Source organism: Loxodonta africana, chromosome 9 (assembly GCF_030014295.1).
Source record: "Loxodonta africana isolate mLoxAfr1 chromosome 9, mLoxAfr1.hap2, whole genome shotgun sequence".
Classification (NCBI taxonomy): Eukaryota; Metazoa; Chordata; class Mammalia; order Proboscidea; family Elephantidae; genus Loxodonta; species Loxodonta africana.
In genome coordinates this window covers 53,528,989-53,650,884 of record NC_087350.1, presented here as the reverse complement: position 1 = coordinate 53,650,884, position 121,896 = coordinate 53,528,989, and the positions used below count along the sequence as shown (strand labels likewise).

General features: G+C 38.4%; 3 protein-coding genes and 2 pseudogenes across 4 annotated transcripts; 2 read left to right on the top strand and 3 right to left on the bottom strand.

Annotated features, from left to right (window-relative positions):
* Positions 1-3,742: 3,742 nt before the first annotated feature.
* Positions 3,743-4,682, bottom strand: LOC100670504 (olfactory receptor 1J4-like; annotated as a pseudogene).
* Positions 4,683-12,452: 7,770 nt separating this feature from the next.
* Positions 12,453-49,818, bottom strand: LOC111749880 (olfactory receptor 1J4-like; annotated as a pseudogene).
* A 6,879-nt stretch (positions 49,819-56,697) lies between these two features.
* On the bottom strand, positions 56,698-57,636 carry LOC111749879 (olfactory receptor 1J4-like). The gene has a single exon (XM_023545338.2). It carries the CDS (start codon positions 57,634-57,636, stop codon positions 56,698-56,700), a length of 939 nt encoding a protein of 312 aa, XP_023401106.1.
* Positions 57,637-76,608: 18,972 nt separating this feature from the next.
* LOC100669645 (olfactory receptor 1J21-like) lies at positions 76,609-97,714 on the top strand. Of its 2 annotated transcripts, XM_003407474.3 has the most exons (2): positions 76,609-77,266; positions 96,689-97,714. In XM_003407474.3, the coding sequence occupies exons 1-2, from the start codon at positions 76,774-76,776 to the stop codon at positions 97,684-97,686; spliced, it is 1,491 nt and encodes a 496-aa protein (XP_003407522.2). In that variant the 5' UTR covers positions 76,609-76,773; the 3' UTR covers positions 97,687-97,714. The 2 variants fall into 2 exon arrangements, with proteins under 2 accessions (XP_003407522.2, XP_064147558.1); XM_064291488.1 differs by lacking the exon at positions 76,609-77,266 and having other exon boundaries at positions 96,618-97,714.
* A 17,594-nt stretch (positions 97,715-115,308) lies between these two features.
* On the top strand, positions 115,309-116,503 carry LOC100669084 (olfactory receptor 1J21-like). Its single transcript, XM_064291487.1, has one exon. The coding sequence runs from the start codon at positions 115,318-115,320 to the stop codon at positions 116,254-116,256; it is 939 nt and encodes a 312-aa protein (XP_064147557.1). The 5' UTR covers positions 115,309-115,317; the 3' UTR covers positions 116,257-116,503.
* The last annotated feature ends 5,393 nt before the right edge of the window (positions 116,504-121,896 follow it).

Below are 121,896 nucleotides of genomic sequence, written 5' to 3'. Positions count from 1 at the left end.
TATCAAATGATATCATTAATATCAAATGCAAATAAAATTTTGCTGAAGATCATTCGAAAGTGGTTACAGCAGTACATCAATAGAATAGCACATGGAACAAGGGATGTAACTGCTGATGTCAGATGGAGCTTGGCTGAATGCAGAGAATACCAGGAAGAAATTTACCTGTGTTTTATTGACTATGCAAAGGCATTTGTCTGTGTGGATCATAGCAAATTATGGATAACATTGCGAAAAGTGGGATTTCAGAACACTTAATTGTGCTCATGAAGAACCTGTACTTTTTTTTTAATTGTGCTCATGAAGAACCTGTACTTAAAGCAAGAGGCAGTTGTTCAAACAGAGCAAGGGATACTTCATGTTCTAAAGTCAAGAAAGATGTGCATCAGGGCTGTGTTGTTTTCCATACTTATTCGATCTGTATGCTGAACAAATATCTAAGAAGCTGGACTATATGAAGAAGAAGCTGGCATAAGTATTTAAGGAAGGTTCATTAACAGCCTGCGATATACATACAACACAACCTTATTTGCCAAAACTGAAGAGAAGTTGAAGCACTTACTGATGAAGATCAAAGACCATATCCTTCAGTATGGATTACATCTCAACATAAAGGAAACAAAAATCCTCACAACTGGACTAATAAGCAACATCATGATAGTCAGAGAGAAGACTGAAGTTGTCAAGGATTTCATATTACTTGGATTCACAACCAATACCCGGAAAGCAGCAGTCAAGAAAGCAAAAGCCTCTTTGCCTTGGGCAAATCTGCTGCAAAAGACTCCTTTAAAGTGTTGAAAAACAAAGATGTCCACTTTAAGGACTAAGGTACACCTGACCCAAGCCATGGTGTTTTCAGTCGTCTCATATGCATGTGAAAGCTGGATGATGAATAAGGAAGACTAAAGAAGAATTGATGTTTTGAATTGTGGTGTTGTTGAAGAACATTGAATATGAAGAACATTGAATATACCGTGGGCTGCCGGAAGAAGGAAAAAATCTTTCTTGGAAGAAGTACAGCCAGAATGCTCCTTAGAAGCAAGCACAGTGTAACTGGGGACGAATCCTCAAAACACACCTGGGCGTCAGTACAAAACGCTTCTTAAATTGTTGTACCAAAGGGAGAGGAAACTGTGGTATATATCCATCAAATCCAGTCCTTCCTTGACTGATGGTTTTTCTCAGGAATATTATATCCTTAGCGCTTCCAGCCAGCACCATGCATAAGCCAAATACTTTTCCCTAGACAGAGAAATTCTTCAGTCAGAAGGTTGTTGGTGCTTAAAGTAAATGACATACTCAGAACTCAGAAACAGTATCCAGAAATCTTGGCAGGACCTGAAGATTCTGCTGAAGTTCATCCCCTGGCCACTCACATACTTTTTTTCCTAAAACTAAGCTCGATCTGTTATGACATTGGCAGGATATTTGCCAGCCTCATGTGATCAAATCTTATGCCTACTTTTCTGCAGCCTACTCTCCAAAACAGAAAATGAGGGTCCTTTTAAATGTTACACGGGCTTTCTAGCTTTCACAATGTACCCTAAATTGCCAGGTGACAGACCTGAGATTGTTAATTCTTTTCCCTCCATTTGGGAATATATGGTCTTTAACACCCATGCCTCTGTCAGCTTGTTGCCCTGTGGGGATTGTGTATTTCTGTGATGCTGGAAGCTATGCCACCAGTATTCAAATACCAGCAGGGTCACCCATAGCAGACAGGTTTCAGCTGAGCTTCCAGACTAAGACAGATTAGGAAGAAGGACCCAAGAGTCTACTTCTGAAAAGAATCTTAGGAATAGCAGTGGAATATTGTCTGATACAGTCCCAGAAGATGAGCCCCTCAGGTTGGAAGGCACTCAAAAGATGACAGGGGAAGAGCTGCCTCCTCAAAGTAGGGTCGACTGTGATGACGTGGACGAAGTCAAGCTTTCAGGACCTTCATTTGCTGACGACCCAAAATGAGAAAAAACAGCTGCAAACATCCATTAATAATCAAACCTAAAATGTACAAAGTATGAATCTAGGAAAATTGGAAATCTTCAAAAATGAAATGGGACACATGAAGATTGATATCTTAGGCATTAATGAGCTGAAATGGACTGGTATTGGTCATTTTGAAGCAGACGGTCATATAGTTTACTATGCCAGGAAGGACAACTTGAAGAGGAATGGCATTGCATTCATCATCAAAAAGAATATTTCAAGATCTATCCTGAAGTACAATGCTGCCAATGACAGGATAATATAGATATGCCTACAAGGACCACCAGTTAATACAAGTATTCAAATTTTTGTACCAACCACTAAGGCCAAAGCTGAAGAAATTGCAAATTTTTACAAATCACTGCAGTCTGATAGAACATGCAATCAAGATGCACTGATAATTACTGGTGATTTGAATGCAAAGGTTGTAAACAAACAAGAAGGATGGGTCATTGGAAAATATGGCCTTGGTGATAGAAACGATGCCGGAGATCACATGATTGAATTCTGCAAGACCGAAGACTTCTTCATTGCATTCTTTTTCACCAACATTAACGGCAACTACCTGTATATGAAAGCTGGACAATGAATAAAGAGGAACAAAGAAGAACTGATGTCTTTGAATTATGGTGTTGGCGGAGAATATTGAATATACCGTGAACTGACAGAAGAAGGAACAAATCTGTCTTAGAAGAAGTACAGCCAGAGTATTCCTTAGAAGTAAGGATGGCAACACTTTGTCCTACACACTTTGGACATGTTATCAGGGGGACCAAGCCCTGGAGAAGGACATCATGCTTGGTAAGAGGGTCAGCAAAAGAGAGGAAGACCCTCAACGAGATGGATTGACACAGTGGCTGCAACAATGGGCTCAAGCATAACCACAATTGTGTGGATGGCATAGAAATGGGCAGTGTTTTCTTCTGCTGTACATAGGGTCACTAAGAGTTGGAACCAACTTGATGGCACCTAAAACAACAACAACAATTTATTAGGAAAGTTATTCCAGGAAGAACCAATAAGAGAGTGGGGATCTGAGACATGAAAAGGTATGTAGTCAACAAAGTGTATGGTAATAGTAAGTTACTATTGAGGGAAATTGAGGCTCAAACCACTGAGAAATTGTCCCCTTAGAACATGCCTTAGAGCTGTCCCAGCCAATGTGTAAGATAACTGGGATTTGTGTCCCCCAGCTCCCACTTGTCTTTGACTAAGAGATTCCTCTTGAGCCATTAAAATCTTATCCCATCTGGCCTTCCTGAAAGCAGACAAAGTTTGTCCCTGTTCTCAGAAGAAGTAAGTAGTTCTCAGGAAGAGAGTCGTAACTGTTCTCAGTAAGAAGTAATCACAATGGACAAGGATTGTGGATGCCACAGGAATATGAGCAATATATCCCACTTTACTTTGTGGGAAAAAAAAACAGTGGCTTAAAACAGCAATCACTTTATTTGCTTACAATTCTGCGGGCCAGCTGAACAGCACTAGACTGGGTGGAATTGTTTGTGGCTAGATATATATATATATATTTTTTAGATGCTCTAGAAAGTCTAGATATGGCCAGAATGGTTGGGACAGCTGACTTCTCTCCTCCAGGGGTCTTTCATTCTCCATTAGACTAACACATTTCTTCACATGAAGGTCTCTGGGTCTCAATAGCAAGAAAGAGCAAGCTACCATGTACAGGGCTTTTCAAGTCTCTATTTTTGCCAATATCTTATTGAACAAAACAAGTCACAACACTAGTCTACAGAGTACATTATGGTGAAAACTTTCCTTTACTGAGTATATTTCCCAGAGTTCCTTTCATGTCCCGGTTTCTCAGACTGTAGATAAAGGGATTTAGCATGGGAGTGACCAGAGTGTAAAATACAGCCACAATGACATCCTTACTATTGGAGTCACTAGATGAGGGGGAAACATACAATCCAATAATTGCCCCATAGTACAGAGACACTACAGAGAAGTGAAAGCCACAAGTGGACAAGGCTTTGCAGATTCCCTTGGTCAAGGGGACCTGCAGGATGGTGGCACCAATGTAGCTGTAAGAGACGAGGATGCATATGAATGGAAGGATAATGACCACCCCCCCCTACAGCCAGAATAACCAATTCATTGGTTGAGGTGTCTGAGCTGGACAGTTTAAGTAAGGTAGAGAGGTCACAGAAGAAGTGGGGAAGACTGTTGTCTCCACAGAAGGACAGATGGACCAGGAGTAGGGTGTGCACTAGGGCATTGGCAAAAGATAAGACACAGGACACAATTACTAGCAAGAAACACAGGCTCTGACTCATGATGGCGGTATAGTGGAGGGGGTGACAAACGGCCATGTACCTATCATAGGCCATTGAGGTGAGAAGGAAACTATCAATATCAGCAAAGAATATGAAAAAATACACCTGAGAAATGCACCCAGTATATGAGATGGATTGATTCTGTGTTTGCATGTTCATCAGCATCTTTGGGGCTGTGACTGATGAGAAAGAGATGTCAGCGAGGGCCAAGTGGCTGAGGAAGAAGTACATGGGGGTGTGGAGGCTAGAGTCCAGCTTGATTAGCAGGATGATGAGCAGGTTCCCCAGCACTGTGGTGAGGTACATGCCCAGGAACAGGGAGAAGAACATGTCCTACTGCTCCAGCCAGATGGGAAGTCCTAGGAGGAGGAATTCAGGCACACTGCTCTGATTATCTCTCTTCATCCTGTTCTTCTCTTTTGCTGTAGGTGAAAAGACACATGGAAAAGTGAAAGGATAAGAAATCATTCTGATGTCACATAGTGAGAAAATGTTTTTGAACTAATCAGTATGTGAAACTTAATCTGAATATCTCATGCACTTTTTCCCTGGTAATGGTGTATTAATGGTAGTATGTGTCAATCTAGAAAACAACACAACTCTTTTGTGGGAAACATGAAGCATCAGAATTACTTATCAGATCAGACCATGTTTAAACTTGAGAAGTTCATCAGTTTATAACAGAAATCCGAGATTAAGAATTTAGGGTGCAAGAGTAGGTAAGTAATCACTTAATAGAAAGACTATTACAGGCTCTCCAATTGGTTTGGTGCCACTCTTGACCATCCCTATTCCTCTCACACAGTATTTGGCTAATGTTTGACTTCAGTGAGTTGGATCAAGATAAGGCACCCAATTGGCTGCTCTGAATCTCACAGAAATTAGGATTTGGACATTTGGTGAGAAACATCATAAGTAACTAGTCAAAGCAATGTCATTAAGGAAAAGAATCTAGGTCAATAACAAAGGACCTTAACATACCTTGTAATATAGCCATCAGTCCTTCCTTCAACAAAGTTCCTTCCCACTCCTCAACATTTTCAGTGTACCATTACTCTTTCTAAAGGAACGTTTTTTGGAAGGGAAGAATGAAGGCTAGTTTGTCTTCCAAACTCTGCTTGATAAATTTCCTCAATTCAAACCAGATCACTTTTGTTTTCACAACACCATGAAAGACATTGGCTTTTCCAGTCACACCCTGAAACGGTCCAAGAAGAAGCTCTTTGTAATTGTTTGTCTAGGTTAGTTTACCAAATAGAACCTTCTCCTTTTAAACTGTTCCTAACCTAATTTTATGCCAGTGACACAGACCTGACAGTTTTCTCATTTGGAATACTGCTTATACTCTGAATACTATCATTCTTCTCGAGTCTTCAGATCAGTTAGCCTTAGTCCAATCCATAGGAACATTGACAAAATAATAAGAAAAAGGAATCCGACGTCTGTGCCTACTACAAAATAGAACACATGTAATACATAAAGACTCGATTGTTCTCAAAGTCTTTCATTTTGAGGGCTGAGAAGTGCCGCATTAAAGGACCCGTCATTCATATTCAGTATTAACCAAAGATTCTGGTATCTACAAATTCTCCCAACTAGACTAAACCAAAAAAACCAAACCAGTTGCCATCAAGTTAATTCTGACTCATTGTGACCCCATGTGTTTCAGAGTAGAACTGCATTCCATAAAGGTTTCAATGACTTGTGATCTTTTGGAAGCAGAGTGCCAAGCCTTTTTTTTTGAGGCACATCTGGGTAAATTGAAACTGCTGACCTTTTGGTTAATAGCCAAGCTCTTAACCACTTGTGCCAACCGCTGGCTCTCCAACTTTACTACATGGTATCTAAAACCCCTATGTTCTTCTGTCTGCTAAGTTTAAAATGCTGTTAAGAAAACATTGTTACCTGAGGAGAATTACACATTCGGTTTTGCTGAACATTACTATGTTAATCATAACTGTAAATATATCATTATAAGTGTGCTAATTGGCTACCTGATAGGCATTTAGGTTGTTTGTAATGTTTTGTTATTTCTAGCAATAGCACAGTAAATAACGTGGCTCCTATATCGTCTTGCACATGGGCAAATATATCAATAATTTCTAGAAATGCAATTCCAGGGTATGTGTATTTATGATTTTTAATAAATAAAGTTAAAAGAAGCTAGGGTGGTGAGAAAGCCCATTGTGATATAAAAAAAAATCCGGCATAATAAGAAAGAGCATGTCATGTGAAGATTCTGGAAATGGGCAATCTAGGTAAGGGTAAGAACATGAAAGAGGAAAGAACAGAGAAAATGCAGGAGAATGAGGCAGGAGAATTATCTAGGAGGCAGATTATGTAATGCCTGTCCTGCCATAATAGAAATTTTCCATTCTATTCTATTCTCAGAGCAACACAACATCCATGAAAAGGTTAATCAATGAGTGATTTAAAAAAATATCTTACTGGCTACTAGGTGGGGAACAGAGTAGAGTAATGCTTGAGTGTCAGCGGGGATCTTAACAGAAGGCTGCTGCAGTAGTCTAGATCCAAATTAACGACTGTGTATACCTGGATTATTGCAGGTAGGATGAAGATAATTAAGGAGAATTGGAATAAAATTTGGAGAGAAAACCAACAGAACTCAATGACGGATTAAGAGCAAATGAGAGGAGATATGTGTTTACCCTATCCTCTAAAAATCCGGATAAACGATCAGTTCCAGAAAAATTATTCTGCACAGAGCTGTCTTATTCTTGTTTGAAGAGTAGAATCATGTTAGCAATCACTAGCACACAGTGAATGCCTGTACATGTAAACACACACAAACACGGATAGTCAAATGGCTGAATCTAAATTCTACTCCTGCCCTAACATGGGCTCTAAGGTGATGAGCACAGATACCTTCAGCTATAAGGCATGGGATGGTTCTTCCATTTCTCTCAAGAAGACCCAGAATCAGGTAAAACAGATGGAGCCTTAAGAGTCTCAAAGACACATTGAGAACAGTGATCCGTTCCTAACCAAACAAGGTAGATCTATTCAGACTCTTGTTCACAGCTCCTGAGCAATGGGCGTGGGCTCTAACTTTATAAACCATGGAGAGGACCCCAGTGGGAAATATTCACAAACTCCAAATTAGAGACAAATAACCACTAAATTTTTCCTTGACTTCTCTTTGGAGAAGAATTGTTTGTTTATAGCCGGTAATAGGAGAGTTAGCCCTTGGGGAATAATGACAATAGCTACAAAGCATCTACTAAAAAAGCTTAGTAATTCACAAAGCTTTTTGCCCTTTCAGTTTACACTGGGGAAAATAAGATTAAAGAGCCCATAATAAACCAAGTTGGAGGTTGTAACCCAGGCCTCTTACCTCTGAACCCCATGTTATTTCAAGAACTCCACCTTTGTACCGATATTTGGTGTTGTCAATTTTTTTTTCATTTTTGCCTTTATGGTTGGTTTGCAATAGTATCTTCTTTTGGTTTTAGTGTATTTTTATTTCTATGTTCACTAAAGGTAAAAAAAAAAGGTACTAGGCACTTATTCATGTACTTATTGATTCTATCTTCTCTTGTAAAATGTTCAAGTTTTTTGTTACTGTGTTGTTTACTTTCTAATTATTGAGTTGTAGGAGATCTTTATATATTCTTGATACAAGTCATTTGTTAGATCTATATACATGAAATATTTCCTGTGGCTTGCCTGCTTATTTTCTTGGAAGTGTCATTTGATAGACATAGTTTTTAATTTTGATGAATTCTAATTGGTCATTTTTCTTTTACACCTCGTGTGTTCTGTGTTCTCACTGAGAAATCTTTGCTTCTCCGACATCACAAAGGTGTTCTTTTTTATTTTCTTCAAGTAGTTTTGTAGTTTTGGCTCTTACATTTCAATCAATCTTTACTTTTTTTATCTGGCTTCTTTTGCTCAATAAACATGATATTCATCAACATCGCTGAAAATAATTTCTAATTTCTTCTTTAACCTATAAGCTGGTTAAATTCTTTTATATAGTTTTCAATTAATTAGTTTATATTCCAGAAATCCTTTTGTCACTGATTCTAACTTAATTTCATTGTGATCAGAACACATGGTAAGTATGATTGGAGTACTTTTAAATTTACTGAGACTTGTTTTGTGGCCCAAAATATACTGTCTTGGGAAATATTAAAAACTGTATACTCAGTTTTTTTTTTTTTCCTGGGGGAGCAGTTAGAAATATTCTACAAATATCAGTTAAGTTGGTTCATTTTTTGTCGTTGTTGTTAGTTGCCATCCAATCAGTTCCAACTCATGGCGACCTTATGTATAAGAAAACATTCCCTGGTCAGTTCATGGGGTTGTTCAAATCTTCTACTTTTTTAAAAATTTTCTGTCCACTATTATGTAAGTTATAGAAAGAGGTTTGTGGAATGATTAGGCTATAATTATAGATTTGCCTTTTTCTCCATGTCAGTTTTTATTTTACATATTTTGAAGCTATTGTTATCAGGAACACAAAAGTTTAGAATTAGTAGCTCCTCTGAATGCCTTGAACTCTTTATCGCTAAGAATGACTCTCTTTATTCTGGATATTATTTGCTCTGGAATCTATTTTTTTATATTAATATAACTGCTCTAGCTTGCTTTTAATTAGTGTTAGGATAGTATATTTTTTCCAACCTAAATTATTAGTAGTAATAATTGTTTTAAAGCCCTTATCTGCTCAAATTATCAACTGCATCATTTCTGGGTCAGTGTCTCTTGCCTGATTTTTCTCCTCATTCTGGGCTTTATTTTCTTGCCTTTTTCCACCCCCGGTAATATTTGACTGGGTGGTAGACATTGTGGATTTTCACATGCTGATTGCTGGATATTTTTGTATTCTTACAAACAGTGTTAGCTTTGTTCTGAGATGCAGTAACGTTACTTGGAAAAAGTTTAATCATTTCAGGTTTTGCTTTTAAGCTCTGTTAGGTGGGACCAGAGCTGCACTTAGTCTAGGGTCAATTTCTCCCCACTATTGAGGCAAAGTGTTCCTTAATGCTCAGCTCATGGCTCCCAAATTCTAAGGTTTTCCACTTTCACTGTTGGGAAAAAGCACTATTGCTGGCCACACATGAGCCCTCAGAACTGCTCATTTTAAAATTCATCATAATTTTTCATATTTACCATTGTTTTATGAATTTGTGATATTATCTGAAAATGTTTCTTAATACTTAAACCAACTCACACTACTGCTTTAAATATATACTTCATATCAGATAAAGACAATCACTAAGGCACTTTGGTGGGTTCACATCTTCCTCACCTCATGTACTAGGCTCTTAGAGAGTAAGAAGATTAAAGTAAAAGGCAATACGATTTAAGTCTTTTAATCTTGGCAAAACTAATGAAGCTAGCCAGGCAGTATCTAAACAGCATAATGGGCAAAGTACAGCCTCTGCTGCTCTAACTAGGAGGAGAAATTTGTACACTCCATTCTGAATCTTCCTTTTTTTTTTTTTTGCTGTGGTTGAAGATGATTGGAAATACAAGGCTAAGAGAAATGTGGATTAACATTAAAAGGAATTCATTGTGACCTTTATTCTAGGGAATGAGTGAATTTACAGAAAAACATCAGTCCATTGCTCAGATATTTTTCTGCTTGATACTTCAGACTATCTCAGTCTAGCAACAAACAGACATGACTCCAAGCACCAAAAAGATCTTATTCTGGGAAAGCCACTTTTTCAACTATGGGACAGAGCTGAAACACCACTGGGATATAGAAGTAAATGACAGATGAATTCACTCTCCTTGGAGTTCATATATTAGTGAGAAGCCTATGCCTTAGAGATAAAGTGATCTTATAGTTTATTGGCTAAAGTGGGATATTATTGGAAGTAAAATGGGGAGCTGATAATTGGAAGTAAAATGGGGAGCTCTGGAGCAGCAGACATAAAATGATCTCTCCTTAGTCATTCAGAAAGGTATAGTCATCTGCTTCAGCAGGTTTCTTTTTTTAATGTGGTAATATTCACATGACATAAAATTAAATATTTTAAAGTGTACAACTCAGTGGCATTTAAACCCACTGCCGTCAAGTCAATTCCGGTTCATATCGACCTTACAGGACAGAGTAGAACTGCCTATAGAGTTTCCAAGTAGGGCCTGGTGAATTTGTACTGCCGACATTTTGGTTAGCAGCCATAGCACTTAACCACTATGCACCAGGTTTTCCTAGTGGCATTTAGTCCATTCAAAATGCTGTGCAACCATCACTGCTCTATTTGCAGATCTCACCTGAAAAGGAAATCTTATACCCATTAAATGGTCACTTTCCATTTAAACAAATGTCTCTGTGACAACAGGACTTAGCAAGCAGCTCATGTCTTGACACATAACAGTGGTCCAGAATCCAAAGAATTTCCCAGTCCTTCCCACAAATAGCTAGGATATCTGCACACATGATTGAAATCCTGAGATAAAGGATGTGAGCACAAATAATTTACTTTGGAGGATCCTAGGATGCAACTTAGGAGACTGGGAAGTAAGACAGAGAAAGGAGTGCAGCCATTAAAGGGTATGCTATTGAGTAGGTTACTGTTGTGGGTATCTGGGGACCAATTCCTCAAACATTTCTGGGGATCAGTAAAAAATACTACTTAAATTGTTTTACCAGAGGGAAGGGAAACAGATATATATCCATCAACTCTCATTCACCATTCACTGAGGGCTTTTTCTAGGGGTATTAACTCCCCAGCACTTCTAGCCAGCCCCATGCTTAAGCCAAACACATATCTCCAGACAGGGAAATTCCTCAGTCAGAAGGTTGTTGGTACTTAGAGTAAGAAGTCATTGGTATATTATGCTATAGTTCATCCTCTGGCCACTCACATTTCTTTTTCCCAAATTAAGCTTAAACTTTTATGACATGAACAGGATATTTGCCAACCTCATATGATCAAATCTTGTGTCTTCTTTTCTGCACAGTCTGAACTCCAAAAAAGAAAGTGAGGGTTTATTTAAATGTCCCATGAGCTTTATGACATTCACACACTGTTAGGTCGCTGACCTGAGATTGTTATTTTCCCCCACTTTGGTATCTATTGTCATTAACAAAGGCCAACCAGTCCCATGGATTTTATAATTACCAAATGCCCATATCTTTCAAAGAACTCTATCTATTTTATAAGGCAGTACTTCCGTTCCCACCAATACTCAACCCAATTTACATCAGGTGAGAACCTTAATGGTTATGATATTTTTGTACTCCAGAGTTACCACCATCCCACCTAACACCAATGATGTGCTCTGTTGCCCTTTGACCGTCAAGTGATCTTAAGCCAGGACCATATCCTGAGTGTCTTCATAAGACCACTTCCGTACTTACTGTCTTAGGTTGAGGTAGCCCAGAGGAAGACCCTGAGGAAAGTATTTGAATACAAGTACTTTATTAAGAAGGTAGTTCCAGAAAGAGCGAGTAGAAGAGTGGTGATCTAAGACATGGAAAGGTAGGTTGGCAATACGGTGTATGGTAATAGTTAATTACCACCGAAAGATGTGGGGTCAGACCTCTGAGAAATTGTCCTCTTAAAGCATTCCTTGGAATTGTCCCACCCAATGTGTAAGATAGCTGGGATTTGTTTCCACCATCTCCTACCTGTGCTTGACTAAGAGATTCTCTGGAGCCATTAAATTCCTACCCCATCTGACCTGTCCAAGAGCAGACAGAGTTTGCTCTTATTCTCAGAGGAAGTGAAATAGTTCTCAGGCAGAGTCATAGTGTTCTCAGTAAGAAGTCATCAGCATGGACAAGGATTGTGAATGCCACAGGAATATGAGAAATATACCAGTTAACTTTGTGAAAAAAAAAAAAACCACCAAAAACATAGAGGCTTAAAACACCAATCACTTTATTTGCTCACAATTTTATGAGTCAGCTGAGCAGCACTAGCCTCTGCTGAATTATCTATGGCTGGATGTTCTAGAAATTTTCCCTAACAACTGTAGGTCTCACTTGATATGGCCAGTATGGTTGGGAGAGTTAGAGCCTCTCTTCCTGTGATCTTTCATTCTGTATTAGACTAGTATGTGTTTCTTCACATGGCATTCTCTGGGCTCCCAAAGAACAAGCCACCATGCACAGGTCTTTTCAAGACTCTTTACATGTTTTCTAACATCTTATGAACAAAACCAGTCAAAACTCCTGCCTAAATTCAGTGCACTCTATGGTGAAAATGTCCTTCTATTGAGTATATTTCCCAGAGCTCCTTTCATGTCCTGACTCCTCAGACTATAGATGAAGGTATTTAGCATGGGAGTAACCAGAGTGTATAATACAGCCACAATGACATCCTTGTTATTGGAGTTACTGGATGAGGGCAAAAAGTACAATCCAATAATTGTCCCTTGCTATACAGACACTACTGAGAGGTGGGAGCCACAGGTGGACCAGGCTTTGAAGATTTCCTTGGTTGATGGGACTCTCAGGATGGTGGTGCCAATGTGGCCACAAGAGAGTAGGATGCATATGAGTGGAAGCATAATAATCATCACCCTCTCGGTGAGGATAATCAGCTCATTGGTTGAGGTGTTTGAGCTGGACAGCTTAAGTAAGGCAGAGAGGTCACGAAAGTGGGGGAAGGTATTGTCTCTACAGAAAGAGAAACAAGCAAGGAGCAGGTTACGCGATAGCACAGTGGTAAAGGATAAGACTCAGGACACAATTACTAGCTCTGACTCATGATGGTGGTATAGTGGAAGGGGTGACAAATAGACAGGTACCTGTCATAGGCCATTGCGGTAAGAAGGAAACTATCAATATCAGCAAAGAAAATGAAAAAGCACCCCTGAAAAATGCACCCAGCATATGAGATGGATTGATTCTGTGTTTGTGTGTTCATTAGCATCTTTGGTGCTGTGACTGATGAGAAAGAGATATTAGAGAGGGCCAAGTGGCTGAGGAAGAAGTACATGGGGCTGTGGAGGCGAGAGTCTAGCCTGATGAGCAGGATGATGAGCAGGTTCCCCAGCACCATGGTGAGGTACATGCCCTATCCTCTACCCTGATGGGGATCCCCAGGAGGAAGAATTTAGAAGTGGCTCTGATTATACCTCTTCATCCTGTTCTTCTCTTTTGCTGTAGATGGAAAAATGAGATTGAAATATAAAAGAATAAGAAATCATGATGATCATATAATAAAAACATGTAATTGAACTACTCAGTATAAGAATCTTGAATATCTCATGCTTTTTTTCTACTAATTAGAATCAGCCAACTGTCTGACCACAGGGTATTATGGGTCCCCCTAGAAATTAACAAAAGCTCTTTGGGAAGAACCACGAAACATCAGAATGATTTATCGGATGACACAAGGTTCAAACTTGAGGTTAAGAAACTAGGGTGCAAGGCTAGGTAACTAACCAGTTGTTAGACTATTAAAAAAAAAGAAGGAAAAAAGTTGCCATTGAGTTGATTGCAACTCAAGGTAACCGCATGTGTTACAGTGTAGAACAACACTCCATAGTGTTTTGAAGCCTGTGTCTTTTGGAAGCAGATCACCAGTCCTTTCTTCTGAAACACTGCTTGGTGGTTTCACACTGCCAACGTTTCAGTTAGTAACGGAATGTAGACTGATTTAACCACTCTGTTCCTATTCTTCTCTCACACTTTTTGGTTAAAGTTTCATTTCTATGACTTGCATAGGGCTAGACGATTCAGTGGATGGCTCAGCATCTCCCAGAAATCCAGATGTGCACACATGCTGAGAAACATCATAAGTAATAACTGGCTAAGGTAAGGACTTTAAGGACAGGAATCTATGTCAATACTATAAAGGATTGAGTGGCATACCTTATAGTATAGCCATGAGTACTTAACAAAATTCTTTCTCACTCCTCAACATTTTCAGACTACCATCATCCTTTCTATGGAAATTTTCAAGGAATGGGGAGAAAAAAATAATCTACTTTTTCTTCCGAATTCCTGCCTTATTTTCTCCACTATTCAAACCAGAGTTTCTCTTGTTTGAGTCTTCAGAATGCCAGGGAAGTCATTGGCTTTTTCCAGTCCTGTTCTGGAATTGTCAAATAAGAAGCCCTTTATGTGTGTTTGTCTCATCTATTTTACCAAATAACACTTACCGTTTTCCCACAATCTTACTCTAGCTTTTTACCGATGACTCATTCCTGATATTTTTCTTATAATATTTATAACTCTTCCACTCTGCTAGTACCATCTATCATTCCTTTCTCTTTCTGCTTTGGGTTCATTAGTCTTAGACCTGTGTATGGCAACCTTTTCAAAACAATAAAAAATTAGAATGTGATGGTTCTAAAAAAAAAAAAAAAATTTAAATAGAACCCATGTAATTTATAAGGACTACCAAAAAATCTCAAGGTCATTCTCTGGTAGCTGAGAAGTGCATCACTGTAGGAATCATCAGTCATCTATGGGGTTAAGATTCTCTTATCTACAAATTCTCTCAACTTGACTGACATGAACTCTAAAATCCCTAGTCCTTCAGCCCTCTACATTAAAATCCTGTCTGTAATTGGTTTCATTGAATTGTACAAGTGAAAAATGTTGAATTGGCAAATGATCTGTGACCTATATTTTTACAACAAGAAAAAATATTATTAATGTGATATTTTTAAACCTTAGAGGGATTACACATTCAGTTTTAAGAATTAATAATATGTTACTATCCAGTTTATTGCAATAAATATACAAATTAGTTGTCTGATGGGCATTTATATTGTTTCTATTTTTTTCCTATTTCCAAACGTATTGCAAACGATGGCATTGTTCACTGTTAATTTGCAAAGGGAAAATAGAGGGTAAATTGCTAGAAATGGAATGAGAAGGTATGTGCATTTTCCATTTTAATATATATTGTCAAGGAGGCAGGGTCAGATGGCAGAGTAGTCAGAAACTTCCTGTGGTCCATCTTACAACAAAGACTCCCCCCCTCCCCCGCCAAAAAAGTGAATTGTTTATATATGACAATCTAACTTCAAAGACAAAGTTGAGGAGTGTGACTGAGCAGTAGAGGGAGGAGAGCTGATCACCAATAAAGAGACAGAGAGTGGCAGAATGGATTAAAAAAATGATCTGTTTAGATGCTGCCTACAAGAGACACACACTCAGACTCAAAGACACAAACAAACTAAACATTAAAACTCAAAGGATGGAAAAAAAATCAAACAAACAACAATCAAAAAGGAGTAGGAATGGCAATATTAATCTCTGACAAAATAGACTTTAAAGTAAAATCCATTACAACAGATAAGGAAGGACACTATATAATGATTAAAAGTCAATGCACCATGAGGACATAACCATAATAAATATTTATGTACCAAAGACAGGGCTCCAAGATATGTAAAAGAAACTCTAACAGCATTGAAAAGAGAAGCAAACAGCTCCACAACAATAGCAGGAGGGCTTAACACACCACTTTCAGTGAAGGACAGAAGACCCAGAAGAAAGCTCAATAAAGACATGAAAGATCTAAATGCCACAATCAACCAAACTGATCTCATAGACAAAGAGAACACTCCACCCAACGGCAGCCAAGTATGCTTTCTTTTCCAACACACATGAAACATTCTCCAGAATAGACCACACATATTAGGCCAGAAAGCAAGCCTTAACAGAATCCAAAGCACTGGAATATTACAAAGCATCTTTTCTGACAATAAAGTTATAAAAGTAGAAATCATTAAGAGAAAATGCAAGGAAAAAAAAATCAAACACATGGAAACTGAACAACACCTTGCTCCAAAACTACTGGGTTATAGACGAAATCAAGGATGGAATAAAGAAATTTACAGAATCAAATGAGAATGAAAACACACCCTACCAGAACCTTTGCGGCACAGCAAAAGAAATGCTCAGAGGTCAATTTATAGCAATAAATGCACACATCCAGAAAAAAGAATATTGATGGTACAGCTTGAACAAATAGGAAGAGAGTGACAAAAGGAGCCCATGGGCACCAGAAGAAAGGAAATAATAAAAATTAGAGTAAAATTAAATGAAATAGAGAATAGAAAAACAATTGAAAGTATTAACAAGACCAACAGCTGGTTCTTTGAAAAAGATCAACAAAATTGATAAACTATTGCCCAAACTGACAAAACAAAAACAGGAAAGGAAGCAAATAACCCGAACAAGAAATGAGATGGGTGAAATCACAACAGACCCAAATGAAATTAAAAGAATCATAACAGAATACTATGAAAAGCTGTACTCCAACAATTTTGAAAATCTAGAGGGAATGGACAAATTTCTAGAAACACACTACCTACCTAAACTAACACAAACAGGGGTAGAGCAACTAAGTAAACCTATAACAAAAGAAGAGATTGAAGAGGTAATTGAAACAACTCCAACAAAAAAAGCCCTGGCTCTGACGGCTTCACTAGAGCATTCTACCAAACTTTCAGAGAACGGTCAACACCAGTACTAGTAAAGGTATTTCAGACCATAGAAAAGGATGATGTACTCCTGAACTCATTCTATGAAACCAGCATAACCCTGATACCAAAAACAGGTAAAGGCACCACAAAAAAGAAAATTCCTGACCAATATCCCTCATGAATATGGATGCAAAAATCCTCAACAAAATTCTAGCCAACAGAATTCAACAACATATCAAAAAAAATAATTCACCATGACCAAGTGGGAGTCACACCAAGTATGCAGGGGTGGTTCAACATTAGAAAAACAATCAACGTAATTCATTACATAAATAAAACAGAAGATAAGAAACACATGATCTTATCAATTGTTGCAGAAAAGGCATTTGGCAAAGTCCAACAACATCCATGATAAAAACTCTCAGCAAAATAGAAATAGAAGGGAAATTTCTCAGCATCACAATGGGTATTTATACAAAGCAAACAGCCAGCATTATCCTAAATCCAGAGACTTCTGAAAGCATTCCTCTTGCGAACAGGAACCAGACACAGATGGCCTTTATTACCACTCTTATTTAACACTGTGCTGGAGGCCTTAGCCAGAGCAACAAGGCAAGAAAAAGAAAGGGCATCCAAATTGGTAAAGAAGAAGTAAGAGTATCCGTATTTGCAGATGATATAATTTTATACACAGAAAACCCTAAAGAATCCACTAGAAAACTATTGGAACTAATAGAAGAGTTTAGCAAAATATCTCGATACAAGATAAACATACAAAAATCAGATGGATTCCTCTACACCAACAAAGAGAACTTTGAAGGGTAAATCACCAAATCAATACCATTTACAATAGGCCCCAAGAAGATAAAATACATAGGGATAAATCTACTCAGAGAGGTAAAAGACCTATACAAAGAAAACTACAAGACACTACTGTAAGAAACCAAAAGAGACCTATATAAGTGGAAAATCATAACTTGCTCATGGATAGGAAGACTCAACATTGTGAAAATGTCAATTCTACCCAAAGCGACCCATAGATATGATGCAATGCCAGTCCAAATTCCAATGGCACTTTTTAATGAGATGGAGAAACAAATTATGAACTTCATCTGGAAAGAGAAAAGGCCCTGGATAAGTAAAGCATTAGTGAAGAAGAAGAACAAAGTGGGAGGCCTCACACTACCTGATTTTAGAACCTGTAATACTGCCATGGTAGTCAAAGTTGCCTGGTACTGGTACAACAACAGATACATAGACCAATGGAACAGAATAGAGAACCCAGGTGTAAATTCATCTACCTATGAGCAGCTGATATTTGACGAAGGCCCAAAGTCCATTAAATGGGGGAAAAGACCATCTCTTTAACATATGATGCTGGCATAACCAGATATCTATCTGTAAAAAAAGGAAACAAGACCCATACCACATACCATGTACAAAACTAACTCAAAATGGATTAAAGACCTAAATATAAAATCTAAAATGGTAAAGGTCATGGAAGAAAAAATAGCACCAATGCTAGGAGCTCTCATACATTGCATGAACAGAATACAAAACATAACTAACAATGCATAAACACCAGAAGAGAAACTAGATAACTGGAAGCTCCTAAAAAATCAAACACTGACACTCATCAAGATTTTACCAAAACAGTTAAAAGAGAACCTACAGACTGAGAAAAATTTTTTTGCTCATCAACGTCTAATCTCTAAAATCTACAAAACACTGGAAAACCTCAACAACAAAAAGACAAACCAATTAAAAAATGGGCAAAGCATATGAACAGTCACTTCACCAAAGAAGACATTCAGGCAGCTAACAGATACATGAGGAAATGTTCGCGATCATCAGTAATTAGAGAAATGCAAATCAAAACTACAATGAGATACCATCTCACCCCAACAAGGCTAGCTTTAATCTGAAAAACACAAAATAATAAATGTTGGAGAGGTTTGGAGAGACTGAAACAATTACACACTGCTAGTGGGGATGTAAAATGGTATAAACACTTTGGAAATCAATTTGGCATTCTTAAAAAGCTAGAAATAGAAGTACCATATGACCCAGTAATCCCAATCCTTGGAATATATCCAAGAGAAATAAGAGCCATCACATAAATAGATATATGCACACCCATGTTCATTGCAGCATTGTTCACTATAGCAAAAAAGATGGAAACAACATAGGTGCCCATCAGTGGATGAATGGATGAACAAATCATGGTATATCCACACAATGGAATGCTACGCAATGATAAAGAACACTGACGAATCTGCAAAACACCTCATAACATGGATGAATCTGGAAGACTTTACGCTGAGTGAAATTTGTTGCAAAAGGACAAATGTTGCATGAGACCACTATTATAAGAACTCAAGAAAAGGTTTAAACACAAGAAAATATCCTTTGTTGGTTACGAAAGCAGGGAGGGAAGGGGAGGGCAATTCACTAGCTAGATGGTAGATGAGAATTATCTTAGGTGAAGAAAAGTACAACACGCAATACCGGGGAAGTCAGCACAACTGGACTAAACCAAAAGGTAAGAAGTTTCCTGAATACAACACAACACTCGAGGGACAGAGTAGCAGGGGCGGGGGCCTGGGGAGCAAATGGTTTCTGGGGGCATCTAGGTCAATTGGCATAACAGAGTTTATTAAAAAAAATTGCTCTCCATCCCATTTTGGTGAGTGGGGCCTGGATCTTAAAAGTTGCGAGCGGCCATTTAAGATGCATCAATTGGTCCCAATCCACCTGGAGCAAAGGAGAATGTAGAACGCCAAAGACAGAAGGAAAATATGAGCCCAATAAACAAAACGGCCACGTAAGCCAGACTCCATCAGCCTGAGACTGGAAGAATGAGATGGTGCCCGGCTACTGCCAATGACCTCCTTTCAGGGAACACAACAGAGAGTCCTTGATGGAGCAGGAGAAAAGTGGGGTGCAGAACTCAAATTCATGTAAAAAGAGCAGACTTAATGGTCTAACTGAGACTAGAGAAACCCCCAAAGACATGGCTCCCGACTCCCTGTTCACCCAGAAATAAAATCATTCCTGAAGCCAACTCTTCAGGCAAAGATCAGACTGGACTACAGAACATGAGACTCCTGAAGAGCGTGCCTTTTAGTTCAATAGTTCAAGTAGATACAATTGACTAAATGGCCAGCTCCTGACCGGAGGCAGCATGAGAAAGCAGAAATGGACAGAAGCGGTTGGATGGACATGGGAAACCAGGGTGGAAACGTAGTGTGCTGTCATATTATAGGGATTACAACTAGGATCACATAACAACATGTGCATAAATTTTTGTATGAGAAATTAACTTGAGCTGTAAACTTCCACCTGAAGCACAGAAAAAAAAATACATATTTTCAAATTATAGCTCCTCCTTGGAAACCCTGTGGGGCAGTTGTACTCTGTCCTATAGGGTCACAGTGAGTTGGAATTGACTAGATAGCAATGGGTATTTTGGTTTTGGGTTGAGGTGGTGTCCAGTTCACTTAGAAGTTATTCTCTTGTGTGAGCTTTTTGTAGTTTGTGTCTTTCAAGGAATTGCTCCATTTCACCTAAGATGTTGAATTTATTGGCATAGAGTTATTAATAATATTTCTTTATTAGTCCATTAATATGTGTGTCATGTGTAGTTGTAACACCTCTCTTATTCCTGATATATTTGTAATTTGTATATTCTTTCTTTTTACTTCTAACCAATATCAATTATACTGATCTTTTCAAAGAAGCTTTTTGGTTTTCTTTGTTTTTCTGTTTTCTAGTTCTTTGATTTCTCCTCTAATCTTTATTTTTCCTGCTTACTTTGTATTTAATTTGTTCTACTTTGTCTTATTTCCTAAGGTGGAATATGAAGTCATTGATTTGAGATCTTTCTTCTTTGCTAATACAGGCATTAAGTGTTATAAGCTTCCCCCAATACTGGTATTCCACAAATTTTGATGTGTTATGTTTTCATTCAGTTCAAAATAATTTCGAATTCCCTTTTAATTTCTTCTTTGATCCATGGTCTGTTTAAAGTGTTTTTTTTTTTTTTTAATGTTATTTTCAATTATTTAGAAGAGTTTCCAGAGATCTTCCTGTTAGTTACTAATTATATTCCACTGAGGTGGGAATACATACATTTCATTACTGCAAGCTTTTTAAACCTTTTGAGACTTGTTTTATGGCCCAGAGAATGGTCTATCTCGGTAAATATTGAAAAATTGTATATCGTGTGTAGCTTTTGTTAGATGGAGTGTTCTATAAATATCAACTAAATAGGCTGATAGTGTTCTTGAAGTCTTCTATATCTGTATTGATTTTCTGCTGACTTGTAATATCAGTTGATGAGAGAAGCTTACGAAAAGCATCACCTATTATTGTGGTTTCAAGTGGCTGAAATTAAGACAAATGACATTACTAAATGGCAAGAATGTGGAGCAATTAATTCTCTCATACATTTGTCACATAAAGATAAAATTGTAAAACTGCTTTAGAAAAAATATTTTAGCAGTTTAACGTTAAACATATAGTTACCACAATCTAGTGGTTCCATGCCTCGATACTTATTAAGAGAAAAATTTAAAAAATCTATCTGTACAAAAATTTTACCTAAATATCGAAGCTTTCTTTATAATAGCCCCAAACGACAAACAACCCAAATGTCTATCAATAAGTGACCAAATAAGCAAATTGTGGTATAGCCATGCAACTGAGTACTTCTTGTTGTTAGCTATTGTTAAGTAGGCTTCGAATCATGGTGACCTTTTGTGTAACAGAACAAAATATTGCCCATTCCTGTGCCATCTTCTTGATTATTGGTATGTTTGAAACCATTGTCGTGGCTATGTGTTACTCTACCTCACTGAGGGTTTTCCTCATTTTTACTGACCCTCTTTTTTTCCAAACATGATGTCTTTTCTAGTGATTGGAAATGAATGACAGTCAGCAATAACAAGAACACATCTGCATTACATAGACAACAACATGGATGAATCATAAAAATATTGGGCTGAGTAAAAAAGTTGTATACTGAAGAAAACATCTTGTATAATTCCATTTATTTGAAATTTTAGAACAGACTAATATAGAATGAGAGAAAGGAGATCAGTGGTTGTCTATTAGCCATGGCTTGAGAGAAGACTGATTGCCAAGGACTATGGAATTTTTTGTGATGATAGAAATATTCTAATTTTTTAAAATAGTGGTGGTGGTTTTACAGCTGCAAACATTTGTCATAATTCACCAAGTTCTACACTTAAAATGGGTAGCTTTTGTTGCAGATAAATTATATCTCAATAAAGTTCATTTAAAAATATGCATATATCTAAGCAATATATTTATTAGTGGTATAAGACATGTAACTAAAACTATAAAAAATTAAGCTAATAAACACAAAATCAGGATAGTGGTTACATCTGTGGCGGTGGCAGCAGACTAGGATAATGACAAGAATAATGTAGATGCAATTTTCGATATTCTAATTTTTAAGTTGGTATTGCATTCATAGGAATTAACTTTCACTGTGCTTCATAATTTTCTGTATGATTTTTTTTTTTTTTATATTACATACTCATAACACACAAAAGAATTCGAGTAACTAATGTCTTTCCTAATGAAATAGGATTTATGGATGGGCATTTCATGGAGATGTAAAGGAATTTTACAATCCTTAGTGACCAAATGACATTTTTTGAGATCCTTTCTCACCCGCCCTATGCAGAATTCTGCCTGACAACCACTTTGGCAGAAGGTAATAGACTCTAGTCTCAAAGGAGTTTCCACTAGGCAACTGATTTACTACTGCCGATGGAGGGATTTGGCAGCAGTGATACTAATGGGGATACTGCTTCCAACTTTAGGGAAGATCCTCAGTTCTGGTGCATCTAGCTGGAGGAGCAGGTATATTTGGTCTCCGTGGACTGGGCCAGCATCAGACAGCCAGAAGATCAGGAACAATAGCACCCAGACAACATGGACCTTCTCTATAGCTGAAACCTGGACTTGGATTATCTGATTTAGTGATCATAAACAATAATAGCTGCCATTAATTTTTTCCAAACAATTTATTAAAGAAAACCAAAAGATCAATGGAAAATTAATTACATTAGTACTTGATTAGTTTATCCAATAATCAATCTTTATATTGCTGAAACATGGGTAAAGTTAAAAAAAAAAAAAAAAGAAGAAGAACTGAAACAATGGGCTGAAATGTACTCCATTCTGAATTTCAGCTACATATTAATAGGCATAGCATGCTAATGTCAATATGCTGCTTGAAAACTGGCTCCCTAAACCTCCACATGTTGGTAAAGGAGAGGACACCTTAAAGAAGGATTTGGAAAACATAAGTGTGTAGAGCTGAAAAATTCCAACACAAATACTTAAACGTTGTTTTTAGGTGCCATCAAGTTGGCTCCGACTCATAGTGACCTCTACGTACAACAGCACGAAACACTGCCTGGTCCTGCACCATCTTCATAATTGCTGTTATGCTTGAGCCCATTGTTGTAGCCACTGTGGCAATCCATCTCGTTGAGGGTCTTCCTCTTTTTAGCTGAGCCTCTACTTTACCAAACATGATGTTCTATTCCAGGGACTGATCCTTCCTGATAAGGTGTCCAAAGAATGTTAGACACAGTCTTGCTGTCCTTGCTTCTAAGGAATATTCTGGTTGTACTTCTTCCAAGACAGATTTATTCGTTCTTTTGGCAATCCATGGTATATTCAATATTCTTTGCCAATACCATAATTCAAAGGCACCAATTCTTCTTTGGTCTTTTTTATTCATTATCCAGCTTTCCCATGCATATGGGAAAATTGAAAACACCATGGCTTGGGTCAGGTTCATCTTAGTCTTCAGGGTGATGGCTTTGCTTTTTAACACTTTAAGATTTGCCATTGTAATTCATCTTTTGCTTTCTTGACTGCTGCTTCCATTGGTGTTGACTATGGATCCAAGTAAAATGAAATCCTTGACAACTTCAATCTTTTTTCCATTTATCATGATGTTGCTTATTAGTTCAGTTGTGGGGATTTTGTTTTCTTTATGTTGAGGTGTAATTTTACTGAAGGCTGTAGTCTTTGAACTTCATCAGTAAGTGCTTCACATCCTTTTCACTTTCAGGAAGCAAGGTTGTGTCACCTGCACATCACAGGTTGTTAATGAGTCTCCCTCCAATCCTGATGCTGAGTTCTTCTTCATACAGTCCAGCTTCTCGGATTATTTGCTTAGCATACAGATTGAATAAGTACGGTGAAAAGATATAACCCTGAGGCACACCTTTCCTGACTTTAAACCATGCAGTATCCCCTTGTTCTGTTCGAATGACTGCTTCTTGATCTATGTACAGGTTCTTCATGAGCACAATTAAATGTTCTGGAATTCCAGCTCTCTGCAATGTTATCCATAATTTACTATGATCCGCAGGGTGGAATGCTTATGCATAGTGAATAAAACACAGACAAATATCTTTCTGGTATTCTCTGCTTTTAGGCAGGATCCATCTGACATCAGCAATGATATCCCTTGTTCCAGGCCCTCTTCTGAATCCGGCTTGAATTTCTGACAGTTTCCTGTGAATGTACTGCTACAGCTGTTTTTGAATGATCTTCAGCAAAATTTTACTTGAGTGTGATATTAATCATATTGCTCAGTAATTTCTGCATTCCACTGGATCACTTTTCTTTGGAACAGGAATAAGTATTGATATCTTCCAGTTGGTTGGTCAGGTAGCTGTCTTCCAAACTTTTTGGTATAGACAAGTGAGCACTTCCAGTGCTGCATCCTTTTGTTGAAACATTTCAGTTGATATTCTGTCAATTCCTGGAGCCTTGTTTTTCACCAATGCCTTCAGTGCAGCTTGGACCTCTTCCTTCAATACCATCAGTTCCTGATGATATGCTACCTCCTGAAATGGTTGAATGTCGACCAATTCTTTTTTGGTATAGTGATTCTGTATATTCCTTCCATCATCTTTTGATGCTTCCTGTGTCATTTAATAATTTCCCCTTAGGATTCTTCAGTATTGCAATTAAAGGCTTGACTTTTTTCTACAGTTCTTTCAGCTTGAGAAATGCTGAGCTTGTTCTTCGCTTTTGGTTTTCTAACACGAGGTTTTTGCACATGTCATTATAATACTTTGTCTTCTTGAACTGCCTTTTGAAATCTGTTCACCTTACTTACTTCATCGTTTCTTTCATTTGCTTTAACTACTTGGCGTTCAAGGACAAGTTTCAGAATCTCTTCTGACATCCATTTTGGTCTTTTCTTTCTTTCCTGTCTTTTTAATGACATCTTGATTTCTTCATTTATAATATCCTTGATGTCATTCCACAACTCATCTGGTCTTCGGTCATTAGTGTTCAATGAGTCAAATCTATTCTTGAAATGGTCTCTAAATGCAAGGGGGATATTTACTCAAGGTCGTACTTTGGCTCCTTTGTACTTGTTCTAATTTTCTTCAGCTTCAACTTGAACTTCCATATGAGCAATTGATTGTTATGAAGTTGGCCCCTGTCCTTGTTCTGACTGATGATCTTGAGCTTTAACATTATTTTTTCCACAGATGCAGTGGATTTGATTCCTGTGGATTCCATATGGCAAGGTCCACGTGTATAGTCACTGTTTATGTTGTTGAAAAAAGGTATTTGCTTTGAAGTCACTGGTCTTGCAAAATTCTGTCATGCGATCTCTGGCAGCCTTTCTATCACAAAGGCCATATTTTCCAACTACCAATCCTTCTTTGTTTCCAACTTTTGCATTCCAGTTGTCAGTAATTATCAGTGAATCTTGATTGCGTGTTTGATTAACTTCAGCTTTCCTGTCCCCTCTTGACTTCTTGTCCTTGCCCCTAGGCTGGTGTGCCCATTTAGTTTCATTTTATTTTATACGCATGTGTAATCTTTGGCTGAAGGGTGAACCTCAGGAGTGACTTCATTACTGAGTTATAAGTGTGTTCACGGACTGTACTCTTGGGGTTTCTCCAGTCTCTTTCAGACCAGTAAGTCTTTTTGTGTGTGTGTGTGTGTGTGTGTGTGTGTGTGTGTTAGAATTTTGGTCTACATTTTTCTCCAGCTCTATCCCGGACCCTCTACTGTGGTCTGTGTCAGGGCTGTCCGTGATTGTAGCTAGGCACCATCTGGTTGTGCAGTACTTAGTCTGGTGGGAACTGTAGTGGTCAATTAGTCCTTTGGACTAATGTTTCCGTTTTGTCTTTAGTTTTCTTTTTTCTCCCTTATTCCAGTCAGGCTGAGTCCTGTGTACTATCCTAGATGGCTTCTCACAAGCTTTTAAGACCCCAGACTTACTCACCAAAACAGAATGTAGAACATTTTCTTTATAAACTCTGTTATGCCAATTGATCTAGATGTTCCCCAGGACCATGGTTCCCAGAACCCTCACCCCAGTAATTTCGTTCCTCAGGGAGTTTAGACGTAAAATATAGAGCTCCCGTGACTTTGCCTTGGACAAGGTTTGCTGGCTTCCCCAGCATTGTGTACTGTCTTCCCCTTTCCAAAGTTACCACTTATCTATTGTCTATTTAGTGTTTTTTCCCTTCCAACCCTCTCTCCTTTGTAACCATCAAAGATTGTTCCTTTTTTTGTATAAACCCGTTCATGAGTTTTTACAGTAGTGGTCTCATACAATAATTGTCCTTTCTTGATTAACTTATTTTACTCAGCATAATGCCCTCCAGATTCATGCCTGTTGTGGGATGCTTTGCAGATTCATCAGTGTTCCTTACTGATACATAGTACTCCATTCTGTATATGTACCTTAGTTTGTTTATCCATTCATCAGTTGATAGGCACCTAGGGTGTTTCCATCTTTTTGCTATTCTGAACAAGGCTGCAATGAACATGGGTGTCCATATATCTATTTGTGTGATGGATCTTATTTTTCTAGGATATATTCCTAGGAGATGGATTGCTGGATTTTATGGTATTTCTATTTTTAGCTATTTAAGGAAGCGCCATATCTTTCTCCAAAATTGTACCATTTTGCATTCCCACCAGCAGTGCATAGGAGTTCCAATATCCCTGCAGCCTCTCCAGCATTTCTTTTCTTTTCTTTTTTTTTTTTTTGATTCATGCCAGTAGTATGGAATGATTTTGATTTTGATTTACATTTCTCTAATGGCTAGTGATCGTGAGCATTTCCTCACTTTATCTGTTAGCCACTTCAGTGTCTTCTTTGGTGAAGTGTCTGTTCATATCCTTCGCCCATTTTTTAATTGGATTGCTTGTCTTTTTGTTTTAGAGGTGTTGTATTTTCCTGTAGATTTTGGAGATTAGGCCGTTGCAGGATTTGTCAGAGCCAAAATTTTTTTTCCAATCTGTAGGTTGTATTTTTACTCTTTTGGTGAAGTCTTTTGATGAACGTGTTTAATTTTTAGCAGATCCCTATTATCTAGCTTATCTTCTGGTGTTTGTGTATTGTTAGTTATGGTTTGTACCCTGTTAATTCTGTGTACTAGGACCTCTAGCATTGATTCTATTTTTTCTTCTATGACCTTTATAGTTTTTGGTTTTATATTTAGATCTTTGATCTATTTTGAATTAGTTTTTGTGTATGGTGTGAGGTATGTGTCCTGTTTCATTTTTTTTGTAGATGGACATCCAGTTTTGCCAGCACCATTTATTAAAACTGGAAACCCTGGTAGCATAGTGACCAAAACGTCAGCAGATCAAATCCACCAGGAGCTCCTTGGAAACTCTGTGGGGCAGTTCTACTCTGTTCTACAGGGTCATTATGACTCAGAATTGACTCAAAGGCAACGGGTTTGGTTTTATTTTATTTTTAAAAAGATTGTCTTTTCCCCATTTGATGGACATTGGATCCTTGTCGAAGATTAGGTGACCTTAGGTGGATGGATTTACATATGGCTTCTCAATTCTGTTTCATTGGTCAGTGTATCTGTTGATATACCAGTACCAGGCTGTTTTGACTACAGCAGTTGTATAGTAGGTTCTGAGATCAGGTAGTGTGAAATCCTTATACTTTATTCTTCTTCTTCAATAGTGTTTTACTTTTCCAGGGCCTCTTTCCCCTCCATACAAATTTAATGATTAGTTTTTCCATCTCTTTAAAGAATGCTTTTGGTATTTGGGTAGGGATTGCATTATATTTGTAAATCATTTTGGGTAGAATTGACAGTTTTACAATGATGAGTCTATCCATACATGAACATGGTATGTTTTTTTCAGTTATGTAGTTCTCTTGTGGTTTCTTGCAGTGGTGTTCTGTAGTTTTCTGTGTATAGGTCTTTTACGTCCCTGGGTGATTAATTCCTAAGTATCATATTTTTTCAGGGGATATTATAAATGGTATTATTTTCCTGATTTCCTTTTCATCATTCTGTTTATTGGTGTATAGGAATCCTACTCATTTTGGTACGTTTATCTTATATCTTGCTACTCTGCTGAATCCTTCTATTAGTTCCAGTAGTTTTCTCATGGAGTCTTTTGGGTTTTCTAGGTATAGTATCATATCATCCACAAATTGGGACAGTTTAACTTCTTCTTTACCAATTTGGATGCCCTTTACTTCTTTATCTTTCCTTATTGCTCTAGCTAGGACTTCAGCACAATGTTGAAAAGGAGTGGTGATAAAGGACATCCTTGTCTTGTTCCTGTTCTCAAGGGGGATGTTTTCAGAATAATACTGGCTGTTGGTTTTGTATAGATGCCCTTTATTAAGTTGAGGAATTTCCCTTCTATACCTATTTTATTAAGAGTTTTTATCACAAACCGTTGTTGGATTTTTTCAAATTCCTTTTCTGCATCGATTGAGATGATCATGTGATTATTGTATTTATATGATGAATTACATCGATTGATTTCCTAGTGTTGAACCATCCTTGCATACCTGGTATGAATCCCCCTTTGTTGTGGTGTATTCATTTTTTAATGTGATGCTGGATTCTATTGACTAGAATTTTGTTGAGAACTTTTGCATCTGTATTCATGAGAGATTTTGTTCTGTAATTTTCTTTTTTTGAGGTGTCTCTGCCTGGTTTTGGTATCAGGGTTATGCTGGCTTCACAGACTGAATTTGGAAGCATCCCTCCCATTTCAATGTTCTGAAATAGTTTGAGTAGTAGTGGTGTAAGCTCTTCTCTGAATGTTTGGTAGAATTGTCCAGTGAAGCCATCTGGGCCAGGGCTTTTTTTGTTGTTGGGAGTTTTTTTTTTTTTTTTTAATTACATTTTCAATCTCTTCTCTTGTTATGAGTCTGTTTAGATTTTCAACTTCAGTTTGTGTTAGTTTGTGTAGGCAGAGTGTTTCCAGAAATTTGTCCACTTCTTCTTGATTTGCAAATTTGTTGGAGTATAGTTTTTCATAGTACTCTGTTATGATCCTTTTTATTTCAGTCAGGTCTGTTGTAATGTCCCTCATTTCATTTCTTATTTTTTTTTTTCCAGTTTGGCCATTGGTTTGTTGGTTTTGTCGATCTTTTCAAAGAACCAACTTTTTTTTTTTAATTCTTTTGATTGTTTTCCTATTCTCTATTTCATTTATTTCTGCTCTGATCTTTATTGCTTCCTTTCCTTTGGTGGCTGTGGGCTTTTTTTGCTGTTCTCTTTCGGTTTTCTCAGGCTGTGTAGCTGATGTTTTGATTTTGTCGCTTTCTCCTTTTTTGAGGTGTTCATCTATTGCTATAAATTGAACTCTGAGGACTGCCTTTGCTGTGTCCCAAAGCTTTTGCTATGATGTGTTTTCATTCTCATTTGATTCTTGGAATTTTTTGATTCCATCTCTTATTTCTTCTATTACCCAGTAGTTTTTAAACAGAGTGTTTTTCAGTTTCCATGTATTTGATTTTTTTTTTTCCTTGCACTTCCTGTTAATTTCTACTTTGATGGCATTTTGATCAGAGAAGATACGTTGTATTATCTCAATCTTTTGGTTTCTGTTATGGTTTCTTTGTGGCCTATGGTGCGGTCTATTCTGGAGAAAATTCCATGTGCATTGAAAAAGAATGTGTACTTTTCAGCTGTTGGTTGGATTGTTCTATATATATCTATGGGGTCGTGTTGGCTGATTGTGGCCTTTAGATCTTCCATATCTTTGTTGGATTTCTTTCTAGATGCTCTGTCCTTTACTGAGAGTGGTGTGTTGAAATTTCCTACTGTTATTGTGGAAATGTCAATTTCTCTTTTCAGTGCCGTTAGAGTTTGTGTTTTTTATTTTGGAGCCCTGTCATTGGGTGCATAGATATTTATTATAGTTATGTCTTCATGGTGGATTGTCCCTTTAATTATTATATAATGCCCTTCTTTGTCTTTATGGTGGATTTAGTTTTAAAGTCTATTTTATCTGAGATTAGAATTGCCAGTCCTGGTTTTTTTTGGTAACTGTTTGGTTGATATATTTTTTCCATCTTTTGATTTTTAATAAATTTGTGTCTTTGTTTCTTAGATGTGTCTCTTGTAGACAGCATAGTGATGGGTCCTGCTTTTTTATCCATTTTGTCACTCTCTCTCTATGGGTGCATTTAGGCTATTTATGTTTCGTGTAAATAGTGATATGTGTGAGTTTATTTCTGTCATTCTTTAGTGCTTTTTTTGTGCTGCTGACCTTTTCTTTGGTCCTCTGACTCTCTTGTGCTGAATTCCTTTTGATTGTGCTTTTATTTTTTATTTCTTTCATTTTGTAGATTTTATTTTTACTGATACTTTATGTTTTTCTTCTTTATTTTGATATCTAGGTTTGTTAACTTTCTTTGTGGTACCTTAAAATTTACCTTTATCTTCCTAACTTTGAACAAGCCTTTTGTTACTTGATATCACCTTGACTTCTTCTTTGTTCAAAAGTTCTATACCTACACTGTTTATTCCCTCTTTTATTGTTTTGATGTTCTTTTCATTTACAGATTGACCTCTCTGGTTCTCTGTTGTAAATCTTTTAGTTTTGTTTTAACCTTGAGAGTTCATTACCCAGGTTGGTATTTGGCTGATGTGGTCTTGCATCCAAGATTCAGGATGTTGTCTGATGTTGCTGGTTCTCTAACTGAAGGACTTCCTTTAATAATTCTTGTACGTTTGGTTTGGTTTTTACACATTTCCTTTATTTCTGTTTATCTGGCAATGTCCTAATTTCACCATCATATCTGAATGAGAGTTTTGCAGGATATATTATTCTTGGTTGGCAATTTTTTTCTTTCAAGGTTTTATATATGTCATCCCATTGCCTTCTTGCCTGCATGGTTTCTGTTGCATGAGATCTTGGTCTTATTGTTTCTCCTGCTTATGTGATGTTTTGTTTTTCTTGAGCTGCTCTCAGGATGCTTTCTTTGTCTTTGATTTTAGTAAGTGTGATTATGATGTGCTTTAGTGATTTTCTTTTGGGGTCTATTCTATATGGGGTTCATTGAGCTTCCTGGATGGTCAGCTTTTCTTCTTTCACAATATTAGGGAAGTTTTCTGTCAGCAATTCTTCAATGATGCTTTCTGTGTTTCCATTTTCTCTCCCTGTTCAGGAACTCCAACCAATTGTAAATTTTTGCCTTTGATTGTATTTCACATCATTCTCAGAGTTTTTTTTTTTTCATTTTTTCTTCTTTCTCTTCTCTGATTTTTCCTCAAACAAGGTGGTATCCAAGGATTTGTTTTCAATTTCGTTAATCGTGTCTTCCATTGTTCAAACCTGCTCCTCAAACTTTCTATGACACTGTCCACATCTGAAATCTTGTTGTCTTTCTTTTGGATCTCTATTTACTGTTTTTGTATGATTTTTCGTTTTGAGTTTACTTTGTCTTTTTATTCCTGTATTATTTTCCTGATCTTTCGTTGTTTTGTCTTTATTTTCCATGATTTTGTCTATTTTTTCCGCATTTTTCCTTCATCTCTTTGATAGCCCTGAATATTAGAGATCTGAATTTCCTATCAGGTAGTTTCAGTGCATTTTCTTCTACTGGAAGGTCATCTGGTGTTTTGTTTTGTATGTCTACTGGAACCATCCTGTCCTTTTTTTTTTTTTAATATGTTTTGATTTTGTCTGCCATATTTGGGACATTCAGTAATTTTTCTCTTTGTTTACTGATAGTAGACTTGATTGTTTCACCCTCCCTTTTTGTTTTATTTTAGGTCTGAGCAGGTGGGCCATTCATTCTTAGTTATTTGCTTGTCTGTGGGCAGGATACTTCTCACCACCTTATCCAGTGGGCAGGGACAGTCACTCCTGTATGGTGCAGCAGGGCAGGACCAGTGGATGGGGAGGGGCTGGAAAGGGTCATTTGTGGCACACACTGGGGCTGACAGGGTAAGTTCTGGTAGACCATGCCTGTGCCCCTTGGGAGTGTGATGCTCAACACACAGTGCAGATAGGCAAGCAGGACTGTGGAGGATGTGATGTGTGGAGCTAAGTGCGTGTGGGAGAGAAGAGAAGAAGGAGAGAGAAACAGAAGCCAAAAAAACAGTGCTGAGGAAGCCTGCTGTTGTAGTGATCCAGACCCAGGTAAGCCATGTGCTGGTGGCTTTCTAGAAGGGACAGATACAGCACACACTGCTAGGTGGGCAGGAGAAAGGAAAGGAAGCAAGGGAAAGAGAGATAGGAAACTAAATTTAAAAAAAGAGAGAAAGGTACACACAGCCAGGTGGTCAGGAGAAAGGAAAGGAAAGAAGGCAGAGAGACAGGAAACCAAGGGGCTGGAAGGAAAAGGTAGAAGAGTAGAGAGAGACAACAAACTGAGAAAAAAGAAAGAAATAAAGAAATGCCCAAGGAAGCCCACCAGAAGCATGTCCCCAGCCGAGCAGCCTTGCACAGCCTGTCAAGAAGGAGTAGAGGTGGCACACAGCACCAGAAAAGTAAGGAAGGAAGGTAGAGAGAAATAAGAAACCAAAAAAGAAAAACAGAGAAAAAAACGCTCTGAGGGAGCCCAGTGACGTGGTGGCACAGACCGGGGAAGGGGCTCCCTAGCTAAGCAGCACCGCACAGCCTGTCTATAAGGAACGGAGATGGCACATGGTGCCAGGTATTTAAAGAAAGGAAAAGAAATAAGGTAGACAGAGACAAGAAACTGAAAAACAAAGGAAAACAAAAAAGAAAAGAGAAGAAAAATGCCCCCAGGGAGCCCTTTGGCATTGTGGCGCTGACCAGGGAAGTGGCTCCCCAGTTGAGCAGCACTGCACAGCCTGTCAAGAAGGAACAGAGATGGCGCATAGAGCCAGGTGTTTGAGAGAAAGGAAAGGAAGGAGCTGAGAGAGAGAGAAGAAACCAAAAGAAGTCAGAAAAGCAACAGCAACAACAACAACAACAAAATAGCACTGAAGGAGCCAGCTAGTGTGAGTGAAGCGAATCCAAGTGGCAAGGAGCGAGCATGTCCCTGGCCAAGTGACCATGACCCACTGAAAAGCAGTGGAGGGTGAGCAGGGGGGAGAATGGTGGGGACTGGGAAAACATGTATCGCTGGTTACCAGGTGTTCTGTCTCCAGCTGGGAGCTCCATGATGCTGCCTTCCAGTAGTACTCCCTGTCTGTACTTCTTGGTGGCTGAAGTGTCCAGGATGGTGAATCCATGCCACTTTAGCTGGTAGGGGACCTTCACTCCATAGCTCTCCTCACTCTCTGTTCTCTATTAGTTTCTTATTCCATTCGGTGCTTGGTTGAGTTCTTTATCCCTTCATTTGACACTTCGGGATCTAGGATTGACGTTTGTCTCTGTTTTACAGGTCTTTGCTGTGGAGGGATGGCGTGGTACTTCTGTTTGTTGTGCCATGTTGGCTCCACCCCGTAAAGTTTTTTTTTTTTAAGAAAATAAAGTGTCATAAAATGGTCGAATGAACATTAATGACTATCTATATTTTACTTTCTCTGTTTTTTCCATAATTGTAAAAATGTTCATTGTTCATCATTCAAATGCTTGTCTGCCTAATGCAGTGGCTGATTAATAAAGTATTTTCTTATAGTTTCCTAAAATTTATACAAAATGCAAAGCTTTTGATCTTGCTCATTGATTTTTTTGGGCTCATGGTAGGAAGAACCCGACAGAGGTTTATATGGCAGTCATTTCTAACAAATTTCTTAGTTGTAAGTAAGTCGTTCTTCCTTTATGAGACTTTTTTCTTGATGGGAAAAACTGCTTTCTCCTGCTCACTTCTAGTTTGGAAAAATGAGGATTGTCTCTTTCTGCCCTGAGGCAACCCATGTCTAGTTGAAGCATAGATAAACACATGAAAAAGATATCATTCATTAAATAAATTTGTATTCTGTTATCTACTATGTGCCAGGCACTTTTCTATACAAAGGAATGAAAATTTCTCCCCTTGAGGAGTTTACATTCTAGAGAGAGGAGACATAGTGAAAACACAAGCTATATGGCGTCTTTTAAGATTATAAGTGTTAGATTATGCTTGTTACAGTGACAAGCAAGGCTAAGGAAATAAGGAAGTGGGGCTTCAATTTTATCAAATCTAGTCATCAGAGTAGGCTTTCTGAAGAAGGATGGATTTAAGCAAAAAGCTTAAGGAGAGCTGGAAAAGAAGTTGTTACTATATGAGAGGAAATGTATCCCACACAGTGGGTGTCGAAACTCCAAAGGGCCTGAATTGGGAGAGTGCTTGGCATGCTAAAGAAGCAGAAAGAGGCTAATATGGCTATCAGGGAGTGAGAGGGGTAGTAGTGGTGGTGGTGAGGGGGGATTGGTAGAAGATAAAGTTTAGAGGTAGCAAGGGATCTGTTTGTGTAAGGTGTTATAGGCAGTTATAAGGTCTTTGGTTAACTCTGAGTGATTTGGGAAACAATAGAAAGTTGTCAGCAGAGGAATTACATGATCTAAGTTTTAAAAGTATTTTCCTGGATCTTTTATTGAAAATATACTGCAGGAAGGTCAGTGTGAAAGCAGGGAGACCAATTATGAGGCTGATTTTGTAAATTTTTTTATTTTATAGATAACAAATTTTGGTATCTCATGTTAGCATGGAAGCATGAAAAGCCATGATAAATTAATGAATTCTGGGTTATATAACATATGAAGTGTGTTCTCTGACCTCGATGTAATTAAATTAGAAACCAATTACAAAAAGATATCTGGAAAAATCTCCAAATATTTGGAAAATAAATAGCACATTTCAAAATAACCCATGGATTGAAGAAGAAATAAAAAATGAGATTACAAAGTTTTTTGAGGAATGAAAATGAATACAAAACATACCAAACTTGAGGAATGCAGCCAAAGCAGTGCAAAAAAGGAAATACATAGCACTAAACATCTATGTTAGGGAAAAATAATGGCCCAGTATCCACCTTAAGAAACTAGATAAAGAAGAGCAAATTTAATGCAAAGTAAGCAGATGAAAGAAACAGTGAAGATAATGACAAAAGTAATAACATAAATGATAGAAAATTTTAATTAAACCCAAAACTGGTTCTTTTAAAAGAACAATAAAATCTATAAGCCTCTAGGTAGGAAAATTGGGAAAAAATAAAAGAGAAGACACCTATTACAAAGATTAAGAATGGGAGATAACACTACTGATTCTACAAGAAAATAGAGAATGTTATGAACGACAAATATCAATATATTTGGTAACTTTAATAAAAAAAATCATTAAAAATACCAAAATATCAAAGTCCATTCAAGAAGAAATAGATAACCTTAACAGCCCTATATCAATTATAGAAATTGAATTTGTAGTTTAAAATGTCCTCATAAAGAAAACTATAGACACAGATGATCTCGTGTGAATTCTGCCACATGCTTAAGAGGGAAATAGTATCAATTCTCCACAAACTCTTTTAGAATATTGAAGAGAAGGGAACTTCACAACCCATTCTAAAGTCCAGCATTACCCTAATACCAAATCCATAAGAAGTTAATACAAGAAAATAAAAGCACAATCTAATATCTCCTATAAACATTGATGCAAAAATATTAACAAAATTTTATCTATAAAATGGATGACACATCTAAAAAATCATCTGTATGTCACCAAATGGTCAACAGTTACTCTAAAGCATAGGTGAGAAGGTTGGGGGACAGTGAGACTAGGTTAACGGGAACAGAGCAATTGAGAATGGAAATAATGAGAATGTTGACACAATGCGGAGAATGTAACCAATGTCTCTGAACAATATGTGTAGAAATTGCTGAATGAGAACCTTTATTGCTGTGTACATTTTCATGAAAAATACAATAAAATATTATTAAAAAAAAAAAGAATAGCACATCATGACCAAAGTAGGGTTCATTCCAGCAATGCCCTTGCATTTGCCCTTGGTTTGGCAGTTGAAAAGCAATCATTGTAATTCACACTTTTAATAGACAAATGAATAAAATCCGTATTACAATCTCAGCATGTACAATAAAATTTTGAAAAAGTCCAACATCCATTCTTTTTTAAATTAATTTTACTATGCTTTGGGTGAAAGTTTACAGTGCAAATTAGTTTCTCATTCAAAAATTTATACACAGATTGTTTTGACCCACACAGTATGTCAGCACTCTCACCCTTTCCCTTTCCACCCCAGATTCCCTGTTTCCATTCGTCCAGTTTTCCAGTCCCTTCCTTCCTTCACTTCTTGGGTCTTGGGTAAGTGTTGCCTATTTGGTCTCCTATACCTGACTGAACTAAGAAGCACATTCCTCACATGTGTTATTTTTTGTTTTATAGGCCTGTCTAATCTTTGGCTGAAGGGTGGACCTTGGAAGAGGCTTCAGTTCTGAGTTAGTTCTGAGGGGCCAAAGTGTTAGTCTATGTCAGGCCAGTAAATCTGGTCTTTTATTTTATTTCAATTTTATTTTTTGTGAATTTGAATTTTGTTCTACATTTTTCTTCTGTTCTGTCAGAGACCTTCTGCTGTGATCCCTGTCTTAGTGGTTTGAGGTGGTAGCCAGACACCATCTTAGTTCTTCCAGGCTCAGCTGGTAAAGGCTGTGGTTCAGGCGGTCTGTTACTGCTTTGTACTGATATTTTCCTTGTGTCTTTGGTTTTCTTCATTTTCCTTTGCTTCTGGCAGGATAGGACCCATAGATCTAACTTAGATGGCCACTTGCAAGCTTTTAAGACCAAAGACACTACTTACCAAAGCAGGGTGCAGAACATTTACTTTATGAACTGTGTTATGCCAATTGACCTAGATGTTCCCCCAAGACCATGGTCCCCAGCCCTCAGCCCCAGTAACTCCATCTTTCAGGTGTCTGGATGTGTCTATGAAGCTTCTGTGGCTTTGCCTTGGTCAAGCTAAGCTGACTTCCCCTATAATATGTGTTGTCTTTCCCTTGACCAAAGTTAACACTTGTCTACTATCTGGTTAGTGAGTTCCTCTCCCTACCCCTACCCTACCTTGTAATCATGAAAGATTTTTTTTTTCTGTGTGTAAACCTTTTCTTGGTTTTTTATAATAGTTGTCTTATTTGTCTTTTTGTAATTAACATATATCCCTCAACATAACACCCTCCAGATTCATCCATGTTGTGAGATGTTTTGTGGATTAATCATTGTTCTTTATTGCAAACATCCATCCTTGATAAAACATTTTCAGAAAACTATGAATAGAGGGAACTTACTTAAGTTGATAAAGGGCATCTACGAAAAATCTAAAGCTAACATGATATTTACTAGTGAAAGACTGATGTTTTCCCATTAAGACCAGGATCAAGCCAAAATATTTTATGTCTTTTAAAATACATATATCTTCTTTCAGTGAGCTGCCATCAAATGATATAATTCATTCACTTATGAAACATGTACAGAGAACTTATTATCTATTAAGCTATTGAAAGACTCCCAATTTTGTGATGAATAGTGCATCATCTGTGGCTTTAAGGGGCAACAGTGGTTTTTTAAAAAAAAATCCAAAAATACATTTTTTTTTTACTTATGGAAATTAGAATTGCAAATAGTCCATATGAAATAATATTAGAAAATATATCATAAAGCATGCAGGAATATCAATAAATTATGTAATTAAAGACATAATTAATGTGCCTTGCTTTGCCAGTTTGAAGGTAAAATAAAGTCAACTTTATGCTAAATTAGTCTTGCTCCCATCTCACTCTTGAGGTCTTTTTTTTTTCTTCTTTTCATTACCTTCGTCCATGAGGAATCCGGGAAGCTGTGGGGCTTGCTCCATCCCAGGTCAGTTCAGGGTACAGTGGCTTTCAGAAGATAAATCCAAGTCCAGGTTTCATCAATAAAGGGGACATATGTTGTCTGGATGCTATTGTTTCTAATCTTCTGGCTGTCCAATGCTGGCGCAGTCCACGGAGATCAAATATACCTGTTGTTTCTGCTAATGGCACTAGAACTGAGAATCTTCCCTAAAGTTGGAGCATGTGTTCCCATTTGTATCTGCCACCATCATCTGAAATAAATCGGTTGTCTGGGGGAAACTCTGTTGAGACCAGAGTCCATTTCCTTCTACCAAAGTAGTTGATTCATGTGAATGTCTCACACAACTCTGTAAGGGGCAGGTGAGAAAGGCTTTCATGAAGTATCATTTGGTCACTCAGGACAGCAGAATGCCTTCAAACTTCCATGAAAGATCCATCCATAAATTCTATTTCATTAGGAAAGACATTAGGTTTTCACTGTTTTTTGTATTATGAGTATGTAATGTATATTTTTATAAAATTATGAAGCATGGTAAAATTAATTCCTATGAGCACAATACCAACTTAAAAATTAGAATATCATCAATTGCATCTACGTGTATTCTCATCATTATCCTATTCTGGGGCTACTGACACAGAGGTAACCACTATCCTGATTTGGGGTTTATTATTACATTAACTTTCTATAGCTTTAATCACAACTCTTGGAACACTAAAAAACATATTACTTAGATATATGTACTTTAAAAAAAACTTTATTGAGGTATAATATACATACCATAAATGATACCCATTTTAAGTGTAGAATTTGGTGAATTTTGACAAATGTTTGCATCTATAAAACCATAGCTGCAATAAAAAATTAGAACATTTCTATCATCACAAAAAGTTCTACAGTCCTTGGCAATCAATCATCTCTCAGTCCATGGCCACCAGACAACCATCGATCTCCTTTCTCTCAACATATATTAGTTTAGTCTGTTCTTGAATGTCAAATCAATGGAATCATACATGATGTTTTCTTTTGTATCTGACTTCTTTTACTTAGTCCAATTTTTTATGATTCATCCATTTGTTGTGTATATAAGCAGATATGTCCTTGTTATTGCTGACTATTGTTCATTTCCAATTACTAGAAAAGACATCATGTTTGGAAAAGGAGATGGTGTACAAAAAATGAGGAAAAACCTCAGTGTGGTAGATTGACATATAGCCACAACAATGGATTCAGACATACCAGCAATCATAAAGATGGCACAGGAGTGGGCAACCTTTCGTTCTGTTATACACAAGGCCACCATAAGTTGGAGTCGACAACAACTAACAAGAATATTCAGTTGTATGACTATACCACAATTTGCTTGTTTGATCACTTACTGATGGACATTTAGGTGGTTTCCAGTTTGGGGTTATTATAAATAAAGCTTCTGTATTTATGTAAAATATTTGTGTAGCTAGATCTTTTTAAAAAAAATTCTCTTTGATAAATATCTAGGCATGAAACTACTGACTGGATTATGGTAACTATATCTTAAAATAAGCCACCAAATTTTTTTTTTTCCCAAAGAAGCTGTAAGCTTTTATATTTGTCACAAATACTTGGGAGATATAACTGCTCCACATTCTTGCCATTAGGTAATGTCAGTTGGTTTAATTTTAGCCATTTGAATCCACAATAACAGATGAAGCTTTCCATAAGCCTCTCTCAACAACTGATATAACAAGTGGGCAGAAAACCAGTAAAGATGTGGAAGACTTGAACAACACTGTAAGCCTACTCAATTGAAATTTATAGAACACTTCACCTAGCAAAACCTAAATATACAGTTTTTCAGGGTTTTACCAGAACCAAAACCCCAGTGCTGTGGAGTTGATTCCTGCTCATAGTGACCCTATAGAACAGAGTAGAATTGCCTCGTAGGGTTTTCAAGGAGCAGTTGGTAGATTCAAACTGCCAACATTTTGGTTAGCAGCTGTACCACTTAACTACTGCACCATCAGGGCTCCACAATAATAGGTAAAGCTTTCCATGAGCCTCTTTCAACAATTGATATAACAAGTGGGCAGAAAATCAATAAATATATAGAAGACTTGAATAACACTATTGGCCTATTTAATTGATATTTATAGAACACTCCAACTAGCAAAAATTTAAAATTTTCAATATTTACCAAGATAGACCATTTTCTGGACCATAAAACAAGTCTCAAAAGATACAAAAAGCTTGCAGTCATGAAATTATATATTCTCACCACCAAAAAAAAAAAAAAAAAAAAAAAACCACCAAACCTGTTGCTGTTGAGTCGATTCCAACTCATTCTCACCACAGTAGAATAAAGTTAGTAACCATAACAGAAAGATCTTTGGAAAATCTCCTAAATAATTGAAAACAATACTTAAAAAAATAAAAATAAAAAAACTTTAAATAGATGATAGATCAAAAAAGAAATTAAAAGGGAAATTAGAAATTATTTTGAACTGAGTGAAAATGAAAACATAACACATTAAAATTTGTGAGACGGCACTAAAACAGTATTTTTGGGGAAACTTTACAGCACTTAATGCATATACTACCTCAGGAAAAAAGACAAAGTAGAGCAAATTAAATCCAAAGTAAGCAGGAGGAGAAGAGGAAAAATGGAGACCAGAAGAGAAATCAAAGAACTAGAAAACAGAACAACAAGAAAGGAAAATAAAGCAAAAAGCTTCTTTGAGAAGATCAATATGATTGATATACTTCCTGACTCATTAAAAGTAAAAAGACAATACATAAATTGCAAACATCAGGAATAAGAGAGGTGTTACCACTACATATGATACACACATTAATAGGCTAATAAAGAAATATTATTAAAAACTTTATGCCAATAAATTCAGTATCTTAGACAAAATGGTTCAATTCCTTGAAACACACAAGCTAACAAAGCTCACACAAGCTAACAAAGCTCACACAAGTGGATGCATTGTAAATGAACTGGACACCAAAGGGGCCGAGGAGGGAAATAGGGGAGCAAAAGAGACTTCAAGGGCCCTCGCATCATTGAAGAGCTTGAAAATATTGCTCCTTTGCTTGCCCGTGGCCCCTGAGATCTGTTGACTTGATCCCAAAACACAGGTGCGTGTTTTGTTGCATAATTCCTGTCTTGGGCCGCAGTGCTAGCACTGGCCACCAGGAGGCAGGCAGCCTCTTTTGTCAGAGTTGACCATGGGCTTTCCTGGAGCCAGCTGAAGCCAGGGAAGAGTCACCCAGAGGTCCCTGCTTCAGACTTGCACCTCCTATTATTAATAGTTATACCCACATTCTGAGACAGCCAGGAGAGGGAAGGGGCCTCCGAGATCGTCTTATTTATTCATTCAGCAACTATGCTGCAAGCACTCATCTGTGCCAGGTGTTGCGTTAGGCCCCCAGTGAGGCACAAACATGACCGGCTTGAGCCTTACCCTTCAGGATCTTACAAGCTGAATGGGGAGATGAACAAAAGTATGAAAACAAATACATATGGAAGACAAGAGCAAGTTCTATACAGAAAATATCAGTTATTGGAGGATTTTATGCCACAGAGTGATGGTATCTGATTTTTCATTTAACTGCAATGCCCTCATGGTGCAGACTGAAAAACTAAGTCAAAAGGGAAAGTGGCTTTCTCAAGATCACCCTGCCAGGTCCCAGCTCTGCTTTCAGATGTACTCCATGCTGCTTCCCACCCCTTCTTGTAATTCTTCCATCTCTACATTTGTGCATTAGCTACACTAGACACCAGCCCAGGGTTTTATAGGTATTACCTCACATACACCTGATGATGTCCTTAGGAAGCAGATACTAAAATGATCCCCATTGTGCAGGTTGAGAGACGGGGAGGCACTGAGAAGCACAAAGACTAGTCCAAGGTTACATAACTGGAAAGAGGGAGAAGCTGGTCTGAGCCCAGCTCTGTCTCCTCAAAGCTGAGACCTTGACTGCACCCAGGCCTTTCCTGGAGGCTATGGTGAAGTCTAAGGAGCCCTGATGGCCAGTGATTGAGCCCTCAGCTGCTAACTGAAAGTTGGTAGGTTTGAACCCACCAACCACTTCATGGGAGAAAGATGTGGCAGTCTGCTTCAGTAAAGGTAACAGGCTAGGAAACTCTATGGGGCAATTCTACACTGTCCTATAGGGTTTCTATGAGGAGGATTCGGCTCAATGGCAGGAGGTTTTATGTGTCCAGTTTTGGAGATGGAATGGGGAAGGTGGGAGAGCAATCAGCAGCCAACTGACAGCTGAAGATGCTTGAGGTGGCAGGATGTTCCCCTTCTGTACCCAGAATTCTTCAGGCTCTAGCCTCAGGAAACCGCGTGTGCAGGTGCTGCAGAATCTGGTTCAGTCCTCAACCCAGAAGCTTCTGACCACTTTCCAGGAGGAACCCAAGTTAACACAGGGAAGGCCAGGGCAGGCCATTCCATGCCAGGCCACCACTATGATCCTGACTGGGCAGCCTCACACCCTCTCCCTCAGGCCATACCAGCCCCCAGGCCAGAAAACTAGAAGGCTAGAATGTCCCTGAGCTCTGCAACAAGCACCTAAATGTAGATGGTTTTTAGCTGAATGGTCCATTAACAGTCTCTAACGCTATCCTTGTGGGTATTCTCAATTTGGCACTAAATCAGATCAGATTCCATAGATTTTGTGTTTTTTAACTGTTATGAAAATATAGACAATAGAACACTTGCAATTCAACATTTTTCACACGTGCAATTCAGTGACAACAATTACATCAGTCATGTACAACCATCACAAATATCCACTGCCAAAATTTCCATCACCCTAAACAGAAACTCAATACTTCCTAAACAATGATTCCCCTTTTATCCCTCCCTCCTGTCCCTGGTAACCACTATAAAAATTAATTTCTATACTTTTCCCTGTTCTAAGTATTTCAAATTGTTGAGATCATACAATATTTGTCCTTTTGTGATTGATTTGTTTCACACAGCATAATGTTTTCAAGGTTTGTCTACGTAGTGGCATGTCTCAGGACTTGATTTCTCTTTATGGCTGGGTAATGTTTCATCTTTATGATACTTGTATGGTGCTTTGACATTTTTCCTTCCCCAGCTACAGAATCTGTCTTCCTTTGTGCTTTTCTAACATTTGTTTTTGCTACCTGCTGCCGTTGAGTTGATTCCAAGGCTGTAAATCTCTAAGGAAACTGACTGCCACATCTTTCTCCCATGGAGCAGGTGGTGGTTTTGACCTGCCAATCTTTCAGTTAGCAGTCGATCGCTTTAACCACTGCACCACCAGGGCTCGGTTGACATAAGGCCATAAAAATGTAAAGTCTCCCTCTTCCCAATCCCCACCCCTACTCTATAAACACTAATAGCTTCCAGATGTTTTGTGTATGTATAAACTTCTGTACATATATATGTAATTTTCATATAATTTTGATGGCTGCATATTCCAACAAATGAACATGAAAAATTTACTTAATAAGTGCTCCATTGGTATTTGTTTTTATTTTCTTAATAAATCTGTGATTCCTTTCTTTTAGTAGGTAATTTAATCACTTTTATATTGATCTTACTTTGGTAAAAGCTGTGTTTGGTCTTAATTCTACCATTTTGTTGTAATTTCTCTTTTTATGTCTTCCTTTTAAAAAATAACTTGTTTTGTCTTCATGTTTTCTTTGTTTTGGGATTTTTCTTCTGACCTAATAACTGCTTTTTGGACTTCTTATCAGGAGGGACCAGTCACTGGAGAAGGACATCATGCTCGGTAAAGTAGGGGGTCAGCAAAAGAGAGGATGACCCTCTGTGAGATGGATTGACACAGTGGCTGCAATGATGGGCTCAAGCATAGCAACAATTGTGAGGATGGCTCAGAACCAAGTAGTGTTTCGCCCTGTTGTACATAGGGTGGCTATGAGTGGGAACTGACTTGATGGCACCTAACAATACAATTACTACTCAATTTATCATAGTCTTATTATTACTATTGTATTATTATTATTATTATTTTGACCATATAAAGATTTACAATATTAACATTCTGTTCTATGGTACAATATTAACAAAAATCTTTGTAGGAGAACCTGATCTTGGCTACTGGATCCATTCATGGAAGCAGGCTACTCAAGGCAGGAATATGAAACATGAGTTGTGGAAGTCCAGATCCCCACAGTTACCTAAAAAACAGACTTTCCCCAAGTCCACCAGCCAACTTTTAACAGATCTTGGACACTCTCTGACTGGGTCCTATTACAGGCCCCTTCAGCTAAGCTTTTAATTAAAAATCCCAGATTGATTAAGCCATGACAGGATACGTCTTCCCCTCAGCACTAGTGTTATTTATTATATTTTTGCATTGACCTTGTGATCTTTGTGGATATGAATGAATAATAATGTATCGTAGAAAAAAACATTTTAAAAAACTTGTATACAAATTAATTTGATAAAACTTTACTTTTCATAATAATTTTCAACAAATAAAAACGCAACATATGCCATGTATATAATAATCACATTACCTACTCTACACAGTTTACAGTGATACACAGTTTACAGTGATATCTGTTCATACATACTGTTAATCAAGAACGCTTGTGTTTTTAAGGTCAGAGTCTATAATTTATTAGACACAATTACTAGAAAAACAGACCCATAGAGTTCAAATTTGACCAGATGTTTTGAAAAAAGGCAGTGAATGATTTTTTTTCTTTTTTTGCTTTAGGTGAAAGTTTATAGCTCAAGTTAGTTTCTCATACAAAAACTTATACACACATTGTTATGTGACCTCAGTTGCCATCCCTATAATGTGACAGCACACTCCCCTTTTCCACCCCAGATTTCCCATGTCCATTCAACCAGCTTCTACCTCTTTCTGCCTTCTCATTTCACCTCCAGACAGAAGTTGCCTATTTAGTCTTGCGTATTTACTTGAACTAAGAAGCACACTCTTCATAAGTCTCATTGTATGTCTTATAGTCCAGTCTGATCTTGGTTTGAAGAGTTGGCTTTGGGAATGGTTTTAGTTCTGGGTTAACAGAGAGTCCGGGGACCATGTCTTCTGGGGTTCCTCCAGTCTCAGTCAGACCAGTAAGTCTGGTCTTTTTACTAGAATTTGAATTCTGCACCTCACTTTTCTCCTGCTCCCTCAGGGACTCTCTGTGGTGTTCCCTGTCAGGGTGGTCATTGGTGGTAGGAAGGTGCTATCTAGTTTGTCTAATCTCAGGCAGATGGAGTCTCTGGTTAATGTGGCCCTTTTTGTCTCTTGGGCTAATATCGTTCATGTGCCTTTGGTGTTCTTCATTCTCTTTTGCTCCAGGTGGGATGGGACCAATTGATGCATCTTAGATGGTCACTAGATAACTTTTAAGACCCCAGACGCCACTCACCAAAGTGGGATGAAAGACTTTTTCTGAACAAACTTTGTTATGCCAATTGACCTAGATAGATGTCCCCTGACACCAAGGTCCCCAGATCCAATCCCTGCTACTCTGTCCCTCAAAGTGTTTGGTCATGTTCAGAAACTTCTTAGCTTTTGGTTTAGTCCAGTTGTGCTGACTTCCCTGTATTGTGTGTTGTCCTTCCCTTCATATGAGATAATTCTTGTCTACTATGTAGTTATTGCCTCCTCCTCTCCCTCCCTCCCCACCCTCGTAACCATCAAAGAACGTTTTTATCTGTGTTTAAACCTTTTCTTGAGTTCTTATAGTAGTGGTCTTATACGATATTTGTCCTTTTGCCTCTGACTCATTTCGCTCAGCATAATGCCTTCCAGATTCAGCCATGTTAAGAGATGTTTTGAGGATTCACTGTTGTTCTTTATCGCTACGTAGTATTCCATTTTGTGAATATACCATATTTTCTTCATACAGTCATATGTTGGTGGGCACCTAGGTTGTTTTCATCTTTTTGCTATTGTGAACAGTGCTGCAATGAACACAGGTGTGCATATATCTATTCATGTGATGGCTCTTGTTTCTCTATGGTATATTTCAAGGAGTGGGATTACTGGATCGTATGGTACTTCTATTTCTAGCTTTTTAAGGAAACACCAAATCAATTTCCAAAGTGATTGTACCATTTTACATTCTCACCAGCACTGCATAAGTGTTCCAGTCTCTCCACAAACTCTCCAACTTTCATTATTTGTTTTTTGGATTAATGCTAGCCTTGTTGGGGTGAGATGGTATCTCATTGTAGTTTTGATTTACATTTCTCTAATGGCTAATGATTGTGAGCGTTTTCTCAAGTATCTGATAGCTGCCCAAATGTCTTCTCTGGTGAAGTGCCTGTTCATATGTTTTGCCCATTTTTAATTGGGTTGTCTTTTTGTTGTTGAGGCTTTGCAATATCTTATACATTTTAGAGTTTAGACCTTTAATTTTTAATGAAACAGAGAAACAAACCACCAACTTCGTGTGGAAGGAAAAGAGGCCCCAGGTAAGTAAAGGATTACTGGAAAAGAAGACAAAAGTGGGAGGCCTCACACTACTTGATTTTAGAACATAATGTACTGCCACAGTAGTCGAAACAGCCTGGTACCACAACAGATACATAGACCGGTGGAACAGAGTTGAGAATCTGGACATAAATCCATCCACATATGAGCAGCTGATATTTGACAAAAGCCCAAAGTCAGTTAAATGTGGAAAAGACAGTCTTGTTAACAAATGGTGCTGGCATAACTGGATATCGATCTGCAAAAAAAATGAAACAAGACCCATACCTCACTCCATGCACAAAAACGATAAAAATTATGGAAGAAAAAATAAGGACAATGCTAGGAACCCTAAAACATGGTATAAACAGTATACAAAACGTTACTAACACTGCACAAACACCAGAAGAGAAACTAAATAACTAGGAGCTTGTAAAAATCAAACACCTATGTTCATTCAAAGACTTCATCAAAAGAGCAAAATATTACCACAGTCTGGGAAAGAGGTTTTAGCTATGATATTTTCGATCAGCATCTGATATCTAAAATCTACATGACACTGCAAAAACTCAACAACAAAAAGACAAATAACCCAATTAAAAAATGGGCAAAGGATATGAACAGGAACTTCACTAAAGAAGACATTCAGGCAGCTAACAAATACATGAGGAAATACTCACGATCATTAGCCATTAGAGAAATGCAAATCAAAATTGCAATGAGACACCATCCCACTCCAACAAGGCTGGCATTAATCCAAAAAACACAAAATAATAAATGTTGGAGAGGTTGCTGAGTGACTGGAACACTTATACACTGCTGGTGAGAATGTAAAATGGTACAATCATTTAGGAAATCAATTTGGCACTTCCTTAAAAAGCTATAAATAGAACTACCATACTATCCAGCAATCCCACTCCTTGTAATATACCCTAGAGAAATAAGAGTCTTTACACAAACAGATATATGCACACCCACGTCTACTGCAGCACTGTTTCCACTAGCAAAAAATGGAAGCAACCAAGGTGCCCATCAATGGATGAATGGATAAATAAATTATCGTATATTCACACAATGGAATACTATGCATTGATAAAAAAAATGATGAATCTATGAAACATTTCATAACATGGAGAAATCTGGAAGGCATTATGCTGAGTAAAATTAGTCAGTTGCAAAAAGACAAATATTGTATGAGACCACTATTATAAGAACTCAATAAATAGTTTCAACACAGATGAAAATATTCTTTGATGGGTATGAGGGTGGGGAGGGAGGAAGGGAGGGGGTATTCACTAATTAGATAGTAGACAGGAAATATTTTAGGTGAGGGGAAAGACAACACACAATACAGGAGACATCAGCAAAACTGGACTAAAGCAAAAGCAGTTTCCTGAATAAATCCAGGGCTTTGAAACCCAGAGTAGCAGGGGTGGGGGTCTGGGGACCGCAGTTTCAGGGAACATCTGGTCAATTTGTATAAAAAAATCTATTAAGAAAACATTCTGCATCCCTCTTTGGTGAGTGCCGTCTGGGCTCTTAAAGGCTAGCAAGCGACCATCTAAGATGCGTCAATTGGTCTCAACCCACCTGGATCAAAGGAGAATGAAGAACACCAGAGACACAAGGTAATTATGAGCCCAAGATACAGAAAAGGCCACATAAATCAGAGACTACATTAGCCTGAGACCAGAAGAACTAGATGGTGCCTGGCTGCAACCGATGGCTGTCCTGACAGGGAACGCAACAGAGAATCCTTGAGGGAGCAGGAGAGCAGTGTGATGCAGATCTCAAATTCTTGTAAAAAGACCAGACTTAATGGTCTGACTGAGACTAGACGGACCCTGGAGGTCATGGTCCTCAGACATTCTTTTGGTCCAAGACAGGAGCCATTCCCTAAGCCAACTCTTTAGACAGGGATTGGACTGGACTATGGGATAGAAAATGATAATGGTGAGGAGTGAGCTTCTTAGCTCAACTGGACACATGAGACTATGTGGGCTGCTCCTGTCTGGAGGGGAGACGAGAAGGCAGAGGGGGGCAGAAGCTGGCTGAATAGACATGGGGAACACAGGGTGGAGAGAAGGAGTGCGCTGTCTCATTAGGGGGAGAACAACTATGAGTACATAGCAAGGTTGTGTACAAATTTTTGTATATAAGAGACTGACTTCATTTGTAAACTTTCACTTAAAGCACATAAAAAATTAATTTGGAAGATTCTAGGATGCAACTTAGGGAAATGGGGAGTAAGACAGAGAAGGGAGAGCAGCCATTGAAAGGCATGCTTTTGAGTAGGTTGCTGCTGTAGGTAACTGGGGAGAAATCCCCCAAACATCTCTAAAAGTCAGCACAAAAGACTCCTTAAATTCTTTTACCAAAGGCAGAGGAAACTGAGGAATATATTCATAAACTCCTAGCCATCATTTAATGAAGGATTTTTCAGGGGTATTAACTCCACACTTCCAGGCTGTTCTGTGTGTTAAACCAAACATGACTCTAGAGAGAAATACCTCAGAAAGTTGTTGGTACTTAGAGTAAGAAGTCATTGGCATATTCAGAAACAATGAGTGCTCAGGGGTCTTGACAGGACTTGCCAGATTCTTCATAGTTCGTCCCCTTGTCTTTCATATTCTTTTTTTCCCCAGAGTAAGCTCAATCTTTTATGTTATTGACAGGAGATTTGCCATCATCATATGATCAAATCTTGTGTCTTCTTTTCTGCACAGTCTGACTTCCAAAAAAGAAAATTATGGTCTATTTGTATGTCACGGGAGCTTACTGACTTTCATACACTGTCCTGAATTGTCAGGTGATTGACCTGAGATTGTTATTTTTCTCTACTTTGGTTTCTACTAGCATTAACAAAGGCCAGCCAACTCCATGATCTTATAATTGCCAAGTGCGCATACCTTTCAAAATGGTCTATCCGTTTTATAAGGCTGTGCTTCCCTTCACACTGATACATCAGCCCAATTTATGTCAGGTGAGAATTTTAGTAATTATGCTACTTCTGTACTCTACAGTTGTTATTCTGCTTGACACCAGTAATGTGCTCTTCGATCATCAAATTATCCCAAGCCAGAATCCTATCCTGAGTCTCTCCGTAAGACCAATTCTGTACTTGCTGTCTGAGATAGAGGTCTTCCAGAGCAAGAACCTGAGGGAAGTATTTGAACACAAGTAGTTTTTTAGTAAGGTAATTCCAGGAAGATTCAATAGTGGAGTGGAGGTCTGAGACACAGAAAGGTAGGTAGTCAATACAGTGTATGTAATAGTAAGTTACTACAGAGGGGAATTGGGGTTCAGATCCCTGAGAAATGGTCCTTTTAGAACATGGCTCGGAGTTGGCCCATTGAAGTAAGAAGGAAACTGCCAATAGCAGCAAAAAATAAGAAAAAAATACACCTGAGAAATGCACCCAGCATATGAGATAGATTGACTCTGTGTTTGCATGTTCATCAGCATCTTTGGTGCTATGACCTATGAGAACCAGATGTCAGTGAAAACCAGGTGACTGAGGAAGAAGTACATGGGAGTTTGGAGGCATGAGTCCACCCTGATGAGGAGGATGATGAGCAGGTTCCCTAGCACCTTCGTGAGGTACATGCCCAGGGACAGAGCATAGTATATGCCCTACTGCTCCAGCCTGATGGGGAGCCCTAGGAGGAGGAATTCTGAGGCACTGCTCTGATTATCCCTCCTCATCCTGGTCTTCTCTTTTGCTATAGATTCAAAAAGTGACAGTAATATGAAAGAATAAGATAGTATTATGATTGTCACATAATGAGAATGTGTATTTGAACTACTCAGTGTATGAATCTTGAATATCTCATGCTTTTGCTCCACTAATGAAAGCCAATAACAGTCTAACCACAGGCTATTATGGGTCCACCTAGAAATCAACAAAAGCTATTTTGGAGGAACCATGAAACTTTATAATGATTTATCTGGTAAGATCAGGTTCAAACTTGATATTAAGAATCTAGGGTGCAAGGCTAGGCAACTAACCAGTTGTTAGATAATTAATAATAAAACCAAAACAAAACAAAAACAATAGAACAGCATTCCATAGGGTTTTCAAGGCTTTGATCTTTCAGAAACACATCACCAGTCCTTTCTTCTGAGACAATGCAGGGTGGGTTTGTACTGCCAACCTTTCATTTAGTAACTGAACAAAGAGTAGAAGAGAGAGACAATCTAATTAGTCTATCATCTTCCTTTAATCCCTCTCTCCCTATTCTTCTCTCACATTCTTTTGGTTAATGTTTTATTGCCATGGATTGTGTGGAATGAGACAATCCAGTGGGCTGCTCTGCATCTCCTAGAAATACAGATTTGCACACATGGTGAGAAACATCATAAGGAACTACCCAAGACAAGGACTTTAAGGACAGGAATCTATGTCAATAACTTAAAGGATCTAGGGGCATACTTTATAGTATAGCCATCAGTCCTTACTTATCCCAAATTTTTTTCCCACTCCTCAACATTTTCAGTCTACCATCACCCTTTCTATGGAAATTTTCATGAAATGGGGAAGAAAAAAAATCTTATTTCTAAGTTCCCACCATATTTTCTCCCTCAGTTCAAACCAGAGCTCTCCTTTTGAAGTCTTCAGAACACCAGGAAAGTCATTGGCTTTGCCAGTCCCATCCTAGAGTTGTCAGAGAAGAAGCCCTTTATAAGTGTTTGTCTAACCTACTTTACCAAGTAACGACCTATCATTTTCCTATGATTGTACCCTAGCTTTTATACCAGTAACTCTTATCTGATATTTTTCTTATGGTATTTATAACACTTCTACTCTGCTAGTACTATCTATCATTCCTTTCTCTTTCTGCTTCAGGTCCCTTAGTCTTAGGGCTATATATATGAACTTTTACAAAATAATAAGTAAGAACTTGATGAGTCTAGCTACTGAAAAACAGAACTCGCATACTATATAAGGACTACTAATCAATCTCGAGGTCACTCTATGCTAGCTGAGAGGTGCCTGACAGTAAGAGTCCTCAGTCATCTAACAGGTTAAGGAAAGGTTCCGTTACCTACAAATTCTCTCAACTTGACTGACATGATCTCTAAAATCTGTAGTTCTTCAGTCCTCTACGTTAAAAATCCTGTCTCTAATTGAATTGTACAAGTGAAAAACATTGAATTGGCAAATTTTATGTTACTTGAATTTTTCAAGGAAAAAAAATTTTGATGTTTTTACCTGAGAAAAATTAAGCATTTAATTTTGACTGTGGATAACATGTTAATACCCAGTTTATAGCAATAGATATGCAAATTAGTTGTCTGATGGGCATTTATATTGTTTCCGATTTTTTCCTATTTCCAAACATATTACAAATAATAACATTGTTCAGTATTAATTTGCAATGGGAGAACATAAGATAAATTCTGAGAAATGGAATTGCAAGGTATATGCATTTTCTATTTTGATATATATTTTCAATTACAGGAAGCTAAGCTGGTGAAGAAGGCTGTTCTAATGGGTGCTTTGAAATGAGTCATAAATAATACGAGATTAGCATGTGAAGATTCTAGAAGAGGTCATTCTAGTTAGAATGAATATCAAGTGTAAGACTCTGAGAGAAGAAAGAGCTTAGGGTATTTAAGGAACAGAACAAATATATGGACATGGACTGCCAGAGGAAGGAAAAAATCTGTCTTGGAAGAAGTATTGCCAGAATGCTCCTTAGAAGCAGCATGTTGAGTCTTTGTCTCACATACTTTGGACACGTTATCAGGAGGGAGCTATCCCTGGAGAAGAACGTCATGCTTGGCAAAGTAGAGAGTCAGTTAAAAAGAGGAAGACTCTCAACAAGCTAGATGGACACAGTGGATGTAACAATGGGCTCAAGCATAAAAATTGTGAGGATGGTGCAGGACCGAGCAGTGCTTTGTTCTTTTGTACGTGGGGTCACTATGTGTCAGAACCAAGTTGATGGCACCTAACAGCACACAAAAGCATAAAACAAACAATAACGCACATAATTAACATGCTTCTTACTTATTTCAATCACGCATATGAGACCAAAAGGGCAACATCTGCCCAAAAGCAATGATGACAAGGCAGGCAGGACAGGAAAAATGGATGGATGGAAAAGTGGAATTAGGGTGTGGAAGCAGAGTTGACACATTGTGCCAACACCTATGTCACAAAACAATTTGTGTATCAATTGTCCCAAAAAAATGAATGGGTGGAAAAGGGGAATTAGGATGCAGAAGGGAAGCAGAGTTGACACATTGTGTCAACAACCAATGTCACGTAACGATTTGTGTATCAATTGTCAAATGAGAAACTAATTTGCTCTGTAAAGTTTCACCTAATGCCTCCCCAAAAGAAATGTAATACATTTTATAAAGTGCTCAGCATAATGCTTAGCACATCAGAAGCACTCAACAAAGAGTTTATTATTACTATTAAAAAAAAGAATTTAGTATAGTGGTTAGTTCTTGAATGCTAGTGATTTACACCAATGACCCTCTGTCAACAGGACTTAGCAAACAGCCCACATCATGACACGTAACAGTGCACCAGAACCTGAGAGGTATGCCATTCCCTCCACACAAATAAGTTAAGACAACCACGCAGATAAAGGAAACTCAAAGAAAACGATTTGAGTGCAACTAATTTAAAAAAAAAAAAAAAATTTTTTTTTTTTTTAATTTACTTTGGTGGGAACCCAGCATTCATTCAATTTACAGGAGTAAGAATTGAAGCAGAGAAGGGAAGGCAGCTGTTAAAGGATATATTATTGAGCAGGTTATTGCTGTGGGTAACTGGGGACCAATCCTCAAAACATATCTGGGCATCAGTACAAAACACTCCTTAAATTGTCTTACTAAAGGGAGAGGAAACTGCGGTATATATCCATCAAATCCCATCCTTCCTTGACTGAGGGTTTTTCCCAGGAATATTAACTCCTCAGCACTTCCAGCTGGCTACATGCGTAAGCCAAATACATATCCCTAGATGGAGAAATTCCTCAGTCAGAACGTTGTTGGTACTTAAAGTCAGAAGTCACTGACATACTCAGAAACAGTGAGTACCCAGGAATTGTGGCAGGACCTCCTAGAGTCTGCTATAGTTCATCCTCTGGCCAGTCACATTTTTTTTTTTTTCCCCTAAAATTAAGCTCTATCTGTTATGACAGTGGCAGTATATTTGTTAACCTCATATGATCAAATCTTATGTCTTCTTTTCTGCACAGCCTGCCTCCCAAAACAGAAAATGAGGGTCTTTTTAAATATCAGAGGGGCTTTCCAGCTTTCACAATGTCTCCTAAATTGTTAGGTGACTAACATGAGATTGTTAATTTTTTTTTCCCATTTGTGAATCTATGGTTTTTAACAACAACAAACCAACTTGATGGACTTTAGAATTACCATGTCTTCATATTTTCAAAGTGCTCTATATATATTGTATAAGGCTATGCTCCCACTCACACAGATACAGCAAACTAATTTTTCTCAAGTGAGAATCTTAGTTATTCTGATACTTCTGCACTCCACAGTTATCGCCACCCCTCCTAACACTAGTGATGTGCTCCACTGCTGTCTGAACAGCAAGTGATCATAAACAAGAATTCAATCCTGAGTGTCTTCTAAGGACTACTTCTGTACTTGCTGTCTTAAATTGGATTACCCCAGACGAAGATCTTGAGGAAAGTATTTGAATACAAGTAGTTCATTAGGAATCAACGTCCACGGAAGCAGCAGTCAAGAAATCAACCAACACGTTGCATTGGGCAAATCTGCTGCAAAAGACCTCTTTAATATTATGAAGATATTATTCATTTTTTATTGAGGTATAATTACATAGTAATTATAATGTATTTATCTCAAGTGTACATCCTTTGATGGGTTTTTACAAATGTGTGCACATGTGTAACACAAATCCTTATCATGATAGACCGACATGTTTGTCACTCCAGAAAGTTGCTTTTTAACCCTTCCCAGTCAATCCCTGCCCTCCCAGAGACAGCTACTGTTCTGATCGCTTTCACCATAGATTAATTTTGCCTGTTCTAGAATTTTATATAAATGTTAACATCCAATTTTAGACCAAATTTATAATTATTTATTTTTTAAACATAGCATTTATTACTCATTTTCAGTTCTTTTATGATACCTCAACTTCCCCCATATTTGCATTTTTTATTGACTTATCTCTGAACAGTTGGTATGTGTCTTTCACTTTTTGAAAAAAAGGATACATGGGTGGTCTGTTTTCTGAACACGTGTGTATGAACGAATGATGTTCTGTTGCCTCCACACATGGACAATGACTTGGCATAGGATCCATGACCTGGTTCCACTGTCTGCTATCACTTAATGTATCAGAATCTGAGGTCACCTTGACTTTTGTTCCTCTGAAGGTAACCTCCTTTTTTTGCCTGGATGCTTTTAGATTGTTTGATCTTCATTTATGAAATTCAAATTTTGGCATTCTCCAAGGCAGAATGTGGACATGTCTGAATGAGAAAATTTGGCAGCTCATTGTTCCCTATAAGGTGTTATTGGGTGATAAGATGGAAATTTAAATGGTGTTGTACACTCAAGGGCTTGCTGCAACCTAAAACATTCCCGTTGGGAAATAGGACCCAGACACTTTTGGGATGTTGCCTCTATCAAATGTCTTTGGGAGCTCTTCTTTGGTTTGAGAACTTGGCCTCAGTGATGGAAAATTTTTATCCCCTGAGACTGAATTTCTGTTTTTTTTAATTTTTATTTTTTTGGAAGCAGCCAAAGGAAATTTGGTGCCAAATTCTGGTGAAGTAGGCAAGGAGAGTAATGTACATTTTGGCTAGAAAAAATTGGGTCTATAACATATTTTTATATTTTTTATAGCATAATAACTCTAAAACTGCCCCAGAGAAAATTCTTAGAGAGGAATTTACAAAAAGTTGTTGTATCTTCCATGCCTCTGTACCTTTTTTTTCTTTTCTTTCTTTTTTAATATTATTTTACTTTAGATGAAGGTTTACAGAACAAACTAGCTTCTCATTAAAAAAATTAGTATACGTGTTGTTTTGTGACATCGGTTACCAACTCAACATGTCAACACTCTCCCTTCTGGACCTTGGGTTCCCTATTACCAGCTCTTCCATCCTCTCTCTTCCCTACCTTTTAGTTCTTGCTCCCTGGCTAGTGTGCCCCTTTGGTCTTGTTTTATTTTATGGGCCTGTCTAATCTTTGGCTAAACGGTGAACCTCAGGAGTGACTTCATTACTGAGCTAAAAGGGTGTCCAGGGGCCAAGCTCTTGCGGTTTCTCCAGTCTCTGTTAGGCCAGTAAATCTGGTCTTTTTTCATGAGTTAGAATTTTGTTTTACATTTTCTTCAGCTCTGTCCAGGACTCTCTACTATGATCCCTGTCAGAGCAGTCAGTGGTGTTAGCTGGGCACAATCTAGTTGTGCTGGACTCAGTCTGTTGGAGGCTGTGGTAGTTGTGGTCCATTAGTCCTTTGGACTAATCTTTCCCTTGTGCAAAAGACCCCTTTAAGGTATTAAAAAACAAAGGTGTCACTTTAAGGACTAAGGAGTGCTTGAACGAAGCCATGGTGTTTTCAATTGCCTCTTATGTATGTGAAAGTCGGACAATGAACAAAGAAGGGACCAAGCCCTTGAGGAGGACATCATGCATGGTAAAGTAGAAGGTCAGCAAAAAAGAGGAAAACCCTCGAGGAGATAGATTGACACAGTGGCTGCAACAGTGGCCTCAAACATAACAACAATTGTGAGGATGGCGCAGAACAGGGCAGTGTTTTGTTCCGTTGTATATAGGGTCGCTGAGTTGGAACCAACTAGACCGCACCTAAGAACAACAGTTTATTAGGAAGGTGATTCCAGGAAGAACCAATAAAAGAATGGGAATCTGAGACATGAAAAGGTATGTAGTCAATACAGTGTATGGTAGTAGTACGTTACCACTGAGGGGAATTGTGGTTCAGACCACTGAGAAAATGTCCTCCTAGAACATGCCTCAGAGAAGCCCCACCCAATGATTAAGATAACTGGGATTTGTGCCCAGCTGCTCCCACCTGTATTTTGACTAAGAAATTCTTTTGGAGCCATTGAAATCTTACCAAATCTGGCCTTCCTGAGAGGAGACAGATTTGTCCCTGTTCTCAAAAGAGGCGAGATAGTTCTGAGGCAGAGAGTCATAAGTGTTCTCGGTAAGAAGTAATCACAATGGATAAGAATTGTAGATACCACAGGAATATGAGAAATGTACCAGTTAACTTCGTAGTAAAAAAAATATTGGCTTAAAACAGCAATCACTTTATTTGTACACAATACTATGGGTTAGCTGAGCACCATGAGACTGGGCTGAATTGTCTGTGGCTGGATGTTCTAGAAAGTCTAGATATGGCCAGGACTCTTGGGACAGCTGGCTCCTCTCCTCCTGTAGTCCTTCGTTCCCCATTAGACTAATGTGTGTTTCTTCACAGGAAGGTCTCAGGGTCTCAGTAAAGAGCAAGCCACCATACACAGCACTTTTCAAGTCTCTATTTTTATTTTTGCCAATAACTTATTGAACAAAACAAGTCATAACACCAGTCTAGATTCAGAGTACATTATGGTGAAAACTTTCCTTTACTGAGTATGTTTCCCAGAGCTCCTTTCATGTCCCGATTTCTCAGACTGTAGATAAAGGGATTTAGCATGGGAGTGCCCAGAGTGTAAAATATAGCCACAATGACATCCTTGCTATTAGAGTCACTGGATGAGGGGGAAGCATACAACCCAATAATTGCCCCATAGTACAGAGACACTACAGAGAGGTGAGAGCCACAAGTGGACAAGGCTTTGCAGATTCCCTTGGTTGAGGGGACTTTTAGGATGGTGGCACCAATGTGACCATAAGAGACCAGGATGCATACGAATGGAAGGATAATGACCACCCCCCCTACAGTAAGAATTACCAATTCATTGGTTGATGTGTCCGAGCTGGATAGGTTAAGTAAGGTAGGGAGGTCACAGAAGAAGTGAGGAAGGGTGTTGTCTCCACAGAAGGACAGATGGGCTAGAAGCAGGGTGTGCAATAGGGCGTTGGCAAAGGATAAGACCCAGGACACAGTAACTAGCAAGAAACACAGGCTCTGACTCATGATGGCGGTATAGTGGAGGGGGTGACAAATGGCCACGTACCTGTCATAGGCCATTGAGGTGAGAAGGAAGCTGTCAATATCAAAAAAGAATATGTAAAAGTACACCTGAGAAATGCACCCAGTATATGACATGGATTGACTCCGTGTTTTCATGTTCATCAGCATCTTTGGTGCTATGACTGATGAGGAAGAGATGTCAGTGAGGGCCAAGTGGCTGAGGAAGAAGTACATGGGGGTGTGGAGGCGAGAGTCCAGCCTGATGAGCAGGATGATGAGTAGGTTCCCCAGCACTGTGGTGAGATACATGCCCAGGAACACGGAGAAGAACATTTCCTGCTGTTCCGGCCTAATGGGGAGCCCTAGGAGGAGGAATTCTGACAGGCTACTCTGATTATCCCTCCTCATCCTGTTCTTCTCTTTTGCTATAGATCAAAAAAGAGATGGCAATGTGAAAAAATATTATGATGGTCACATGATGAGAATGTGTATTTGAACTACTCAGTGTATGAATCTTGAATATCTCATGCTTTTTGCTCCACTAATGAGAGTCAGTTAACAGTCTAACCACAGGTTACTATGGGTCCACCTCGAAATCAACAAAAGCATTTTGGAGAAACCATGAAACCTCAGAAGGATTTATCAGATCAGATCAGGTTCAAACTTGAGATTAAGAATTTAGGGTGCAAGGCTAGGCAACTAACCAGTTGTTAGAAATGTTATTAAAAATAAAAAAAATAAATAGTTGCCATTGAAATGATTCCAAATCATGGTGACCCCATGTGTTGCAGAGTAGAACAGCACCCCGTAGGGTTTTCAAGACTTTGATCTTTCAGAAATGAATCACCACTCCTTTCTTCTGAGACAATGCAGGGTGGGTTCATATTGCCAACATTTCATTTAGTGACTGAACAAAGATTACAAGACAGAGACAATCTAATTAGTCTATCATCCTCCTTTAACCCCTCTCCCTATTCTTCTCTCACACTCTTTTGTTAATGTTTTATTTCCATGGATTGCGTAGAATGAGACAATCCAGTGGGCTGCTCTGCATCTCCCAGAAATTCAGATTTACACACATGGTGAGAAGCATCATAAGGAACTACCCAAGGCAAGGACATTAAGGACAGGAATCTATGTCAATAACATAAAGGATCTAGGGGCATACCTTATAGTACAGCCATCAGTCCTTAGTTATCAAAATTTTTTCCCACTCCTCAACATTTTCAGTCTACCATCACCCTTTCTATGGAAATTTTCATGGAATGGGGAAGAAAAAATTCTATTTTCTCTTCTAATTTCCTACCTTATTTTCTTCCTCAGTTGAAACCAGAATTCTCTTTTTGAGTCTTCAGAACACCAGAAAATTCATTGGCTTTGCCCATCACATCCTAGTGTCTGTCTAGCCTACTTTACCACATAACAACCTAGCACTTTCCTATGATTTTACCCTAGGTTTTATACAAGTGACTCATATCTGATATTTTACTTATAATATTTATAACACTTCCACCCTGCTAATACCATCTATCATTCCTTTCCCTTTCTGCTTCAGATCCATTAGTCGTAGATCTGTGCATATGAACCTTTACAAAATAATAAGAAATAAGAACATGATGGTTCTAACTACTAGAAAACAGAGCTCACGTATTATATAAGAACTACTAATCAGTTTCAAGGTCATTCTATGGTAGCTGAAAGGTGCCTCCCTGTAAGAGTCCTCAGTCATCTAAGAGGTTAAGTAGAGATTCTGTTATCTACAAATTCTCTCAACTTGATTGACATGATCTCTAAAATATCTAGTTCTTCAGTCCTCTATGCTAAACAAACAAACAAACAAAATGCTAAACATCCCATGTGTAATTGGTGAAAAACTTTGAACTGGCAAATTTTATGTTACCTAAATTTTTCCAGGAAAAAAAAAAATTAACTTTATAATTTTACCTGAGAAAAATTACACATTCAGGTTTGATAGTGAATAACATGTTAATACCCAGTTTATACCAATAGGTATGCAAATTTGTTGTCTAATAAGCATTTATATTTTTTCCAATTTCCAAACATATTACGAATAATAGCATTTTTCAATATTAATTTGCAATGGGAAAACATAGGATAAATTCTGAGAAATAGAATTTCAAGGCATGTGCATTTTCCATTTTAATATATATTTTTGATTACAGGAAGCTAAGGTAGTAAAGAAGCCTCTTCTAGTGGGTTCTTTGAAATGAGTCGAATAATAAGAAAGAGATTGCCATGTGAAGATTCTAGAGAAGGCCATTTTAGTCAGAATGAATATCAAGTGTAAGATTCTGAGAGAAGAAAGAGCTCAGTGTATTTATGGAACAGAAAAAATACAGGAGCTTGGTTAGCAAAAGAAGGATATGAGGTTGGAGAATTATCTAGAAATCAGGGTATTAAGGCCTTTTCTGCCATGATAAAAATTTTAATTTTATTCTCAGAACAATAAAATAGCCATAAGAATCTTTAAGTAGAAAAGTGATTGAAAAATTTTGAATATTTTGCCCACTACTGGGTGAACATATTATAGTAAGACAAGAAAGTTAGGAGGAATTTTAATAGGACGATATTACTGTAGTTCAGGTAAAAATACTAGCTACTTATACCGGATTGTGACAGCAGAGAAGAAGACAATTGAAGAAATGTAGGGTAAAATTTGGAGGAAAAACCAACATGACTCGAATGGAGGACAAAAGATAAATGAGAGAAAATATGTTTGTCCTATCCTCTAAATTTTGGGTAGATTATCAGTTTGAGATAAACTACTCTACATGAAGTTGGTTTGAGGAAGTGTATTTCATGCTAGGAATCAGTAGCACACACTTGACACACCTACATAAAATCATACCACTGATTCCATACCACTGATTCCATACCACTGATACAGGATGAAGAAAGTGAATTCTACTTCTTCTCTGACATGGTTTCTTATATGAAAAGCACAGATTCCTTCAGCTACAAAGTGTGGGATGGTTCTTCCACTCTTGTTAGAAGATCCAGAGTCCTGTGATGCAGGTATGGTCTCTAAATCAAAGATGCATTGAAAAAGGAAGAAAAGTTATCAGTTCACAACCAGACAAGGTAGATATATTCAGAGACTCTTGTTCACAGCTCCTGAGCACTGGCTGGAGTTCTACCTTACAAAACACAGAAAGGACCTGGGAGGGTAAGTCCCCTGACACCAAGCTCCAAATTAGAGAGCAACAGCAAATCATTGCTACATTCTCCCTTGACTTCACTTGGGGGAAGAACTTCTTTTTCAGGCAATAGGAGAGTTCACCCTTGGAGGAATAATGATAATAATCACAAAGCATATACTAGGAATGTGGTGATTCATGGAACTCTTTGCCTTTTCAGTTTACATTGGAAACAACCCAAATGGAGGTTAAGTTTGTAAACAACAGATCTCTTGTTTCTGAACCTCACACTGTTTAGAGGACACCAGTAACACTCTCTAGCACTTTCACTATCAAAACAAAAAAGTGAGCAAACTGATATTCCATCATCATGATTGGACCCTGGAGGGTAGAATAATTTCCAAGAATTTTTATCTCCTGCCCCTAGGCTGTAGAGTCATCATTTTATTGCTGCAGGCTTGCCACAATACTACAGAAAACCATTTGAAGAGATGCTTTTTACTAAACCCTTCACAAAATTGATTCCTAGTTGATTCCATACATCTTTGGTTGCACTTCTTCAATGCCAGATAGAAGATTAATGTTATGTGCTCATTATTCAATTGTTAACAAAGAAATCATTTTCTGAGGCAGGGTTAAGATGGTGGAGTAGTCCGATGCTTCCAGTGGTCCCTCTTACAACAAAAATCTGAAAAAATAAGTGAATCGATTATATATATGACAAGATAGGAACCGTGAACATCAAAGGCAAAGATAAGAAGTTGGAATGAGCAGCAGGGGGGAGGAAGACATGGTTCAGAAGCAGCAAGGAGTCGCCTGACATGACTTGGTGGGAACCAGCACCTTGCAGGCCTGATCCCATGGTGTGACTGTGGTGGGGCTGACAGTAGTGTTCAGGACATGGTTTCCTCAGCAAGATGGTGCAAGTGGCACAGAGTCTACTCATGCCTCTGCAATCAACAAAGAACAGTGGTCTTGGCACAAGATAATTACTTGTGTCTAATTTACCACACGGAACAAAAAACATCTTTTCAAAAGAACTCTCTCCCATTTATCTGATCCCTCCTCTCTCTGCTGCAGTCCCTGAGCTGGCTTCAGTGGTGGTTGCTTTCCCTGGGCCTGAGATAAGTCCTGCTGCATGCTCTGAGCCATTCTCCCAGACTTGGAGAAGGAAAAAATTAAAAATGGGGAAAAAATAACCTGCTGGCTCCACTAAGCTGGGAAATCAGGGCAGAAGTGGCTCCTCTGCCTGGGTAAAAGCACAAGCAGTCCACAGACTTTGAATGTCTTTAATCCCTGCATGGACCTTGTAAGCCCATTTCAACACCTTAGACCCACAATGGCAGAGTCCAACGGTATGCGTTTCCTGAGGTCTGAGTTCAAGTATTTCAGCCATGTTGTGGAGAGGCAGATTTTTGGTGTTTGACACCGCTCTATCTATTAAGTACGGTCCTCACCTACCCACACGAGGGGCCTGAGGACTGGTAGCTCCAGCCATGCCACATAGCCACCCTTGATGTCCATCAAAAGATAAGTGGTGCCTCCTAGTCCTTACAACCAAAAGCACTGGGTGCCCATGGTCTGGCTGCAGAGCCCACCCACTTGTGTGCTCTAGGGAACAAGGGACATGCTCTCCTCACAGACACTCGGGGAACAGTTGTCAGCAACCCTGCCTTGCTTAGAGCATGACCGCCTGCTACAACCAGACACCTGTGCCTACACCAACTACCCTCTAAGACTGTAGGTGAGAGCCTGCACCACACATTTCATGACTGACTACCTGACACCTGAGCTGAATCCATACAAGAAAAGTGAATGGACTCCTAGGCTCATATACATGGTAATAGCTCTAGCCACCTGGTGAAAGGAAGTTGGATCTTCAAAGGCACCAATAATCAAAGTAGCTCACTTGAGTAGCCTATTAGGGTATATCAAAACAAAACAAAGCAAGACACTAGGACACAGTAAGCAAACAAAAATTAATACAATAACTTACAGATGGTTTGGAGAAAATAGTCAATATAAAATCACATAAAGAAGCAGACCATGATCACTTCAGCAAGCTCTCAAAACAAAGAATCATGGAGTCTTCCAGAAGAAGATACCTTCCTGAATTACCAGAGGTAGAATACAAAAGATCAATACACAGAACTCTTCAAGGGATCAGGAAGAAGAAAAGGCAAAACGCAGAACAAGCCAAGAAAGACACAGATAAAGCAGTGGAGGAAATTAAGAAGGTTATTCAAGAGCTTAATAACAAATTTAATAGGCTGCAAGAATCCACAGAGAAACAGCAAACAGAAATTCAGAAGATCAACAATAAAATTTCAGAATTAGACAACTAATAGAAAGTCAGAGGAGCAGAATTGAGGAAATGGAAGGCGGAATTAGTGAGATTGAAGATAAAACACTTGGCACCAATATATTTGAAGAAAAATCAGATAAAAGCATTCTAAAAAAATGAAGGGACCCTAAGAATCACGTGGGACTTTATCAAGAGAAATAACCTATGAGTGATTTGAATACCAGAACAGGAAGAGAGAACAGAAAATACAGAGAGAATTGTTGAAGATTTGTTGACAGAAAACTTCCCTGATACCGTGAACGATGAAAAGTTATCTACCCAAAATGCTCATTGAACCCCACACAAGGTAGATCCCCCCAAAAGAAAGTGACCAAGACATATTATACTCAAACTTGCCAAAACCAAAGAGAAAGAGAAAGTTTTAAGTGTGGCTAGGGATAAACAAAAAGTCACCTACAAAGGAGAGTCAATAAGAATAAGCTTGGACTACTCAGCAGAAACTATGCAGGCAAGAAGGCAATGGGATGACATATATAAATCCTGGAAGGAAAAAAAAGTTGCCAGACAGGAATCATATATCCAGCAAAACTGTCTCTCAAATATGGAGGAAAAATTAGGACATTTCCAGATAAACAGAAGTTTAGGGAATTTGCAAAAACCAAACCAAAACTACAAGAAATACTAAAGGGAGTCCTCAGATTAAAAATAAATTGCATCAGATAAGAATCCAAGACTAGAACACAGGACAGAGCAACCAGATATCAACCCAGTTAGAGAAATCACAAAAGTAAATCAGATAAAAAATGCTCAAAACAGGGGAACAGCAATGTCGTTATGTAGAAGATGACAACATTAAACCAACAAAGTGGAACTAAAAAGTGTAGTCACAGATCTTTCATATGGAGAGGAAGTCAAGGCAATATAAAGAAATAAAAGTTTGGTTTAAACTTAGAAAAATAGGGGTAAATATTAAGGTAACCACAAAGGAGAAAACGGTTCTACATATCAAAATAAAATACAAGAAAAACATAAAGACTCACTAAAAACAAAATCAAAAACAATGAAAAAGAGGAAAAGACATATAAAGAAAACGTACCCAGCACAAAAAATTAAAGGGAAAAAAGACACTGTCAACAACACACACACACACACAAAGACTTCAAAATGACAGCACTAGACTCATATCTAGCCATAATTATGCTGAATGTAAATGGACTAAATGCACCAATAAAGAGACAGTGGCAGAATGGATAATAAACATGATCCATCTATATGCTGCCTACAAGAGACACACCTTAGAATTAAAGACACAAACAATCTAAAACTCAAAGGATGGAAAAAATATATCAAGCGAACAACAATCAAAAAAGAGTAGGAGTGGCAGTATTAATTCCCGACAAAATAGATTTTAAAGTTAAAGCTAAAGTTCTAGTCTTGGGTTGATATCTGATATTATTGATTTTCTACCTAGAGAACTCCCTTTAGTATTTCTTGTAGTTTTTGGTTTGGTTTTAACAAATTCCCTAAACTTCTGTTTATCTGGAAATGTCCAATTTCACCTTTGAGAGACAGTTTTGCTGGATATATGATTCTTGGCTGGCAATTTTTTTCCTTCAATGCTTTATATAAATCATCCCATTGCCTTCTTGCCTGCATGGTTTCTGTTGAGTAGTCTGAGTTTATTTTTATTGACTCTCCTTGTAGGTGACTTATCTTTTATCCCTAGCTGCTCTTAAAGTTCTGTCTTTATCTCTGGTTTTTCTAAGTTTGGCTATAATATGTCTTGGTGACTTTCTTTTGAGATCTACCTTATATGGGGCTCGATGAGCATCTTGGATAGATATCTTTTCGTCTTTCACGATATCAGGGAAGCTTTCTGTCAACAAATCTTCAACAATTCTCTCTGTATGTTCTGTTATCCCTCCCTGTTCTGGTACTCCAATCACTCTTAGGTTATTTCTCTTGATAGAGACCCACATGATTCTTAGGGTTTCTTCATTTTTTAAATTTCTTTTATCTGATTTTTCTTCGAATATATTTGTGCCAAGTGTTTTATCTTCCATTTCAGTAATTCTGCCTTCCATTTCCTCTATTCTGCTCCTGTGACTTTATATTGAGTTGTCTAATTCTGTAATTTTATTTTTAATCTTCTGAATTTCGGATTGTCTCTATATGGATTCTTGCGGTCTGTTAAATTTATCATTATGTTCTCAAATAACCTTTTTAATTTCTTCAAACTGCTTTATCTGTGTACTCCTTGGATTGTTGTCTTTTGCCTGATCTTGTTTCTGATCCCTTGAAGAGTTCTGTATATTAATCTTTTGTATGCTGCATCTGGTAATTCCTTCATCTGGAAGATTCCTTGATCCTTTGTTTTGAGAGCTTGTTGAAGCGATCATGGTCTGCTTCTTTATGTGATTTGACTGTTGTCTCTGAGCCGTGTATAAGTTATTGTATTAATTTATTTTATGTCTGCTAACTATCCTAGCTTCTTGCTTTGTTTTGTTTTGATATGCCCATATATGCTGCTTTTGTGAGCTAGCTTGATTATTTGTGCCTTTGAAGCTCTAACTTCCTGACACCAGGTGGCTAGAGCTATTATCATGTATATGAGCCTAGGAGTCTGCTCATTTTTCTTGTATGGATTCAGCTCAGGTGTCCAGGTGGTTGGTCAACAAGTGTGTGTTACAGGCTCTGCCCTATATTCTTAGAGGGGCAGGGGCCACTGGTGTAGGCACAGGTACATGGTTGCAGCAGGGTCATGCTCTGAACAAAGGCATGGGACTGAAACCATTCCCTGAGTTTCTGTGAGGAAAGCACATTCCTGTTCCCTAGAGTGTACAAATGGGTGGGTTCTGTAGCTTGACCATGGGCACCCAACACTTTTGGTTGCAAAGACTGGGAGGGACCACTTATCCTTGGACCCCTGTCGTGGGTGGCTAGATGATGTGAGTGGACCCACCAGTCCTCAGGCCCCTGATGTGGGTAGGTGAGGACTCTGCTTAATAGGCAAAGTGGTATCAAACGTAAAAAACCCACCTCTCCACCATACAGCTGAAACTGTTGAAGTCAGATCACAAGCACATACACCATTTCAGTAACAAGGGCCTAATCTCCTGAAATGGGTCCATACAGGTCCCATGCAGGGATGAATGGTATTCAAAGTCTGCAGACCATTTGTACCTCGACAAGAGGTGCTTCTGTCCTGAGCTCCCCAGCATAGTGGAGCTGGCAAGTTGTCTTTTCCCCCAATTGTTAATTTATTCCTTCTCCAAGGCCAGGAGAATGGCTCATGACATGCAGCAGAACCTATCTCAGGCCCAGGGAAATCGACAGCCACTGAAGCCAGGTTTGTGGGCTAGGGGTGTGGTAAAATAAGCACAAGTACTTAGCTTTTGCCAAGGGTACTGTTCTTCTCTGGCTCTGGAGGTGTGAGTGGGCTGTGAGGCTGGCTGTTTCTCTCTGAGGAAACCAGGTACTGAACGCTGCCACCAGCCCCTCCACGATTGCTCAAGGGGATCGTGCCTGAGGGGAGCCAGTTTCCACCGAGTAAGGTCCAGCAACTCCTCACCTCTTCTGAACCATCTCTCCCCGCCCCTGCCACTCAGTCCAATTTCCTAACTTGCCATTGATGCCCAGGGCTCCTAGCTTGTCATATACATAACCGTTTCACTAGTTTTCTCAGGTTTTTGTTGTAAGAGGAATCACCGGAAGCATTTGACTACTCTGCCATCTTGGCCCTGCCTCCTCTTTCAAAGCAAATTACTTGCACTCAAATTCTTTTTCTCAGGGTTACATTCATCTGTGTGGATATCTTAGCTATTTGAGAGAAGGATTTGGATACTTTTTGGATTCTGGAGCACCACTATGTGTCATGATATGAGCTGTTTCCTAACACTTTAACGTGGTTAGTTTTATGCCATGTAAATTTTACCTCATTAAGAAGAGAGACCCTGCTTAAGCAGATGACTATACCTTCTAGGATAACTAAAGAAATATCATTTTAGGTCTTCTGCTACAGTGTCATTTTTATCAGCTCCCAATTTTACTCCCAATAATATGCCACTTTGGGCAAGAAACTTGAAGACCGTTTTATCTCTAAGGCATAGGCTTCTCACTAATATACAAAACTCAAAGGGGAATAATTTTGTCTGTTGTTTACTTTTATATCCCAGTGGTAGCTCAGCTCTGGCCCAGAGTTAAATAAGTGGCTTTCCCAGAATAAAATCTGTTTGGTGCTTGGAGTCTTATGTCTCTGTTGTTAGACAGACATTCTGAAGACTCAAGCAGAAAAATGTCTGGGCAATGGATTGATGTTTTTCTGTAAATTCACTCATTTCTGAGGATAAAGGTTGCAATGAACACTTGTTAATGATAATCCCCATTTCTCAGTGCCTGATATTTTCAGTCTTCTTCACCGACAGCAGGATAGGCATGAAAAGGAAGAATCAGAGTGGTGCATCCAAATTCTTCCCCCTGTGGCTCTTCATCTAGTCCAACCAGCAGAAGATGTACTTTGCCCTTTATGTTATTCAGATATTGCATAGCTGGCTTGATTAGTTATGCCAAGATTAAAGACTTCAATCACATTGCCTTTTGCTATAATCTCCTTACTCTCTAAGACCCTAGTACTTCAGATGAGGAAAATGTGAAGCCACCAAAGTACTTTAGTGATTGTCTTTATCTGTTATGAAGTATAAATTTAAACCACTTTAGTGTGAGCTCATTTAAACATTAAGAAACATTTTCAGTGATAGTATCACAAAGTTGTAAAACAATTGTTAATATGAAAAATTACAATGAATCATAAAATGAATAGTTCCGAGGGCACACATGTGGCTAGGAATAGTGCTTTTTCCCAACTGTGAATGTTAAAAACCTTAGAATTCAGGAGGCATCAAGAGCATTAAGAAATGTCTTGCCTCAGTAGTGGGGAAAAATTGACCCTTGACTAAGTGAAGCTTTGGTCCCACCTAACAGAGCTTGAAAACAAGACCTGAAATGATAAAAATTTTTCCATGTAGCAAAACTGCATCTGTGAACAAAGCTAACACTATCTGTAGGCATACAAAAATATCCAAAATCTACAAGTTAAAATCCACAACGTTTACCACCCAATCAAATTTTACCAGGGGTGGGAAAAGGCAGGAAAATACAACCCAGAACAAGGAAAAAAATCAGTCAATGGAGACTTAACCAGAAATGATGAAGATGATAATTTGAGCAGATAAGGGCATTAAAACAATTATTATGACTAATGGGTTAAAAGTAAAAGTTTGGAAAGAATATATTATGTTATACTTATTAAAGGCAAGCTAGAGTGGCTATATTAATATATAAAAAAAGTAGAGTCCAGAGCAAGTAATATTATCCAGAATAAAGCAGAGAGTCATTCTTAATCATAAAGGGGTGAAGATATTCACAGAAGCTAAGAATTCTAAACTTTTGTGCGCACAGTAACAATTGCTTAAAAATATGTGAAATAAAAACTGATAGAGAATTAAAAAAGATAAATTCACAGTTATAGTTGAACCATTCCAAAATCCTCTTTCCATAATTGATATAGTAAGTGGACAGAAAATCAATAAAGATGTGGAAAATTTGAACAATCCTTATGAACTGACCAGTGTTTCATTGTATTACACACAAGGTCACCATGGGTTGGAATTGACTGGATGGCAGCTAAGAACAACAAATGAATCAATTTAATTGGTATTTATAGGACATTCTTAACCTCTCCCCCCAGAAAAAACCTGAGTATACAGTTTTTAATATTTACCAAGACAGAGTGTATTTTTGGCCACAAAACAAGTCTCAGTAAATTGAAAAGTATTACTTACTGTGATCATTAAGATTGTATGTCAACTTGGCTGGGTCATGATTCTCAGTGGTTTCGCAGTTAAGATGTAGTTTGGCAGTCATATGATGATGTGATCACTTCCATGATGAAATCTGATATAATGTGATCACCTTCATGATGGGGTCTGTTGTGAGTAGCCAATCAGTTGAAAGGGATTTTCCTTGGGGGTGTAACTTGCATGAATATAAGTGGATTTTCTGGCAAGACTCAGGGACTTTTGCTAGTTCTGAATCCTGCAGCTGTCTCCTGTTCTTCTGACTTCTGGTACTTGGGACTTGAGCTAGCAGCTTAACAACCGCCTTGCCTGCTGATCTTGGAACTCAGCAGTCTTCATGCCTGTGAGCAAGGGCCCTGCTGTCTGACCTGCCAGTCTTGGATTTTCCAAGTTCTCTCAAGAGAGGCTTCTCTCCTCACCCATGGACTTGCTAAGTTTCAGCCTCTACAATTGCCTGAGCCATTTTCTTGATATAAATCTCTCTATATAAGCACTTATAGTCTTTACTAATTTTGCTGCTCTAGAGAACCTAGCCAAATCAGTTTATTTAAAATACTACTAACAATGACCCAGCAATTCCACTCCTAAGTATATGCCCTGGGGTTCTAATAGAAGTGCATGAACAGACATATGCACAGCTTTGTTCATTGCAGCGCTATTAACAATAGTAAAAAGATGGAGACAACCTAAGTGCACATCAGCAAATGACTGGATGAGTAAAATGTGGGTACACACATGTAATGCAATACTACTCCATGTTGAAGTAAAATGAGTTCCCGAAACATCTTACAATATGGACAAACCTGAAAGACTTTATACTGAATGAAATAAGTCAATCACAAAAAAGCAAATCCTACAATTTTTTGTATGTTCTCATGACATGACTTGACATGAATAGGTAAATACACAGAAACTAGTGTTCATTAGTGGTTACAGGGGTGAGGGAAGAGGGAGAAGTACATTCTGGGTAATAGTCACTTTTTGTTTATATAAATGGGAAATATGGGTGAAGCTTACACAGCATGACTGATGTAACTGATGTCAATAAGTTGTACATATGGAAAAGGGATGAACAGGCCAATGCTAGGTTGTGTATGGTTTTGCAACAACAACAAAAATCTAAACTACATCTATTGGTCCCATTACATTCAGAGCAAAGAGGAATGAAGAAAACCAAAGACAAAAAAAAAAAAATATTACCCCAAAGGTATAATGGAGCACTTGAACCAGAGCCTCCACCAGCCTGAGCCCAGTACTAGATGATGCCCTGTTATCACCACCAACTGCTCCTACAGGGATCACAATAGAGGGTCTCAGACAGAGCAGGAGAAAAATGTAGAATGATATTCAAACTCACAACAAAAGACCAGACTTACTGTCTGACAGAGACTGGAGAAACCCTCAAGATTATGACTCCCAGATACCCTATTAACTCAGAACTCAAGCCACTCCCAAATTTCACCTTTCAGCCAAAGATTGTTGTTGTTGCTCTTAAGTGCCCTCAGGTCGGTTCTGACTCAAACACAAAAAACCCAGTGCCGTCAAGTCGTTCCCGACTCATACTCCGTATACAACAGAAAGAAACACTGCATGGGCCTGCATCATCCTCACAATCTTTGGTGTGCTTGAGCCCCTTGTTACAGCCATGTTACAGCCACTGTTTCAATCCGTCTCGTTGAGGGTCTTCTTTTTTGCTGATACTTTACTTTACCAAGCATGATGTTCTTCTCCAGGGATTGTTCCCTCCTGATAACATGTAGTCTTTACGAGACTTAGTCACACCATCCTTGCTTCTAAGGAGAATTCTGGCTCTACTTTTTCCATTACAGATTGGTTCATTCTTTTGGCAGTCCTTGGTATACTCAATATTCTTCAGAAACAACATAATTTAAAGTCATCAATTCTTCTTTGGTCTTCCTTACTCATTGCCCACCTTTTACATGCATATGAGGCAATTGGAAACACCATGATCTGGGTGAGGCTTACTTTAGCCCTCGAGGTGACATCTTTGGTTTTTAACACTTTCAAGAGGTCTTTTGTAGCAGATTTGCCCAATGCAATACATCATTTGATTTCTTGACTGCTGTTTCCATGGGTATTGATTGTGAATCCAAGTAAAACGAAATCCTTGACAACTTCAATATTTTCTCCATTTATCATGATGTTGCTTATCAGTCCAGTTGTGAGGATTTTTGTTTTATTTATGTTGAGGCATTATCCATACTGAAGGCTGTAGTCTGATCTACAAGTGCTTCAAGTTCTCTTCACTTTCAACAAGCAAGGTTGTGTCATCTGCATAACCCAAATTGTTAATGAGCCTTCCACCAATCCTGATGCCCCATTCTTCTTCATATAGTCCAGCTTCTCAGATTATTTACTCAGCATGCAGATTGAATAAGTACGTGGAAAGGATACAACCCTGACACACATCTTTCCTGACTTTAAACCAGGCAGTATCCCCTTGTTCTGTTTGAAGGACTACCTCTTGGTCTCTGTACAGATTCCTCATGAGCACAATTAAGTGTTCTGGAATTCCTATTCTTCACAATGTTATCCATAATTTGTTATGATCCACACTGTTGAATACCTTTGCATAGTCAATAAAACACAGGTGAACATCTTTCTAGAATTCTCTGCTTTCAGCCTAGATCCACCTGACATCAGCAATGATATCCCTCATTCCATGTTTTTTTTTTTTTTTAATTTGGCTTGAATTTCTGGCAGCTCCTTGTCCGTGTACTGCTGCAGCTGCTTTTGAATGATCTTCAGCAAAATTTAGTCTGTGTGATATTAATGATATCATTGGATGATTTCCATATTCAGTTGGATCACCATTCTATGGGGTAGGCATAAATATGGATCTCTTCCTGTACGTTGTCCAGGTAGCTTTATTTCAAATCTCTTGGCACAGATCAGTGAGCATTTCCACCGCTGTATCTGTTTGTTGAAACATCTCAACTGATATTCCATCAATTTCTGCATCCTTGTTTTTTGCCAGTGCCTTCAATGCAGCTTGGACCTCTTCTTTCATTACCATCAGTTCCTGATCATATGTTACCTCCTCAAAAAGTTGAATGTTGACCAATTGTTTTTGATGTAATGACTCTGTGTATTCCTTCCATCTTCTTTTGATGCTTTCTGCATCATTTAACATTTTCCCTGGAGAATTTTTCAATACTGCAACTCAAGGCTTGAATTTTTTCTTAGGTTCTTTCAGCTGGAGAATGCCAAGAATATTCTTCCCTTTTGTTTTTTAACTACAGGTCTTTGCACATATCATTATAATACTTTACTTTGTCTTCTTGAGTCACCCTTTGAAATCTTCTGTTCAGTTCTGTTACTTCATCATTTCTTTCCCTCTTTAGCTACTTGACTTTCAAGAGCAAGTTTCAGAGTCTCTTCTGACATTCATTTTGGTCTTTCACTGCTATCCTTTCTTTTGAATGGCCCCTTGCTTCCTTCCTGTATGATGTCCTTGATGTCATTTCACAACTTGTCTGGTCTTCAGCCATTAGTGTTCAAGGCATCAAATCTATTCTTGAGATGGGTTCTAAATTCAGGTGGGATATAGTCAATGTGGTACTTTGGCTCTCACGGACTTGTTCTAATTTTCTTCAGCTTCAATTTGAATTCAAATATGAGAAATTGATTGTCTGTCCACAGTCAGCTCTGGCCTTGTTGTGACTGATGATATTTAGCTTTTCCATCATGTTTTTCCACAGACATAGTCGATTTGATTCCTGCGTATTTCAACTGGCAAGGTCCACGTGCATAGTCACCATTTATGTTGTTGAAAAAAGGTATTTGCAATGAAGAAGTCATTCATCTTGCAAAATTCCATCATGTATTCTCAGGGGTAATTTCTGTCACCAAGGCCATATTTTCCAACTACCCATCCTTCCTCATTGTTACCAACTTTCCCATTCCAATCGCTAGTAATTATCAATGCATCCAGATTGCATATTTGATCAAGTTCAGACTCCAGAAGTTGGTAAAAAAAAAACAAAAAACTTCTATTTCTTCACCTTTGGCCTTAGTGGTTGGTGCGTAAATTTGAGTAATGGCTGTATTAACTGTCAGTTTGTATTACTGTGAGGGCTTTCTTATTGCTGTGATGATGGAAGCTATGCCACTGGTATTCAAATAGCAGCAGGGTCACTCATGGCGGATAGGTTTCAGCTGAGCTTCCAGACTAGGACAGACTAGGAAGAAGGACCTGACAGTCTACTTCTGAAAAGAATTAGGCAGTGAAAACCTTATGAATAGCAGTGAAACTTTGTCTGACATAGTGCCAGAAGATGAGCCCCTCAGGTTGGAAGGCACTCAACAGACGACCGGGGAAGGGCTGCCTCCTCAGACTAGAGTTGTCATTAATGACATGGATAGAGTCAAGCTTTCAGGGTTTTCATTTCCTGATGTGGCATGACTCGAAACAAGAAGAAACAGCTGCAAACATCCATTAATAATCAGAATGAAGAATGTAGGAAGTATAAATCTAGGAAAATCGGAACTCATTAAAAATGAAATGGAATGCTTAAGCTAGGCATTAAAAAAAAAGTGAGCTGAAATGGACTGGTGTTGGCCATTTTGAATTGAACAGTCATATGGTCTCCTATGCCCAGAATAACAACTTGAAGAGGAATGGCATTGCATTCATTGCCTAAAAGTATATTTCAATATCTAAGAACATTGGAATTGGTCATATATGGTACCAGGATGCAGTGTGGGAGTAAAGTGGGGCATTATTGGCTATGTTATTAAACTTAGCATTATTTAAAATTTTTTTTACCACATCCATGTATTAAATTAAACAGCAAATAAAAATCTATTAAAATAAAATAAAGAAAATTTAAAGATATGTCTTGAAGGACAATGCTTTCCATGACAAGATAATATCCATTTGCCTACAAGGAAGAGCAGCCAAAGATGAGACAGGCCTACAAAACAAACAGTAGCAGACATGATGAACTTCTCCTTAGTACAATTGAGTATAGGAGACCAAATGGGCAATACCTGCCTAAAAGCCAAGTTAAGAAGGCAGGAGGGTACAGGAAACCTCGACAAATGGACATGGGAAACCCATGGTTACAGGAATAGGGGGATAGTGCCAACACATTGCAACCAATGTCACAAAATGACCTGTGTAGAAATTTTTGAATGTGAAACTAATTTGTGCTGTAAACTTTCACCTAAAACAATAAATTTTTTTTAAAAGGGGGAACCTCGTACCATCAAGAGAGCAACACTGGGAGCAAAGCATGTCATTTTGACACAAGGTTCCTGTGCAGAGAAGCTCCTAGACCAGGGGAAGATTGATGACAAGGACTTTTCTCCAAAATCAACAAAGAGAGAAAGCCTTCCCCTAGAGGTGGCAGCATGAATTTGGATTTCTAGCCTTTTAAACAGTGAGAGAATAAATTTCTCTTTTTAAAGCCATCCACTAGTGGTATGTCTGTTATAGCAGCATTACATAACTAAGACACTTACTATGTGTTCTGATCACAATGAAATTAAGTTAGAAACTAATAAGAGAAGGATTTACGGAAAATAAACTGAATAATTTAAAACAACATAAAAGAATTTTAGCTAGCTCTCAATTTAAAGAAGAAATTAAAAGGAAAATTAGAAATTATTTTAAGCAACATTGAGGAAATCAGAAAATGTTTATCGATCAAAAGCAGCCAGATATAAAAGAGTACAGACTGACTTAAATGTAAAAGCCAAAACAACAAAACTACTGGAAGAAAAGAAAAAAGGACATCTTTGTGATGTTGGAGAAGCAAAGGTTTCTTAGTTAGTGAGAACACAGAAAACTAGATGCAAAAGAAAAAATGATCAATTAGAATTCATCAAAATTAAAAAGTATGACTCTCAAATGACACTTTCAAGAAAATAAGTAGGGAACCCACAGAAAATATTTCACACACACACACACAGAATAAAAAACAAAGGGCTTGTATCAAGGATATATAAAGATCTCCTAAACTCATCAATATGAAAGGTAAAAAACTCAATAATAAAAGACTTGAACAAGCATTTTGCAAGAAAAAACAGATTCAATAAGTACATAAATAAGTGCCTAGTCCCTTTAGTCAACATAGAAATAAAAAATACAGTAAAACCAAAATAAGATCTGATTGCAAACCCAGTATAATGGCAAAAATGAAAAAAGCAAAAATTGACAACACCAAATGTTGGTGCAAACGTGGAGTTCTTTAATAACGTGAGGTTCAGAGCCAAGAAACCTGGGTTACAGCTTCCAACTTGGTTTATTATGGGCTCCTTTAATCACATGTTCCCCAGTATAAACTGAGAGGGCAAAAAACTTTGTGAATCACTGTCTCTAGTAGATGCTTTGTGGCTATTACCATTATTCCCCAAGGTTGAACTCTCCTATTGCCTGCTATCAACAAATGGTTCTTCCCCCAAGGGAAGCCAAGGGAAAATTTAGTGATTATTTGTTGTTTGCGTCTAATTTGGAGGTTTGGGAACTTTTCTTCTGGGGTTCTTGTCATGATTTATAAAGTTAGATCCCATAGCCATTGCTCAGGAGCTGTGAACAAGTGTCTGAATACATGGACCTTGTTTGGCTGTGAACAGATAACTCTTCCCAGTGTATCTTTGAGACTCTTAGAGGCTCAGTCCAGTTTTACTGGATTCTAGATCTTCACGAGAGAAAAAAAATACAGATAGAACATTTGCCATTTCAACATTTTTCACGTGTACAATGCAATGGAACCAATTACTGACAGGATTTTTTAACACAGAAGACTGAAGACCCAGGGATTTTAAAGGTCACGTAAGTCAAGATGAGGGAATTTGTAGATAAAGGCATCTTTAATTAACACCAAGGTGACTGATGACTCCTACAGTGAGGTTCCTCTCAGCTACCAGAGAAGGACCTTGAGATTGATTAATAGCCCTTATGTATTACACAAGTTGTGTTTTTTCATAGCTAGAACTATCACGTTCTTATTTATTATTTTGTAAAGGTTCACATGCAGGTCTAATAGTAATGGGTCTGAAGCAGAAAGAGAAAGGAATGATAGATGGTACTAGCAGAGTAGAAGTGTTATAAATATTATAAGAAAAATATCAGATAATAGTTACTGGTCTAAAAACTAGGGCACAATCATAGGAAAGGGATAGGTTGTTATTTGGTAAAGTAGGTTAGACAAACACTTATAAAGGGCTTCTTCTTTAACAACTCTAGGAAGGGACTGGCAAAGCCAATGACTTCCCTGGTGTTCTGAAGACTTCAAAAAGAGAACTCTGGTTTGAACTGAGGGAAAAAATAAGGTAAGAACTTTGAAGAGAAATTAGATTTTTTAGTCCCTATTCCATGAAAATTTCTATAGAAAGGGTGCTGGTAGACTGAAAATGTTGAGAAGTGGGAAAGAATTTTGATAAGTAAGGACTGAGGGCTATACTAACTATAAGGTATGCCCCTAGATCCGTTATGGTATTGACATAGATTCCTGTTGTTAAAGTCCTTGTCTTGGGTAGTTAATTATGATGTTTCTCACCATGTGTACAAATCTGGATTTCTGGCAGATGCAGAGCAGCCCACTGGGTTGTCTCATCCTACACAATCCATGGAAATAAAATATTAACCAAAGAGTGTGAGAGAAGAATAGGGAGAGAGGGGTTAAAGGAAGATGATAGACTAATTAGACTGTCTCTCTCTTGTACTCTTTTTTCAGCTACCAAATGAAAGGTTGGCGGTACAAACCCACCCTGCATTGTCTCAGAAGAAAGGAGTGGTGATATATTTCTGAATGGTCACAGCCTTGAAAACCCTATGGTATGCTGTTCTACTACGTAACACATGGGGTTGCCATCAGTTGGAATCAACTCAATGGCAATTTTTAAATTTTATTTTATTTTAATAGTCTTTCTAACAACCAGTTAATTACTTCGCCTTGCACACTAGATTCTTAATCTCAAGATTCAACCTGATCTGACCTGATAAATCATTCTGAGGTTTCATGGTGCTTCTCCAAATGCTTTTGTTCCAAAATGCTTTTGTTGATTTCTAGATAGACCCATAATAGCCCAAGATTAGACTGTTACTGACTGTCATTAATGGAGCAGAAAGCATGAGATATTCAAGATTCGTACACTGAGTAGTTCAAGTACACATTGTGGTTATGTGACCATCATAGTAATATCTTATTCTTTCACATTGCCATCTCTTTTTTGATCTACAGAAAAAGAGAAGAACAGGATGAGGAGGGATAATCAGAGTAGCCTGTCAGAATTCCTCCTCCTAGGGCTTCCCATCAGGCCAGACCAACAGGACATATACTATGCCCTGTTCCTGGGCATGTACCTCACCACAGTGCTAGGAAACCTGCTCATCATCCTGCTCATCAGGCTGGACTCGTGCCTCCAAACTCCCAAGTACTTCTTCCTCAGCCATTTGGCTTTCAATGACATCTCTTTCTCATCAGTCACAGCACCAAAGATGCTGATGAACATGCAAATGCAGAATCAATCCATCTCATATGCTGGGTGCATTTCTCAGGTATATTTTTTCTTATTTTTTGCTGCTATTGACAGTTTCCTTCTTACTTCAATGGCCTATGACAGGTACGTGGCTATTTGTCACCCCCTCCACTATACCACCATCATGAATCGCAGCCTGTGTTTCCTGCTAGTAATTTTGTCCTGGGTCTTATCCTTTGCCAGTGCTCTATTGCACACACTGTTGCTGGCTCGTCTTTCTTTCTGTGGAGGCAACACTCTTCCCCACTTCTTCTGTGACCTCTCTGCCTTACTTAAGCTGTCCAGCTCAGACACGTCAACTAATGAGCAGGTTATCCTCGCTGTGGGAGTGGTGGTCATTAACCTTCCATTCATATGTATCCTGATCTCTTATGGTTGCATTGGGTCCACTATCTTGAGAGTGCCCTCAACCATGGGAATCAGCAAAGCCTTGTCCACCTGTGGCTCCCACCTCTCTGTGGTTTCTCTATACTATGGAGCTATTATTGGATTGTACTTTTTCCCCTCATCCAGTAACTCCAATGACAAGGATATCATTGTGGCTGTATTATATTCTCTGGTTACTCCCATGCTAAATCCTTTTATCTATAGTCTGAGAAATAGGGACATGAGAGGAGCTCTGGGAAATGTACTCAATAGAAGAACATTTTCACCATAGTATACACTGAATTTAGATAAGTGTTGTGACTTGTTTTGTTCATATGGTGTTTGCAAACATGTTAAGAGGCTGGAAAGGAAATGTGCATGGTGGCTTGCTCTTTGGGAACCCAGAAACTGCCCTGAAAAGAAACACATGCTAGTCTAAAAAAAAAAAAAAAAAAATAGAGAATGAAAAATCACAGAAAGAGACGCTACAGCTGTTCCAACTATCCTGGCCATATCAAGTGAGACCTACAGTTGTTAGGGAGTTTTTCTAGAACATCCAGCCACAGACAATCCAGACCAGCCTAGTACTGCTCAGCTGAACCATAGAATTATGATCAAATAAACTCATTGTTGTTTTAAGCCACTGTGTTTTGGGTTAGTTTCATTTCTCGTATTTCTGTGGCATTCACAATCCTTGTCCATGCTGTTAACTTCTTACTGTGAACACCTATGACTCTGCCTGAGAACTGTTTTACTTCTTCTAAGAACAGGTGCAAACTCTGTCCACTACCAGGCAGGCCAGATGGGATAGAGATTTAACAGTTTCAGAAGAATATCTTAGTCAAAGATAGTTAGGAGCTGGTGGAATCAAACCCCAGTCATCTTACACATTGGGTGGGACAACCCTGAGACATGTTCTAAGAGAACCATTTCTCAGAGGTCTGAATCCCAGTTCCCCTCAGTGGTAAGTTACTATTGCCATACACTGTATTGACCATCTACCTTTCCATGTCTCAGATCTCCACTCCCTTATTGAATCTTCCTGGAATTACCTTCCAAAAAACTACTTGTATTCAAATACTTTCCTCAGGTTCTTGCTCTGGAAGACCTCTATCTCAGACAGCAAGTACAAAAGTGGTCTTATGAAGGCATTCAGGATAGGATTCTGGCTTAGGATAATTTGATGATCGAAGAGCACATTGTTGGTGTTAGGTAGATTGAGGATAGCTGTAGAGTACAGAAGTAGCATAATTACTAAAATTCTCACCTGACGTAAGTTGAGCTGATGTGTCAGTGTGAAGGGAAGCACAGCCTTATAAAATGGATAGACCACTCTGAAAGATATGGGCACTTGGCAATTATAAGATCAAGCAGTTGGCTGGCCTTTGTTAATGATAGTAGATACCAAAGTAGAGAAAAATAACAATCTCAGGTCAATCACCTAACAATTCAGGACAGTGTATGAAAGTCAGCAAGCTCAGCGGCATTCAAATAGACCATTATTTTCTTTTTTGGAAGTAAGACTGTGCAGAAAAGAAGACACAAGATTTGATCATATGATGATGGCAAATATCCTGTCAATAACGTAACAGACTGAGCTTGCTTTGGGGAAAGAATAATATGAGTGACAAGGGGATGAACTATGAAGAATCTGGCAAGTCCTGTGAAGATCTCTGAGTGCTCAGTGGTTTTGAATATGCCAACGACTTCTTACTCTAAGTACCAACAACTTTCTGAGGTATTTCTGTCTAGAGACGTGCTTGGTTTAATGCATGGAACAGGCTGGAAGTGTGGAGAGTTAATACTCCTACAAAAATCCCTCAGTAAATTGTGGATAGAAGTTTGGAAATATATATCTAGGTTTCCTCTGCCTTTGGTGAAAGAACTTAAGGAGTGTTTTGTACTGACTTTCAGAGACATTTGGGGGATTTCTTCTGTGTTACCTGCAACAGTAACCTACTCAACAGCATACCCTTCAGTTGCTGCCCTGCTTTCTCTGTCTTACTCCCCATTTCCCTAAGTTGCATCTTAGAACCATCCAAAGTAAATTACTTGCACTCAAATTCTTTTTCTCACGGTTACATTCATCTGTGTAGCTCTCTCAGATATTTGTGGGAAGGACTTGGATACTTTTTGGATTCTGGAGCACCATTATGTGTCATGATGTGAGCTGTTTCCTAACACTTTAACATGGTAAATTTTATGTCATGTAAATTTTACCTCATTAAGAAAAGAAACCCTGCTTAAGCAGATGACTATACCTTCTTGGATGACTAGAGAAATATCATTTTATGTCTGCTGCTACAGTGTCATTTTTATTAGCTCCCCATTTTACTCCCAATACTCCCCAAATTTGGACAATAAACTCTAAATCTATTTTATCTCTAAGGCATAGGCTTCTCACTAATATACAAAACTCAAAGGGGAATGATTTTGTCTGTTATTTACTTCTATATCCCAGTGGTAACTCAGCTCTGGCCCAGAGTTAAATAAGCGGCTTTCCCAGAATAAGATCTGTTTGGTGCTTGGAGTCTTATGTCTCTGTTGCTAGACAGACATTCTGAAGATTCAAGCAGAAAAATACCTGGGCAATGGATTGATGTTTTTCTGTAAATTCACTCATTCCTGAGGATAAAGGTTACAATGAACACTTGTTAATGATATTCCCCATTCCTCAGTGCCTGATATTTTCAGTCTTCTTCACCGACAGCAGGATAGGCATGAAAAGGAAGAATCAGAGTGGTGCATCCAAATTCTTCCCCCTGTGGCTCTTCATCTAGTCCAACCAGCAGAGGATGTACTTTGCCCTTTATGTTATTCAGATATTGCATAGCTGGCTTGATTAGTTATGCCAAGATTAAAGACTTCAATCACATTGCCTTTTGCTTTAATCTCCTTACTCTCTAAGACCCTAGTAACTGAGATGAGGAAAGTGTGAAGCCACCAAAGTGCTTTAGTGATTGTCTTTACCTGCTATGAAGTATACTTTTAAACCACTTTAGTGTAGGCTTGTTTAAGCAGTAAGAAACATTTTCAGTGATAGTATCACAAAATCATAAAACAATTGTTAATATGAAAAATTAAGATGAATTATAAAATGAATAGTTCTAAGGGCTCACATGTGACTAGGAATAGTGCTTTTTCCCAACAGTGAATGTTAAAAACCTTAGAATTCAGGAAGCATCAGCTGGAGCATTAAGAAGTGCCTTGCCTCAGTAGCAGGGAAAAATTGACCCTTGACTAAGTGAAGCTCTGGTCCCACCTAACAGAGCTTAAAAACAAGACCTGAAATGACAAAAATTTTTCCATGTAGCAAAACTGCATCTCTGAACAAAGCTAACACTATCTGTAGGCATACAAAAAATTCCAAAATCAACAAGTTAAAATTCACAAGGTCTACACCCAATCAAATATTACCAGGGATGGGAAAAGTTAGTAAAATTCAACCCAGAAAGAGGAAAAAATCAGTCAATAGAGACTGACCCAGAAATAATGCAGATGATAATTTGGGCAGATAAGGGCATTAAAACAATTATTATGACTAATGGGTTAAAAGTAAAAGTTTGGAAAGAATGCACTATGTTAACACTAATTAAAGGCAAGCTAGAGTGACTGTATTAATATAAAAAAGTAGATTCCAGAGCAAATAATATTATCCAGAATAAAGAGGGTCATTCTTAAAGATAAAGTGGCTGAGACATTCAGAGGAGCTAAGAATTCTAAATTTCATGTACATAATAACAATTGTTTCAAAATAAGTGAAATAAGAAGAGAGGGGTGCCAAGACGGTGGAATACCCAGATGCTTCCAGCAATCCGTTTTACAACAAAGACCTGAAAAATCAAGTGAAACAATTATTTTTATGACAAGCTAGGAGCCCTGAACATCAAAGGCAAAGGTAGAAAATGGACTGAGCAGCAGGGGGAGAGAGAGAGACAGTTCAGAAGCGGAGAAGAATTGCCAGACCTGAATTGCCAGGATCCCTCAGCACCAATCCCAGGAGCAGTGGCAGCGGGCTGATAGTAGCGTTTGGCCACAGTTTTCTCAGAGAGAGGCAGCCAGCTGCACAGTCTACTCACACCTCCAGAACCTGAGAAGAACAGCACTTTTGGCAAAAGCTAAGAACTTGTGTATATTTTACCACACCCTCCGCCCCCAAGCTGGCTTAAGTGGCTGTTGATTTCCTTGGGCTGAGATAGGCCCATTTGAGCAGACTGAGTCATGCTCCTGGACTTGGAGAGGAATAAATTCACAATGGGGGGGAAGATAATTTGCCAGCTCCACTAACCTGGGGAGCTCAGGACAGAAGCTGCTTCTGTCCAGGCATAAACTGTCAGTGGGCTTTGAATACCTTTCCCACTGCATGGACCTGTGTGGGCCTATTTCAGGAGAATAGCCCCTTGTTGGCAGACAGCAACTGTTCAAGCTGTGTGGTGGAGAGGTAGGTGTTTGATATTTGACAGCTTGTTGCCTATTAAACAGGATCCTAACCTACCCACATCAGGGGGCTAAGGATTTGTGGCTCCACTCAGGTCTCCCAGCCACCCGATACAGGGGTCCAAGGATAACTGGTACCTCCCAGTCCTCACAACAAAAAGCATTAGGTGCCCATGGTCCATCTGGAGAACCCACTCACCTGTACGCCCTAAGGAACAGGGATGCACTTTTCTCAGAGACACTTGTGGGATGGTTTTCAGCTGCCTGCCTTGTTCAGAGTGAGACCCCCTGCTGGAACCAGATACTGGTACTTACACCAATCACCCCTGCCCCTCTAAGACTGTAGAACAGAGCCTGTACCACATACTTGATGACCAGCTACCTGGACACCTTAGCTGAATCCACACAAGAAAAGTGAATGGACTTATAAGCTCATATACCTGATAACAGCCCTAGCCATGTGATGACACAATGTCTGTGCTCCAGAAGTGAAAATAGTCAAGCTAGCTCACTCGAGCAACCCATGTGGGCGTATCAAAAAAAAAAAAAGAGCAAGAAACTAGGATACAGTAAGCAAACATAAATAAACTAATACAATAACTAATAGATGGCTCAGAGAAAACAGTCAATATCAAACTACCTAATGAAACTGACCGTGATTGCTTCAACAAGCTCTCAAAACAGAGAATCAAAGGATCTTCTGGATGAAGGTTCCTTCCTGGAATTACCAGATGCAGAATTCAAAAGATTAATATACAGAACCCTTCAAGACATCAGGAAGGAGATCTAGCAATATGCAGAACAAGCCAAGGAACACATAGATAAAAGAGTTGAAGAAATTAAAAAGGTTATTCAAGAGCATAATAAAAAATTTAATAAGATGCAAGAATCTGTAAAGAGACAGCAATCAGAAATTCAGAAAATTAACGATAAAATTACAGAATTAGATAACTCAACAGAAAGTCAGAGGAGCAGAATCAAGAAAGTGGAAGGCAGAATTGGTGAGATTGAAAATAAAGAACTTGGCACCAATGTATTTGAATAAAAATCAGATAAAAGAACCAAAAAAAATGAAGAATGATGTGGGACTTTATCAAGAGAAATAACCTATGAGTGATTGGAGTACCAGAAGAGGGAGGGATAACAGAAAATACAGACAGAATTGTTGAAGATTTGTTGGCAGAAAACTTCCCTGGTATTGTGAAAGATGAGAAGATATCAATCCAAGATGCTCATTGAATTCCACATAAGGTAGATGTTAAAAGAAAGTCACCAAGACATATTATAATCAAACTTGCCAAAACCAATGATAAATAGAGAATTTTAAGAGCAGCTAGGAATAAATGAAAAGTCACCTACAGAGGACAGTCAATAAGAATAAGCTCAACTACTTGGCAGAAACCATGCAGGCAAGAAGGCAATGCGATGGCATATATAAAGCATTGAAGGAAAAAAATTGCCAGCCAAGAATCATATATCCAGCAAAACTGTCCCTCAAATATGAAGGTGAAAGTAGGACACTTCCAGATAACAGAAGTTTAGGCAATTCATAAAAACCAAACCAGACCTACAAGAAATACTAAAGGGAGTTCTTTGGTTAGAAAATCAATAATATCAGGTATCACCCCAAGACTAGAACAGGGAACAGAGCAGTCAGATGTTAACCCAGACACAGAAATCACAAAAATAAATCAAGATAAAAAAAGCTCAAAACAGGGAAACATCGATGTCATTATGTAAAAGAAGATAACATTAAATTAATAAAGATGGAATAAGAAATGTAGTCATAGATCTTTCATACGGAGAGGAAGAAAAGTCAATATGAAGAAATAAAAGTTAGGTTTAAACTTAGAAAAATAGAGGTAAACATTAAGGTAACCACAAAGGAGTTTAACTCTCCTACTCATCAAAATAAAATACAAGAAAAAAATAGAGACTCAGCAGAAACAAAATCAAGAACAAGAAGAGGAAAAGACAATAGATAAGGATAAACTACTCAGCATAAAAAATTAAGTGGGAAAAAGAAACCGTCAACAACACACAAAAAAAGACATCAAAATGACAACACGAAACTCATGCCTATCCATAATTACTCTGAATGTTAATGGACTAAATGCACTGATAAACAGACAGAGAGTGGCAGAATGCACTAAAAAAAACATGAACCACCTATATGCTGCATACAAGAAACACACCTAGACTTAGAGACACGAACAAACTAAAACTCAAAGGATGGAAAAAAATATATCAAACAAACAACAATCAAAAAAGAGTAAGAGTGGCAATAACAATTTCTGCCAAAATAGACTTTAAAGTTAAATCCACCACAAAGGATAAAGAAGGACACTATATAATGATTAAAGGGGCAATATACCAGGAGGGTGTAACCATATTAAAAATATATGCAGTCAATGACAGGGATGCAAGATACATAAACAAACTCTAACAGCTTTGAGAAGTGGGATAGACAGCTCCACAATTATACTAGGAGACTTCAACACACCACTTTCGGTGAAGGACAGTACATCCAGAAAGAAGCTCAATAAAGACATGGAAGATCTAAACGCCACAATCAACGAAATTGACCTTATAGACATATACAGAACACTCTACCCAGCAACAGCCAAGTATACTTTCTTTTCTAGTGCACAAGTAACATTCTCTAGAATAGACCACATATTAGGTCTTAAAGCAAGGGTTAGCAGAATCCAAAACATCAGAATATAACAAAGCATCTTCTGTGACCACAAGGCCATTAAAGTAGAAATCAATAACAGAAAAAGCAGGGAAAAGAAATCAAACACTTGGAAACTGAACAGTACCCTGCTCAAAAAAGACTGGGTTATAGAAGACATTAAGGATGGAATAAAGAAATTCAGAGAATCCAATGAGAATGAAAAACTGCCTAACAGAACCTTTGGGGCACAGCAAAAGCAGTGCTCAGAGGTCAATTTATGTCAATAAATGCATACATACAAAAAGAAAAAAAGGCCCAAATCAAAGAATTATCCCTACAACTTGAACAAATAGAAAGTGAGCAACAAAAGAAACCCTCAGCCACCAGGAGAAAGCAAATAATGAAGATTAGAGCAGAGCTAAACAAAATAGAAAATAGAAAAAGAATTGAAAGAATTAACAAGACCAAAAGCTGGTTTTTTGAAAAAATCAACAAAATTGATAAACCATTGCCCAAACTGACAAAAGAAAAACAGGAGAGGAAGCAAATAACCCAAATAAAAAATGATATCGGGGATATTTAACAGGCCTATATGAAATTAAATGAATCACATCAGATTACTATGAAAAATTGTACTCTAACAAATTTGAAAACCTAGAATAAACGGATGAATTCCTAGAAACACACTAACTACCTAAACTAACACAGAGGTAGAACAACTAAGAACAGCTATAACCAAAGAAGAGATTGAAAAAATAATAAAAAAATCTCTTAACAACAACAACAACAAAAAAAGCCCTGGCCTGGACGTCTTCTCTGCAGAGCTCCACCAAACTTTCAGAGAAGAATTTACACCACCACTACTACTACTAAAGGTATTTCAGGACGTAGAAAAGGACGGAATACTCCCAAACTCATCCTATGAAGCCAGCATATCCCTGATACCAAAAACAGATAAAGACACCACAAAAAAAGAAAATTGCAGACCCACTGGGATCCCTTATGAACTTAGATGCAAAAATCTTCAACAAAATTCTAGCCAATAGAATTGAGCAACATATCAAAAAACTAATTCACCATGACCAAGTGCAGTTTATACCAGGTATGCAGCGATGGTTCAACATAAGAAAAACAATTAATGTAATCCATCATGTAAATAAAATAAAAGAACCACATGATTTTTATCAATTGATGCAGAAAAGGCATTTGACAAAGTTCAACACACATTCATAATAAAAACTCTCAGCAAAATAGGACTGGAAGGAAAATTCCTCAACATAATAAAGGGCGTTTATACAAAGCCAACAGCCAACCTCATCCTAAACAGAGAGAGTCTGAAAGCATTCCCTTTGAGACTGGGAACCAGACAAGGATGCCCTTTATCACCACTCTTATTCAACATTTTGCTGGAAGTTCTAGCCATAGCAATTAGGCTAAATAAAGAAATAAAGGGCATCCAGATTGGTAAGGAAGAAGTAAAAATATCCCTCCTTGCAGATGACCTGATCTTATACCCAGAAAACCCTAAAGAATCCTGAAGAAAACTACTGAAACTAAGAGAAGAGCTCAGCAATGTATCAGGATACAAGATAAACATACGAAAATCAGTTGGATTCTTCTACACCAACAAAAAGAACATCGAAGAGAAAACCACCAAATCAATACCATTTACGGTAGCCCCCAAGAAGATAAAATATTTAGGAATAAATCTTACCAGAGATATAAAAGACCTACAGATAGAAAACTACAAGACACTACTGCAAGAAACCAAAGAGACCCACATAAATGGAAAAACATACCTTGTTCATGGATAGAAAGACTATGTAAAAATGTCTAATCTACCAAAAAAGATCTATAGATACAATGCAATTCCAATCCAAATTCCAATGACATTTTTTAATGAGATGGAGAAACAAACCACCAAATTCATATGAAAGGGAAAGAGGCCCTGGATAAGTAAAGCATTACTGAAAAAGAAGAACAAAGTGGGAGGCCTCACTCTACCTGATTTTAGAACCTATTATACCACCATAGTAGTCAAAACAGCCTGGTACTGGTGCTAAAACAGATACATAGACAAATGGAATAGAATTGAGAATCCAGACATAAACCCATCCACATTCGAGCAGCTGATATTTGGCAAAAGCCCAGTCAGTTAAATGTGGAAAAGACAGTCTCTTTAACAAATGGTGCTGGCATAACTGGATATCCATCTGCAAAAAAATGAAACAAGACCCATACCTCACTCCATGCACAAAAACTAGCTCAAAATGGATTGAAGACCTAAATATAAAATCTAAAACAATAAAGATCGTAGAAGAAAAAATAGGAACAATGCTAGGATCCCTAATACATGGCATAAACAGTAACAAAACATTACCACCAATGCAGAAGAGAAACTAGATAACTGAGAGCTCCTAAAAATCAAACACCTATGCTCATCCAAAAACTTTGCCAAAAGAGTAAAAAGATTACTTACAGACTGGGAAAAAGTTTTTAGCTATGGCATTTCAGATCAGTGCCTAATCTCTAAACTCTACAGGATACTGCAAACACTCAACTACAAAAAGACAAAGAACCCAATTAAAAAATGTGCAAAGGATATGAACAGACACTTCACTAAAGAAGACATTCAGGTAGCTAACAGATACATGAGGAAATGCTCACGATTATTAGCCATTAGAGAAATGCAAATGAAAACTACTATGGGATTCTATCTCACGCCAACAAGGCTGGCATTAATCCAAAAAACTTAAAATAATAAATGTTGGAGAGGTTGTGGAGAGATTGGAACACTTATACACTGCTGGTGGGAATATAAAATGGTACAACCACTTTGGAAATTGATTTGGCACTGCCTTAAAAAACTAGAAGTAGAACTACCATACTATCCAGCAATCCCACTCTTTGGAATATACCCTAGAGAAATAAGAGCCTTTACACGAACAGATATATGCACACCCATGTTCATTACAGCACTGTTTGCAATAGCAAAAAGATGAAAGCAACCAAGGTGCCCATCAACAGATGATAAATAAATTATGGTATATTCACACAAGGGGATATTATGCATTGATAAAGAATAATGACGAATTCGTGAAACATTTCATAACATGGAGGAGTCAGGAAGGCATCATGCTGAGTGAAATTAGACAGTTGCAAAAGGACAAATATTGTATAAGACCACTATTATAAGAACTCAAGAAATATTTTAAACAGAGAATATTCTTTGGTGGTTACGAGAAGGGGGATGGAGGGAAGAAGGGAGGGAGAGGGGGTTTCACTAATTAGATAGTAGATAAGAACTATTTTAGGTGAAAGGAAAGACAACACACAATACAGGAGAGGTCAGCACATCGGGACTAAACCAAAAGCAAAGAAGTTTCCTGAATAAACTGAACTCTTTGAAGGCCATCATAGCAGGGATGGGGGTTTGGGGACCATGGTTTCAGGGGACATCTAAGTCAATTGGCATAATAAAATCTATTAAGAACACATTCTGCATCCCACTTCAGAGAGTGGCATCTGGGTCTTAAATGCTAGCAAGCGCCCATATAAGATGCGTCAATTGGTTTCAACCCAACTGGACCGAAGGAAAATGAAGAACACCAAAGACACAAGGTAATTATGAGCCCAAGAGGCAGAAAGGGCCACATAAAGCATAGACTACCTTAGCCTGAGACCAGAAGAACTAGATGGTGCCCAGTTGCAACTGATGACTGTCCTGACAGGGAACACAACAGAGAACCCTTGAGGGAGCAGGAGAGCAGTGGGATACAGACCCCACGTTCTCATAAAAAGACCAGACTTAATGGTCTGACTGAGATTAGAATGACCACAGAGGTCATGGTCCCCAGACCTTCTGTTAGTCCACGACAGGACCCATTCCCAAAGACAACTGTTCAGACAGGGATTGGAATGGACTATGTGATAGACAATGGTCTTGGATCAAGTAGACACATGAGATTATGTTGGTATCGCCTGGCTGAAAGGAAGATGAGAGGATAGAGGGGGTCAGAAGCTGGTTGAATGGACACAAAAAGAGAGAGTGGAAGGAAGGAGTGTGTTGTCTCATTAGAGGAATAGCAATTAGGTGTATATAGCAAGGTGTATATAAATTTTTGTATGAGAGTCTGACTTGATTTGTCAACTTTCACTTAAAGCACAATAAAAATTTTAAAAATATGTGAATTAAAAACCAATAGAGGAGAAAAAGACAAATTCACAATTACAGCTGAATCATTCCAGAAGCCTCTTTCCATAATCGATATAATAGGTGGACAGAAAATCAATAAAGATATAGTAGATTTGAACAATCCTATGAACTGATCAATGTTTTGTTATATTAAGTATTAGGTCACCATGAGTTGAAATTGACTGGATGACAGCTAACAGCAACAACAAATGGATCAATTTAATTGATATTTATAGGATATTCTTAACTCCTCCCCCCAGAAAAAACCTGATTATATAGTTTTTAATATTAACCAAGACAGAGTGTATTTTGGGCCATTAAAAAAGTCTCAGTAAATTTAAAAGTATTCCAGTCATACTGTGATCATTAAGATTGTGTGTCAAATTGGCTGGGCCATGATTCTCAGTGTTTTGACAGTTATGATGTAGTTTGGCAGTCATGTGATGATGGGATAACTTCCGTAATGAGATTTGATATAATGTGATCACCTCCATGATGGGATCAGCTGTGTGTGTTTAATCAGTTGAAAGGGAGTTTCCTTGGGGGTTTGACCTGCACGGAATATAAGTGAATTTTCTGGCAAGGCTCAGAGATATTGCTAGCTCTGGATCCTGCAGCTGACTCCTGTTCTTCTGACCTCTGCTTCTTGGGACTTGAGCTAGCAGCTTACCAGCCATCTTGCCTGCTGATCTTGGAACTTAGTGATCTTCACACCTGTGAAGAAGAGCCCTGCTGTCTGACCTACTAATCTTGGGTTTGCCAGGCTCTATCAGGAGAGGCTTCTAACCTGACCCATGGACTTGCTAAGTTTCAGCCTCTACAATTGCCGGAGCCATTTTTTAAATAAAAATCTCTCTATATAAACATTTATACTCTTTACTCATTTTGCTTCTCTAGAGAACCCAGCCTAAGACAGTTTATTTAAAATACTACTAATAATGACCCAGCAATTCCACTGCTAAGTATATGCCCTAGGGATTTAATAGAAATTACATGAACAGACATATGCACACCTATGTTCATTGAAGCACTAATTAATAACAGCAAAAAGATAGAAACAATCCAAGTGCCCATCAATGAATGAATGGATGAGTAAAATGTGCATACATACATATAGTGCAATACTACTCCGTGATGAAGTAAAATGAGTTACTGAAAAATCTTACAATATGGACAAATCTGGAAGACTTTATGTTGAACAAAATAAGTCAATCACAAAAAAGCAAATCTTACATATTTTTTTGTATATTCTTACTTTTATGAAATGACATGAATAGGTAATTATACGGAAACTAATGTTCATTTGTTCATTACTGGTTACAGGGGTGAGGGGGGAGAAAGGGAGAAGTACATTCTAGGTAATAGTCACTTTTTGTTTATATAAATGGGAAATATGGGTGAAGCTTACACAGCATGACTGATGTAACTGATGTCAATAAGCTGTACATACAGAAAAGGGATGAATGGGCCAATGCTAGGTTGTGTATGGTTTGCAACAATAAAAAAAAAAATCTAAAATACATTTATTGGTCCCATCACATTCGGAGCAAAGAAGAATGAAGAAAACAAAAGACGCAAGGAAAATATTACTCCAAAGGTATAATGGACCATGTGAACCAGAGCCTCCACCAGCCTGAGCCCAGTACTAGGTGATGCCCTGCCACTATCACCAGCTGCCTTCCTTATTCATTGTCCAGCTTTTGCATGCATATGAGGCGATTGAAAACACCATGATCTGGCTGAGGCTCACCTTAGTCCTCGCGGTGACATCTTTGGTTTTTAACACTTTCAAGAGGTCTTTTGCAGCAGATGTGTCCAACTCAATACGTCATTTGATTTCTTGACTGCTGCTTCTACTGGTATTGATTGTAGATCCAAGTAAAACGAAATCTTTGGTAACTTCAATATTTTCTTCATTTATCATGATGTTGCTTATTAGTCGAGCTGTGAGGATTTTTGTTTTATTTATGCTGAGGTGTAATCCATACTGAAGGCTGTAGTCTGATCTACAAGTGCTTCAAGTTCTCTTCACTTTCAACAAGCAAGGTTGTGTCATCTGCATAACCCAAATTGTTAATGAGCCTTCCACCAATGCTGATGTCCCATTCTTCTTCATATAGTCCAGCTTCTCAGATTCTTTACTCAGCATGCAGATTGAATAAGTAAGTTGAAAGGATACAACCCCGACACACATCTTTCCTGACTTTAAACCAGGCAGTATCCCCTTGTTCTGTTTGAAGGACTACCTCTTGGTCTCTGTACAGATTCCTCATGAGCACTATTAAGTGTTCTGGAACTCCCATTCTTCACAATATTATCCATAATTTTTTATGACCCACACAGTGGAATGTCTTTGCATAGTCAATAAAACACAGGTAAACATCTTTCTGGTATTCTCTGCTTTCAGCTGAGATCCTTCTGACATCAGCAATGATATCCCTCACTCCATGATTTTTTCTGAACCTGGCTTGAATTTTGGGCAGCTCCTTGTCAGTGTACTGCTGCAGCTGCTTTTGAATGATCTTCAGCAAACTTTTACTTGTGTGCGATATTAATGCTATCGTTGGATGATTTCTGTATTCAGTTGGATCACCATTCTGTGGGGTAGGCATAAATATGGATCTCTTCCTGTACGTTGTCCAGGTAGCTATCTTCCAAATTTCTTGGCATAGATCAGTGAGCACTTCCAGTGCTACATCTGTTTGTTGAAACATCTCAACTGGTATTCCATGAATTGCTAGATCCTTGTTTTTTGCCAGTGCCTTCTGTGCAGCTCAGACCTCTTCTTTCATTACCATCAGTTCCTAATCATGTGTTACCTCCTCAAATGGTTGAACATGGAAGAATTATTTTTGATATGATGACTCTGCGTATTCCTTACATCTTCTTTCAATGCTTTCTGCACCATTTAACATTTTCCCTGGAGGATCTTTCAATATTGCAACTTGAGGCTTGAATGTTTTCTTAGGTTCTTTCAGCTGGAGAATGACGAGCGTATTCTTCCCTTTTGTTTTTTAACTCCTGGTCTTTGCATATGTCATTATAATACTTTATTTTGTCTTCTGGAGTCTCCCTTTGAAATTTTCTGTTCAGCTCTGTTATTTTATCATTTCTTCCTCTCTCTTTAGCCACTTGAGTTTCAGGAGCAAGTTTCAGAGTCTCTTCTGACATTCATTTTGATCTTTCGTTCCTACCCTTTCTTTTGAATGACCCCTTGCTTTCTTCATGTATGACGTCCTTGATGTCGTTTCACAACTTGTCTGGTCTTCAGCCATTAGTGTTCAAGGCATCAAATCTATTCTTGAGATGGGTTCTGAATTCAGGTGGGATATACTCAATGTGGTACTTTGGCTCTCATGGACTTGTTCTAATTTTCTTCAGCTTCAACTTGAACTTGAATATGAGCAATTGATTGTCCACAGTCAGCTCTGGCCTTGTTGTGACTGATGATATTTAGCTTTTCCATCATGTTTTTCCACAGACATAGTCGATTTGATTCCTGCGTATTTCAACTGGCAAGGTCCACGTGCATAGTCACCATTTATGTTGTTGAAAAAAGGTATTTGCAATGAAGAAGTCATTCATCTTGCAAAATTCCATCATGTATTCTCAGGGGTAATTTCTGTCACCAAGGCCATATTTTCCAACTACCGATCCTTCCTCATTGTTACCAACTTTCCCATTCCAATCGCCAGTAATTATCAATGCATCCAGATTGCATATTTGATCAAGTTCAGACTCCAGAAGTTGGTAAAAAAAAAAAAAAACAAAAAACTTCTATTTCTTCACCTTTGGCCTTAGTGGTTGGTGCGTAAATTTGAGTAATGGTTGTATTAACTGTCAGTTTGTATTACTGTGAGGGCTTTCTTATTGCTGTGATGATGGAAGCTATGCCACTGGTATTCAAATAGCAGCAGGGTCACTCATGGCGGATAGGTTTCAGCTGAGCTTCCAGACTAGGACAGACTAGGAAGAAGGACCTGACAGTCTACTTCTGAAAAGAATTAGGCAGTGAAAACCTTACGAATAGCAGTGAAACTTTGTCTGACATAGTGCCAGAAGATGAGCCCCTCAGGTTGGAAGGCACTCAACAGACGACCGGGGAAGGGCTGCCTCCTCAGACTAGAGTTGTCATTAATGACATGGATAGAGTCAAGCTTTCAGGGTTTTCATTTGCTGATGTGACATGACTCAAAACAAGAAGAAACAGCCGCAAACATCCATTAATAATCAGAATGAAGAATGTAGGAAGTATAAATCTAGGAAAATCGGAACTCATTAAAAATGAAATGGAATGCTTAAGCTAGGCATTAGTGAGCTGAAATAGACTGGCGTTGGCTGTTTTGAACTGAACAGTCATATGGTCTCCTATGCCCAGAATAACAACTTGAAGAGGAATGGCATTGCATTCATTGCCAAACAGAATACTTCCATACCTGAAAGCATTGGAATTGGTCATATATGGTACCAGGATGTAGTGTGGGAGTGAGTGAAGTGGGGCATTATTGGCTTTGTTATTAACCTTTAGCATAATTTGATTTTTTTTTGCCACATCCATGTGTTAAATTAAACAGCAAATAAAAATCTTTTAAAATAAAATATAATAAAAAAGGACATTTCAAGATCTATCCTGAAAGACAATGCTTTCCGTGATAGGCTAATATCTATATGACTACAAGGAAGAGCAGCCAAAGATTAGACAGGCCTATAAAACAAACAAGAACACACATGGGGAAGTTATTCCTTAGTTCAATCAAGTATAGGAGACCAAATGGGAAACACCTGCCCAAAAGCCAAGTCAAGAAGGCAGGAAGGTACAGGAAACCTGTACGAATGGACATGGGAAACCCAGGGCTAATGGAAACGGGGGAGAGTGCTGACACATTGCAACCAATGTCATAAAATGGTCTGTGTATAAGAGTTTGAATGAGAAACTAATTTGTCCTGTAAACTTTTACCTAAAACACAACAAAATTTTAAAAAGGGGGAATTCGTACCACCAAGAAAGCAAGACCGGGAGTGGAGCATGTCCTTTTGACACAGGGTTCCTGTGCTGAGAAGCTCCTAGACCAGTGGAAGATTGAGGACAAGGACCTTCCTCCAGAACTGACAAAGACAGAAAGACTTCCCCTGGGGTTGGCACTATTAATTTGGACTTCTAGCCTCCTAAACAGTGAGAGAATAAATTTCTCTTTTGAAAGCCATCTGCTTGTGGTATGTCTGTTATAGCAGCATCACATAACTAAGACACTTACTAAGTGTTCTGACCACTATGAAACTAAGTTAGAAATCAATAAGAGAAGGATTTATGGAAAATAAACTAAATAATTTACAACAGCTTAAAAAAAAATTAACTAGCTTCCAAGTTAAAGAAGAAATTAAAAGGAAAATTAGAAATTTTTTTAAGCAACATTGAGGAAATCAGAAGATGTTTGTCGATCAAAAGCAGCCAGATACAAGAGTACAGACTGACTTAAATGTAAAAGCCAAAACAACAAAACTTCTAGAAGAAAAGAAAAAAGAACATCTTTGTGATGTTGGAGAAGGAAAGATTTCTTAGGGAGAACACAGAAAACTAGATGCAAAAGAAAAAATGATCAATTAGAATTCATCAAAATTAAAAAGTATGACTATCAAATGACACTTCCAAGAAAATAAGTAGGCAACCCACAGAAAATATTACACACACACACACACAAATATAAAACTAAGGAGTTGTATCAAGAATATATAAAGATCTTCTGCAGCTCAATAATAAGAAAGGTAAACAACTCAAATACAAAAGACTTGAACAAACATTTTGCAAGGGAAAATAGATTCAATAAGCACATGAATAAGTGCCCAGCCCCCTTGTCAACACAGAAATGCAAAGTGCAGTAAAACCAAAATAAGGTCTGATTGCAAACCCAGTATAATGGCAAAAACGAAAAAAACAAAAATCGACAAGACCTAATATTGGTGCAAAGGAGGAATTCTAGAAATGATGTGGGGCTTAGAGGCAAGAAACTCGGGTTACATCCTCCAACTTGGCTTATTATGGGCTCCTTTAATCACATTTTCCCTGGTGTAAACTGAGAAGGCAAAAAGTTTGGTGAATCATTAAGTTCCTAGTACATATTTTGTGGTTATTATCATTATTCCCCAAGGGTGAACTTGCCTATTGCCTGCTGTCAACAAACGGTTCTTCCCACAAGGGAAGCCAAGGGAAAATTTAGTCACTATTTGTTGTTTTTCTCTAATTTGGAGGTTTGGGGTCTTTTCCTCTGTGGTTCTCTCCATGCTTTTAAAGTTAGATCCCATCATACCCACTGCTCAGGAGCTGTGAACAGAAGTGTCTGAATAGATCAGCCTTGTTTGGCTGTGATCAGATAACTCTTCTCAATGTATCTTTGAGACTCTTAGAGGCTCCACCAGTTTTACTGGATTCTAGATCTTCTTGAGAGAAAAAAACAGAGATATAACATTTGCCAATTTAACATTTTTCACTTTGTATAGTGCGGTGAAAGCAATTACTGACAGGATTTTTAATGTAGAGGACTGAAGACCTAGGGATTTTAAAGGTCATGTCAGTCAATTGAGAGAATTTGTAGAAAAAGAAATCTTTACTTAACCCCAAACGACTGGTGACTCCTACAGCGAGGTACCTCTCAGCTAGCAGAGAAGGACCTTGAGATTGGTTAGGAGCCCTTACGTATTACGCTAGTTCTTTTTTTAGTAACTAGAACCATCATGTCCTTATTTCTTATTATTTTGTAAAGGTTCATATATGCAAGTCTAAGACTAATGGACATGAAGCAGAAAGAGAAAGGAATGACAGCAGATGATAGCAGAATAGAAGTGTTACAAATATTACAAGAAAAATATCAGGTGTGAGTCACGGGTATAAAAGCTAGGGTAAAATCATGGGAAAATGATAAGGTGTTATTTGGTAAAGTAGGTTGAACAAACACTTATAAAGGGCCTCTTCTTTGACAAGTCTAGGATGGGACTGGTAAAGCCAATGACTTTCCTGGTGTTTTGAGGACTTCAAAAAGAGAACTCTGGAGTGAATTGAGGGAGAAAGTAAGGTAGGAACTTGGAAGAAAAGTTAGACTTCTTTTCTCCCCATTCTTTGAAAATCCCAGAGAAAGGCTGAGAGTAGACTGAAAATGTTGAGGAGTGGGAAAAAATTTTGTTAAGGAAAGACTGATAGCTATACTGTAAGATATGCCACTTATTTCTTTATGTTATTGACATAGGTTCCCATCCTTAAAGTCCTTGCCTTGGCTAGTTGCATATAATGTTTCTTATCAAGTGAGCAAATCCAGATTTCTGGGAGATGCAGTGCAGCCCGGTGGATTGTCTTATCCTACGCAATCTGTGGAAATGAAACATTAACCAAAGAGTGTGAGAGAAGAATAGAGAGAGAGAGGTTAAAGGAGGATGAAAGACCAATTAGATTCTCACTCTCTCGTAGTCTGTGTTCAGTTATTAACTGAAAAGTTGGCAGTGTGAACCCATCCAGCAGTGTCTCAGAAGAAAGGAGTGGTGATCTGCTTCTGAAATGTCACAGCCTTGAAAACCCTATGGAGTGCAGTTCTACTCTGTAACACCTGAGATTGCCATGAGTTGGAATCAACTCGATGGCAAGTTTTAAAATTTTTTAAAAATGGCTTTTCTAACAACCAGTTAGTTACTTAGCCTTGCACACTGGTTTTTTTATTTCAGCCTGGTCTGATCAGATAAATCATTCTGTTGTGTCATCGTTCCTCCAAAAGAGGCTTTTGCTGATTTCTAGATGGACCCATAATAGCCTGTAGTCATACTGTTACTGACTCTCATTTGTGGAGCATGAGTTATGAAATATTCCAGATACATACACTGAGAAGTCCAAATACATGTTCTTATTGTATGACCATCACAATGATTTCTTATTCTTTCACATTGCCCTCTCTCTCTTGATCTACAGCAAAAGAGAAGACGGGATGAAGAGGGATAATCAGAGCAGTCTGTCAGAATTCCTCCTTCTGGGGCTCCCCATCTGTCCAGAGCAGCAGGGCATATACTATGCTCTGTTCCTGGGCATCTACCTCACCACCGTTCTGGAGAACCTGTTCATCATCCTGCTCATCAGGCTGGACTCTCGCCTCCACACCCCCATGTACTTCTTCCTCAGCCACTTGGCCCTCACTGACATCTCTTTCTCATCAGTCACAGCACCAAAGATGCTGATGAACATGCAAATGCAGAATCAATCCATCTCATATGCTGGGTGCATTTCTCAGGTGTATTTTTTCTTATTTTTTGGTGGTATTGACAGCTTCCTTCTCACCTCAATGGCCTATGACAGGTACGTGGCCATTTGTTACCCCCTCCACTATACCACTATCATGAGTCGGAGCCTGTGTTTCCTGCTAGTAATTATGTCCTGGGTCTTATCCTTTGCCAGTGCACTATTGCACACACTGCTGTTGGCTTGTCTCTCTTTCTGTGGAGACAACACTATTCCCCACTTCTTCTGTGACCTCTCTGCCTTACTTAAACTGTCCAGCTCAGACACCTCAACAAATAAGCTGGCAATCCTCATTGTGGGGGTCATGGTCATTACCCTTCCATTCATATGCATCCTGGTCTCTTATGGCTGCATTGGGTCCACTATCCTGAGAGTTCCCTCAACCAAGGGAATCTGCAAAGCCTTGTCCACCTGTGGCTCCCACCTCTCCGTGGTGTCTCTATACTATGGGGCTATTATTGGGTTGTACTTTTTCCCCTCATTCAGGAACTCTAATGACAAAGATGTCATTGTGGCTATATTATACACTGTGGTCACTCCCATGCTAAATCCTTTTATCTATAGTCTGAGGAATCGGGACATGAAAGGAGCTTTGGGAAATATACTCAAAAGAAGAACATTTTCACCATACTGTGCACTGAATTTAGATAGGTGTTGTGACTTGTTTTGTTTAATAAGATGCTAGCAAACATGCTAAGAGTCTTGAAAAGAGCTGTGCATGGTGGCTTTTTTGGGGGGGGGGACCCAGAGACTGCTGTGTGAAGAAACACATGCTAGTCTAACAGAGAATGAAAGACCACAGGAATGGACACTTCAGCTGCCCCAACCATCCTGGTCGTACCAAGTGAGACCTACAGTTGTTATGGAAAATTTCTAGAACATCCAGTCACAGTCAATTCACCCCTGTCTTGTGCTGCTCAGCTGACCCATAGAATTGTGAGCAAATAAAATGATTGTTGTTTTAAGCCACTGTGGTTTGTTTTGTTTTCCCCACAAAGTTAACTGATACACTTCTCATATTCCTGTGGCATTCCCAGCCTTGTCCATGCTGATGACTTCTTACTGAGAATACCTATTACTCTTTCCAGAGAACTATTTTACTTCCTTTGAGAACAGGTGCAAACTCTGTCTACTCTTGGACAGGCCAGATAGGATAGGGATTTAATGACCCTAGATGAATCTCTTAGTCAAGGACAGGAGGAAACAAATCCCAGCTATCTTATGCACTGAGTGGACAACTCTGAGGCATGTGCTAAGAGGACCATTTTCTCAGAGGTCTGAAACAAAATTCACTCAGTGGTAACTTATTATTGCCATACACTGTACTGACTACCTGCCTTTCCAGGTCTCAAATCCCCACTCTCCTATTGGTTCTTGCTGGAATTACCTTCCTAATAAACTACTAATATTTAAATACTTTCCTCAGGATCTTACCCTGGAGAAACTCAAGCTGACACAGGATGTACAGAAATGATCTTACGAAAACACTCAGAATAGGATTCTGGCTTAGGATAACTTGATGGTCACAGAGCAATGGAGCACATTGCTGGTGTTCAGTGGGATGGTGATAACTCTGGAGTGCAGAAATATTGTAACTACTAAGATTCTCACCTGATGTAAATTGGGTTGATGTATTGGTGGGAGGGGAAGCACTGCCTTATAAAATTAATAGAGCTCTTTGAAGACATGACAGCTTGGAATTATAAGATCCATGGAATTGATTGGCCTTAGATGCAAAAGTGTGGAAAAATAACAGTCTCAGGTTAGTCTCCTAACAATTCAAGACAGTTGTGAAAGTCAGAAAGCTCATTTCTTTTTTGGAAGGCAGACAGTGCAGAAAAGACGACCCAAGATTTGATCATGAGGTTGGCAAATATCCTGTCAATAACATAACAAATTGAGCTAACTTGTGGCAAAAAAAAAAAAAAAAAAAGAAGGTGAGTGGCTGGGGAATGAAATGTAGCAGAGTATCACAGGTCCTGCCAAGATCCTTGCGTACTCACTGTTTCTGAATATGCCAATGACGACTTCTTCTAAGTACCAACATCCTTCTGACTGAAGAATTTCCTGTCTCGAGACATGCGTTAGGCCTATGTGTGGGGCTGGCTGGAAGTGCTGAGCTTTACCAACCCTGGAAAAATTCCTCAGTAAATGGTGAATGGAAGTTTATATATACCTCAGTTTCCTCTCCCTTTGGTGAAACAGTTTAAGGAGTGTTATGTAGTGATTCCCACAGATTTTGGGGGATTGGTCCCCAGTTACCCATGTCAGCAACCTTTTGCCTTCCTTTCCCTGTCTTACTCCCCATTTCCATAAGTTGCATCCTAGGACCCCCCAAAGTAAATTACTTTCCCTCAAATCCTTTTTCTCAGGGTTTCATTAATCTGTGTGGATATCTTAGCTATTTATGGGAAGGACTGGAATATTTTTGGATTCTGGAGCACCGTTACGTGTCAGGATGTGAGTTGTTTGCTAATTCCTTTTGTCAGAGAGACATTGGTTTAAATGGAAAGTGAGCACTTAATGGGCATGAGGTTTTCTTTTTGGGTGAGAACTGGAGTTAGAACAGTGATGGTTGCACCGCATTTTGGATGGACTAAATGCCACTTAGTTGTACACTTTAAAATGGTTAATTTTATGTCATGTGAATTTTACCTCATAAAAAAGAAACCTTGCTTAAGCAGATGACTATACCTTCTTGGAAGACTAGGGAAGATCATTTTATGTCTGCTGCTCTAGTGCCATAATTATCAGTTCCCCATCTTACTTTCAAAAGCATCCCACTCTGGGCAATAAAGTATAGGATCAATTTATCTCTAAGGCATAGATTTGTCAATAATACCTAAACTCCAAGGAGAGTGATTTCGTCTGTCATTTACTTCTATATCCCAGGGGTAGCTCAACTCTGGCCCATAGTTAAATACGTGGCTTTCCCAGAATAAATTCTGTTTGGTGCTTGCAGTGTTATGTCTCTCTGTTACTAGACGGAGACATTCTGAAAATTCAATCAGAAAAATATCTGCACAATGGACTGATGTTTTTGTGTAAATTCACTCATTCCCTAAGATAAAGGTTACAATGAACGCCAGTTATTGATAATCCCTCTTTATTGGTATCTGATATTTTCAATGCTCTTCATTCACAGTAGAAAAGACAGATATGAAAAAGAAGAATCAAAGTGGTGTGTCCAAATTCCTCCTCTTGCAGTTCCTTATCTAGTCAAAGCAGCAGAGGATGTACTTTGTCCATTATGTTGTTTAGATATTGCCTGGCTAGCTTGATTAGTTATGCCAAGATTAAAAGACTTCAATCTTTTTGCCTTTTGCTGTTATCATTTTGTTCTGGAGGAGGAAATCATGCTTGGTGAAGTACAGGGTCAGCAGAAAAGAGGAAGACCCTCAAGCAGATGGATTAACACAGTGGCTACAACAATGGGCTCAAGCATAACAACAATTGTGAGCATGGTGCAGGACTGTGCAGTGTTTCGTTCTGTGGTACATAGGGTCACTATGAGTTGGAACCAACTCGACTGCACCTAACAACAACAACAACACTATCATTTTACTCTCTAAGACCATAGTATATTATGTGAGGAAAATATGAACCCACCAGAGTGCTTTAGTGATTGTCTTTATCTGCTCTGAAGTATATATTTAAACCACTTTAGTGTGAGCTCGTTTAAGCATTAAGAAACATTTTCAAAGATAATATCACAAAATCATGCAACAATTGTTAATATGAAAAATTATGATGAAATATAAAATGAATAGTTCTGAGGGCCCACATGTGGCTAGGAATAGTGCTTTTTTCCCAACGGTGAAAGTTGAAAACCGTAGAATTTGGGAGGCATCAGCTAGAGCATTAAAAAAATGCCTTGCCTCAGTAGTGGGAAAAAACTGACCCTTGACTAAGTGCAGCTCTAGTCCCACCTAACAGAGCTTAAAAACAAGATCTGAAGTGATTAATTTTTTTCTAAGTAACAAAACTGCATCTCAGAACAAAGCTAACACTACTTGTAGGCATAAAAAAACCCAACTATCAACAAAGTAAAATCCACAATGTCTACCACCCAGTCAAATATTACCAGGGGTGGGAAAAGGCAGGAAAATACAACCCAGAATGAGGAAAAAAAAATCAGTCAATGGAGACTGACCCGGAAACAATGCAGATGATAATTTGAGCAGATAAGGGCATTACAACAATTATTATGACTAATGGGTTAAATATAAAAGGTTCCAAAGAATGAGCTATACTAATAATTAAAGGCAAGCTAGTCTGGCTATATTAATATAAAAAAGTAGATTCCAGAGCAAGTAATATTATCCAGAATAAAGATAGCCATTCTTAATGAAAAATGGGCTGAGACATTCAAAGGAGCAAAGAATTCTAAACTTTTGTGTATCTAATAATAATTGCTTCAAAGTACATGAAATAAAAACTGATAGAGGAGAAAAAGACAAATTCACAATTATAGTTGAATCATTCCATAAGCCTCGTTCCATAACTGATATAGAAAGTGGACAGAAAATCAAAAAATAGATAAAGTTTTGAACAATCCTATGAACTGACCAGGCAATGTTTCCTTACATTACATTACATACAAGGTCACCATAAATTGAAACTCACTGAATGGTTACTAACAACAGCAACAAATGAACCAATTTAATTGAAATTTATAGGGTATTCTTAACCTCTCCCCCCAGAAAAAAACCTTAGTATACAGTTTTTAATATTTACCAAGACAGAGTATACTTTGGGCCATAAAAAAAGTCTCAGTAAATTTAAAAGTATTCCAGCCAGACTGTGATCATTAAGCTTGTGTGTCAAACTGGCTGGACCATGATTCTCAGTTTTTTTGGCAGTTATGATATAGTTTGGCAGTCATATGATGATGGAATAACTTCCATGATGAGATTTGATATAATGTGATCACCTCCATGATGGGATCTGCTGTGAGTAGCTAATCAGTTGAAAGGGCATTTCCTTGGTGGTATGGCCTGCATGGAATATAAATGGATTTTCTGGCAAGGCTCAGTGGCTTTTGCTAGCACTGGATCCTGTAGCTGGCTCCTATTCACCTGACCTCTGGCTTTTGGGACTTGAGCTAGCAGGTTACCTGCCACCCTGCCTGCTGGTCTTGTAACTCAGTGATTGTCCTGCCTGTGAGCAAGGGCCCTGCTGTCTGACCTGCCGATCTTGGGTTTGCCAGATTCTGTGGCTAAGTGAATCAGGAAAGGCCTCTATCCTGACCCATGGGCTTACTAAGTTCCAGCCTTTACAATTGCCTGAGCCATTTTCTTGATATAAATCTTTTTATATAAACATTTATACTCTTTACTGATTTTGCTTCTCTAGAGAACTCAGCCTAAGACAGTTTATTTAAAATACTACTAATAATGATCCAGCAACTCCACTTCTAAGTATATGCCCTAGGGTTCTAACAGAAGTGACACAAAGAGGCATATGCACACCTGTGATCATTGCAGCACTATTCACAACAGTAAAAAGATGGAAACAACCCAAGTGCCCATCAACAAATGAATGGATGAGTAAAATGTGGGTACATATCTATAATGCGATACTTCTCAGTGATAAAGGAAAATGAGTTCCTAAAACATCTTATGATATGGACAAACCTGGAAGACATTATGTTGAACAAAAAAAGTCAATCACAAAAAGAGAATCCTACATATTTTTTGTATGTTCTCGCTTTTATGAAATGACATGAATAGGTAAATACACAAAAACTAAAGTTCATTAGTGGTTCTGGGGTGGGGGGAGAGGGAGAGATACATTCTAGGTAATAGTCACTTTTTGTTTATATAAATAGGAAATATGGGTGAAGTTTACACAGCATGACTGTTGTAACTGATGCCAATAAACTGCATATAAAAAAGGGATGAATGGGCCAATGGTAGGTTGTGTATGGTTTTGCAACATGCCATACACAAAATACAATTCCATAACATACCATAACAAAAATATAAAATACATCTATTGGTCCCATCACTTTTGGAGCAAAAGGGAATGAAGAAAACCAAAGACACAAGGAAAATAGCAGTCCAAAGTTCTAAGGGACTACATAAACCAGAACCTCTATCAGCCGGAGCCCAGTGCTAGATGATGCCCTGTTACCAACACCAACTGCTCTGACAGGGATCACAATAGACTCTGGACAGAGCAGGAGAAATATTTAGAACAAAATTCAAATTCACAACAAAAGACCAGACTTATTGGTCTGACAGAGACTGGAGGACCCCTCCAGATTATGACCCCCAGATACTCTGCTAACTTAGAACCAAAGCCACTACCAAATTTCACCTTTCAGCCAAAGATTGTTGTTGCTGTTCGGTGCAGTTGAGTTGGTTCTGACTCAAGGTGACCCCATGTACAACAGACCAAAACACTCCACGGGCCTGCATCATCCTCACAATTGTTGGTATGCTTGAGCCCATTGTTAGAGCCACTGTGTCAATCCATCTCATTGAGCACCTTCTTCTTTTTCCCTGATGCTTTACTCTACCAAGCATGATGTCCTTCTCCAGGGATTGTTCCCTCCAGATAACACATCCTAAGCATGTGAGATGTTGTCTCACCATCCTTGCTTCTAAAGAGCATTCTGGCTGCACTTTTTCCATGAGAGATTTGTTCATTCTTTTGGCAGTGCATGGTCTATTCAATATTCTTTGGCAACACCATAATTCTTTTCTTCTTTGGTCTTCCTTATTAGTTGTCCACCAAGGGCATATTTTCTGAGTACCAATCCTTCTCTTTGTTTCCAGCATTCAAATTCCAATCACCAGTAATTATCAATGCATCCTGGCTGTATGTTTGATCAATTTCAGACTGCAGAAGTTGATAAAAATTCTTCAATTTCATCAACTTTGGCCTTAGTGGTTGGTGCATAAATTTGAATAGTGGTAATATTAACTGTCGGTTGTACTGTGATGGCATGAGTGTTGCCATGATGCTGGAAGCTATGCCACCAGTATTGAAATACCATCAGGGCCATCTACGGTATACAGGTTTCAGCTGAGCTTCCAGGCTAAGACAGACTAGGAAGAAGGACCTGGTGATTTACTTCTGAAAAGAATTAGCCAGTGAAAACCTTATGGGTAGCAGTGAAACTTTAATATAGTACCAGAAGATGAGCCACTCAGGTTGGAAGGCACTCAAAAAGGTGACTAGAGAAGAGCTGCCTCCTCAAAGTAGAGTCAACACTAATGATGTGGATGGAGTCAAGCTTTTGAGACCTTCATTTGTTGATGTTGCACAACTCAAAATGAAAAGAAACATCTGCAAACATCCATTAATAATTGAAACATGGAATGGAAATTGTCAAAAGTGAAATGGAATGCTTAAACATCGGTATCCTAGGCATTAATGAGCTGAAATGGACTGATATTGGCCATTTGGAATCAGACAATCATATGGTCTATTATGCCCTGAATAACAACTTGAAGGTCACCATCAAAAAGAATATTTCAATAGCTAAAACTATTGGAATTGGTCACAAAGAGCACCAGGATGTAGTGTGGGAGTGAGGGAAGTGGCACATTATTGGCTTTGTTGTTAGATTTTAGCATTACTTGATTTTCTTTAACGCATCCATGTATTAAACAGCAAATAAAAACCTGTTAAAAATATATAAAATAAAATAAAGAACATTTCAAGATCTATCCTGAAGTACTAAGCTTTCTGTGATAGGATAATACTCATATGCCTACAAGGAAGAACAGCCAAAGATTAGACAGGCCTATAAAACAAAAAATACACACATGAGGAAGTTGTGTCTTATTTCAGTCACATATAGGAGACCAAATAGGCAACACCTTCCCACAAGCCAAGATGAGAAGGCAGGAAGGCACAGGAAATGTGGACGAATGGACACGGGAAACCCAGGGTTAAAGGGAAAGGGGGAGAGTGCTGACACATTGCAACGAATGTCACAAAACAATCTGCGTATAAATTTTTAAATGAGAAACTAATTTGTGCTGTACACTTTCACCTAAAAAACAATAAAATTTTCAAAAAGGGGGGACCTCATACTATCAAAAAATCAACACTGGGAACAGGGCACATCCTTTGGACAAGAGATTCCTGCTCTGAGAAACTCCTAGACCAGGGGAAGATTGATGACAAAGACCTTCCTCCAGAACTGGCAAAGAGAGAAAACCTTCCCCTAGAGCTGGCACCCTAAATTTGGACTTCTATCTTCCTAAACTGTGAGAGAATACATTTCTCTTTTTAAAACTGTCCACTGTGGTATTTCTGTGATAGCAGCGTTACATAACTAGGATACTTACTAAATGTTTTGACCACAATGAAACTAAGTTAGAAATCAGTAAGGGAAAGATTTCTGGAAAATAATCTAAATAATTTAAAACAATATAAAAGAATTTTAACTAGCTTCCAGGTTACAGATCAAAATAAAAGGAAAATTAGAAGTTATTTTAAACAACATTGATGAATATCAGTCACCTTTTATAGATCAAAAGCAGCCAGGTACAAAAGAGTACAGACTGACTTAAATGTAAAAGCCAAAACAATAAAACTACTAGATGAAAGAAAAAAAAAAGTCTTTGTGATGTTAGAAAAGCAAAGATTTCTTAGTGAGAACACAGAAAACATGAAATGTAAAAGAAAAAATGATAAATTAGAATTAATTGGGAAGGTGATGGAGTAGTCAGACACTTCCAGTGACCCCTCTCAAAACAAAGACCCCAAAAAACAAGTGAAACAATTATATATACGACAAGCTAGGAGCCCTGAGCATCAAAGGCAAAGTTAGAAAATTGACTGAGCGGCAGGGGGAGGAAGTCATGGTTCAGAACCTGTGAGGAGTTGCCGAACCTGATTTGGCGGTGGGAACCCTTAGACATGATCCCGTGGTGTGACTGCAGTGGGGCTGGTGATAGTTTTCCAAATGTGGTTTCCTCAGGGAGAGACAGTGAGCTGCACATCCTACTCACACCCTCTGGAACCAGAGAATGGTGCTCTAGGCAAAAGCTAAGAACTTGCATTTACTTTACTGTGCCTGCAGCCCCAAAACCAGCTTCAGTGGCTCTCAATTTCCCTGGGCCTGAGATAAGTTCTGCTGCATGCCCCCGAGTCATTCTCCCAGCCTTGGAGAAGGAATAAATTAACAATTGGGGGAAAAGATAATCTGTCAGCTCCACTAAGCTGGGGAGCTCAGGACAGAAGTGGCCCCATCCAGACACAAACTGTCCATGGACTTTAGATGCTTTTCACCCCTGCATGGACCTGTGTGGGCCCATTTCAGTAGAATAGGCCTTTGTTGGTAGACTGCAACTGTTTCAGCCGTGTGGTGGAGATGTGGGTTTCTGATGTTTGACATCACCTTGCCTATTAAACAGGGCCTTAGGACTGGTGGCTCCAACAATGTCACCTAGCCATGCACAATAGGGGTCCATGGATAAGTGTGGTACCTCCCAGTCCTTACAGCCAAAAGCATTGGGTGCCCATGGTCTGCCTGCACAACCCACCCAATTGTGCTCTCTAGGGAACAGGGATGCACTTTCCTCACAGACACTCAGGGACAGTTGTCAGCCCCCTGTCTTGTTCAGAATATAACCACCTGCTGCAACCAGATACATGTACCTATACCAATCACCCCTGTTCCTCTAAGACTGTAGGACAGAGCCTGTCCCACACACTTGATGATCAACTACCTGGACACCTGAGTCGAATCCATACAAGAAAAGCAAATGGACTTCAAGGCTCGTATACCTGGCAACAGCTCTAGACATCTGGTGACAGGATGTTAGAGCTTCAAATGTGCAAATAATCAAGCTGGCTCACAAAAGCAGCCTATTTGGGAAAAACAAAACAAAGCAAGAAGCAGGGATACAGTAAGAAAACATAAAATAAATTAGTACAGATGGCTCGGAGACAACCGTCAATATCAAATCACATAAAAGAGCAGACCATGACAACTTCAAAAAACTCTCAAAACAAGGAATTCTAGGAATCTTGCAGATGAAGGTGTATCCCTGGAATTACCAGATGTAGAATAAAAAAGATTAATAGACAGCAACCAGAAACTCAGACGATTAACAACAAAATTACAGAATTAAACTCAATAGAAAGTCAGAGGAGCAGAAATGAGGAAATGGAAGTAAGAATTAGTGAGATTGAAGACAAAACACTTGACACCAGTATATTCAAAAGAAAAATCAGGTAAAGAATGAAAAAAAATGAAGAAACCCTAAGAATCATGTGGGACTCTATCAAGAGAAATAACCTAGGAGTGATTGGAGTACCAGAACAGGGAGGGAAAACAGAAAATACAGAGAATTGTTGAAGGTTTGTTGGCAGAAAACTTCCCTGATAGTGTGAAAGATGAGAAGATATCTATCCAAGATGCTCATCGAACTCCATATAAGGTAGCTTTTAAAAAAAGAAAATCACCAAGACATATTATAATCAAACTTGCCAAAACTAAAGATAAAGAGAAAATTTTAAGAGCTGCTAGGGATAAACGACAAGTCACCTACAAAGAAGAGTCAATAAGAATAAGCTTGGACAACTCGGCAGAAATCATGCAGGCGAGAAGGCAATGGGATGACTTATATAAAGAATTGAAGGAAAAAAATTGCCACCAAGGATCACATATCCAGCAAAACGGCCTGTTAAATATGAAGGTAAAATTGGCACATTTCCAGATAAACAGAAGTTTAATGAATTTGTAAAAACCAAACCAGAACTACAGGAAATACTAACGGGAGTTCACTGGTTAGAAAATCAATAATATCAGATATCAACCAAAGACTAGAACACAAGACAGAGCAATCAAAGGTCAACCCAGACAGGGAAATCACGAAAATAAAACCAGATTAAAAAAACTCTCAAAACAGGGAAACAGCGATGTCATTATGTAAAAGAAGACAACATTAAAACAATAAAGAGGGACTAAAAAAATGTAGTCATAGATCTCTCTTATATAGAGGAAGAAATAAATGTTATGCTTAAACTGAGAAAAATAGGGGTATATGTTGAGGTAATCACAAAGTAGACTAACAATTCTACTCATCAAAATAAAATACAAGAAAAAAATGAAGACTCAGTAAAAACAAAATCAACAATGACGAATAAGAGTAAAAGACAATATATAAACTGCTCAGCACAAAAAATTAAGTGGGAAAAAGGACCTGTCAACAACACACAAAAAAAGACATCAAAATGACAGCACTAAAACCCATAAAAAAATACCTATCCATAATTATCCTGAATGTAAATGGACTAAATGCACCAATAAAGAGACAGAGAGTGGCAGAATGGATTAAAAAAAACCCACAATCTATCTGTATGCTGCCTACAAGAGACACACCTTAGACTTAAAGACACAAACAAACTATAACTCAGAGAATGGAAAAAAAATATCAAGCAAACAACTGTCAAAAAAGAGCAGGAGTGGCAGTATTAATTTCTGACAAAATAGAATTTAAAGTTAAATCCATCACAAAAAATAAGGAAGGACACCATATAATGATTAAAGGGACAATATATCAGGAGGATATAACCATATTAAATATTTATGCATGCAATGACAGACTTCAAGATACATAAAACAAACTCTAACAGCATTGAAAAGGGAGATAGACAGCTTCACAGTTATACTAGGAGACTTCAACACACCACTTTCAGTGAAGGGCAGAACATCCAGAAAGAAGCTCAATAAAGACATGGAAGATCTAAATGCCACAATCAACCAGTCAACTTGACCTCATAGACATGTACAGAACACTCCACCCAACAGCAGCCAAGTATATTTTCTTTTCTGGTGCACTTGGAACATTCTCTAGAATAGATCACATATTAGGTCATAAAGCAAGCCTTAAAATAATCCAAAACATCAAAATATCACAAAGCATCTTCTTTAACCATAAGGCCATAAAAGTAGAAATCAATAAGAGTAAAAGCATGGAAAAGAAATCAAGCTCTTGGAAACTATACAATATCCTTCTCAAAAACGACTGGGTTATAAAAGAAATTAAGAAAGGAATAAAGAAATTCATAAAATTTAATAAGAATGAAAACAGTTCCTATCAGAACCTTGGGGACACAGCCAAAGCGGTGCTCAGAAATTATTTGATATCAATAAATGCATGCATCCAAAAAGGAGAAAGGGCCAAAATCAAAGAATTATCCCTACAAGTTGAACAAATAGAAAGAGAGCAACAAAAGAAACCCTCAGGCACCAGAAGAAAGCAAATAATAAAAATTAGAGCGGAATTAAATAAAATAGAGAACAGAAAAAACAATTGAAAGAGTTAACAAGACGGAAAGGTGGTTCTTTGAAAAAATTAACAAAATTATAAAACCATTGGCAAAACTGACAAAAGAAAACAGGAGAGGAAGCAAATAGCCCGAATTAGAAATGAGATGGGTGATATCACAATAGACTCAACTGAAATTAAAAGAATCGTATCAGATTACTAAGAAAAATTGTACTCTAACAAACTTGAAAACACAGAAGAAATGGATGAATTTCTAGAAACACACTACCTATCTAAACTAACACAAGCAGAGGTAGAACAACTAAATAAACCTATAACAAAAGGAGGTTGAAAAGGTAATCAAAAAACTCCCAACAAAAAAAGCCCTGGCTTGGACGGCTTCACTGGATACTTCTACCCAGCTTTCAGAGGAACATTAACACCACTAATAGTAAAGGAATTTCAGACCAAAGAAAAGGATGGAATACTCCCAAACTCATTCTATGAAGCCAGCATACCCCTAATACCAAAACCAGGTAAAGACACGACAAAAAAAGAAAACTATAGACCTATATCCCTCATGAACTTAGATGCAAAAAGCCTCAACAAAACTCTAGCCAATAGAATTCAACAACACATCAAAAAAATAATTCACCATGACCAAGTGGGATTCATACCAGGTATGCGGAGATGGTCCAACATTAGAAAAATAATTAATGTAATCCATCATATAAATAAAACAAAAAACAAGAATCACATAATTTTATTAATTGATGCAGAAAAGGCATTTGACAAAGTCCAACACCCACTCATGATAAAAACTCTCAGCAAAATAGGAATAGAAGAAAAATTCCTCAACATAATAAAGGGCATTTATACAAAGCCAATAGCCAACATCATCCTAAATGGAGACAGTCTGAAAGCATTCCCCTTGAGAACAGGAACCAGACAAGGATGCCCTTTATCACCACTCTTATTCAACATTGTGCTGGAGGTCCTAGATAGAGCAATTAAGCTAGAAAAAGAGATAAAGTATATCCAGATTGGTAAAGAAGGAGTAAAAGTATCTCTACGTGCAGATGACATGATCTTGTACACAGAAAACCCTAAAGAACCCTCAAGAAAACTACTGAAACTAATAGAAGAGTTCAGCAGAGTATCAGGATACAAGATAAACATACAAAAATCAGTTAGATTACACCAACAGTTAGAACGTCGAAGAGGAAGTCACCAAATTAATACCATTTAGAGTTACCACCGGGAAGATAAAATACTTAGGAGTAAATCTAACCAGAGACACAAAAGACCTATACAAAGAAAACCACAACACACTTCTGCAAGAAACCAAAGGAGGCCTACATAAGTGGAAAAATATACCTTGCTCATGGATAGGAAGACTCAACATTGTAAAAATGTCTTTTCTACCAAAAGCAATCTATAGACACAATGCAATTCTGATCCAAATTCTAACGACATTTACTGATGAGATGGAGAAACAAATCACCAACTTCATGTGAGAGGGAAAGAGGCCCCGGATAAGTAAAGCATTGCTGAAAAAGAACAAAATGGGAGGCCTCACACTCACTGATTTTAGAAAATATTATACAGCCACAGTAGTCAAAATAGCCTGGCACTGGTACAACAACAGATACATAGGCCAGCGGAACAGAATTGAGAATCCAGACATAAATCCATCCACATATGAGCAGCTGATATTGGACAAAGGTTCAAAGTCAGCTAAATGGGGAAAAGACAGTCTCTTAACAAATGGTGCTGGCATAGCTGGATATCCCTCTGCAAAAAGACGAAACAAGACCCATACCTCACGCCATGCACAAAACCCAACTCAAAATGGATCAAATACCGAAATATGAAATTTAAAATGATAAAGATCGTGGAAGAAAAAATACTGACAATGCTGGAGCCCTCACACACAGCATGACCTGTATACAGAACGTTACTAACACTGCACAAACGCCGGAAGAGAAACTAGATCAATCCAAACCTATGCTCATCCAAAGGCTTCACCAAAGGAGTAAAAAGACTGCCTACCAACTGGCGACAAGGTTTTAACTGTGACATTTTCGATCTGCGTCTGACCTCCAAAATCTACAGGCTACTGCAAAAACTTAACAACAAAAATACAATTAAAAGTGTGCAAAGGATATGAACAGGCACTTCAGCAAAGAAGTCATTCAGGTAGCTAACAGATACATTAGCTCACGGTCATTAGCCATTACAGAAGTGCAAATCAAAACCACAAAGGTATAGCATCGCACTCCAACAAGGCTGGCATTAATCCAAAAAACACAAAATAATAAATGTTGGAGAGGTTGTGGAGAGACTGAAACATTTATACACTGCTGATGGGAATGCAAAATGGTACAACCACTTTGGAAATTGATTTGGCACTGCCTTAAAAAGCTAGAAATAGACCTACCATACGATCCAGCAATCCCACTCCTTGGAATATATCCTAGAGAAATAAGAGCCTTTACATGAACAGGTATATGCACATCCACGCTCATTGCAGCAATGTTTACAATAGCAAAAAGATGGAAGCAACCAAGGTGCCCATCAATGGATGAACGGATAAATAAATTATGGTATGTTCACCCAATGGAACACTATGCATCGATAAAGAACGATGATGAATCTGTGAAACATTTCATCACATGGAGCAATCTGGAAGGCACTATGCTGAGTGAAATTAGTCAGTTGCAAAAGTCAGATATTGTATAATACCATAATTATAAGAACTCAAGAAATAGTTTAAACAGAGAAGAAAATATTCTTGAGGGTTAAGAAAGTGGGGAGGGAGGGAGAGAGGGAGGCAGAGGGGTATTCACTAATTAGATAGTAGACAAGAACTATTTCAGGTGAAGGAAAAGACAACACACAATACAGGAGAGGTCAGTACAAGTGGACTAAACCAAAAGCAAAGTAGTGTCCTGACTAAACCGAATGCTTTGAAGGCCTTTGTAGCAGGGGTGGGGATTTAGGGACCATGGTTTCAGGGGGCATCTAGGTCAATTGGCATAATAAAATCTATTAAGAAAATATTCTGCATCCTACTTTGGAGAGTGGTGACTGGGGTCTTAAACACTAGCAAGTGGCCCTCTAAGATGCATCAGTTGGTCTCAACCCACCTGGACCAAAGGAGAATGAAGAACACCAAGGACACAAGGTAATTATGAGCCCAAGGGCCACAAAAATCAAAGACTACATTAGCCTGATACCAGAAGAACTAGATGGTGCCTGGCTACAACCGATGGCTATCCTGACAGGGAACAGAACAGAGAACTTCTGAGGGAGCAGGAGAACAGTGGGATGCAGACCACAAATTCTTGTAAAAAGTCCAGGCTTAATGGTCTGACTGAGACCTTCTGTTGGCCCAAGAATGGAACCATTCCCAAAGCCAACTCTTCAGACAAGGATTGGACTGGACTATAAGAAAATGATATGGGTGTGGAGTGAGCTTCTTAGCTCAAGTAGACACATGAGACTATGTGGGCAGCTCCTGCCTGGAGGTGAGATGAGAAGGCAAAGTGGAACAGAAGCTGGCTGAATGGACATGGGAATACAGGGTAGAGAGAAGAAGTGTGCTGTCTCATTAGGCGGAGACCAACTAGGAGTACACAGCAAGATGTATATAAATTTTTGTATGAGAGACTGACTTGATTTTAAACTTTCACTTAAAGCACAAAAAAATACAAACAAAAAAGAATTCATCATCATTAAAAACCATGTCTACCAAGTAACACTTTCAAGAAAATTAGTAAGCAAGTACAGAAAAGTATTTCGCACACACACACATACGCACACACACATATATATAAAACAAAGGATTTGTATCAAGAATATATAAAGATCTCCCACAACTCAGCAATATGAAAGGTAAACAACTCAATAACGAAAGACTTGAATAAACATTTTGCAAGAGAAAATAGATTCAATAAGTACATGAATAAGTGCCCAGCCCCCTTAGTCAACATAGAAATGCAAATAACAGTAAAACCAATATATGATCTGATTGCAAACCCACTATAATGGCAAAAATGAAAGAAAAAAAATTGACAACACCAAATATTGGTGCAAATGTGGAGTTCTTAAGATAACATGGAGTTCAGAGCAAGAAACCTAGGTTACAACCTCCAACTTGGTTTATTATGGGGTCCTTTAATCACATTTTTCCAGCGTAAACTGTGAGGGCAAAAAACTTTGTGAATCACTAAATTCCTAGTACATGCTTTGTGGCTATTAGCATTATTCCCCAGGGTTGAACTCTTCTATTGCCTGGTAGCAACAAACACTTCTTCCCCCAAGGGAAGCCAAAGGAAAATTTAGTGATTATTTGCTGTTTGTCTCTAATTTGGAGATCAGGGGTCTTTTCCTCTGGGGTCCTCGCCATGGTTTATAAAGTTAGATCCCACATCCATTGCTCAGAAGCTATGAACAAGAGTGTCTGAATAGATCTACCTTGTTTGGCTTTGAACAGATAACTCTTCTCAATGTACCTATGAGACTCTTGCAGGTTCCACCAGTTTTACTGGATTCTAGGTCTTCTTGGGAGAAAAAAATACAGGTATAACATTTGCCAATTCAACATTTTTCACTTGTACATTGAGATGAAATCAATTACATGCAAGGTTTTTAATGCAGAGGGCTGAAGAACTAGGAATTTTAAAGATCATATCAGTCAATTGAGAGAATTTGTAGATAAAGGAATCTTTACTTAACACCAAGGTGACTGATGACTCCTACAGTGAGGTATCCCTCAGCTACCAGAGAAGGACGTTGAGATTGGTTAGTAGCCCTGATATATTACACAAGTTCTGTTTTTAAGTAGCTAGAACCATCATGTTCTTATTTCTTATTATTTTGTAAAGGTTCATATATGCAGGTCTAAGACTAATGGACGTGAAGCAGAAAGAGAAAGGAGTGAAGTTGGTACTAGCAGAGTGGAAGTGTTACAAATATAAGAAAAATATCAGGTATGAGTCACTGGTGTAAAAACTCGGGTAAGATCATGGGAAAATGATAAGGTGTGATTTGGTAAAGTGGCTTAGACAACATTTATAAAAGGCTTCTTCTCTGACAACTCTAGGATGAGGCCGGAAAAGCCAATGACTTTCCTGGTGTTCTGAAGACTTGAACAAGAGAGCTCTCATTTGAATTGAGGGGGGAAATAAGGTAGGAACTTGTAAGACAAGTTAGTTTTTTTTTTTCTCCACATACCTTGAAAATTTCTAGAGAAAGGGTGACAGTAGACTGAAAATGTTGAGAAGTAGAAAAAAAAATTGTTAAGCAAAGACTGATAGTTATACTCTAAGATATACCGCTAGATCCTTTATGTAATTGACATAGGTTCCCACCCTTAAAGTCCTTGCCTTGGCTAGTTACAGATGATGTTTCTCACCAAGTGTGCAAATCCGAATTTCTGGGAGATGCAGCACAGCCTGCTGGATTGTCTCATCCTATGCAATCTGTGGAAATGAAACATTAACCCAAGAGTGTGAGAGAAGAACAAGAAGAGAGAGGTTAAAGGGGGAGGACAGACCAATTTGATTCTTCCTCTCTCTGAAGTCTGTGTCCAGTTATTAACTAAAAGGTTGGCAGTGGGAACCCAGCCAGCAGTGTCTCAGAAGAAAGGACTGGTGATCAGCTTCTGAAATGTCACAGCCTCGAAAACCCTGTGGAGTGAAGTTCTACTCTGTAACACATGATGTTTCCATGAGCTGGAATTCACTAGATGGCAACGGTGTTTTTTAGTAGTTTAGTAACAACTGGTTAGTTGCCTAGCCTTGTACCCTTGTTTCTTAATATTAAATTTGAAACTTGGTAATCAGATAAATCATTCTGATGTTTCAAGGTTCCTCCAAAATAGCTTTTGTTGATTTTTAGCTCATGGTCAGACTGTTACTGACTCTCATTAGTGGAATAAAAAGCATGAGATATTCAAGATTCATACACTGAATAGTTCAAATACATGTTCACATTATACGACCATCATAATGATTTCTTATTCTTTTATATTGCCATCTCTTTTTTGGTCTACAGCAAAAGAGAAGAACGGGATGAGGAGGGATAATCAGAGCAATGTGTCTGAATTTCTCCTCCTAGGGCTCCCCATCTGGCCGGAGCATCAGGGCGTATACTACGCCCTGTTCCTGGGCATGTACCTCATCACAGTGCTGGGGAACCTACTCATCATCCTGCTCATCAGGCTGGACTCTCGCCTCCACACCTCTATGTACTTCTTCCTCAGCCACTTGGCTTTCACTGATGTCTCTTTCTCATCAGTCACAGCACCAAAGATGCTGATGAACATGCAAACACAGAGACAATCCATCTCATACGCTGGGTGCATTTCTCAGGTGTATTTTTTCTTATTTTTTGGTGATATTGACAGCTTCCTTCTCACCTCAATGGCCTATGACAGGTACGTGGCCATTTGTCACCCCCTCCACTATACCACTATCATGAGTCAAAGCCTATGTTTCCTGCTAGTAATTGTATCCTGGGTCTTATCCTTTGCCAGTGCTCTATTGCACACACTGCTCCTAGTCCATCTCTCTTTCTGTGGAGACAACATTGTCCCCCACTTCTTCTGTGACCTCTCTGCCTTACTTAAGCTGTCCAGCTCAGACACCTCAACTAATGAGTTGGTTATCCTCACTGTTGGTGTCCTGGTGATTACTCTTCCATTCTTATGCATCCTGGTCTCTTATGGTCGCATTGGAGCCACTATCCTGAGAGTCCCCTCAACCAAGGGAGTCTGCAAAGCCTTGTCCACCTGTGGCTCCCACCTCTCTGTGGTGTCTCTATATTATGGGGCTATAATTGGACTGTACTTTTTCCCCTCATCCAGAGACTCCAATGACAAAGACGTCATTGTGGCCATATTATACACTCTGGTTACTCCCATGCTAAATCCTTTTATCTATAGTCTGAGAAATCGGGACATGAAAGGAGCTCTGGGAAATATACTCAATAGGTGTGCATTTTCACCATAGTGTGCACTGAATTTAGATAGGTGTTTTGACTTGTTTTGTTCAATAAGATGTTAGCAAACATGTTAAGAGTCTTGAAAAAAAGCTGTGGATGGTGACTTTTTCTTTGGGAATCCAGATACAGCTGTGTGAAGAAACACATGCTAGTCTAATAGAGAATGAAAGAACACAGGAATAGATGTTCCAGCTGTCCCAACCATCCTGGCCATACCAAGTGAGACCTACAGTTTTTATGGAAAATTTCTAGAAAATTCAGCCACAGACAATTCACCCCTGTCTTGTGCTGCTCAGCTGACCCATAGAATTGCGAGCAAATAAAATGATTGTTGTTTTAAGCCACTGTGTTTTGGACTGGTTTCTTTCACAAAGTCAACTGATACATTTCTCACATTCCTGTGGCATTAATAATCTTTGCCTATGCTGATGACTTCTTACTGAGAACACCTATGACTCTCTCCAGAGAACTATTTCACTTCCTTCGAGAACCGTACAAAGCCTGTGTGCTCTCGGACAGGCCAGATTAGATAGGGATTTAATGGTCCCAAAAGAATCTCTTAGTTAAGGACAGGTAAGAACTGGTGGAAGCAATCCCAGCTATCTTACGCATTGGGTAGGTCAACTCTGAGACATGTACTAAGTGGACCATTTTCTCAGAGCTCTGAAATCCAATTCCCTCAGTGGTAACTTACTATTTGCATACATTGTATTGATTACTTGGCCTTCCATGTCTCAGGTTCCCACTCTCCTATTGGTTCTTCCTGGAATTATCTTCCTAATAAACTATTCATATTCAAATACTTTCCTCAGGATCTTGCTCTGGGGGAACTCAAGCTAACACAGTAAGTACAGAAGTGGTCATATGAAGTCACTCAGGATAGGATTCTGGCTTAGCATCACTCGATGGTCAAAGATCAGCAGAGCACAATGATGGTGTTCAGTGGAATGGTGATAATTCTGAAGTGCAGAAGTACTGTAACCACTAAGATTCTCACCTGATGTAAATTGGGTTGATGTATTGGTGGGTGTTGAAGCACTGCCTTATAAAGTAAATAGAGCTCTTTGAAAGATACGAACACTTGGCAATTACAAAGCCCATGGAATTGATTGACCTTTGTTAATGATCATAGATACATAAGATTTGATCATATGGGTTTGGCAAATATCCTGTCAATAACATAACAAATTGAACTTAATTTGTGGCAAAAAGAAAATGTGAGTGGCCGAGGAATGAAATGTAGCAGAATATCACAGGTCCCGCCAAGACTCCTGGGCACTCACTATTTCTGGATATGCCCTTGACTTCTTACTCTAAGTACCAACAGCCTTCTGACTGAGGAACTTCCTGCCTAGGGACATGTGTGTGGTCTATGCTTGGGGCTGGCAGAAAGTGCTGAGGAGTTAATAATCCTGGAAAAATTCCTCAGTAAGTGGTGCATGGGAGTTGATGGATATATACCTCAGTTTCCTCTCCCTTTGGTGAAACAATTTAAGGAGTATTTCGTAGTGATTCCCACAGATGTTTGGGGTATTGGTCCCCAGTTACCCACAGCAGCAACCTTCTGCTTCCTTTCCATATCTTACTCCCCATCCCCCTAGGACCCTCCAAATTAAATTGCTTACACTTAAATATCTTTTCTCAGGGTTTCATTCATCTGTGTGGATATCATAGCTATAAGTAGGAAGGACTGGGATAATTTTTGGATTCTGGAGCTCTGTTATCTGTCAGGATATGAGTTGTTTTTTAATTCCTGTTGTCAGAGAGACATTGGTTTAAATGGAAAGTGAACCCTTAGTGGATGAGGTTTTCTTTTTGGGTGAGAACTGGAATTAGCGCAGTGATGGTTGCACAGCATTTTGAATGGACTAAACGCCACCGAGTTGTACACTTTAAAATGGTTAATTTTATGTAATGTGAATTTTACCTCATAAAAAAAGAAACAGTGCTTAAGCAGAAGACTATGCCTTCTTGGATGACTAGGGAAAGATCATTATATGTCTGCTACTCCACCGCCATTTTTATCAGTTCCCCATTTTACTTTCAAAATTATTCCACTTTGTGCAATAAACTGTAATTCCACTTTATCTCTAAGGCATTGGCTTCTCACTAATACATGAACTCCAAGGGGAATGATTTCATTTCTCATTTACTTCTTTTTTTTCTTACAAATCAAGTCAGTCTCTCACACAAAAACTTATGTACACCTTGCTAAAAAAAAAAAAAACAAACACCTTGCTACATACTCCCAATTGCTCTCCCTCTAATGAGACAGCCCGCTCCCTCCCTCTACTCTCTCTTTTCGTGTCCATTTTGCCAGCTTCTAACCTCCTTCATCCTCTCATCTCCCCTCCAGGCAGGAGATGCCAACATAGTCTCAAGTGTCCACCTGATCCAAGAAGCTCACTCCTCACCAGCATCCCTCTCCATCCCATTGTCCAGTTCAATCCCTGTCTGAAGAGTTGGTTTTGGGAATGGTTCCTGTCCTGGGCCAACAGAAGGTCTGGGGGCCATGACCACCAAGATCCTCCCAGTCTCAGTCAGACCATTAAGTCTGGTCTTTTTATGAGAGTTTGGGGTCTGCATCCCACTGCTCTCCTGATTTGTCAGGGCTTTTCTGTTGTGTTCCCTGTGAGGGTAGTCATGGGTTGTAGCCAGGCACCATCTAGTTCCTCTGGTCTCAGGCTGATGTAGTCTCTGGTTTATGTGGCCCTTTCTGTCTCTTGGGCTCATAATTACCTTGTGTTCCTGGTGTTCTTCATTCTCCTTTGATCCATGTGGGTTGAAACCAATTGATGCATCTTAGATGGCCACTTGCTAGCGTTTAAGACCCCAGATACCACTCTCCAAAGTGGGATGCAGAATGTTTTCTTAACAGGTTTTATTATGCCAATTGACTTAGATGTCCTCTAAAACCATGGTCCCCAAACCCCTGCCCCTGTGATGCTGGCCTTCGAAGCATTCAGTTTATTTAGGATGCTGCTTTGCTTTTGGTTTAGTCCAGTTGTGCTGGCCTCGACTGTATTGTGTGTTGTCTTTCCCAACACCTAAAGTAGTTCTTATCTACTATCTAAGTAGTGAATACTCCTCTCCAGCCCTGCTTCCCTCCCCCCTCTCATAACCATGAAAGAATATTTTCTTCTCTGTTTAAACTATTTCTCCAGTTCTTATAATAGTGGCCTTACACAATATTAGTCCTTTTGCAACGGACTAATTTCACTCAGCATAATGCCTTCCAGATCCTCCACCTTATGAAATGTTTCACAGATTCATCACTGTTCTTTATCTATGCATAGCATACCATTGTGTGATTATACCATAATTTATTTATCCATTCATTCATTGATGGACACCTTGGTTGCTTCCAACTTTTTGCTGTTGTCAACAGTGGTGCATGATCATCGGTGTGCATGTGTCTGTTTGTGTAAAGGCTTTTATTGCTCTAGGATATATTCCAAGGAGTGGGATTGCTGGATCGTATGGTAGTTCTATTTCCAGCTTTTTAAGGAAGGGCCAAAACAGTTTCCAAAGTGGTTGTACCATTTTACATTCCCGCCAACAGTGTATAAGTGTTCCAATCTCTCCACAGCGTCTCCAACATTTCTTGTTTTGTGTTTTCTGGATTAATGCCAGCCTTGTTGGAGTGAGATGAAATCTCACTGTAGTTTTCACTTGCATTTCTCTAATGGCTAATAATCGTGAGCATTTCCTCATGTATCTGTTAGCTACCTGAATGTCTTCTTTAGTGAAGCATCTGTTCAGATCTTTAGCCCAGTTTTTAATTGGGTTATTTGTCTTTTTGTAGTTGAATTTTTGCAGTATCATGTAGAGTTTAGAGATCAGGTGCTGATCGGAAATGTCATAGCTAAAAACTGTTTCCCAATCTGTAGGTAATCTTTTTATTCTTTTGGTGAAGTCTTTGGATGAGCACAGGTGTTTGATTTTTAGGAGCTCCCAGTTATCTACTTTTTCTTCTGCATTGTTAGTAATGTTTTGTATAGTCTTTGTACCATGTATTAGGGCTCCTAAGGTTGTCTCTATTTTTTCTTTCATGATCTTTATCGTTTTAGGTTTTATATTTTTTGTGTGTGGTGTGAGGTATGGGTCTTGTTTCATTTTTTTGCGGATGGATACCCAGTTATGCCAGGACCATTTGTTAAAAAAACTCTTTTCCCCATTTAATGCTTTGGGGCCTTTGTCAAATATCAACTGCTCATATGTGGATGGATTTCTGTCTGGATTCTCAATTCTGTTCCATTGGTCTACGTATCCATTGTTGTAGCAGCACCAGGCTGTTTTGACTACTGTGGCAGTGTAATAGTTTCTAAAATCAGGTAAAGTAAGGCCTCCCGCTTTGTTCTTCTTTTTCAGTAATGCCTTATTTATCCGGGGCCTCTTTCCCTTCCATATGAAGTTGATGATTCGTTTCTCCATCTCATTAAAGAATGTCATTGGGATTTGGATCAGAATTGCATTAAATCTATAGGTCACTTTTGGTAGAATGGACTTTTTTTTTTTTTAATTTTTATTGAGCTTCAAGTGAATGTTTACAAATCAAGTCAGTCTGTCACATATAAGTTTATATACACCTTACTCCATACTCCCACTTGCTCTCCCCCTAATGAGTCAGCCCTTCCAGTCTCTCTTTTTGTGACAATTTTGCCAGCTTCCAACCCTCTCTACCCTCCCATCCCCCCTCCAGACAGCAGATGCCAACACAGTCTCAAGTGTCCACCTGATACAAATAGCTCACTCTTCATCAGCATCTCTCTCCATCCCATTGTCCAGTTCAATCCCTGTCTGAAGAGTTGGCTTTGGGAATGTTAAGTCTTCCTATCCACGAGCAAGCTATGTTTTTCCACTTATGTAGGTCTCTTTTGGTTTCTTGCAGAAGTGTTTTGTGGTTTTATTTGTATAAGTTTTTTACACCTCTGGTAAGGTTTATTCCTAAGTATGTTATCTTCTTGGGGGCTTTAAAGTAAATGGTATTAATTTGGTGATTTCCTCTTCAATGTTCTTTTTTGTTGGTGTAGAGGAATCCAACTGATTTTTGTATGTTTATCTTATATCCTGATAGTCTGCTGAATGCTTCTATTAGTTTCAGTAGTTTTCTTGAGGATTCCTTAGGGTTTTCTGTGTATAAGATCATGTCATCTGCAAATAGAGATACTTTGCTTCTTCCTTGCTAATCTGGATGCCCTTTATTTCTTTATTTAGCCTAATTGCTATGGCTAGGACTTCCAGCACAATATTGAATAAGAGTGGTGATAAAGGGCATCCTTGCCTGGTTCCCGATCTCAGTGGGAATGCTTTCAGACTCTCCGTTTATGATGATGTTGGCTATTGACTTTGTATAAATGCCCTTTATTATGCTGAGGAATTTTCCTTCAGTTCCTATATTGCTGAGAGTTTTTATCATGAATGGGTGTTGAACTTTGTCAAATGCCTTTTCTGGATCAATTGATAAAATCATGTGATTCTTGTCTTTTGTTTTATTTATATGATGGATTACATTAATTTTTTTTTCTAATGTTGAACCATCCCTGCATACCTAGTATGAATCCCACTTGGTCATGGTGAATTTTTTTTTTTTTTTTGATATGTTGTTGAATTCTATTGGCTAGAATTTTATTGAGGATTTTTGTATC

What these genes read in the sequence shown, in the direction of transcription:
- LOC111749879 (XM_023545338.2), bottom strand. Translation starts at nt 57,636, where the DNA reads ATGAGGAGGGATAATCAGAGTAGCCTGTCAGAATTCCTCCTCCTAGGG.
- LOC100669645 (XM_003407474.3), top strand. Translation starts at nt 76,774, where the DNA reads ATGAGGAGGGATAATCAGAGTAGCCTGTCAGAATTCCTCCTCCTAGGG. An exon ending in GCACACACTGTTGCTGGCTC is followed by an intron (nt 77,267 to 96,688) that starts GTCTTTCTTTCT and finishes GCAAAAGAGAAG; the next exon opens with ACGGGATGAAGAGGGATAAT.
- LOC100669084 (XM_064291487.1), top strand. Translation starts at nt 115,318, where the DNA reads ATGAGGAGGGATAATCAGAGCAATGTGTCTGAATTTCTCCTCCTAGGG.